This window comes from Macaca fascicularis, chromosome 13 (assembly GCF_037993035.2).
Source record: "Macaca fascicularis isolate 582-1 chromosome 13, T2T-MFA8v1.1".
NCBI classification, from domain to species: Eukaryota; Metazoa; Chordata; class Mammalia; order Primates; family Cercopithecidae; genus Macaca; species Macaca fascicularis.
The window spans coordinates 18430857-18575035 of NC_088387.1; the positions used below are offsets into that span (position 1 = coordinate 18430857).

At 45.1% G+C, this 144179-nt stretch overlaps 2 long non-coding RNA genes across 2 annotated transcripts; one reads left to right on the plus strand and one right to left on the minus strand.

The window, feature by feature from the left end:
* Positions 1–34550: 34550 nt before the first annotated feature.
* On the minus strand, positions 34551–99584 carry LOC102138395 (uncharacterized). Its single transcript, XR_283124.5, has 2 exons — positions 99421–99584; positions 34551–34857 (listed from the first exon to the last, which is right to left on the minus strand). It is a non-coding gene; the product is annotated as an uncharacterized lncRNA (long non-coding RNA).
* LOC123568339 (uncharacterized) lies at positions 95939–99916 on the plus strand. Its single transcript, XR_006691588.3, has 2 exons — positions 95939–96195; positions 98703–99916. It is a non-coding gene; the product is annotated as an uncharacterized lncRNA (long non-coding RNA).
* Positions 99917–144179: the final 44263 nt, after the last annotated feature.

Consider the following 144179-nt stretch of genomic DNA (forward strand, 5'->3'; position numbering starts at 1 on the left):
TCTTTTTTAAAATTTTTATATTATATAAAGATGGGTCTCACTATGTTGCCCCCAGGCTGGTCTTGAACTCCTGGGCTCAAGCGATCTACCACTTGGCCTCCCAAAGTGCTGGGATTATATGCGTGAGCCACTGTGCCTGGCCATGAAGGTTCTGAATAAGGAGTAACAGCGCATGTCTCCACTCATATGCAGCCATGTATCCTGACTGCTTGCAATTAGGGAGCAGTGCTAATTCAGCAGACACCAAGGCAAAGAAATTGCACCTAGGGAAGATTTACTTCTTATTCTCTGTATCCCATGTCATCCCCCACCCCCTCTAGCTGAGATGCACGCCACGCTCCCAGCAGCCCTCACGCTGAGGAATAAGCAACTCAGCTGCCTGTCCCGCATCCTGCCAAGCTGCAGCCAAGACCAGAGGGACTTTCCCCGCCCCCACCATACATGCGCGTCTATCCACAGAGGAACATCTATCAGGGCCTCCTGGAGAGAAATGACTACTCCATAAAGATTTCATTTTTGTTGGAGTCTATCCACAGCTCTATAGAGTCATAAAAATTCAATAGGAAACTTCCATAAAAAAAGAGGCATAATTAAAAAGAAATAGGGACAGCTCCAGCAGAGGTTGAAGATTAAAGACCAAGAGGCCCAGCACAGATAGGGGAATTTTATGAGCTATCAAAGAAAGAAAAACACACCACACAGAAAATGCACGCAGTAGAGACGGTCCTGCCACTTTGAGTGAGGTGAGCCGACCAGACTGGGGTGCTGGTCTCTGAAGATGGGGGCAGGCACCCAGGCCCGGTGTGACACAGTAGCGCTCAAGAAACACTGCAGCTCCAAGTACTGGGAGCCAGTGGGATGTCAAGTCTCCACTGTCGGACAGCCCTGCCCTTGTTGGATCCACAGAGGTCTGAGGCTCAGGACAAAGATAACCCTCTGAAATTTCATGACCCCAGGAGCTGAATTGTTACCCCAGTGGTCATGGGGCTGGAGAAAGAGCTTTTAACTAACCTCTGGGAGACTGGATCCTGAGCCAACATTCAATCAAAACACTCAGCTTCAAGGTACCAACTTGCTTTTCATTAGACTATTTTTCTTTTGTTTTGTTTTGTTTTGTTTTTGTTTTGAGACGGAGTCTCGCTCTGTTGCCCAGGCTGGAGTGCAGTGGCACAATCTTGGCTCACTGCAAGCTCTGCCTCCTGGGTTCATGCCATTCTCCTGCCTCAGCCCCCCGAGTAGCTGGGACTACAGGCGCCTGCTACGACGCCTGGCTAATTTTTTTGTATTTTTAGTAGAAATGGGGTTTCACTGTGTTAGCCAGGATGGTCTCGATCTCCTGACCTCATGATCCACCTGCCTCACCCTCCCAAAGTGCTGGGATTACAGGTGTAAGCCACCATGCCCGGTCTCATTAGACTATTTTGTGATTACAAATACAATAGATGTTCATTGTAGAAATTTTGGAAATACAGAAAAGCAAAATGAGGATTAAAATTGACTGTCATCTTTCAATCTATCTATATGCATCTATCACCTTGACATTTTTGTCTCTCAATCTTTGGAAAAATACAGGTCATAAAGAAGAAAATAAGAAAATAACAGGCTTGGATACTGGAAATCTGGGCAGGATAAGGGGAAAACTGCCATCCAAAGCAAACCAGAGACACAAAATGGCTGAGTTGTGGACAAAGTTTAGCAGTTACAGAGCAATCCTGCCCATCAGAATCCCAGGTAGCTCAAAGGAGAAACTGAGGCTTAAACAATGTGGGTGGGAAGGGAAGAAATGCAGAGGGATCCTCGGGGTTTTACAACCAAAAAGAAACAGTAAGGTTTGATCGCCCCTCTGCAAAGCCCATGAGTATGTGTACATTTCTGTCTCCATTTCCAAATTCGACAGTCAGTGATGATGGCGGCTTCCGGAGTCAGCACCCTTTGCCCCATCTAAGCTATAACTGTGGTGGTGAGACCCACGTTTCTGGAGATGGGGTCACTGCTTTACCTGCAGTACTGGAGGCTGGGAGCCATGAGCCCTTAGGGGTCATTCCTAAAGAGAAGAGTGAGCCCCAGATATCCATAAACATAATTTCACAATTGGGAAGAGGCAGCTCTTGTTATTGCATCATCATCACGATGATGTTGAAGATGGCAATCAGAGTAAGTGAGCAGTGCCTTAGACCAGGGCTGAACCACTTCTTTGGGTATAAGAGAGATTTAGAACACAATAAAAAGTGCTTTCCAGTGACTTTTTTTCCAGTAAAACATAGCTATGTTGAGTCCTAAGGGGGAAGATTTGACTCATCTTATGACTTAAGAGTTCCTAATTTTTGGATAGAGGATCATCTATGGGGAATCTGGCATAGCTTTTATAATGTGACCCTTGGCTCATGCCTGAGAAGTAGCCCAAGGTAGCCTTCTGGTTCCTCCTGTAAGCAGGCACAACCCACCACTGAGTAGGTCACCCAGGGGGTTCCTGGGGCACTTGCTACTGGGAGTAAGGGAAACATAACCAGGTGCAAAGCAGATGAGGGACAGGGACAGGCCAGAAGTGCCTTTCCTAGGGCTGCTGTGTGTTCTACTCCTGTGGGGTGTGAGCTCTGTGGGGCAGAGTGGACTCTTGTTTACCTATGTCCTCACTTTCACCATGGCCATGGGCTCACCAGTGCAAATAAATATTTTTTAAAACATGTTTAGCTAGATGGACTCTCAGTAATTGAAAGAACTCTGGAGAAGGTTCAAGTGAGCCTGCTCTTTCCCTGCTTTTGAAATAAAAAGACCAAAGCCTGGGCAGATGGGGAAGCCCAAGGACATGTGGAGGCCACCTGCAGAGGCCACAGACGACCCAGCCCAAGGTGCCTTATGGCTCACATCAAAGGAGCCTGTCCAGGATGAAGACCACTCTGTGCATTTTCTTATTCCATAAAAAGCTAAGAACTTGCTAGGAAGATGGGGGAAAAAAGCCTTCCTAGGTTTGTAGAAAGGAAATTTCAGGGAAAGTGGTTCTAAGATGCTCCTGAATTAATCCTGATGGAGTTTTCCAGATTCCAAGAGTGTGGACTCTGGAACTAGATATCTTTGGAGCAGGTGGAAGTCCCCTATTTGTTAATTAGGCCTTAGAAGGACACTTGCGTTCTCTGAACCTCCATCTGGGCATCTCCATCCCAGGTCGCAGCAGTAGCCACCTCGGTAGCTCATCTCAAAGATCACGAGATCCCTCAAGCAAAGCTCCTGGAAGGGTGCCTGGCAGACAATTCCTGCTCAATAAAGGTTGACCACCATTGCTATTATTTCATTGCCACCCATCCTCCAACAAACAATCTTCTCCTGGAACTGTTTGGGATTGCCAAGACAAGTAGGAGGGATCAAACTCACCTAGTCACTTGACACTCATTGTTTCAAGCCTATATCAAAATTGGCAAGCAGTGGCGTCAGCCCTCAGGGGAGGGAGACTGGCCATCAGACAAGGGATGGGGAGGGGGTTGCACTTGAAATTGTTTACGATGTGCATATATTCATTTTCAAAAAAGCAGTTATAACAAAGGAATGTCGTTGCTAGTAATGAAAAATAATTATGCAGATATTTTATAAGTTGAAAGACAATACAGGGACCCAAACCACACTCTGGTAAATACATCTGCCCTGAATCCCAACACCTCTTCCCGGGCACAGGGACAAGAATTGTGTGTCTTTGGGTCCAGCAAGCAAAGCAAAGCAAAGGTCTGGGGCTGTGAGGGGCAGAGCTGGGAAGACGGGGAAGGTAAATTCAGGCTTTCCTCTCACCTTACTAATAAAGACATTGGAATCTCTTTTAGAAATTTAAGTGTGCAATGAACAAAAAGAAAGGAAGCAAAATAATCATTACAAAAGCAATGATGGCTCTCACTTACATAGTACTTTCTACATGCCAGGAACTATTTAAGAATTATATAATGGCTAACATAATTCCAAGAACAATACTATGAGATAGGTACTATCACTGCTTATTTTAACTTTTATTTTAAGTTCAGGGGTACATGTGCAGGTTTGTTACACATGTACATATGTAAACTTACGTCATGGGGGTTTGTTGTACAGATTGTTTTATCACCCAGGTATTAAGCCTAGTACCCATTAGTTATTTTTCCTGATCTTCTTCCTCCTTCCATCCCCCATTCACCCAACAGACCCCAATGTGTGTTGTTCCCCCTTATGTATCCGTATGTTTTCATCATTTTGTTCCCACTTATAAGTGAGAACGTGTGATACTTGGTTTTCTATTCCTACATTAGTTTGCTAAGGATAATGGCTTCCAGCTCCATCCATGTGCCTGCAAAGGAAATGATCTCATTCTTTTTATGGCTGCATAGTATTCCATGGTGTATATATACCACATTTTCTTTATCCAGTCTATCATTGATGGGCATTTAAGTTGATTCCATGTCTTTGCTATTATATAACTGTATTTTTTTCTTTTTTCTTTTCTTTTTTTTTTTTTTTTTTGAGAAGGAGTCTTGCTCTGTCACCCAGGCTTGGGTGCAGTGGTGGCAATCTCAGCTCACTGCAACCTCCGCCTCCCACCTCAGCCTCCCGAGTAGCTGGTATTACAGGTGCCCACCACCACACCTGGCTAATTTTTGTATTTTTAGTAGAGACGTGGTTTTGCCATGTTGGCCAGGCTGGTCTCGAACTCCTGACCTCAAGTGATCTGCCCTCCTCAGTCTCCCCAAATGCTGGGATTACAGGCGTGAGCCACCGCACCCAGCTGTATCACTGTCTTTTTTAACAGATGTGAAAACTGAGACCCAGAGAATTTATGTAACTTGCCCAAGTCACACTTCTAATATGTGTTGGAATTAGGACTAAACCAGAAAGTTCGGCTTCAGAGTCCACACATGTTTCTGTATACCTCTAGAATATATGGTCAATGTATTCAGATTATCAAATCTTTTCATTTGGAGAGCTCAAAGAAAAGTAGAGAAAATACAACCCATATCCACAGAGCCAAATGGACAGATCTAAAGTCTAAGGGGCTCCACGATGCTGTCCTCACCATACGTAGAATTTCTTCATTTGTCACAAATGGCAATGAGCACAAAATAGAGGCCAAAATCAAGCATCTTTCAGTTCAAGCTTCAGGAGAAGGGAGAAGGCACAAGAAAGAGGATAAGATGGAGTGGTGGGATCTAAAGCCCTGCAAGGCCTGAATGTGTCCCCTCAGAATTTATATGTTGAGACAACTACCAGTGTAATAGTATTAAGAGGTGGGCCTTTAGGAGGTGATTAAATCATGAGGATGGAGGCCTCCTAGAGGGGATTAGTGCCCTTATAAAACAGCTGCAGCAGAGCTTGCTTGCCCCTTCCACCTTGTGAGACACAGCAAGGGGCACCATCTATGAAGCACAGAGTGGGCCCTCACCAGACACCAAACTGGGCTGTGCCTTGATCTTGGACTTCCAGCCTCCAAAACTGAGAAATAAATGCCCATTACCTATGAATTACCCAGTCTAAGGTGTTTTGGTATAGTGTCTCTAATAAACTAAGGCAAGCCCCCAGCTGGAAACATCCATCTCTGCTAACAGTGCCACAGGACCTGGAACGAGTTACAGACTCTTTTCACATCTTATCTGCAAGAAGCTGGGGGCTCTATGTTTGTCTCAGCCTGGCCCTGCTCTCAAGGTTAGCATTGCACAACTGGAGGAGGTTTTGGTGACTTCTGCTGCCCACCTTGTTCTCCCAATAGAAGAGCCAGACCCCAGAGAAGGGAAGAACACCAGGTTCACAGTGGAGAGAGAGCCCCCCAGTCTCCTGCTGCGGCTGCACTAGGGGTGAACCCCACCCCGCTGTCCTCTGGGAAGCCCCTCCTGACTCCTCCTTCTATAGTCAGGCTGTTTCAACTCACAGCATGCAGTCACAGCACCATTCCCAGTATCTTTTTGGACACGAGTCCTGGCTGCATTGCCAGGATGTGGGGCCCTTGGGTTTTCCCTCTGCTACAGTGCTGGCCTGGCTGGATGGAAAAACAGGTCGACCAGGGTTTGCCCCTGAGGATAAAAGGGATATAAGCCTGTGGTCATCCTGGGGGTTATAAGCCTCTCCACTCCTGTTTTTATCTGTGGAATATAACAGAGCACTTGAAACCGGTATTTATTTTTTCTGTTATGGAGGCCAAGAAGTCCAAGGTAGAGGGACCACATGTGGTGGGGCTGTCTTGCTGGTGGGGACTCTCTAGAGAGTCCTGAGGTAGCACAGAGCATCAAATGGCAAGGGGCTGAGCATGCTCACCTGCTAGCTCAGGTCTCTCTTCCTCTTTTGTGAAGCCATCAGTCCCACTGCTATGATAACCCTGTGATTCATAAGGGAAGAGCCTTCATCACTCAATTACCTGTTAAAGGCACTGCCTCTCAATACTGAGGATTAAGTTTCAACACATGTTTTGAAGGGGACACATATTCAACCTCTAGCAACTTCCCAGAAGTTGATTCATTTCTGTTTCCTATGCAGCAGCTTCTTTACCTTTCAAAGGATCTGCTCCTCCTAACTCCAGGCCACTGAGACGGGTCTGAGCAAATCTAAACTGTATCCTGGGTTCCTGGAGACAAGCTTCATGCAAACCCCAGGATGAGTGTCTCAGACTTGCCAGACCCCACTTAGCTGGCTGGTTGTCTGAGAGCACAATTAGAAAAGAAATGGCTCTGAGGAGACAGACGAGATGCGTAGATAACTCTCACACACAATCTCACATACACCCAGCCTCACACCCTCACATACATACACGCCCCTCTCAGACACTCACACACACTCCATCTCAGACACACACACATTCAGTCTCTCACACACCGCGCAATGTGCCAAGCATCTCCAGGTAGAGGTAATTAAAAGTTGATTTATGTCCACTGAGACTATAATGAATTTCTCCATGTTTCTATGATTGCTTCTTCAAATGGGGATGCTGACTTTTCTGGGGAAAAATATAGTGAAATAAATCTACATTTTGCTGCAGAAAATATATATTAAGGAATATGTAACATTGGTCTGGATATTACAGGAGTTATAAAGAAAAAATCATCTCTGTGCTTGCCCTATACCATACATTTCCTGCCTGATTACAGAAGGTGGGGAAGCATCTGCCTTTGTAAGTGTAGTGGATGGAGGTGATGTGAATCCACATGCGTCAGCATTGTAGACAAATAAAGGACAAACCTGGCAAGATATGATGAATCCGTGCTCAATCAAAATTCATTCACCTGAATTCCAATTGGTTCATTCTTGCCTGGGTAAGTAATGGAACAGACATCACAGGCATTTCAAAAGGCCATGTCCTTCCAATCATCAACATTCTCTCTGGATGCCTCTCTAAAGTGCTTTTCTCTAAGTTTACCCTTTTATATTTTGTCTCTGAAACATGGTAGGTATCAGAATTAGTCCTTCACAGTTATAGATGCTGCTGTGTTCATAACAAAGTCTGATCTTAGTTTCTAATCTCTGAACCCACAAGGGGTGTTAGTCTGTGTCACTCCAGGCAAGTGCTTTTATCTCTTGGGGCCTCAACAAATAACGAAGCTAAAGCTATAGCAGCTCTTATAAACAAAGAGATCCAATGATTAAATCTAAATTCGTCAACCAGAAACACTCATTACTACTCAAAGTGCCCAGGGCCACCAAGAATTCTTCTAATAAACTTTCTTTTTGAGGTTCCTATGTCCTAAAAGCCACATGTCAGTTATCAATAATAATACATCTTGCCATTTGGGGTTGACCAAAAATGTACTTAACTATAAAGCAATGCTTCTGATGGGCAAGAGAAAATCTATGTCTTCAGGAAAACTATAATGTAATTCCAACCAAAAGTAATGACATTGAAGATTTGTGTTACGAATAACTGTATATTTTATACTTGGAAATACATAGTGCTTATAACTTATAGAAGCTGCCATTTGACCCCATACTACCCTCATGAACCCTTTTGGGATTCAGGAGCCTTGAGCTGGGAAGTACTGGGTCTGGTGTTCTCTAAGGTTCTGGTATTCTGTGCAATTTGGTTTAAGAAATTCTGGCTGCCAAGGGGAAAGGATATCAGGGACTCTCATTTATTTCTGTGAAATAAGTGAGAATGTCTAATCCTTGTGGAGGTCAATTTTGGAATACATTTTAAGAGCCATAAAGTGGGTATAGGAGAAGTTCTAGTTTTAATGATGATGGAGTATCCTCCACTGGCCCAATCCTCCTGCAGATGAGATTTATCAGCTCTGACCAAAATATTTTTTAAAAATTGAAAGCACTGGCAGAGAGAAACTGAAGTTTGACCTTTGAAAGAAGGAACTGCACCCGTGATTCTTATGCTTGCCCTGTTTTTCTCCACGGACTGTCTCTAGTTCACCAGTCAGAAAGTTGTGATCTTATTGCTTGAGGTGTTAGAGGACACAGTTCGGGGCGCCAGAGTGACTGGAAATTGAGGGGGATAAATCCCGGAAAGAGCTAAAGTTTTTAAAGCTGAATAATTATTTCAACTAATTGCCCATTGCTCAATGATTGGGAGACAGATTTTGGAGTTTAAATCCTATCAGTTTTTCCAAAAGAGCTGTTTGGAAACATCTTGGGCATTTCACTAAAATCCTAGGAAGGGGTCATACCTAAGAGTAATTACGATGCCCCCAGGATTAAAGATCTTCCCTAAGACTAAGGAAAAATCTAAATAGGCCTACCCTAAAGAGTATAAAACCAAGCTTCTACAACTTTAAGGCGATATTCCACAATTAACAGATTGATGTTGCCAAAGGAAACCAATACAATCCAGAATCTCTAAATCTATTATCCACAAAACACAGTATGTAATAAAAACTTATAAATATGAAAAGAAACAGAAAAAGGTGACCTATACTCAAAAGAAAAAAAAAAGTTAATAGCAACAAACTCCAAGGTACTCTAGGTGTTGGAATTAGTAGACAAGAATTTTTGAGTAGCTATTATAAATATGTTCAAGGACGTAAAGGAAAATATTTTCATAATAAGGGAAAAGAGAGGAAATCAGGGAAGAAAATAGCAACGATTTGGGGGAAAATAAAAAACAAAAACAAATAGAATTTCTAGAACTCAGAAATGAAAATTTCAGTGGATAAGCCTAACATCAGATCGGAGGCAACACAAAAAAAGACCAGTGAACTGGCAGAGAGGTCAATATACACTATCCAATCTTAAAACCTATAGAAAATATTTTTTAATAAAAGAGTGTCAGTGACATCTGGTATAATATCACATAGTTTAATATATGTGTAATTGTAATTTCAGAAGAGGCATATAGAGAAAATATAATTGAAAATGTCTTATATTTGATGAAAAGCACTAACTTATAAACTCAGGGATCTCAAAACACTCCAAGGAAGATGAACACACACACAGACACACACACACACACACACACACACACACACACACAGGCACAACACAAACAGTTGAAAAATTAAGAGAAAGAAAAATCTTGAGCAGCCAGAGGCATGTTACATACATGGGGCCAATGATATAAATCATATCTGTTTTTTTATCAGAAGCAATGAGGTGAGAGATGACAAAATTTTATGATAATAAAATAATAAATACTGAAATTCTATGTCCAGCAAAATATATCATTCAAAAAAATAAGGTAATGTAGACATTTTCAGTTAAATGAAGCTGAGAGCATTCATCACTGGGAAATATGAAAGAAAGTTCTTCAGGTTGAAGAGAAATGACATCAGAATGGAAAGAAGATACCAAGACGTTGACAGCCATGGATAGATAAAATATGTGTGTAACCATAAAAGACTACTCTCTTTGTTTTTCTCTAATTTCTTTAAAAGATAATTGCCGGTTGCTTATCCCTGTTGTCTATGTCATGCTATACAAAGTGTATTATCTAACTGAGCGGGTACTAGAAATTAACAACCATAAAATATCTTAAAAATTTTCATGCAAAAATTAAGTAGCACACTTTTAGACTTATCAATATAGACTTAAAAATAAAAGCCTAAAACTATAAAACTTGTGGGAGAAAGCATAAAAGATCTTTGCTATCTTGGCAAAGATTTCTTAGGATACAAAGAACACTAATCATACATTAATCGTACATTTATTTTAGTAATAAATTTATTTTCATGAAATTCTTCTCTTTGAAAGAAAGAAAATGAAAAAGAGATATGCCAGAGACCAGGAGAAAATATTCACAATATATTTATGTGGGAAAGGACTTGTATCAAGTATACATAAAGAATTTCTATAAATCCATAATAAAAAATACATAGCCAAATATAAAAATAGTCCTAGAACAGCCTAGAAGTAGGTCTAATAAAAGGCCTAAAACAGACACTTTGCAAATGGTCAATAAGCACTTGCAAAGGTAGTCAACATAATGAGTAATTGGGGAAATGCAAATTAAAACCAGAACTAAATGCCATGTACTAGAATAAATTTCCCATGTACTAGAATAGCGCAAATTATAAAGACTAAAGGCACAAAATGTTGGTGAGGACATGAAGCAATTCTCATGCTTTGTCAGTGGGAACATACACCACTTTGGAAAACTAGTAGTTACTTATACATTAAACATCCACTTACGTATGGTCTAGCAATACTTCTACTTTCCAAAGAGAAGTAAAAACACTTGTCCACGAAATGACCTGTACTTGTTCTTACCAGCTTTATTCATGATACAGTAGTCCCCACTTTTCCACGGTTTTGTTTTCCATGGTTTTCGCTACCTGTGGTTAATCATGGTCCAAAAACATTAAATGGAAAATTCCAGAAATAAACAATTCATAAGTTTTAAATTGTGCCTTCTTCTCAGTATCATGATGAAATCTCATGCTGTCCTGTTTTATTCCACCAGGGACAGGAATCCTCCTTCTGTCCAGTGTCTCCATGCCATATACACTTCCCACCCATTTGTCACTTAGTAGCCCTCTCAGTTATCAAATCCATGGACAGTGTCAATACTACCCACAGTCAGTGTATATAAGGGTCAGTACTGTCCACAGTTTGAGGCATCTACTGGGGAGTCTTGGAACCTATCCTGTGGATGAGAGGGGGACTACTGACAAAATTGGAAATAGCCCAAATGGCCATCAGCAGGTGAATGACTAAACAAACTGTGCTATAATCATACAATGAATTACTTCTCAGCCAATCTGGGGACACATGTAAGTTGCTACAGACCTTAGTGCTGTGCCTATGGTGAGAATAGGTCATGAGCAACCCCAGCCATAGACACCTAGGCAGGGACCCCATGAGGGTGGCACCTGAAGACCAGGAGGGAGAAGCTCTGCTTCCTTGGGAGGCCAGCCCCTTTTCCCCAAATGCCACAGGGCACACACACCCACTTCTCCTGGCACCTGGGCTGCATTTTGGGAAAGGAGGGGAGTGGGGAATCCTTGAGCAGCATCAGAAACTTAGAACCTTAATGAATGTAAGTTTTAATACGGTAGAGATTACAAATCTTTAGTTAGTAAAATGAAATATTTTGTTGCCACCAATAGAAGGGGACTGATATGGTTTGGTTCTGTGTCTCCACCCAAATCTCACCTTGAATTGTAATAATTCCCATGTGTCATAAGAGGGACCCAGTGAAAGGTAATTGCACCTTGGGGGCAAGTTTTCCCCCTGCCATTCTTGTAGTAGTGAGTAAGTCTCACAAGATCTGATGGTTTTATGAAGGGGAGTTCCCCTGTACATGCCTCTTGCCTGCCGCCATGTAAGAAGTCCCTTTACTCTTCCTTTGTTTTCTGCCATGACTGTGAGGCCTTCCCAGCCATGTGGAACTGTGAGTCCAATAAACCTCTCTCCTTTATAAATTACCCATTCTCAGGTATGTCTTTATTAGCAGTGTGAAAGCATACTAATACAGGGACCTTAAGTGTAGGATGAGTTTAGGCATATATATAAAAAAATGAAAGTTAAATATTTTTGCACTTCTGACATGCAGCTGAGCTACACGTGTGTTTCTAGAGGATCTAAATATCAGCGATGGGCTCTGAGAAGAGGTAAGAGGAGGTAAGAGGAGAGACCTGAGTGGCCGGAGACCACAAGCACTCCACGTCTAGATTTTCATGTTCCTTTTATTATTATTAATTATTATTATTATTATTATACTTTAAGTTCCAGGGTACATGTGTGCAATTGCACCAGGTGTATCCTGGTAATAAAAAATGCTACAGCGGGTCTCATTGAGCTGTCTTAGCTTAAGGTAAGCAATGCTCCCTTTGTAATTCAAGTTAATCAGTGCAATTTTGCCTCCAGAGAAAGGCTGTTTTCCACACTGACTCAGTATGGGCTCTGAGAAACAACATGTCTGCATTTTCTCAAATATTAAAATTTATTGTTAAAATAAAATTTTGTTATTCTCACGAAATCCTGAAGGTCTTTAAGTGTTTTCCTTTTATGTCAGAGTCCAAAATCCTGGAAAGGCCCTGGTCTCTTCTCCAAGAAGGAATGGCAGGAGGAACCTCCCCTTCACCCTCCCCTCACACTACGCACCCCACCACCTTACCACCAAGAATAACCAGTGGATGAGAGGGGCATGCCAGTGACTTTAGATTCAAGATAAAAGCACGTGACATTCTTTCAAAGCCAGATAATTCTATAGACAAGTTGAAACTTGGGTGAGCAACCATCCCAGTTTCCCCAGGGCTATTTGGGTCTTAGCACTAAAAGTCTCACATCTCCGGAAATGTCTCAGACCCACGCAAGCAAACCAGTAATGGTCCTCCTGCCAGTAGGTCAGGACTTGTGGGTCAGAGGTCCTCCCCGCCCCCAGGGTAGCTGCCTCCTCTCCCGACCGTTGGAAAGGGTTCTGATGCACTGATCTACACCCTGGTTCTCCAGGCTGTGTGTTATCTCTGACGGCAGCCCCTGTGCCGCCAGCCTACCCACCCCCACATCGTGTTAAATTTCAACCACAATTCGCTGCCTTGGCTCTTCTTGGTATCTCTAGCCCAACGACAGCAGGCTACTTCCCAAGAAGACTGAGAGTTTAGAAAGTTTTTTGTTTTTTTGTTTTAATATCTTTGAGTTATCTGTAAATTTACTAACCTATCAGTTCTCATGATGGAGTCTCTTTTCTTTGTTGTTGCTGTTGTCTAAATTAGAGCTATATAATTCCAAAATGCTTGAACATGATATGGCACCAACATTCACTTCACTACCCCAAGCTTTTACCCTCAAGTAAAAGAGGAATTCGGGAACATGAGCTTTTTGTTTAGTTTCTGGTCTGTGGGGTAAAACATGTAACGAGAAAAGGAAGAACATGTAGATGGTCATTGCTTTTCAGGTTCATTGCAGAGACTTCTCTCTGAAGGGTGACTACAGTTCTATACAGCCATGTCAGTCCACCGCATTCATTCATTCATTTATTCATTCATTCGTTCATTCATTCAACACATATACATTGCTTGGCAAGGTGCTTCTGAGATGCAACCAAAATAGAAACCTTGCCAGGATTCATTATGGCTGTGGTCTCCCTCTACTAAACCTCACATCCATTTTTGTATCTGATGTGTCCTGCAAACTGCTGTGTAAATGGAAGTTTTATGAGCAAATAGAAGGACCTGGCAATAATGCTGCCGTCTTAAGGAACAGAAGAGCCTGTTGTCGCACAATAGAGAGTGAGGGGCAGAACTCGGTGAAATCAGCTCCAACACTGCCCCTCCCGCAATACACCCCAGGTGCACACTTCTGCTTGACAGATGCCAAGATCTTGATGTCAGGACTGGGTTTTCAAGATACTACCCCATTTGTACGGTGGCACTACCAGGATTCCTCAAGTCCTGAATTAATTTCACATAGCAGGCAATCCTGCATCACAGATCTGGAGTGCAAGCAACAGAATCTGCATCTGTGAACTCCAGCAGAGGACCTCTGTGCTAACAGTTCCGGCAGTTCTCTGAGCCATGCGGAAGACTGGGTCATGGAGTTTGGGAATGAGATTGCCTAGGGGGCTGAGAATAGGAATGGCAAAATGTGGTCGGGGTTCATGGCTGAGGTGAACAAGTAAGCTCCCAAGTCTCAGAGAGCAGCATCCCAGCCACAGACTGTGCTGGCATGTACCAAGAAAGGACAGGAAGCACCCATCCTCTTGCTCCCAGGTAGGCTGGCATGTGGATCCACCCCTTCTCAAGGTATCACACGAGCGCAGGGGCCAAAGGAAACCAGGGGCTGCAGCGGTAAGGGTCAATGCGGGGTGGACCCCAAAACAGCTCTTCTGATAAGGTTTTGTGGCTTTTTTTGTTGCTAGGCTGCTTCGAGTACCACTCAGGGATACAGGAGGCTGTCTCGCAGGTCTTGACTATAACTGAGTCTGAATAATGATCCCCAAAGACATCCACAAATCCCTGGAACCTGAGAATGTCACCTTACATGGCAAAAGGGACTTTGCAGATGTGATTAAGTTGAAGATCTTGAGATGGGGAGTGGTCCTGGATTATCTGAGTGGGCCCTTAATGTAACCACTGGAGTCCTTATATGAAGGAGGCAAGAAGTTTGAAGAAGGGATAGCCATGTGATGATGGGGCAGACACTGGAGTGATGGACTTTAAGTGGAGGAAGGATCCACAAGCCAAGGAACACTGGCCACCTCCAAAAGCTGGAACAGGCAAGGAAGCTGATCTCCCCAGAGCCCTGCCGACACCTTGACTTTAGCCCATTGAAACAGATTTCAGGCTTCCGGCCTCCAGAACTGTGAGAGAATACATTGGTGTTCTGTTTTAAGCTACCAAGGATGTTAGAACAGCAATGGGAAAGGGGTGCTGTTTGCATGAGAAAAGCAGGAAGACAGAGAGAGGAACTGTGTCAGCCTCGTGGTCTGTGGGGAGTCACATCCCGGGAACCCCAATCTCTGCCTCCTTCTGGGAAACATTCTCCTGGTCTCCCAGTCTGGAACATCTCCCTCAAATCCCAAAAAGACAATAGTGGGAATCCTCCGTGGTCCAGCGGAGGATTTGGGACGAGATGCAATCTTTCGCTAGCCCCGGGTGGGAGGGTTCACCCACCCTCAGCTCCAGCAGGTAGCCCCTTCTCAATCTCAGGCTGGATGAATAGGTTCCAGACGCAAGAGGGAGCCCCCCCCCCAACCCCTCCGGCAGCTGGAGTGTGTACTGGAGATCTAGGCACGGGCTTGCCCAGGCAAAGAGTGGAGAAGCTTTTACAGGAAAGCCGTAAAAGCAAGCAGGGTTGACCTGGGCACTCCCCCAGTTCCCACGAGTCTGACGCCCACGACTGGCTCATCGATTGCTTGAACAAGCACACATCAGAGACATCCAGATCAGAGTGGAAGCTGCTCAAGGCTCAGATGGTCCCAGAGTCACCAACGTTATCCCGGAGGTTCTTATCACAGAGTATGGGAAATGCCATACTGTGCTGTGGGTTTGCAGAAATCCTCCAAAAGATACAGAAACAAATCCAGGTGAAAATGGAATGCTTCCTAATGGCTCATTTTGTTTCAGCCTCAACCCAAAGGTATCTATCACAATATTTCTTGTACAATGGGTTGTGCAGTGGGGGAAGGGAGGTGCTTTACAGGCGTACTGTGGGGTGAGATACATTTCGTAACAGCTCCTGTTTACTGAAATGGCTTTCTACTGACAAAGAAAAAAAGTCCCGAAAAGAAGGGGGCCTGTTAATTGTTTGCTTCCTTTTGCTTTTTTGGTTACAACAGTAAAAACTGTCCTTCAAATTTAGTCCCAAAAGACATCAGAGTTTGACAATGACTAGTGGTAAACAGAGGTTCCTGGGTTATCAACTTTGCAGCTTCCTCCTCTACATGTGGGCTTGGGGACACAGAGCTGGTCCCTGCCCAGTCTCAGAGGCCAGACAGACAAGTTCTGGGTGTGTGAGACTGATGGGACAGGCTTCTCCTGACCAAGTTGGGCAACTTGGGGCTTTTAACTGCCTTGGGAATGAGGGTGGGTGCCTTAAATGAGGAACTAAGACAGGCCCTCATTTCCCAGCAGGGATGCCACTCAGTCTGCAGAGTTCCCTGTTCCCAAGGCCTGTGAAGCAGGGGACAGAAGAGGGGCCTTTCTCGGGACACTGTTGTGGGGTGGGGTGCTCACTCGCTCTCCTGTGTCCACGCACTCCTCTCCCCCTCTACTTCCCTCTCTTTGGGAACCCCCATGGGGCAAGTACAGGGAGATGGGAAGAAGTGGGTGGGAGGGATCTGGGCTAATGATGAGGGCAGCCTCTTCCTCCCTCTGGTCTCATTCCACCCTCTTCTGTCCCTAGTCCCTGCCTGGACTTGCCTCCTTAATAGGTAACCCCTACAGCTCTCCTCGGCCAGTCTCTGCACACTGCGCCCAGGGGGTCCTGATGCCACTGCCCTCAGAACATGCAGTCAGAGGCTCTGGGGAGCTAGAGGTCCAGGTGGGTGTGGAGAATACCACACATATTCCCCCAGGGCAGCCAGGACATCCCATGGGGAGGCAAAAAGGGTCCTGTCCTGGGCTTCCTCCATACTCAGGCCACTTCCTCACCTGCCCACCAAGCAGCAGCGTGCATGATTAATGGAAGCTGGCATCCATGTGAGGAACCACCAAGACCTACTAGCTAGGTCTACGATCCAGGTTCTAGACACCAGGGGTTAGGAGGGAAGGACTACCAAGACCTACTAGCTAGGTCTACGATCCAGGTTCTAGACACCAGGGGTTCGGAGGGAAGGACTACCAAGACCTACTAGCTAGGTCTACGATCCAGGTTCGAGACACCAGGGGTTAGGAGGGAAGGACTACCAAGACCTACTAGCTAGGTCTACGATCCAGGTTCTAGATATTAGGGGTTAGGAGGGAAGGACGACCAAGACCTACTAGCTAGGTCTACGATCCAGGTTCTAGACACCAGGGGTTCGGAGGGAAGGACTACCAAGACCTACTAGCTAGGTCTACGATCCAGGTTCTAGACACCAGGGGTTAGGAGGGAAGGACTACCAAGACCTACTAGCTAGGTCTACGATCCAGGTTCTAGATATTAGGGGTTCGGAGGGAAGGCCCAGGAGTGCCATTCCCCAGGTTCAAATTCCAGCTCCAAGACATCCTTTGCGTGCCCTGGCATAACTCAAGGTGCCCTCAGCTTCCCCATCCTTAAATGGCAAGGTTTCGTACTTGCCCTTAGAACTGCTTGTGAGGATTAAATGATACCTGACTGCCAAGGGCTTTGCACCAGCCCTAGTATGCGGTAGTGCCAGTTACAGAGGAGGAAACAGGCTCAGGGAGGTTGAGCACCTGGACTAAAGGAAGGAGTGGAATTTGAGTCCAGAAGGTCAGGCTATCTTTCTGAGAGCTGACACCCACCAGCCTTTGGTGGGCTCGAGGACACATGGGGCCTGCCATCCACGCTGCTGGCATGCATCGGGTGGTGTCAGGTGGGTCTTGGCACAGTGAATCCTGAGCAGAGGGCAGGGGGACGAGGGGGCGGCTGGAGCCCAGTTCGCTTTTGCGAAGCACTTCCTGAACTGCACATTCGGTTACCACAAAATGAGTCAAGGTCCCTTTTAAGTGGCTTGCTGAGCTTCCCTCTGATCTGGCACCGTCTCCCCGGGATGGCCGGCAGCAGGCTTCCCTGACGAGCTGTCAGGCCTGGCACTGAAGCCCCTTCCTTGGGCACCAGCTCTGCACGGGCACCACTTCACTCCTCCTCATGACAATTCCATGAGGCAGGGGCTGGTCTTGTTTCCACTTTAAATGGGGAAACTGAGGCTCAGAGAGGTTGGGTGAGTTGCCTTGGGTCACATAGCAAGTCAGGGCCTGAACTCTGGCCTGTCTGGTTCTTAGCTGTTTCGCTTGTTCTTTTGCCTGGCTCATGGCAGTGAGGGGACCCACGCTCACCTTCACTGCCTGGGTGAAGTAGCGGCCTGGGACCTCTCTGTGGGCCCATTTGCAAATCAAGGCTGGGGAAGTGAGGTTGTGTAGATGAAGCATTAGAAGCAACTTTTTACGTCCCAGAAGGAAACAGGGGACTGTGCTCTCCAGGATGAAAATACAAGAGTCCTCTGATGGACTAGTGTTATCCCTATGGATCGAGTCCCTCTAAGAAATGGGTTGCTCTCCCCACAAACAGTTTCAGCTTAAAGACCTTGTGTTTCCTGGACAAGAGAGGCACCCCCAAAAGGCCAAAACCCAGCTTCAGGCCCAGGCCCCTGGCCTGGATGGATAGGAGGCCTCAGCAGGGAAGGGTCCTTCCTCCTGGGGCTTGGGGGTAGGGGTCACGCTCTCCTGGAAATGGGTTGCCCCAAGACCCATATGAGTCTTGCCCCAGTGTCTCCTTTAGGGTCCCGGAGCAAGAAGGAGGGATTCCCACTGATACCTGGGGAGTAAGAGAGAAAAGGAAGCTGGTACATCCAAAAACACAAGCACAGTCTATGAACGCCGTCAGACAAGAGGGCCTGAATGGCACCTGTGGTGATTGGGTCTTTTTGTTTGCTTTTGTTTTTGTCATTGTTGTTTTGAGTCAGTTTAGGAGTTTTCTTAGTAATGACTACTAGGAAACTCAGAGGGAAACACACACACACACACACACACACACACACACACACACGTGAAAGAACAATGCTGGGTGATGACCACGGCTCAACCAAACGACATTTTCGTCATCCTCACACATCTTGTTGAAACGGAAACAGATCTGGGCCTAAAGTCCTCACATCATTTTTCCTGATTCTCTTTGTCTGTTTTTAAAAGTAACTTTCAATTAGAGAAATAATGCATAGCCCTCCTTGTAAAATATTACAAGGTGATAAATAAGGCTCAAGAACTCCTTGGCTGCTGCCTGGACCAAGGGGCCCTCCCCAGACCAGCCACTGCGCTCTATTTGCTGTGGGTCTTTGCAGTCTGGGTAGAACTTTTTAAGCATTTCATTGCTACTACTTAGCTTTTGAGAGTGGGTTCAATGCTGGTGACTGAGGCGTATGCTTAGAGAACAGTGCCCCTGAAGTCAAATCTCAAACTTTCCCTCAATGCCTCTCTCCTCAGAAGGGCCCAGGAAGGTCTGAATTGCCCTGAGAGTTTTCCTCCAGACAATAGCCCAGCCTTCTGGGCCCAGCCATGTTTGCAAAACCTTCTCACACAGCCCTCGGCTAGCCCTCCACAGTCTAAGCCTAGGCTGCTGGGATAGACATTTCTATTTTGCAGGCAGTGAACAGAAATCTCCATAGAGTTAAGAGCCTTATACAAAACTACCTACCCTGGCTGGTTTTTCCACGACAGCAGGGACTCCTTTTCTCCAAGTCCCGCCTCCTCACCAAGGTCTCAGGTGATGAGGGCCTTCCAGGCATGAATGTCCCACAGGCATGCTTCTGTCAGAGTCTTCACACTCCCTGACCAAGCTGCTCCTGCCTCAGTTCCAGGAAGCTCTGGGCCTGTGTTCTCCCAGGGAGTGGGGCTTCCCATCTAGTCCCTCAAACCAGGAGCCCAGGGGTATTTGTGAGGTTCTGGGAGATTCTAGGAGTCCATAAATACCAGACCTTTAAGCAAGCATGGTCAGCAGCTGGTGATAAAAATGACGGAAAGAGACACAGCAACCTGTACTCCAACCCTGCCCTCTCCACACCCTCCAAATTGAGTACCTGAGGTTGCAGGGAGGCAGGGCCACCAAAGTCCCCAGTGGGACCGCAGTGTGGCTCTGAGGGTAGAGTTGGATATTGTATGGTTGGCAGCAATTCAGGCCAGTACCCTCAAGTGGGACAGTTGAGAAAAGAGGTAGAAAAAAAGATAGCATGAGAATCTTTAGGACAGGAGCCAGATCAGTCTTCCTAAAGAATATTGTGCAGACGTGCTCTGCACACAAACCTTTCCTTCCTAGAGATCCAGAATATCTAGGAAGATTCATGTTCATCAGCATATTGAAAGCCCTGAGAAGTCCTGCAATCATGGAATATTATAATAATAATGATACTAATAGCCCAAGGTTTTCTAAACTTACTAGTCCAGAGAACTCTTTTCTAGCGAAATTCCTATTGCTCTCTCCCCATGGAGCAATGGAGCACACACTGTGACTGCTGGCCTGGCCCATCTGGGGTAAGGAGCAATGTTGATCACAGTGCTTCTTAAGCAGCTGTGAACTTCCACAGCCTCGCTACAATGGTCCTGGCCCCCCATCTTACTTCAGATAGATTAGACAGATCCAATGTCTAAAACCCTAGATTACTGGTAACAATTTTAGTGACTTAGATCTCAAACTATGCGGTTTCAAACTATGGCCCAGAGGCCAAATCTGGCCCTCTGCCTGTTTTTAAAAATAAAGTTGTATTAAAACACAGCTTCTGCCATTCCTCTATGTATTACCTGTGGCTGCTTCATGCTGCAATGGCAGAGTTGAGCCGTTGTGATAGAGACTATGCAGCCCAGCAAAGCCTAAAATATTTACTATCCGGCCTTTAGAAAAAATGTTTGCTGAACCCTGGCTTAAACAGAAAATCAAAACTCACCTGAAGGATTGGTTCTGTAAAGTCTCAATAGCATGGGAAATTTAGATTTAAAATCTCTGCAATTTGGACGAAGCCAGGTTCTGCTGTGGTTGTGTTGTTGATGTAACGGGCCCAGACTACGGTTCAAGTGTAGACAAGAGTGTGTGTGGGTGTGTGTGTGTGTGTTCATGAAGAGACTGAGAATAGGAACAGAATGGGGAGGAAAGAGAGATGCTTTATGGTTTAAGAATACTGAATTTGGAGCCAGAGCAGGGGAAGTTGTGCCACCCTTTAAGCCTCAGCTTTGGTCGTGTGAGAAACCTGGAGATAATGTAACTGATGGCACAGGGTTGTTGTGGATGGAAAATGAGCTCCTGTGAGCAGAGCATCTCTGCGGTCTCTAGGAGACTCAGCAAGTCCTAGGGACTCCTCTGCATTTCTTGTTCAGTGCCCAGTGTGCATTAAGTGCTTAACAAATGGGCTCCTATTTGGGAATTATTCAAGCGACACACAATCTTATTTGGGGAACAGACAACATCTGGGCAAGATAAAACTTCCTTCTTTCCTTTCAAGGTTGGACATTACATGCTAATTTGGGTCATCTCCTGAGTATGACCTTCAGCCAGCCATTGGTCACCTTAAGTGCAAATAGGGCATGAGTGGCGTTCCACGTATAAACCGCATGACAGCTCGGAAAGCAGACGGTCCTGTAAGTGTAACCCACAGACTGAAAATGACCCACAGCAAATGGCAATGCGTGCATGACTTTCGTGCTGGAATTCATGATGGAACATTCTGGATTCCTCCCAGCAAACCTGAGCTGGTCTGCTCTGTTGGCCAGTGAGGTCTGCCCAGAGAGACGCTGGTGTTTATCTGCCATATCCTTTAGTTTTTATTGCACTCAGTCGCCTTGTATATTTAATGGGGAAATTTGCTGAAATGGTTACTAAGCCACAGGGGGAAAAAAAAGGAAGGGGGTGGGGACACACTCTCCGACCCTGAAGTTGGCAAAGTTGCCTCATTAATCAGACCTGCGCTGGGATACGACGTTATTCATGTTTAGGGCATTAAAACTTGAAGCTAAAATTGTAGCAGGCAGTAATTTGAGCACAGGCAGCCCGTCTCTCTGCGGTAGATTTATGATGTTTACTCAACAATGGATGGGAACTTTCAGGGAAAGACTAGGCCCCCCCACCCCCGCCTTTTCAAAACACATTGTCAGGCCACAGTGATCAAGTTCCCGATTTTCATGTGAGTATGCAGAGCCTTTTTAAAAGTCTTCAGGGTGATAAGAGCAGACCGTGTTCGATCTTCCCCATTCTGAGCTCAGCGGAAGTAGGAAAATGTGCAAGGCAGATGGAATGAGCTGTCTGCCAGGCGTATGGTGGTTGCCACACTCTCTGACTACACTGCTCTTCCTGACGTGACCGGTGCAGTGCCGCCCCCACCGGCCTTGATGTTGAATCTGGAACATCTGACCACTGTGTCACCTCGTCAGGACCTCAGAGAATTCCCGACAAAAGTTTCCATGTTCCCGGCTGAGGGTCTTGCTTTCCTGTGCTTCAAGGTTACAATTCTTGGAACTGACTGCTGGGAATTTCAGGAAAGTGAGGGTTCCCATTTTCCAAGTTTTCCCACCTCCTTTCTGTCATGACACACAGACAGACGGAGGCCACATCGATCTCTGTCAGTCCAGGCAGACTCTGCCTTCAGGTCTCACATAGCAAAGGAAGAGGCATCAGCCCGGTCTTGGGTCTTACCACTCAGAGGGGAAGCCCTTTCTGTAAGAGGATTCCTTTAAGATGTGGCACAAAGAATATTTGTACTGCACTTGGACAGGAAGGCCCCCAGGTGCGCGAAAACACTTTGGAGTGCTCATCTTCTCTCTCTGGCACAGGTGCAGCAGGATGAGACCCTGTTCTGGTCACTCTGGCTGTTAGCTCTGCTTTTAGCTTTGCCATGGGCCTGGTGTGTTGATGATGAATTGCAGATAATACCACCAACCACATAGGGCTGTTTCGCAAACTAAGTTGACATTGTAGGCAGTTTGGTTAAACAAACCGACTTTGAGTATGGGCTCTGCCACATCCTAAGGGGGTCATTTTGGGTAAGTTACTGGCTCCCTCTGATCTTCATTTCACCATCGTGAGATGGGATGAAGCTATTATCTGCCTCACTGGGCCATTACTGAGTATGTGGAAGTGCTTTTTTTTTTTTTTTTTGATAAAATATGCTCATGGATTTTCAATAAATGTCAGGTTCTATTCTCAATATTATGGAAAGATGCACTTCTTGAATTTGGGGAAGAAACAAAGGAGATTGCATTTTATGCCAAAGTCATAAGCACTGACGCATATCAAACCACAAATATTTCTATCATCCAGGCTCTGGGGGGGATCGACTTGCCGCCCTATCATGTGACGCTTAGATAAAGGATATGAAAGTCGTGCCTCACGTGGACACTATAATTTTGTAAGCTTTTCTTTAAGAGGGTCCCTGACTTTCCAGTCTTCTGTGTTTGTTTTGTCATTTAAGTTCGTGTGCTGCAACAGATTTAAAGTAGACGCTGCTTCCCCCTGCCCCATCCGGCGGTAAACGTGAGAATTTTTCACTTTGAACTAAATACAAGAAATATTAAGTTAGACTTAAAGAAATAGCCCCCAACTTGCAACAAGTAGGGCAGTAAATAAAGGGAGCCCTTTTCTGCAGGGGCTGAGTGGGAGAGGGGAGCTCAAGGGGTTTCGGAGGTGAGAGTAACTGTAATGATTTATCATCAGGGAAGACTTATTTACCCATGGAAGGAATACTTTAAAATCGACCTTTCTCATAATAAGGCATGTTCATATGTACAGCACAACTTACATACAAGTATTTATGTAGTTTCGCAAGGAGCTTGCAAGGTTAGAAACACACACATGTACCCATACATATGAACTATGTTCAGTAACACTACCCACGCAGTCTTTGAAAACCTTCTGTGGATCATCTGGCTAGGGAACTGTGAATCTCATCTGTACCCACATGAGCCCAAAGAGGAGGGGCTGGGTAGAAACAAGAACCAACCAACAAAAAGCAGTGACAACAAGCACCATCACAACAACATGAGTTTTAAAGTGCATCTTGAAATAGCACACAGTTTTCCAATTTAAATAGTTTGGAATGAATCAAACGGGAAAAAAAAGCATTCATTAGATACAACTGAATTTCTCAAAAGTATATTAACACAGCCTACAAATAAATCCTCAAATGTACCACTCTCAACAAATCTTGCATTGACTGATACTCTCTGTCAACCAGAGAGGATGCAGGTAGGAAAATGAATGAAATTTCCGTTCTTCAGTGTTTACCAGATCTCTCAGGTTGTTTGCTTTGGGAAAGTGGCTGTTGCAGGGCTATGGGAATGTGTGAAACACTTTGCTAGTGAAGCCAGCTGAGGCCTTCAGGACCAAATGGCCAAATGAATGACAGACGACCCTTGCAGTAGCTTTGTCTGTCTGCAGAGCGGACTTCTGTGAGTGTTCATAACAGTTAAAGAAGTGACATGCCGGGAGAACGGAAAAGGGTGCTAATGATTTACAAGCGAAGATAAGATATTATTAGGAGTACGAGGTCAATCAGATAAAGATACCATACACACAACTTGGATTTGGGCCCATTCTTTAATTTATTCTGAAAGGAAGAGGAGGAGGAAAGGATGGGGCCTGAGAGTGTCAGCAATTGGCTTCCCACGAGCTGTCTGTTTTAACACTCTTTGTGATTTATTTCAATCCCATCTTTTAAAAAGGTACAGCAATTTGTTCCATCTTTCCTGCTTCCTTCTCCTCTTCCTCCTCCTCCTAAGATGGCAGGGAGAAACTTTCTTAGAGGTCCCATCAACACTGCCATACAGCTTAGAAGACTGGAGATATTTATTCTCAATGTCCTCAGCTTACTTTCCAAAAGGAGCATTATTTGAAAGACGGTCTGCCAGCATTCAGCTGAACAGACACAAATGAATAGTAGGCGAGAGAGTGGTTCAAAGGCTGGGGTTGCTCTCAGGTCTGATGAACCCTCCAGCACTCGCCATCATCGGCTACAATGTTGATGAGACTCCATCACAACTTCGGATCAAGAGAGTTTCTTTATTCCTCCAAACCTTCCAAAGCACTTTATGGACCTTGTGTTTGGACAACACCTCCATGAAGCTTGGAAGCTAAGAAGTCACATCTTCACTGAACAATTCAGGAAATTACAGGGCAGAGGTGAAATATGACCTTTGAGGGAAAAGCTGGCGGTGGAGCCCAGGTCTTCGTTTTGCTGGGATGGTTCCCTGCCATTATTCTCCTTTCTCACGAAAGGATCCTGCACAGTCGATTTACGGCATTTGTAAATAAAGGTGGCTATGTCAGCCTCCTGCTTGGAGAAAGGAAAGCAGCACCTTGAATGCTGAGAGAGTATCTCAAGCTTACTCTTTACTTCCATTACAGTATCTCAGAAGTTATAAGAGATGAAAACGGGGCGAGGTGGTCCAGGTAAGACCGGGGTCAGCAGGGAAATGGCGTGTGAGGAGTTTCTCATTAGAAAACACAAATGGGGATTTGGATTGGTTCTTCTTCTTGTCTCAGAGATCTTCTTCAGAATGACTTCCCCACCCCCACTTTGTCTTTGAAAGTTTTGCCGTGTTTGAATTGGCATACTTACACATTGTAATGATTTTTCTTTCATCAATTAAAAACAAAGCTATTTTTTGGTCAAGGGTCTCCTGAAGCAAAGTTAAGAAACAGAATAAGAAGGTTTTGAGTCATGCACAAGACTGAAAAGTAGCTAATAAAAACCCCTTTTCCCCCTATTTCCTCAAAAGTCAGTTCTCAGAAAAACAATTCTGGATGCACCCTGTTTACCAGCAATGCTAAAAGTTCAAGAAAAGAAAGACATCACAATATTCACACTCAGGGAAATCACTGTTCATCTATCGTGTCTGATCCTGCAGATTTGGGAGTGGGCCCCTGTCCTGCCTGTCAAAGGGAGAGGAAGCAGTGTCTGGCTGGCTGGTCCTGTATTTGCTTCTGTTGTCTCACTGTCCACCACCAGTTTTGTTTTTTGTTGTTTGTTTTCATTTTTTGTTTTTTCTAAGACTGCTGGCATCCCTTCTTTCTAGATCATCTTGTCTTTCTTCTGGTATTTTATTTTCATGACTAAGATCGCTAGGACCCCATCAGAGTATATTTCTGATGGCACAATGCTACTACTTCCTGGTATATTTATTTCATTCTCAATATTTGAACCTCTGAATTAAAATAATAGTGATAATAGCCAGCATTTATTGGCTTTGTGCTTTGTGCCAAGCATCATGCTGAGTGGGTTCGTACCTTATTGCAAAGGTCCCCCCGTGCTGCTGGGTTGGTGTCATTCTCCCAGTTTTTGGGTTTGGAAACCAAGGCTCAAAGAGCTCCAACAACTAGTGGAAGGCTAAGCAGACCAGACCTGGGCACTTCTCCACACTTCCTCAGCCTTCCAAGAGGGGCCCCAGCACTGATCTTCAGTCTTCAGACCTAGGTCGTTCTTGCCTCGGGGAGAGACAGATCAAGGAAAGTCAGGTGGTTGTTAGCTAACAAGAGCAATGTTCTTCCAGAGGGGCAACAGGTGAGGGACAGGGCTGGGAGCTCCTGCTCCTGGAGGTCAGGTGGGCCACCCCTCCACCCATCAGCATCTTGCAGCCAGGCAGATCCCTGTGGAGGCCCCTCAGTGACAGAGGGAAAAGCCCCCCGCAGCCCGGAATTGGCCTCATTGAGAGTGTCCCCAAGGAGAAACATATAGGGGATGCCAGCAGCCCCGAAGGCTGGAGAGGGAGCTCATCTCTTCTCCGTCATAGCCCCTGCACACAAAAGTTGGAGCCAGAAGCAGCCACAAGTGTCCCTATCCAAACAGGGCAGGAGGAAGGAAATCCATTCAGTGATTCCTCCCCGGGAACATCTCTCCAGAGGCCTGACTATGCAGCAGGAGCTAGCTGGGCTGCAGAGCCACAGCCAGGGCCCGTCCTCAACAGTCAGGGTGCTGGGTGGATCTTGTCTATGCTTGCTGCCTGTGGACCAGAGGCCCCAACCCACACAGCAACACCATTGCACCCAGTGGCTTCCCAGTGCAGCCATGGTGGATGCCCAGGGACAGGCAAGAGTGAGACCCTTCTCCCCACCAGCTCCCAGGGCACAGAGGCTTCTCCTGTGGTGGTGCCACGTGGAGCCATGCTTGAGTCTGCAGTGGGTCTGGGGACAGCCACACACAAGCTCAGGAGACACACATGGCATCACATGTCACCTACAGCCGCTCCACACACCAACACATATGCACACAGGTACCAGTATATACCCACCGCACACACCCACACACATCACACACACCTCACTCCACATGCAACATAGACACCCACACCCAGCCACACACAATGCACATGCACCACAAACATACATACTGCATACACACACAAGCTACAGAAACCGACGCTCATACTGCACACATGTCATACCCACATCCAGCCACATCACATACTACATCCATGCACACATCCACCAAGACACCACACTTGTATTCACCCATGCATTCCCACACACCATACCACACCCAACATTCTAAACACACAGGCATGTATGCACAGCTATACACACATACCATAGATGTGCACTCACACACACACACAACCACCCCATGTGCATATAGGCACCCACGCACCAGACACCCGTGTCCTCTTCTGCACCCACACCTGTGTCACACATTAAGGTACACAGAACCCATATGACCTTGTCACACACCCATACCCACACACTCCGAACACACACATGCTTGAGTGCACACTTTCGTTCTCATCCCCCCATGGCTGACTCTGCTTCCACTAAGGCAGACCTTCCAGAACTGTCGAGGAACTGCCAAACACCCTTCCTTTTAGAGATGACCGTGTGTTGAGGAGTCAGTGTTCGTAAAGCGACTTCTTGGGGAAATATAATAGCAGATATAAGGTACTCTAAAGTGAGGGTATCCAAGCCAGATAGGCATTGTCAAGCGAGGGCATGCCTGAGAGTGAAAGGCAGAGCTGAAAGGCATTATGAACTCATTTCTAATAGGCATGGACAGGACCACCCTGAGCGAACTCAGGTACATGGTCACCTCGCCTGCAGGGACCAGGGACAATGCTTACAGAGTCAGTGTGTCTGCTGCCTATCAACCCTCTCGGATATAAAAATAATGGGATAGGAATTGGTGGCAAGGGCTGGAGGTAGAAGAGTCATGGTTTTCGATGGTATTTGTGCATTCCCTTCTCAAATTCCCTTCTGGCAGGTGGAACGTTTTTCTCAATAATTTCCTTGCTGCATGTTGATGGTTCCCAAACATTCCATCCTCTGCTCCATCCCCATTAGCTGAGTCGGGGAGGCCTGCCTGGGGCCCAGGAGTCCCTGTATGATGTCTCCACCCTCTGACCAGCGCCTCTGAAGAATAAAGACCGAATGCACTCCTCTAACAGGTACTCAGCACCTAGCTGAGGTGAACATAAAGAGCAGAGCTAGCAACTGTGACAGCCCCCTGGGATCTTGCTGAAATGCAGATTCCAGTGCTAAGGTGTCCGGGTGGGGCCTCTCCCTTTTTGACCCAGCAACATCAATATTTTTAATTTAATTTTTTAATTTTTTAATTTTTTTGAGATGGAGTCTCACCCTGTCACCCAGGCTGGAGTGCAATGGCACAATCTCAGTTCACTGCAATCTCCACCTCCTGGGTTCAAGTGATTCTCCTGCCTTAGCCTCCCAAGTAGCTGGGATTACAGGTGCATGCCACCACACCCGGCTAATTTTTTGTATCTTCAGTAGAGACGGGGTTTCACCATGTTGGCCAGGCTGGTCTTGAACTCCTGACCTCTTGATCCACCCACCTCAGCCTCCCAAAGTGCTGGGATTACAGGTGTGAGCCACCGTGCCCGGCCACAACATCACTTTTGAGTAGTGGGCAGTTTTTGCAGAACAACGTCCACCCTCATCCCAGCCCGTGTGGATCCTCACACAGCCCTGGCAGGAGGCGGGGCCAATGGGAGCCACCAGTGTCCCCTGCTGAGGAGACTCCAGCAGGAAGGGGCGCCAAGCGCTCAGCACCCATCAGTCAACTTCCAGTCGCCCTGTTTTCAGCCATTGTCTGGTGTCACCCTTCCCAACTGTTGCTTACCGTTCACAGTCCTTTTTAGGGAAGAATGACATTTGATTTTACACATCTACAAAATATAAAATGGCAGCATAATAGAGGGATAGGGAGAAGTTCATCACTCTGGACTTAAATATGGGATGCAGCATCGCATGACCATTTTTGTGATATGGGAAAAATTGATTGTCCTCACTAAAACTCAGTTTTCTTAACTGAAACAAAGGGATGATCACCTTGCCTCTGGGGCCTGCCTATGCACACTGGAAAATAACATTGTAAACCACCAAAAATGTCTCCAGAGCAAGCTAGAATCTTAGGTGGTAGCTGGGATGATTATAAAGGTGCACATTTTTAAATCCATCTACGTAGACAATCATCACTGAACATACTAAGTACCCTAGACCTGAGTAGAGTGAGGCTGAGGTTCACGCGGGACTAAGGGAGAGGGAACTGAAATCTACCCCATTCCAGCAGGAGCACTCAGGACAGCTTTCAAGATCCTGCGAAGTCATGTAAAGCATGTAACAGACCATGATTCCAGCAACAAGAGCATCATGAGAAGTAGGTGAATCTCCAAAAGGTAATCCAGGTCTCGCATTGGAGACAGCAGCCCTCCCTAAACACTTGTGAGGCAAAGCCAGCTATTCCTTCTCATGGACTCTCTTTTACTGCATAAAAGCAAATATGACTCAAAAGTACTTTAGTTTTAATAAAACAGACATTTAAATCTGGAAATTTCAAGTAGAGCCATTTGTCAGAAAACCTCAGCAAAAATAAGCATGATGCAGCTTGTCTAGATCTGAAACCCTCACTGCTTTGATAACTGAGTTAAAGAACTCAACACGGGGGTTGGCTTAGGTGAAGCCAGATAGGGCTGTCTCAGCCACAGTGCATTTCTGAGCCAAGTGCTCACACACGGAGCAGGGGAGGAAAGCGGAGTGTTCCCACTAAGTTTCATCTCCACCAGATCAGTTTCCTCTTCCTGCCATTTTTGATAAAGTGAGAACATGTGGATCCAACAGCTTCTCAGGGGAAGGAGTTGCCTAAAGCCCATGCCAGGGAGGCCACATGTGGCCCTGTCAGCCTGGTCATGGGCACAGAACGTGTGGCTCAATCCCATTCTTGCTGTGGTTCGAGTATGTGCAGATCTCACTTCAGACAAACTTGCAAACATCTTAGAGATACTGGAGGAAAAAGGAGAGAGTCTGGAAGACCGGGAACAAGAAAATACCACCACCATTTTCCAGGGGAATGGATTCTAAAAACTACAGAAGAACAGACTTCCTCCAAGTTCCCAAAAAACCCAGAGGAGACACGAAACAAGGCTCACAAGCTTTTGGGAAGAAAGTGGTGGTCTCAAGGAAGCAACATAAGTTCTCTAAGAGAAAGTCATTCCATGCTAACCTCATTTCCTGTTTTGACGAGCTTCACCAGAACAGTCGATTAGGGGAATGCCCCAGAAAGTGTGTCTTGATTTCAGTAAAGCATTTGAAAACCTCTCACCCTATCCGATCTAAGATACAAAAGATGGGCCAGATGATGGTGTGACCAGGAGGACTTGTAATTGGCAGGACACTCGTCCCCAAAGAGGGCCACCTCCTGGCTCATGGAAGTCCTGCCTGCCTTTGCTCCCTTTGCAGCTGCTGCAGACAGCCAGGCTGCTCCTGAGTCCCCAGTTGGACAGACAATTCCGTGCTTTCTGCCCACAGTCAAGTATGGTTTGAAATGACTCTGCAGCTCTACCCATGAGAAGGTTGAGGACCCAAAAGCAAGGATGTCAGCCTGGCGTGATTGGTTCTGCACAGGGGACATCCTTTGGAGTGACACAGGACCTTCTTCGTGGAGAGCCATGGGGCTCTGTCCTGTGTTCTGTCCCATTCACCATTTAAAAAACACCTTGGAGGCTGGGTACGGTGGTTCACGCCTGTAATCCCAGCACTTTGGGAAGCTGAAGCGGGTGGATCATGAGGTCAAGAGATTGAGACCATCCTGGCTAGCATGGTGAAACCCTGTCTCTACTAATAATACAAAAAATAAAATAAAATAAAATAAGCTGAGCATGGTGGCGGGTGCCTGTAGTCCTAGCTACTCAGAAGGCTGAGGCAGGAGAATCACTTGAACCTGGGAGGTAGAGGTTGCAGTGAGCTACTCCTTCCAAAAAAAAAAAAAAAAAAAAAAAAAAAAACCACCTTGGAAGGAGACATGGTAAGTGAAGGCATATTTACCAAATTCGCAGATCACACAAAGTTCTGAGGAAGAAATGGCTCCCAAAAATGTAGGCACAAGGGTTAGAAACCTGGGATGGAACCAAAGGGAACAAATGTGAAGCTCTAGTGTCTTTTAAAAACACAGTCCACTGTAGGGTTAAAAATCTATGTCAATTTGTTTCAAGTTATGCCACTAAGTACTTGAGTGTGGCCAGGGATGCGAAAACAAAACCTGTACTTTTCAATGCTTTCAGCAATATTAAGCTCTGTCTTAGGGTGTTAGACAGGCTCTAAAAAGCCCTCCCCTCCTTATCTTACGGCCTTGTTGGGAGGACAAAATAAGTCAGAGATGGTAAAGTGCTTTGAAAAAGGGAAAGCTCTGAAATTCAAAATAGTATTATTATTTGTTGTAAGGTGCTTTCCCTCCAACAAAAAAAGAAAATCTGGCAGTCTGTGAGTGATAAGCAGAAAGTGATTCAGCTTTGGTTCTAATTCTCCATCTCTAACCCCAATGAGTCGAGTTTGCTGGGCCACCTGACTAAATCCGTGACCTCCGAAAGGTGGCACTTCCAGCACTCTGCTTTTCCAAAAGTCTCGTAAATTCTTGGATTACACGAACTAAACAATAATTTAGAAAGCTCCTTTCTAGAACTGGGTCTTCATAGATACAAACTGAGTAAACCAACAGAATGAACACCAAAGTACTTAGGTCTGGGCCTTAGATTTTTACAGATACAATCATGCATTGCTAATGAGAAGGATACAGTCTGAGAAATGCATCATTAGGCAATTTCATTGTAATGCGAATATCACAGAGTATACTTACACAATCCTAGATGGCATAGTGCGCACAATATCACAGAGTATACTTACACAATCCTAGATGGCATAGCGCGCACTACATGCCTAGGCTATATGGTATGGCCTATTACTCCTAGGCTACAAACTTATACAGCATTTCAGTGCACTAAATACTGTAGGCAGTTGTAACACATGGTAAGAATATGTGCATCTAAACGTGTCTTCGCATAGAAAAGATAATGCATTGTGCTACAACATTATGACAGTTGCAACATTACTAGGCGATAGGAATTTTTCAGCTCCATTATAATCTTATGGGACCGCTATTGTATATGCAGAAACATCATTGAGTGCATAACTGTATTTTCAATGCTTTTCAGTCCTACAGTGCAGTGCTTTGAAAGTTTGTCGCCCTTGCTGCTGCACAAGCCCTGGCTTGAAACATAGATGAAAAATATATAGCAAATCCAAGACAGGAGGGCTTGTTAGTGAAGTTAACAGACAGAATTACCTTAAAAGTCCCTTCAGGCTTAGCAGGATTTCACTTGGCAGTTATAGGACTCCAGGTTCCCCTGGACCACACTAGCCAGTAGAACTTCCTGTGCTCATAGACATGCTCTGTATCTGCATAGTCCAATATGGCAGCCACAAGTCACATGTGGATATTTAAATTTAAAATAAAAAGGAATTTTAAAATTCAGTCCCTTGGTTGTACAAGCCACATTTTATATGTTCCATAGATATCTGTGGCTAACAGCTACCATTGTGGATGGTACATTGAAAGACCAGTGTTTCTCAGTCTTGGCTATGCATTGAAATGACCTGCAGAGTTGTAAAAAATACTGATGTCTACACCCTCTCACTCCCCAGATTCTGATGTGATTGGTCCAAGCGGATCCTGGGTGTCTGGATTTTTCATAGCCCCTGGGTAATTCTAATGTCTGGCCAGGGTCAGAACCATTGCCTTAACCATCTAGAATTGTGTGGTCACTTCTCTTTTGCTCTTTCTCCTAATATCCTTGTGAACTAACTATCCCGCAGGCACCATATGGGTTATGTCTGGTCCTCCCTGCGCCTATGACATCCATCTTTTTGAGGTCATAAATAATCCTGGGGGTGAGACTGGGAAATGGGTAGAGAATGTGGTTTCATCCCACTCAAGAACACAGAGGAAGAGTGATCACTTGGGTGGAGATGTTCTTCCCAGTGGAGCCCCTTGCACCTGGGCAAGGGTGTATCCAGAGGGACCAGAGTTAGGTGTGTGTCAGCAACTCTGCCAACCCACAGTTGGGCCTGGCTCCCCACATCCTCAGGAGGACTGTCCTTGATGTCCATGTTACCCCTGTACACTGCCCTTGCACATGTTACCCTTGTACACTTCCTTCTCTTCTGCTAGAACCTAGCCAGGTAGAACCAGCAGAATCTCAGGGCAAGGTGGAATCTTTGTATTCATCTCATCTGCTCTTCTTAGTGTTCTTCTGGGAAAAGTAGCATCCAGAAACACCCAGCTGAGGCTAATTCCCTCCACAACACAGTGGTCCTTATCTTCCAGGATGGGGGCAAATAATGCGAACTTTAGGAAGTTTATCAGCAAGGCAAAGTTTGGTTTCTGATGAGAACCTGACTATCCAGACAGTAGAGCGTTCACGATCACCCTTTTCTGCTGGGTGATGTCCCAGAGGAAAGCCTGGGTCCTCACCCCAGTGAGGCCATTCACCAGACTCAGATCAGTTTCCTTATCCGCCAAACATGGTCAGAGCACTGGGCTGCTCAGCATCTCAGTGTGCCTGAGAAGTAATGAGAGGATGAACCCAGTCAGCCCATAGTTGTTGATGAGGCTCAGATCTCAAACACCGGGGACAGACCGGGAAATAAGAGAGACCACAATCTGCCTTTCTAGAGCAGAATTTTGGGAGTGGAGTGAGAGACAGACAGATAATTGAACATTCAGAATAAGTGCTGATAATGGTAAGTCTATGAAAAAAATAAAATAAAATCACAAGATAGAAACGGTGGGGAGGAAGGAGGGTTCTCTCAGGACATGGTGCTCAGGGAATTCTCCCTGAGAAGGGGGCATTTGGGCTGAGACCTCGATATGCATTGCAATGAACACTGCATGCACGTAGTGGCTTTTGTGATCATCATCATGGCCTATTGGTAAACTAATTCCAACAAGTACAAAACAGTAAACATGGTCATTTAAAATTATTCTTGGATGTTTGCTAAGCTTAAAAGTGAAGATTGCCAGAAAGTTCTGGAAGGCTCCTACTAATGGCCTCTCTGGTCATGCCCTCAGGAGGGGGTCAAATTGTCCTGCTTGAGGTTGGGGAAGAGAGTGGGATTACACAGAAGGAAGGCTTCGCTATTTCACCGTTGTATAGACTGTTCAGGTGCCAGTCTCAGAGTGTCAGAGTTCAAGAGAGCATTTAGGAAATCGGGGCATCTAAGTGAAATGGGACGGAGCCGTTTACCATGATGAACTGTGCAGTGTGCCCAACACTTCTTCAGCAGAGCCCACTCAGACTTGGCTAGAGGTGCTGGGTGGGGACCGGGGCTGAGTTAATCCCACCCACTGTTTTGTCTCCAGAACCCAGCACACAGCAGGCCCGCAAGAAATCCTTATGGGATGAATAAGTGAAGCAGTAACGGATGTGTGAGGGGAGGGAGGCAGCAGAGATGGTAGATGTCTCTAGTGGAAAGCCCGAGGTGAATGGAGATCTTGGGGTCACAGTTTATAGGCCACGATCAGGGTGGGTGTGAAAAGAGGTTTCCAGATGAAGCTCAACGTTTCTCTCAAATGTCAGTCTGCCCACACTGACTCTACAGCAATCTGGGAGAGATACAAGAAGCAGCAAGGCAAGCGTGGCTGAGTTATGAGAGAGTCAAGCCCAACACACATTTAAAGATGTCAGACGAACTGTGTGGTAATGCCAGGGTTCCCTCAAACACCTTTCAATCAGTGCTTAAAGATAGCTAATAAGCAAACAATTCTGTTTTCTTTAGTTTTGCTTTTAATGAAGGACAAGGGATTAAGACACATAGAGACTGGCCAGACAAATGGGAAACCGACCAGACCAGACCATGACCAAAATATCACAGGCAGACCACCCGCAAATGCAGAGGCCTCAGAGTCCACAGCGGGCGGTCAGAACCAGGCCCCAGGGAATCTTTCAGCTGCATCCCGTCTGTGATCGGCGGGCAACAGGTAGAGGTGCTGGAGGGGGCTGAGTCCTGATTTTCGGTGTCTGTCATATTCGATCAAGTGTGTCATAGAGCTTCCTGTTTCATCTCCCAGTTATTCTGAAACAAAAACATGCATGAAAAACACAGGTCACTGCCAACCACACTGACAGTTGCTCTAGAACATGGAGACTGAAAAGGGAAAGACATATCATGAATGCCACAATAAGCCAGAGAATCAAATTTATCAGCATCTATTCAAATATTGACAAGCAACAAACATTGCTGGCGGCAACAGTGGTGCAGGGCATGGGGTGTCCACATAAACAGAATTCAGAAGAGACTAAAAAGGCAGATGTTCCCAAAACCCTGCTGCTTTGTTTGGGGCCAACCTGTGTGTTTATTGAAAAGTTGACTCAGTTCTGACTTCCTGGTCAGAGTCTGACTCCTGGTGGGCCCTGAGGCTCTTCCCCTACATGCCCCCATTGACTTGGATGAAGAGTCACACAAGGACTTACAGGATGGCACAGGTGTTTGCCCAGGTGGTGCCCTGCACTCCCCTCTCCAAGGGCCCAAAGAGACCCAATGAGAGATCCCCATGGAATTCCAACCCAATGAGGTCCTGAGCCTCCCCGGGAGACATGGCCTCCCAGGTACATCGAATAATCACGATAAACCTGGGCCAAGCAGCCTCGGTGAGGTAGAGGGAAGGGTAGATAAGAAGGGGGCCCCGACCAAGCAACGTCCCTGAGGACAGCACAGGACTGACAGCAGCTCCAGAAAGACTGTGATTCTGTTAATAACTGCTCTGCTGCTTGAGACCAGTGTGGTCTGGCTCACTGTTTGCAGAAAATCATTCTCAGTCTTCCAAACATGTGAAAGGATACTTCCAAAGACAGACAGAGGGACGGCAGAATCAGAAATACAGATGGCACCATCTTCCCAAAGTCCATACTGTGGCCCCACAAAACCAACTTCATGCTTAAATCTGCTGCTCAGACACACTTTGGGGAGAGAGCGGTTTTTCCAGGAGCGAACCAGAGACAGCACTTTCATGGGAGGGAGGTCAAATCCAAGACTACCCGCTATTTCCAGCCATATTCACCATGGATGAAGAAGGGATAGCTCTACCCAGGACCGTGCAAAGCTTCCTTGGGAACCCTGCCGTCCCTTCCACATACAACCTGTCCAAGGCGCAACCCTCAGTTCACCATGAAAACCCACTGGCCCTGCCGCTCCCCATTTCCTTTGGTTCATATTAGGCACAAATTTTTCTGTAAAATGAGATGAGGGGATGTGGCTTTGGAAAAGCTTCATCCTTCCTCTTGAGACTCATTCACAAGATACAGTAGCACACAAAAGACACAGAGAAGTTAAGAAATAAGAAAGCTGTTTAAATTATTGTGCACTTCCTGAACATATATGGGCATAACTTTTATTTATTTTTTTTTTTTGGCACACCGTATTTTTTTTTGTACACTGGTCTTTGCTGGCATGGTTCTGCTGAGTGGTGTTAGGAAACGTGGCCGAAGTCGGGTTGCCCAGCCCGCAGGGCCTGGCAGAGCTCTCCTCCTCCTAGGGTATCTTGTAGCACTGCAGGCCAGGGAATAAAGCTTCTCCTGAGCTGGTAGCCCTGGCTGCCAGGACATGTGGCAATTGTGACAGTCTCTATCTATCTTTTGAAACTGTATTGTTCCTCCCTCCACCGCGGTATCTTTCCCAATGTCTTGTACAAGTGAGTTAACGGATCCATACAAACCCCTACAGTCTTATTTGTTTTTTCCTTAAAGGCCTTATTGGCTAGTGACAGTGAAAAATCGAGCTTCCTGAGTCTTGACGAACCTGGCCCCGTGATCCCTACACATTCAGGGAGGAGCACTGCCCAGATGAATCTGTTGGGAAAGCCAGCTTCCCTTTTTGAGTCCTATGAGCTAGCATTTTCTAATGTGGCTTAAAGTCCAGCATCTGGGCCCAGGATTTCATACACAATGCCTTCCTGGGTGGGCAAAGAGAAACAGGAACTAAGTAATGCATCAGTGGCCGGTAGGGGTGGAAGGGGAAACCTGGTTTCTTTAGTTTCATCACTGAAATAGAGAGGTGGTTTACCAACCCGTGCCCCTCACCAGTTACCCCCACTTCTGAGTGCGATGAAAAACCAAAATGCAATAGCCCAGGAGGGCCACAGTATGGAACACCCAACCATGTGGACCTTGGGCCAAAGTCACAGAGTAAGAGGTGGCCACCCTTAAGGATCATCAAACCAACCCTTCACTTTGCAGGTAAAGAAAGCAAAGCTCACCGAAAAAGGAAGTTGGCAACCTTCCCAAGGTCACTCTGGATAAGACACAGCTGGGACCGGGAACTGGGTCTCTCCTACCTCTCCTACCTTTGGCTTCTGGCCAAAGCTGAGAAGACTCTGAATTCCAGCTCTCCACTGCAAGGCCTGAGCTGGCTTGTCTGGGAGGTTTTGCGAGGATGAATCAGCTCTACGTTGGCCTGGCTGTCTAGTTATCACTGAAGAAACCCACGACATTTCATCTGAGAACTAAAAGTTTTGCCCCTAATTCAGAGCCGATCACACCTGGCTTCCTAGATGCCAGTGTACACTGGGAGTGGGTGGAGACCACCAGTGCCACCCCAGTGTTGAGGCAGCCCTGAAGAAGCTTCTAGTCACAGACAAGGCCACTCTTACTCTTGGCTTGGCTGACCTGCTGTTCCTGCAGGTGTCTAATATTGAGGAGCCCCCAGGTAGGCCTCCCCACTGTGGGTACACAACCTCACTTCCCCCCAGATCTGAGAGGTGGCCTCAGGGTCACACACATCACCCTGAATAGAAGCCCTAACTGGGGGCCCAAAATGCAGCTCAGGCAACCTTCACGAAGTTCCCCAGCTAGCTCCCAAATCATGCTCTTTCTGTTCCTGATGACAATCAGACAGAAGGCTGCTGGCATGGTAAACTGACAAGGGGAGAGAAGCAGTGGCACAGATGCCCACCCCCAATCCCACCCCCGAGGCAGGCTGTTTTGCCCTTGAAGTTGAACCATCCAAGCCTCTACTTTCTGCGCAGTAAGTCTCAAGGCAGGAGGAAGTGAAGACCACAAGCTTCGATTCGCTGTGACATCCAAGGAACTGCCAATACCTCACTGCTGAGAGCCCAAGCCAGAGCTTCCAGTCAGCCACATGCAAAAACACTGGAGCTCGCTCTGCCCCATTGGCAGCACCGAGGTCTTCCTCAGTGCATAGAAAAGGGACGAGTGAGGAATTCACACCCTGTCCATCTTGACTCACATCAGATTCTAACACTATAGGAAGCCAACTTTTTGAGATTTCAAAAGAATTGCCAAGGAGGATGGAGCCTGCTCAGTAACTGCCAAACTGTTCGGTTCTCAGGAGTCCACTGTTTTTATTTTTCAGAATATTAAACCTAGACCGCACATTCAGGAAATGTATATTGCTTATCATAGACTAATTTTAGGGAGATATGAGATGGGTTCTTTGTATAATCAGACTCGTGTGCTGCTAGAGCTGTCAGGGCAGGGGAGCCAGGCAGCAGTACTTGAGTCCCCCGGCCCTTGTCTCTGACAGAGGCTCCCGCGTCTAGAGCTCCAGCCACGTATCTCTGAGCAGACTTAGCACCTTTTCAAGGGGACCTCCCCTGAGAAGCAGTTTCTGCAAAGTGCTCCACGCATCGTTACCGACCTACACTTGGTCAGGAAGATTCTGTGTCTTTGAGTGGGGACTTTCAATACCCCTGTCAGCAGAGTGTGTCAGTCCCAGGACACACACCCGAACACGTACCATAGGCCAGCTACAGCTCCCCAGCTGAGCTTTCCTTCAAACATCTCCCCAGCCCTCTCAGGTTGGTGCTATTGGGATCATCTCTCTCACCTAGGAAAGATCGGAGCTCAAGGGAATTCAAAAACTAGCAGGGAAAGAGAGGGACACAGCCTTCCATGCAGCGAACTGATGGTGAGGCTCTGCTGCTTGCCAGGACACTCAGCAGCCCCTTCAAACATCTGACCCCCGAGGTCTTCCAGGCTCGCTCACTTTTGGGAGCAGAGTGTCCTGAGCAGCACAAAGTCAGACATAGCCAGGTCCATGCACATTTGTGTCTTTCCACAGGGTCAGACTTTTACTGATGCTATTTCAATCACAAAAGCCACAAGTTACATGGAGTTCCCAAGGAAGTGATTCTCCTGAGTATGTCCTGTTCAGTTGGTAGTCAGAGCTGTGAGTACTCAGGCTCAAGCCACTCGGCAAGTCAGTCAATATTGCAAACCATACACAGCAGTGTCCTTAATTTAATCAATATATAAATGCTATATTAAACATTCCACATGAAACAGTAACATTTAACATCGAGAGAAAGGGGATAAAAGAACATAAATGTGGCTTTGGAAAAAAAAAAAGAGTCAGAAGGGGATAGAAGAAAGGGTTAATGAGCCAATCCAACAAGAGCAACGTGGATGAGAGTGTCCTGGCCTGTTCCGGACAGACATCAAGAGTCTTTGATGTGGGCAGAGTCTTTGGCAACAGATGCCGGGTGCTGATCACGACAAGAACAGAGCAAGACTCTGTTAACATGACCATCTCAAGCTGGTGAAATCCTGCTCTTCTTATAGCCCCAAGACCTCTGGCAAGGACTGATAGTAGAAAAGAGCTGGTGATGTCCCTATCTGGTTGGGTGTGGTCTTTATTGATTAGGTGGTCATCTGTTCCCTGTTGGCATGATGCCTTTTGACACGTAAGATGGAGTCTTTTTCTAAGATGGTGTCACTTCTGTCAAGAGTGCTCTGTATAGGGAAGAACCTATGACAGCTCCCTTAGTTTATAGTAAAGGTGGAAATTGTCAAGGGGTAGCAACCCAAGGGTCGGCCCTTGGTAGATTGTTTTCTAGTCTAGTCATACCATACACTACAGACTCACCCTTTCACTATCTGTAAAATAAAACCCATTTTTCAAAGAACCAAACCTCAAAAACATTTTAGCCACTTTATAGTCTGATGAACATGGTAAAACGTCAAGATGACAAGTAACCTTGCTGTGCAGTTACTGAGAAATGCAAAAGGCCTTCTGAGAGGCTGGTGTGGATTCTAAGTTTGTGGTAGGGCACACAAAGGGACATTAGGAAAAAAGTGGAGACAACTTGCAGACTCCAGTAGACATAGTTTTCAGGTATTTCAACCACCCTGGCTCTAGGCTGTGGTTCTCAATGGGAGTCTCAGCACTGGCAGCATCTCCTTACCTGAGAGTTGTTAGAAATGCAAATTCTCCGGCCTCACCTCAGATATTCTAAGAAGGAAACCCTGGGGCTGGGTCCTAGGGATGTGTGTTTCACAGCCCCCAGGTGATTCAGATACACACAACCACCGGTGGCAAGTCATATCTGCTCCTAGTGACATTCTTGTATGCAGGGCCATGGGTGACTGCAGGTTGGCCATGCGGCTGGCTACTGATGTTCACACTTAATCAACTGTACCCAAGCTACTTGCTGGACGCTCTCTCCTGAGATCTCAACCAGGGGCGGAAAGAGCAAGCAGCTCAGAAGCCGTCCAGAATTTTCAACACATTTTTGGGGTGACCTGGGGAGAAATGTTGGCATGCTTCATCCCTTAATCTCCTTTTCCAGATGTTGCTCATCCACATAGCGTGAGACTGAACACTGTGGGATATTCAATTTGCACCAGTGATCTCTCCCTAAACATCAAACGTCTCTTCTGCCCATGCTCCATCCCTGCCCCTATCCCCCTTGCCTTCCATTCTTCAGCTCCTTTTGCCTGCACAGAACACTTAGCCATGAATTCTACCGCAGTCTCTTTCAAATAGAACAGAAATGTTTTCACCAGTTCAACCCTCCTCATTGCAACCCTGGGGAGGAGAGGTGGGTGCAAAATACCACATCCCCCACTCCCACTTTCAGGCTCTGCTCATGCCGACATCTGTGCCCAGGTAGACAGCACCAGCAAAAGGCTCACAACAACGCAGGCAGGAGGCACTAGACACCCAGGCCTCCCAAGAAAGTTGAAAAAAAAATAGTTTGTTTATCATTTAAAAAAAAAAAAACTAACCTCATACAGGAAGTATGAGAAGCAGAAGAAGAAGAAGAAAAAAAAAACACAGGCTACAATACTGGAAATGTCCACATTTGTTACAGATAAAATATGTGTTTCTCAGTTTCCATATTCAACTTTGCAGGGATGGTGGGAACAGGTAGGGTAGGGCACTGAGGTGGGGTGGGGACTTAGGATAGATGGGGATCAAACAAAAAAGATGACTGTGAATACATGAGGCACAGGCTTGCCAGATGTGGGGCAGGACCACGACCCCAATCAGGGCCCTCCCTGCAGGTGTGGCCGTCCCAGCCAGACTTGGAGAAGGGGACGCCTAAAACAGAAACTGTTATCCGAGATCCTCCTACTCACCGGCCTCTCTGGCCCCAGGTCCTGCCCTCGTGTGTGTTTCAGGTGAAGAAGCCACAGTAACAAGATCATGATCACCTCCCTCCAATAGCCTTTCCAGACCTGCAGCCCCAGCAGCAGTCAGCTGTGAAGACACCGTCACCCAGGCCTCCCATGGAAGCCTGAGGCTGTGCAGAACTTCAGGACAGCAAGCCCATACCGGGGTACTTGCTTTGGTGATGGACACAGACACGAGGCCACTGGAGGCAGACGGGAGTCAGATCTGATGCCTGACATGGAGCCAGGTGCCCTCGGGGAAATGTGGCTCAACTGGATTTTTTTTAAATGGGGCTGGAGGACTCACAACCTCCACATGAGAATTAGAGTGGAGAAAAACAGTGAGAATAAAGAATATGTCCTCTCCCATAGAACCAATCAGTAGGAGAGAAGGAAATAGGAATTCTCCCTTCTCATAATAAAAAATAAATGCAAACACTGTATAATGGACACACATTAAAAAGATATCAAGTGAAGGATTTTAAGTCATTGTGATTGGTGTCAAAGAAAGCAATTGGTATGAGAGAATGAACGAACGAAAGAAAGAGAAAAAAAGAGAAAAACTGTACACCAAAATCTCAAAATAGAACCAAAACCTGCAAATCATACTCAGGAGTCTATTGTGAACCCATATTTCAGCATGCTGTTGAAAAGGTTAATAATTTTCCTACCGAAACTGAATGTGGGTTGTGAAAGAACATTAAAATGAAGAAAATTTCCCCGTGGCTGCTATTATATTATCACCAAAGCCATCAAGTTTCAGTTTGAGTTATTTGTATTTATTTGTGAAAACAAAGATTAGATAAGTAGAAACATAAACCTCATCCTAATTATTGTCCTGGAGTATCTGATTTTTAAGACCAAAAAAAAAAAGACTATCACACACACAGAGGCAACACAAGGTATGAGAAGTTACAACAGCAGAGGCAAGGGAGAGGAGGCTGTTATCTCGTTCTATCGTTTGAAAAAAAAATGTATTGTCTCATGTAAAACATTAATAGTTGCTTACAGTCTGTGAAGATGATATGAGAGCCAATATGTACTTTTAGCTGTTGATATTTTTGTCAACTATATGTCCAGGAAGAGAACTTTTCTGTTAAACTGCAAACTTGAATTTTTGTTTTACACTTGCAAAAGTGTAGTAACAGGCATACAATTCAATGTTGAAGATTGGGGTGGTGGGGGAAATGGAATTTAAATGCTGCTTTAAACGATCAAAATATGAGCTTTGGGACATTTACAATCAAGTGGGGTCTAGAGAAAACAAAAGGTTTAGGTGCAGAGCTGGCTCTTATTTCAAATTTTTCTCAGATGTCCAGTGGGCAGCTTGTTTTCTGAAGTTTTAAAAGAAATCCAAAGATGAAATAGTTAATCAGAAACTATGGTAAGCAGAGACTTCATGTATTTCCATCACAACATAAGCATCAGAATGAAAAAAAAAAAATGCAAAAAAGAGCTTCAGTGGTCTCACATCACCGAACAAACTGTTTTTCTACCTATTTTGTGTTGCTGGCTTTTGTTATCAGCCCAATCGGCAAATTGTGGCCAATTTTGTCATGGTTTGAGCAGACATTTTGTTCCCAAACTGCTTTCAACATTTTAGCTACCAAATACAGTTTATGAGAAAATGAACAAGCCACAATACAAACAGAAAAAATACCTTTTCTTACCAAATTAACCCACTTAAAGGTGAAAATGCAAACTGTTTTTTAAATGCAAAAAAAAAAAAAAAGGAATTCTAGTAAATTCAAATTCTGAAACAACCTCATCAGTTTTTTCCTGGAAAAAGAATAATTAATGATTAACCTACTGATGGATTTTGAAACCAACTACACGACATTCCCTGATTCCGACCACCATGACACCATGAAACCTGTTTTTAATGACACAGTATGTAAATGCTATTTTGCAAAAACACACACCAAATATTGTTTGAACATGCAGATCACGAGGCTCAAGAAGAACAGTAGAACTACGTTAAAGTAAAGTAATCGGTTAAGCAGTTATTTACTACTGAAAATAAGTGACACCCACGTAGTTCATGTTATATATTAATATTGAAACCGAATGACAGTCTAATACCGCAAATCATTTCATAAAAAAATAATGAAACCAGTTAAAATTAAAACACAGGGTTTTATTTTATAAAGCATTAAATATTAAGATCAACATGGTAGAAAGCTGACTTGGCTTTTAAAACATTTGTTTTGCTGAATTACAACAACAAATTGAAAATGAAAAAAAAGAATGAAAGATCCCTCCGTAAAAATTGAAGAATTACTACTGAGAAGAAAAGCAGAATTTCAGACAGAGGCTTAAAGAAAACTTCTGTTTGTAATCTTCCCTCATATTTGAAGACACAGCAATATGTACAACATTTTTAGCCTTTTAAAATACCAGCATGCCCACACACTGTCTCAGATTAAAACAAGGAGAAAATGACACATTCTGAAACCATTTTCTAAAGCTTCTTTTCCTGATAACAGTGAGGCACTTACAATCAAATTAATGAGTTTCTAAAAAGCCTAAACAACTCTCCATAAAGAGACAGAATCGTTCATAACAGCATGCAGATATTTCTAGATTTTTCAGACAATACTTTAAGCATTAGTCCTTGTTACTTACATTTAGAAGATGTTTTTAAACATCTATGTTAGAAAGAAATACAACTCAGTGTTTTGCTTTGTTAAATTGAGGAACACTCTGAAAAACACCAGTAGAGTCAGCCCAGTATTTCCCTCATTTCAATTTAAAAATTAGTTAACTCTTCCCCATGCTCCTTGCACATATATGTATTCTCACAATTTATTTATACTTGAAAATTCTTAAAGTAGTGAAGAAAGGAAACACCCACAGAAAATAAGTCACTATTTCTTCTGAAAGTGGATTTCTTCATAAAACATACACCAGCAAATTAAACAGAGAAAAGAACTAAAAGCAAATAACAAAACTCAGTAAGAACACTGAAAAATATATATTGACTGATAGAAGAGTTAGCACAGGACATTTTAAATCATTGAGAAGAATAGGGACATTGGGGGTCAGTTTAAAAGATTCTCAGTGAAAGGTCGGCATTGCTTCTGGTCAAGCTGAACTGATCACATCAAGGTAGTAACATCTTCCATTCAAGATAATGTGTTATATTGTTTAACACCATATCTAAAACATGTGACTCAGAATTCATACTTCATTTTTTTTGGGATTTCAATTTTTTCAATATTATAGGACTCTTCTGGTACTTTAAAGCAAGTAGCCTGACTTATGTGAGACAGCAGCATTTAAAAACAAACACAAAAAACAGCCTTGAAAACAAGCACGACGACTAAAGATGACAGTGGATAAGGAGACTGCGGTAATCACCTAATTTGTTACTTTCAGACATTTTCTTGTATGAGAATTTTACTCTACAATACCTGCCCCTATCTTCATGCAGCAAAACTGAATGTTCACATTCAGAAAAAGGCTGACCTTAACTAGTATTTGCCACTCTTTTAAACCACATATCCTCTTCCCCCGATGTAAGACTTGGGAAATGAGGGTGATTTTAGTCATCTGGAAAGAGTGAAACAGGACATGGTCTTGAAGCACTTTCTTCAGAACCGTTGTCATTTTAACTTTGTTTTACCACAACAGAAAAGGCCGTGCCCACGGAACAAATTCAAGTTCACCCTCAATTGTATCTGTACCTCTGGAATTTCTTAAAAGCAGAGTGGCACAGCACAAAAGCTTTCCTTAAATAGTCAAAGCATTAAGGAAAAAATTCCCACTTTTCTTTTGCAAGTATATGAATCAAAATGTGAACTCTCATATATTAAAAATGAATGTTTTTAGCACAATTACTTCACAGGCAACCAGCTAATTTATTCTTCCTCTTTTTCACAATATGCATTTGTTAAAACACCAAGATTTTTTTTAAAACTCTGTTATGTTTACAGGCATTCCTAAGTGTAAGCAAAATATAGTTTTCCTCCCATATACCATTTTATTTGAAGCCAATCTGTCATGTATAAAATGATGACAATTTTGTTAAAGCAATCTGGCTTTAGAGGTTAGGGCTAGCTCAACTGTAGAGTTAGAAAATCGAGCTTTTTCTCTTTTTAAAGCAATGAATAATTTACCAAAATCTAGAAATAACTGCAACTGGGTGGGTGGGTGGGGGTGGGGGAGAAGTCAGACAAGAATGAAAGAAGCCAAGAAACTCAGAATTCTTGTCCCAGAAATGAGGGTCTCTTGCACTTCATTTTCTGTTTTCCACTAAATAAATAAATAAATAAAATTGATTTCTAGTTATAAAATTAAATGTGTAACAAGTTTAAGAAATTTATAATATGTTAGATACAAATATATATAAGTGAGCTTAGAAAGGCAAATTGCATTTCTTAGAGCATAAATCCAGCCCCCTGTTCTAATGCTATTGTGAGTTGACAAGACAGATGCAGACACTGGATCTACACCACTGAAAACAGGATGATTTTGGTTGTAAACTCGAATTAGTGTGATCATTCTCTTCTGACAGGGTCTGTTGGCACAATTAAAAGGCATAGTGGATACCCGTGGACCATGAAGAGTGGAGTGTAATTCTGATAGTCACCTAAAACCTTTCATTGATGTTGGCTTGAAAGCTGCTTAATTAGCTGTAGGCTGCCAACCAATCTCCTTATCAAAGCCAGCTGAAAACAAAACTGAGAGAAACAGCTTGTGGTTTCGCAAAAATGTATTTACATGAAGTATATTTTAAAGGGAGTTTGATCATTAGGTACGATGTCATCTGTGATGTGCGGTGGGTTTGACATTTAAAGATGTCACAGGTTGTCAGATTCGTCTCCAGTCTATACTTAGTTGAGATATAACAACTTCTGCTAGCAGATCTTGTTCTGTTGATTTCCAGCCTAGAAATCTGAAAAGATTTAACTCTTTTTTTTTTTTTTTTTTTTTGAGACAGAGTCTCACTCTGTCACCCAGGCTGGAGTGCAATAGCACGATCTCAGCTCACTGCAACCTCTGCCTCCCGGGTTCAAGCAATTCTCCTGTCTCAGCCTCCTGAGTAGCAGGGATTACAGGCATCCACCACTACGCCTGGCTAATTTTTGTATTTTTTAGTAGAGACGGAGTTTCACCACGTTGGCTAGGGTGGTCTCACACTCCTGACCTTAGGTGATCCACCCGCCTCAGCCTCCCAAAGTGCTGGGATTACAGACGTGAGCCACCACCCCTGGCTGAAAAGATTTAACTGCTATTTACTTCATAGCAATCCTTCCCATGTCCTCTCACCTCCTTACGCATGATCTATTGAAAAGGAAGTGAAGCGGTGGGTGACACGTGGAACGTAAGCCTATTTTTGCACCTAGTCCCAAGGATGGTGACAGAGGCAAAAATACCGCAGTGAACACAGGCCAGGTAGACAGAGTTGCCGACAGGCGTGTGCTTCCTGAAATCAAGAAGGATCCACATCTTTCTAGCCCGTTACTTCACTGCAATTTGTATTGAAAAGAACATTCTGACAAGACGGGATTTCCTTCACTTAACACTTAAAAATTGTCGAAACCAAGGAAAACCCAGAGTGAAAGCAAACGTTCTACCTCGTTGAAAGCTATCTCGATAGAAGTCATACCAAAGCAGCAGCAAAAGATCCCAGATAAACGTCGACCGTCAGGTATCTTCAACCAGGAACATGGTTCAGTCATTTTGTCAGTGTGCTTAGCAATCAAGATTTAATGCTTTATATTTTATCAAGAGATGCAGACATGAATCACTACCATTGAACTGTTACAAGAATGACGTCTGGTGAATGTTTAGTCATCCATTCACTCCATCTATGATGAAAATGTCACTTTCTGTCTTGCCTAATTTGTTGGAAATTATAATTAAGCTCTAAAAGAGAAATTAGGACAAACCGGAACAGACCCAAGTGAAATCAGCACTCTGTAGCCGATAACACACGTGAACCACAGAACCTCATGCACAGGACCGCGCAGATCTCTCAAACAGAAAGGGAAATGGTCAGTCAAGTTACAGGAAAAAAAGATTCACTCAACTTCAAAACTTTGTTACTTATGACCCTTCTTCTACCTTAATTCATATGGCAGAGGTCAAGGGGTGTTAGTCCTAGGATGTGAATGCAGTGTGATGCGCAGTTAGCAACATAGTTTTTAAAGGGTCATAGAAAAAAAAAAGTTTTATAAAACTGTACTACTCATCAATTATTTTCCATAGTTTGCTTTAAAAAGGCCTTCTTCTCAAGCCCAATTATTCCATTGTTAATCATCTTGTTTGAGAAAGACCTGTGGCATGAAATCTGTCAATAAGTTGCCATTCAAGCCCAGGAGAGTCAGGCCAGAGGAAGTCCCCAACCAGGGTTCTAACAGCAGCTAGAAAAGGTGGAAGGCCAGGAGCCCAGGGAACAAGCAGGGGACAGTAATAACTGTGTCCTGTCACCTGTTCTGTACCTGTCTTCTTAGCAGGAACTAGCAATTTTGATTATTTTATAAATTCAAAGGCAACCAGACTTCATTTCTTAGGAGCTCTCTTCTACTTGCCTGAGCTGTGGCCTTCATTTGAGACGTTACAAAAAGCAGTGCAAGAATACCAGGAAAGCTGGTCTGCAAGGAGGAATGGAATGAAGGGCTTCACTCTCCCCCAAAGCACCAGGGAGCTCTGCTTCTGGGTCCTCCATGCTGAGACACCCCATTCTGTCAGCTCCTTTGAAGACTAGACTGGGGTTCTGAGCCAGCACACCAAAGTCCCAGGGACAGTTATCAGCAAATCGGCATTACGGATCAGTTTCGAGGAGGACAAATAAAGAAAGAATTACAGTAAAGCACAAAAGCGTGTCTGATGGAGCCAATCCAGAATGGGCAATGCTAGACTGCACAGTAAAATGTGAACTCCTCCATTGCAGCAAATCAAAGGGACTTCCCACATTGTCAAGGTCTCCTTCCCACCTGCCTCTGGTCCCAGGTGCAGACGAAAGCCAGAGAGGCGATGTGGTATGCCCCACATGCCCCTCCCTTCATCACTGGTTTGTTGTTGACACTGCTCCCACTGCGTTTATTCGGTGACTCTGCCTGCGAAGCTTCCTTTCTGCTGCTGCCTGTTGCTAGGGAATGAACCCTAATCACTGCGAGAAAACAACAGCAACAGCAATCTTCACTTGGCACCAGCAAGCACAAACATCTCAGTTTAGTGACAACGTAGAAATCATCCCTAAAAGCATCCTCATTTACATTTTCCCTCAGAAGGATGGCAACATTTGCCCTGTCATGAAATACATATTCTCTTCATCATAATGTCAGAGATGGTGTGTTTGGAGTGGATCCTATTTCCATATTGAATTTCTGCCCTTTGTCATCAACCTGGGTGTCCAGGGTGACTTCAGGCTCTTAGAATAGCTTGGCTGTGGATCTCACCTAGTTGTCAGCCTCTACTTAATTGTATTTTTTTTTCTTGGAGTAAAAAGGCAAACCGCATCGTCAAAGATTTAAAAACACAAACCAAAGGAAACTGGGTTTCCAAGCTTTAAGCAGATGTTATTTACCCACAATTTATTTCCAAGAAGTAACTGAGAAACCATTGCCAATTTTTCATCAGTATTCAATTAGAAGCATGAAATCGTTGTTGTACCAATGATCTGTAATATGGTTCTTGCCAGAGATAAGTGAAAAGCAACCTATGTCCTCAAACTCCAGCTCACCTCAATTCTGGGGTTGCGGCTTCCCCCAACCCTTTTATGTGCTTTCATGGGGGTGGCCAGAGGCTGGCCACTGCTGGTTGCAGGGACTGGGAAGCTGGTGGAGATGAGCAAGTGGGGCTCTCTCCAGCTGCCACCACCTCAGGTAAAAGAGAAGTCCAAGGATTACTTTGTGGTTTGAGGGGCACCTCCTTTTCCCTGGCACTGGGAGGATGGACCTGGTCACTGAGAAACACACAGGCCTCATGCCTCAGGCTTCCCTTGGGCAGTGGAGTCCCACCTGTGGAGAATGGCTTTGCTGGGCTTCTGAGGAGGGGAGGGCAGGGCCAAGGTCTGTGCTTCTCACCTTTGCCCCTGCCCAGAACGGTGTTTGGTTCAGAGTTGATGCTGGGTGAGCATCTGCCGAATGGGATCATGGTGGTGGGATGGATGGTGTGAACCTACTCTCTAGCTTAGCACTGAACCACAGTTCCGAGGTTGGCAGAGATTGGTGCAGGGAGATGGGCAATGCTGGAACTGCCACTCCTTGAGGTATCTTGGCCGCTTTATCTGCGGGTTCCACATTACTGGATTCAATCCACTATGGATTGAAATATTTAAAAATAATAATAAAACAATAAAAATAAAATAAAAATATCATAACAAGTGTTTACACAGTATTTACGTTGTATTAGATATTATAAGTAATCTAGAGATGATGTAAAGTACACGAGAGGATCTGTGTAGGTCACAGGCAAATATTGTGCCATTTTGTATCAGAAACTTGAGCATCCTTGGAGTTTGATATCCATAAGCGATCTTAGAACCAATTCCCCATGGATACCAAGGGACAACTACACATTCTGTAAATTATCAAATTTGTTCAACCTTCTGAGGCAACTACTCTTAATATCCTCCTTAGAGAGAAGGAAGTTAATAGAGGGGTGGTTAACCTGCAGCAGATAACAGTAACTCAAGAGTTAGAGAAGGATTGCAGATGTCCTTGCCTTCTTACCACACCTTCTCTGCCATTAGAGTCAGTGTCCACCACCTCGCAGCTTATGGACACCCTTCCCCGGAGGCTGTAGGTCTGGTCCACATTCCTGCCTTCCTGATTGGAGTGTGACTTCTCCAGGACAGATGCCATGGCCAGCTCAGTTCACTCTGTCTCTCCGGCACCAAGCACCCTGCCTGGAGCACCATGGACCTTGGCATGCGTTTATGGGACTCTCAGTTTTTAAGATGCAGTTTGCCATCTCCTGTGCACAAAGCTTTCTAAAGCAAAGAGGAACTGTCTTCAGCATTGGGTGTTTGGATCTCTGCTAAGAGCAAGACCTTAGTAGACCTACAGCAGACTCACCACTGTCACCATATTTATCCCAGGAGGTGTGCCTTTCCGGAATCACCTTGCATATTAGTTTGTCAACGCATTCCTTCATTTATTCATACCACTGTCTAAGTGATTAGTACACACCAGGATGAAGCCTTTCACACTGATGTAGACACGAATAAAAATCTTTTCACAGGTTGCCCTGTTAGCCATGTCAGCAGGATCTTGAGATAAAACAGAAAAGCAAAACGACACAATGTTGTTTATCCAATTTAATAACATTTATCTCAGAAGGTGAGAGTGTGTATAATCTTCACAATTGAGAGTAGAACATGTCTGGCACCTAAGTTCGGCTGAACATTCTCATGGGCAGAGCAAGGAAAATGGGAAGGCACTCTTGCTGAAAGATGGATGGCCATTAAGAACTGCTTCTCTGTCACGCTGGGCCAGGTCTACGATGCAATCACCCTGTGCCAGAGGGAGCCTGCCTGTGTTGAGGGAAGCAGGGCTTTCATGCCAAGGAAAGAATCCAATGAGTCTTTCATAGAAAAAAAAGTGTATTAGATTGATGTTTCCAATAGCATTATTATTGTTAATTATGATTTTATACAAGTATTACTGGTTTTATTATTACCTACTTTGGGATTGCAAAGTATCTCCCAGTTCACAGGAGCTTTTATCCATATGGTTTCACCTAAACTTCAAAACTGTCCAGAAAGGTAGGAGAGGCAAATTCATTCATTCACTGGTTGAGTTGCTATTTAACACACGCCGACCTGTTATCAGGTCCCTGGGCCCCTCCCGCATAGCATCACTGCACTAGTAGAACCAGCCCTGAGAGAGCACAAGACTACGTGTGGCAGGAAAAGAAGGAAAGAAAAAAAGACACGCAGGGTTTTCTTTCCCTTTCCTGAGTCTAGCCTACTTTAGACTTACTCTCCCTGTTCCTCCAGCTCCCACCAGGCCAGGGTGGGGTCGTAGTGTCCCCAGGCTGCCCCCCAACCCCATGCTCACCCCCTCTCCTGAACTGCTCAGCACTTTCTTTCCTTTCCGCCCCCACCGCTCTGCCCTGGAAAGACTGGGGAGGCCATCTGTGCCATCGCTTCTGCCAGACCAGTGGTTAACGGAACTCCCAGAGGAGGCTCCTGTGTGCGTGCAACTCTAATAGCAGGATTTCAGGCCTCATTTCTGGCCAAGGCAGTGCGGAGGTGACCTTTGGCGACAGGCCTATCTCATTAGCGTGTAGCCTACAAGATTCTCCCAGTGAGCTCTCGGATGGGATGAACTGTTTCTCCTTGCCTGAGATCTTCTCCTGCTTGGCCTGAAGTCCCACTTTGAGGGAGTGGGCGGCTGTGGTCATGGGGAAGGCGGGGTAGGTGGGCTCCCTGCAGCAGCCCCTCTTGGACTCCCCAGGTGGCTGTAGCTTTCCATTCCTTTACACGCCGCCAACAGGATGCCTATCGCCCACCTGGGGAGTGGGGGGCAGAATCCTCTTGGAGTCAGTCCACAATTAGAAAAACAAAAGTTGTACTTCTGTTATTTGCTTCTTACCTTGGTTTTCTTTTCTTTCTGAAGACTAATATATTATGGGTGGTTTCATTGTTTAACTTCTTTTTTTTTTTTGACACAAAGTCTCGCTCTTTTGCCCCAAACTGGAGTGCAGTGCTACGATATCGGCTCACTGCAACTTCCACCTCCCAGGTTCAAGCGATTCTCCTGCTTCAGCCTCCCGAGTACCTGGGACTACAGGTGCATGCCATCATGCCCAGCTAATTTTTGTGTTTTTAGTAGAGACGGGGTTTCACTCTGTTGGCCAGGCTGGTCTTGAACTCCTGAGCTCGTGATCTGCCCGCCTTGGCCTCCCAAAGTGCTGGGATGACAGGCATAAGCCCAGCCCTTCATATTGTTTTTTAAGAAAAAAAATATAAAAATCCTGTCTTTGATCTTTTTTAAAAAAGCAATTTTATGTATATTGGCAAAAAATAAAAAGGTAGAAAAAAGGCAACAGGAGAAATAAGAAGGAAAAGGAGGAGGAAAAAGATGACAAGAGGAGAAACGGTTTGGAATGAGACGAAAAAGAAAGGGTAAAAGTTAACATAGAAACTGACCTCATTCAGAGAGACCCTGGAGGAAGACACAGCCTCCCTTTGGACTCAGATGCTTATTGCATAGAATATTTTAGAAGCAATTGGAGAAATTAAAGGGAAAAGGTGCTTTGGTCTCAGACTTTCACTATTCCATGGAGCACCGTCCTTTAACTCTGGGAAAAGTTGCTCTTACCTTGTTATAATAGTTTCATTTTGGGCCCAGCACAGTGGCTCACGCCTGTAATCCCGGCACTTTGGGAGGACGAGACGGGCGGATCACCTGAGGTCAGGAGTTTGAGACCAGCCTGGCCAACATGGTGAAACCCCGTTTCTACCAAAAATACAAAAAAACAAATTAGTCAGGTGTGGTGGTGCGTACCTGTGGTCCTAGCTACCCGGGAGACTGAGGCACTAGAATTGTTTGAACCCGAGAGGCAGAAGTGGCAGTGAGCTGAGATCGCATCACTGCACTCCAGCCTGGGCGACAGAGCGAGACTCTTTGTCTCAAAAAAAAAATCCCCGAAAAATATCGCTTTGCCTACCTAACACAGTGGAGGACTGTTTTAAAAGCAGGTCAGGACACGAAGCCAGGAAGAATTATTGCAGGACTGTAAGCACAACACTGGAAACCCCTGCTATGGAAATAAATCTCTGCCTCTGAAGAAAGAACAAATCCAAAGCGATGACTCAGGGAGGCAGCAGGGGGCATCCTTCCAGGCACTTTTAATAAACTCTAGTTTTAATGGAAAATATTTCAACAATGGTGATAATTCTGCAATTTATTTGCAAAGTCAAAAAATGTTTGTTTGTTTGTTTTTAAAAAAAGATGCCCTTATTATGATTTTCTCTGTAATTCTTAGCTGTGACTCCATAAACACTACCCCGCAGTAATAGGGCTTTTGCCGGGGCACTGACTGCCAAGTTTGGGAAGCCATAGTCCTAAGGTGACAAAAAGCCCAACTTCAGGAACATAAATGTAGGGAACTTCCGGGCATCCAGCAGTCGCCGATTCAGGGCAGGTCTTGCTAGTGTCAAACTCAGCTTCCAGCACTCTCCTGGTGCTCAGAAGATGCTCTGTAAAAAAACGTCACCACCATTCCTCAGGCCAGCAGCTCCGGCCTGGACAAATGCACCATCCTTCATATTCCACCACTCTTAACACACACCCTGTTTGCCTCTTTCTTCTTTCTGTTCATTAGCTTTTTATTCTAACCTTCTTTGCAATGTCAATGAAACTGGCATGCAGCTTGTTTCTGATAAACCCATTTCACACTCGGATGGACACTTCTCTGTTTGGAAGTTTATTTCTAATATTACATTCCAGGACGTCCTCCCTTGGTTTCGCCCCATTACTCTGGTTACCCTTCTTTATAGCATGTTAAATACTTCTTTTACCTCCTGGGTATCAGTAACCTTCACATGTGTTAGAGTTATGGTCTTTTTCCTCCCCAAGCTCCATTCAAGCAATTCAACATTCTTAATTCTTGAGAGCCTTTTTTTTTTTTTCCACTAAACTGTTCTTGGTGACTTTTCCTTCACTTCAGGTTCTCCTCTTTCTCTTTCTTTCATCTAGGTGTCCCCAACTGAATGTGTGTGTTCAATTCCAGAAGGAGCCTTGGATCAGGAAAATGCTTATCAGCTTAGGGGAAATATACTTTAGCCTAAAACGCCCTGCTGGTTGAATTACAAAAGTAGCCACAGCAATAGCCTGGAATAAGCCTGGCGTTGAATGTCGTATTTCAGGCTTCACATTGGGATGGTATGCAATCTACAATTATAAACTCATCAGAAGTATAGCCATTCACACCATGCTTTTCTGAATGGTATTTATTTCACACAAGCAGTGGATGGGATTTGATAACCGTTTTCTCCAGCAAGATGTATTTTAGAAAGCGAAAGGCGAACTGGCTTTTTTAGTTGTGGCACCGCCTCATTTGGAAAGAAAAAGTATGTCATGCTTTTGTTTCACTGAGATGCCGTCACACGTTCAGGGATTTGTGGTTCCATGCTCAGGTGACATCTTCATTTTACTGCCACTTCCACACACGATTATTAATGCTGAAAATGGGCACAAATGTGTTAAAATAAAACCTCACACCGGTGTAGTGTTTGCTGTCAGGAAGTAGGTAAACGGTCTACAACTGGGATGAAAGTTTGTGTGGAATTAAATATAATGAGTGTTAATTCCACTGGGGTGGAAGTTTTAAAATATATCAAATATGGCTCAAGAACTTTTTGTATGATAAGGGATACATATTAAAGTCAAAAATAAAGACAGATTGTAGAAAAGGTGTGGGAAATGATACTCCAAGGCCATAGAATGGCTACTGACATGTGTTTTGTGAGCCACCTACAAAAATCATGTGTAGATCATTCTCACATATATACTCCCCTTAGCAAAATGGTGCACTTACAAATAGTAGATGCAAATGAAATCTAAACTAAGGTTGCAAAAGCACAAGTAGACCCTCCCAAGCTCAAAGCTCTCCTAAAACCATGGCATCTACATGCTGTGAAAAGCCTCGTGCTGTCCTTTTGAGCAGCCAGTGTTGCTGCAAACTGCCGGGGACCCGCTTAGTTTCAAACGTGATTTTCCCCTGAAGTAAAGGCCTCCCATCTAATGGCACTCTGAGGTCACGGGGCATGGTGGAACCAGTCTGTGATCTGGGAGCCTGCCCCCAGAGACACACCAGTGGAACTCGTGAACCGTCTAGATTAAAGGATTAAAAGTCCTTACGGCAGGTCTTTATCATGAAGCCCATCTAATCAGTGGCACGTTTACTCAGAATAAGGAATGGCCCCTCTAAGGGAGGGGGGAAGGCAGCAAAGGGTCAGCAAAGAGCCCTGTGTGGGGGTCCTGCCGTCTGGGTTCTTGTCATTAAGAAAGCACACGTTCTTTGGGCCGCCACTCCCGATTCTGTAAAACGAGAGCTCTGGACGCCAGGGTGGCCCTTGAGATTCTGTTTCTCCCTATAATTTCTATAATTCTTTGCAAATCACAACTAGCTTCTCACTTTATTATGCATAATGATTTAAATGCCCTATTTCCATGAATGTGTATTCTTTTATTGTACTAAAATAGGCGTAGCATAAAATTTACTATTTTAACCATTTTTAAGTGTACTCTTCAGTTGCATTAAGTACACTCACTGTTGTGTAGCTATCACCACCATCCATCTCCAGAGCTTTTTCATCTCCCCAAACAGAAACTCTGTTCCCATTAAACAATAACTCTTCATTCCCCTTTGCCCCCAGCCACTAGTAACCACTACTCTAATTTCTTTCTCTATGAATCTAACCACTCCAGTTATCTCATGGAAGTGGAATCCATACAATTTTTTTTTTATATTTACAAACATCCTCAGCATGACACGGATTGAACAGATTACAGTTTTATTTTGTTTTTAATATGCTGTCCCTTTTCTGTCCTGTCCTGACACATGTAAATTGCACTAAAACAGAGTGGCCTTCTCCAGGGCCGTTGGCATGATCAGTGTTTTCACAGACTGAAAAAATGGAAGTTGAGCCCCCCAAATCTAATTGCATAGAAAGCATTTGTGCCGGGATTGCATGCAGTGAGAAGCATCAGGGACATACTATTTTGGTATACTAAAAGACACACTTTTAAAATCAATATTTTAAAAGTCATATCAGAAGTAAGATAAACTAGGCTGCTATCTCAACCCTCCGTGTGTACTCTGTACACGATCTCTCTCTCACCACTGAGAAAAGCTATGCGTAACAACAGGAAACTGATCACAGATCCCAACATCAGTCCCCGGTGACTGTAGGTAGAAAATACAATGAGTAATTCCCCTGAAAAATGAGATGACTGAAGTTGATTATTTATTTGTTGTTTAAAACTAAAAAAGAATCAACACGAATGGGAGTGGGGTGGGGAGTTTTCCATGTTAATAGAAAAGGAAGTTTTATTTTTAAAACGTATCTGTAAATACAAAGCAAGTGATAAAGACACCATGTGTCATTTGTTTTTGTACTATAAGGAACTACATGCAGCTTGCTAATTTTCTCAACTTGTATGCCACAAGGTGAACTGTAGCATCACAAAAAAATAATTTCACAGCCAAGCAAATGTGACATATGAATTTCATAGATCAGCTTATATAAAATATTAAGTTATAGGCAAGCCAGTATAAAATATTGATGGCATACAGTATGAGCAAATATGGAGATAAAAATCACTGACCCAGATTATGAATTGTTGATTAAAGAGCATTGTTTGCTAGTTTGTAAGTATATCAGCAAAATGTGTGTGTGGGCATATGACAGTTCTAATTTGAAATATAATTCTAAATCATATTTACCTTTGATCTGAAAATACCTGATAGTGTGAAAAAACGAAGGCTTGACAGCCAAAACAGTATGAAAGTCAAATGCTGCATTTTAATTCAGAAGTGGGCAAATGTCAACTTGTTTTGATTTCTGAAACCTCTCCTTTTGGAGTTATTGTCACACATTTGATATTGAAAAGAAATTGAGGTTAATTAACCAATATTATTTCTCTTTTTTAGAAGCCTCAGAAATTTTGCATACATTCATATATATGCTATAAGAATAGACAATATATAAGTGTATATAAAAACATAAAATATTACAATCAACAAGAAAATTCATTACAGACTTCCTAGGGAAAAGGGAAAAAATCATATAGAAAAGCAAATCTTGATTTGGCATAATTAATTGTAGGGTTTCTTAATTGTGTGGAGGGAAAGGTTGGAGGAGTGAATATGTATCTATATTTACAGAAGAGAATGGATCTTTCAAGCTGACAACCCAACACTGACGTTCTAAAATTACACCACCCAAGTCCTCTACTGTTTCCTTCTTTTGGACAAAAGCAAACATTGACCAGGTGCCAGCCTCAAGCCATTTGAGGCAAAGGCAGCCGTTGCGATGGGCAAAGCCACAGCCTGGCCACACCGGGCCAGGCTCCACGTCTAAACCCGCTTACATCGTAGAATTTTTGTTGTTGTTGTTTTTGAAATTAACAAGTCACCAGACCACACACCAAGCAAGGAGTAATCACTTCACAGAGAGAAAATAACTACGTTTAAAATGAAAGCATGATTAACATTGGCCTAAATGCTGGTAAAATGACCTTGAGGGATGTTCCAAATTGAAACGGATCAAATTAGTTTTCAATCCACTCTAAAATGTGAAGCGTCAAAAATAAAAATATGCCGATGAGGCTCAACGCGCTGAAGTTTTAAAATGACTAAAACGACATCTGTCATGGAAATCCCTACAATTTTACAAGAGAATAAGAAAGGCTATTTTAAATGGTGCTTAGTCACGTTGCATTTTTTTGGTAGTAATGTCCAAACTTTCCTGTCCCGATGGCAGAACCCACGGGCGTGACCTCCACAGGACTCTGGGGGGTTGGGGGTGGGTAAGTTCCAAAAATACCGCTCACAGCTCACAAATGACTGCTGGTCAACTCACATTTGACTGTGAAAGCCACAGTGGAGGAGTGAGGACGGACTAAAATGTCTACAGGAGAAGGTAGGGTGTTGTGTTCTAGAAACCCTGGCAGCTGTGGGTGAGCACAGCATTTTCTAATGAGTAAGACTGAAATCAGTGAAAATGCCTCAGCATTAAAGGGAAAAATAACTTATCTGCTGTCTAACCACGGAGCTCAGGCATTTAAAAAAAGCCTAAATAATTCACGAAAACTGTGCCCAAACAGACAAAAGGAACTCACTGCTTCTTGCAGAATATTTAAACTTGACTTAACTTTGGGGTTTTAATCCAAATATCTTAAGTTCACATTTCATTGCTAGAACATTCCATGTAGTGACAGGAGCTGACTTTGGTGAATGAAGTTCTTGACCCTGAACAGAGAATAAAATGTTAAAAATCGTAATGAGAGTGCTGATACCTCCATAGACAACCCTAAAATGTGTAATGTGTTCATGAGACACACTTCTCACCGTCTAAAGGAAAGGTGGTTAATCCTGGGCAATTCAGGTTTCTTTGCAGCTATGCCATGGAAGATCTCTGAAACACAAGACTCAGCACGGAAACCTCTTTCGCTCTGGAATCCTTCTCCAGAACTTGGGTGAAGGTTCACACACTTACATCTACCCTCATGCTTCTCCAAAAGGGCTAAGCCTAGAAAAGCCTTTCCCGGATGTCTAATTGGTGAAAGCCTATTATGCCCAAAGGGTTTACTTTTCTCCAGGTGCAGAATAACAGAGGACAGATTTGTTTATTCTCTCCCAATTTTTTTTTTTTTTTTTTGACATTAGTAACTTTGTTTAATGGCCTGGGAGCTTGAGCCAGTCAGATCCCCAGAGCAGGGTCCACACATTCAGCCCTGGACTTTCTCCCACTTATTCCATCCCAGTCTCACACTCCCATGACTGCATCTCTAGCCTTTTCTTCCCGTATTTAACACTGTGCTTCACTTAGTAATCAACATAAAAACAAAGCAGATAGAAGGACCGGCCTAGGCCAGGCAACCATCTGGGGAAATGCAGGTGTCACAGCCACAGGCCAGACTTGACTGGCACAGGTCTGGGGATCCTGGGGGCGGCCTGGGTGGGTGTGAATTAACAGCCTAGACGTGGTGGGAGGGGGCATTCTGTGTGCCTCCGGGGAGGGGCGGAGATGAGGTGTTCTCTTTGTCAGGGACCCTTGGATCTGCTAGGGACAGAGCCTGCCCAACTCCCTCCTAAGCACCTTCTGTTTCCTCTGCTCTCCCTTCCTGCAACCTGCACTCCTGCTTCCTGCCTGGCACCACCAACTGTGGGAAGCCCAAGTAGGTGGCACCATAGTAGAGGGCAAAAGGCAAAGCCTTGGCCGGGTAGGGGGGCATAAGTCCAGGCCTACTTCTGCAAGCCCTGGCACAGAGGCAGGACGCTCACAGAGGAGACAAAAAAAGCAATGCAGTGCCTTGAATAACAACTGGGGTCACCCCACACTGCCACTGACAACTGCCCCCTCAATAACTAGTACACCCCAGTCTTTCTAGCTTCTGGGCACTCCTAGAGTCCAGAGCTCCCAAACCCTTCAGTTCACACAGGCCAGGACTTGCTGAGGGCAAGGGGCTGGGGAGGAGGTGAAGGTTGCTTTTAGGAGTATCTGTTCTTGCTCCCATAATCTTGGAGTGGATCACAAAACTGAGTAAGTGTTGCTATGGTTATTACAGTCATTCCTTTTAAAAAAGAGCAAAACATGGCAGATTTTCTTAACAACTTGTTCAAATGGCAACAGTCCCGGGTTGTAGCTAATTTAGGGTGCTAAAGATAAACACAAGATAGCACATTCCTATTAAGATTGTTTGCTCCTGGTTCCTTTACACACACACACACCACTTTGAACATTCAGGGGAAATAATAAATTCTTATGCACTCAGCATGAGGAGTAAAGAAGAAAAATATTATTTTCCATAGAAATCGCCTTACTTCACCTCCTTTAAATTCTACAACTTGGTTCAGGGCAAATAAAGAGGAAACTACTGGAACGTGTGAGCAGGTCCCACGAGCTCTGAAGGCAGAGGCCTCAGCAGGAGGTGAGCAGCTGCAGAGAGGCTCAGGCAGGCGGCCCTGGGCAGCCTCATTTCTTTATTAACACCACCACCTACAGGGACGGTTTTGAATAGGATGGTGTGGTGTGGCCCGTAAAGCGTTGCAAGAAAAACAACATTCAGAACAATTGCACCACATTTTTTTTCAACTTCCTGTTTATTAGTATTTTATCTAAGAGCAGAACAAAAGTCTGTATAAATGGGAGAAAAGAAAACAAATGAATGCACTGTTAAGGCCTATTCACAGTCTATTCACAATGCACACATACAACAATTTGTCAAGTGCGTTATGTTTTTTTAATTGAACCCACCTCAGACTTTCAAATGTCTCTGATGGCAGAGGTCAAGAGGAAATACATGGAATTTGTTATTTTATAAGAATTATATATAATTAATTTTTTTTTAAAATAAGCAAGTGGGCTTGTTTTCTGCACAGCTGTATGACAGTATTCCTTGCTACACAGTACCAGTCAACATCAGTAAGAATTCGTATTTCGCTAGAAATACGCATGAATACAATGAAAATGCAAATGTCCCCCTGATGTTTGGTGCAGAGCTTGGTTGTGTAAGAAAAGGAAGAAAGTATGTGGTCAAGGTGTGGGCGGCCTTTGAGGTTCCCAGCCTAAGAGGTGGACAAAGAGCTGGTGACGCCTTCACTGGAATCCTTCCAGCTAAGTCATGAGGTCATTACGAAATTGTTAGTGATGTCTGAGAACTCTGCTTTTCTTCCTTAACCCGCCTGCCATGTTGTTCTTTGGGCTCCTTCTCTGCCTACTTTTCGAAAGGCTCAGGGCCAATGAGATGGAATGAATGAGTGGTCATAGGGCTTCTACTGTTGACCTTGATGGCCACATTTTCTCTTGAAAGCAGCCTGTACAGTCTGTTTTTGTGGATACTTGTGAATCAAAGGGCTGGGCGTTGGCATAGTTCCCTAGGACCCTTGCTTTTTTTTTTTTTTAAATCTATGATTAAAAATACCACTGAGTCTCATTTATTTTGAGTAGTTCTAATGTCATGTTTTCCCTACTTGAGAAGGATGCCTGGATATTTGGGATTATCAACTTGGGGAATTGCCTAAGATTTTTTTCTATGCCTTAGTAATCAGGAGTTTTGTTATTATTTACTCTCCATATCTCAGTCTCCTATGACATTGGTGCATATGGCCTGGTCTAATTATTCCTGATGCCTATTACCTCGTTCACATGAAAATAAGAAGAGGCCTCCTCTTGTACAGGGTAACAAGAAACATATCTGCAGATAGAGAAGGCATAAATCAAAGCTGAAATGTGAACTTAGCACTGGTCAGGACCAGTTTAGCTAATCAGAAACAGATTGCAAATGCCCTAGCAGAACAAATACTGTCTTTCTAAACAGCTGAAAGTGCTGTGAGGGACTAAAAGTGAACAGAACAATCACAACAAACAACAAAGGTCACCAAATAATAAAGCAGCCATCATTTGTGTGCTGGTAGTAATCACTGAGAACTCACCGCATGTGTCTTGGACATGGGAGATGAAGAAATGTAGGGTTGGTTTTGTTTTACCAAAGGGCATTGATCAACCCTAATCAGTAGTCAAATCTAGGAAGGGGACCCTGCCTGGAGAGAATGCCTCTGTGGAATTCATTTTTTATTTTTTGGTGATTTTTTTAATTGACAAAAACTCTATCACATTTACTGTGTAACATGATGTTTGGAAATAAGCATTAAGGAATGGCTCAATTGAGCTAATTCACATATACTTATCTTTTATGATGAAGACAATTAAAATTTACTCTCAATAACTTCAGAATACAATATATTGCTAATAACTAGAGTCACATGTTGTACAGCAGATCTCTTAAACTTATTTCACCTATCTATCTGAACTTTTGTATCCTTTGAACAATATCCCCCCATTACCCTATCTCCGCCAGTGCCTGGCAACCACCATCCGACTCTCTACTTCTGTAAGTTCAACTTTTTTCTATTCCACGTATAAGTGAGATCATGTGTTATTTGTCTTTCTGTGCCTAATTTATTTCACCTACCATAATATCCTCCAGGTTCATCCATGTTGTTGCAAATGTCAGGATTTCCTCATTTTAGAAGCTGAATAGTATTCCATTGTGTATATATGTGTGTGTGCCGCATTTCTTTATCCACTCGTCCACTCATGGACACTTAGGCTGGCCCTGTGGCATTCCTGACTGGCAAACATAGACGAACCTTTAATCTCTAACTTCTGCTAAGGGAGGAATTGCTCCTTGGGCATAAGAGTCGACAAAACATTTTATCAGCATCAGAAAATATTTTTGGGCCAGGAGTGGTGGCTCACACCTGTAATCCCAACACTTTGGGAGGCCAAGGTGGGTGGATCACCTGAGGTGAGGGGTTCAAGATCAGCTTGGCCAACATGGCAAAACCCAGTCTCTACTAAAAATACAAAAAAATTAGCTGGGCATGGTGGTGGGGGACTATAATCCCAGCTACTTGGGAGGTTGAGGCAGGAGAATGGCTTGAACCCAGGAGGCAGAGGTTGTAGTGAGCCGAGATCGCGCCATTACACTCCAGCCTGGGTGACAGAGCAAGACTCTGTCAAAAAAAAAAAAAAAAAAAAAACGGTGGGAGTGGAGGCTCATGCTTGTAATGCCAGCACTTTGGGAGGCCGAAGTGGGAGGATCACCTGAGGTCAGGAGTTCGAGATCAGCCTGGCCAACATGGTAAAACCCCGTCTCTACTAAAAATACTAAACATTAGCTGGGCATAGTGGCTTGTGCCTGTAGTTCCAGCTACTCGGGAGGCTGAGGCAGGAGAATCGCTGGAACATGGGAGGCAGAGGTTGCAGTGAGGCGAGATCGCGCCACTGCACTCCAGCCTGGGCAACAAAAGCAAAACTCCATCTCAAAAAATAAAAATAAAAAAATTTTTTTTGAAGCCACTCACTGACTTCACTCACTTCACTGATAGGATGCACAGAATAAGTCAGAAGGGCAAAGCTCCCAAGTCTGCTTCACAGAAAGGAAATGTGCATGCACGAAATAAGAAGTCTTTCTCAAACACAAACAAACAAAAAGCAACTCCCTGTGCTGATAAGGAAGGAGTCAGATGCTCGGAACCAGGAGCTGGGGTTGCTGGGAGGACGGGGGAAGAGGCATGAGGGCGGGTGTCTGAATAGGAACTGTTCTGCCACCATCTCACACGGGGGATGGAATGAGGGGCATGATGCCTAATTTGCAAGGCATGATCTTGAAAGCCACTGAGATCCCTCTCCCAGGCAGCTTACAAAAGGAAGAGCTAGTGTGACAAATAAGTGAGAGGTGGTTACTTGCAAGTCAACAAATGCCTCCTTTGCACACCAATATGCTTAAATTTAGTGGGTCACCTATTGTCACTGAGTAAAACCTAGCGGACATCTGGCTTGCTTCCCTAGTATTCCATTAGCAAGCTTCATAACTCCACCCTCAGGACAGGAGTGGAGATAATGGCCGGGTAAATTAATGAGTACGTCACAGTATTTCATCCACTGTGATTGGCTCATGGATAAGCACGTGATCTCGGCTGGTCCAATCAGGGTGAACCTCAGCACTTTCACAGGAATGCTGTGACAGAAGATTTTTCCTGCTGGTTTGGACCTGAAAGGACCAATGTCAGCCACCTCGGGATCATGAGGGCTGAGTTTACTTGAGAATGGGGTCAGTGCATTAGAAACTGGGCCAGGAGAAGAGAGAGCTGAAACATCTTGACTTCATTTTAGCTGTATCTATGCCAGCCTTTTCCTAGATTGTTCACTTACGTGAGACGGTAAAACTCTGGATTTTGCTTAAGCCACTTTGAATTGAGTTTTCCGTCACTTTTAACCAAAAAACTCCTAATTAAATCAGAAATGCCTCTGCAATTATATACCATCCACCACCCCTAAAGGAGAAGGTTTTTACAAGTGTAGACGACGACTCCTTCATATAGCCCTCAGTATTATGCAACAGTCTACCCCATTTGACTAAAGTCACAGAAATGTATATACCAAAAGATCCAAAAAAATGGAGTGAAATGCAACTCTCTTAGTGCCTCTGCTCCTTAGCACACTGAGAGATCCTACTCCCAGTGATATTACCCCAGGCTGTCAAGGCCGGTCCCTTGAATTCTCTTTTATAATTGTATAACAATTATAAAGAAAATTAAAGTGGAAGTTAAAACATCCAGAAAGAAAACCAGATTAAATGATTGAAACACAGAAGACTAAGTAATGACAAAAGACTGCATAATATCATCATTAGGCCTCCTTCCATTTTCAACATTATTTCTCATTCAGCTTTTTTATGAGAAACAAATTTCTTCAACTCAAGGAATTTATTTTGCTTCAGGCTCAGTGTTCTTTCCTGCAGAATCTGACCAACTAGGGTAGGATAATGCTTGAAGAGCTCTGGATTTTTATGTTATAACAAATAATTATGTATAGGTTTCTTGACATTAGTGATTTCTCACTGAGGTTCAGAATAGCTCAGCATACATAATAAGGGGTTTTAAGAGGTGTTCACCCTGATGCACTTAGAAATAACATCCAACTTTGATCAAAGTGTACTTTTTTAAAAAGTTCTTGATGCTATAAGCTTTGATTTGCTTCACAGAAACACCTCTATAAGGGCAACTGCTGAGGTTTGACATTTCATCTGCCCTGATCTTTCATTCATTCATTCATCATTGTGCAGCACTGAGTTAAAATAAAAAGAGCCATGTCATTGGGCTTAGAATTTAATGTGAAACCCTGATCCATGCAAGCTAAGGGCCAGGGAAGGAATGCCAGCTAGCTTCCTACGGGCAGCAGCCGAAGAGCTGAAGAAACCTGGTGGCCAAGTCAGGCCAGGGAGTTCATTGAGCCTCTGCTACCCATGGGCCTACCCCTTCCTGGCATCCTGGGTCAATGGATGGATTCTGACTACGGAGGCCCTCCAGTTCAGCCTCTTTTCATACCCCTGGGGGTTATCTGCAGTGCAGCAGCCCCTTGGTGGAAGCCTCCTTCTTGCACTGGGGACACCCTGGTCCCCCTAAAATCCCACATACCCTGTGGAACTCCATGGGTGTGGATTCTGAATTCCTTAGACACCAGCTCGTTCACTCTCATTTTACAGGTGTAGGGAGCTGCTCTCTGTCCAAGCAGATCAGGGCCTCACTGGGCTTGCTTCCCAGGCAGAATTCCAATTTCCTGGTCCATCAGAGGTCCTCATCTGCTCCTCTAGGAGAGAATCCTGACATAAAAGGGAGAAAAGATTCCCCCTCCATGTTTCCAGTGCTCATTGGTTATCACTAGCCCCAGTCAAGCCTTCTTATGGCTCCCAGCCCCATCTCACTTGCTCAGAGCTCCGGAGCCTAACGTCCCAGTCTTCCTGAAACATTGCTTAAGCCATGGAATTTTCCTGCTCAGGGACCCACAGAGCTCCCTACTGGCACCAACACAGAGTTGACATTCTTTGCCCAGGCTGAGAAAGACCTCTGTGGTTTGCTCCCACCCTAAGTACGCAACATTTCCCTCCTCTCACAAATCTCTTTGTGCTTTTATTCAACAAAAGTATGTTGAGCACTGGTTCATTAGTTTGCTTGAGCTACTATAACAAAGTATTAGAGACTGACAACAGAAATGTATTGCCTCACAGCTCTGATGGCTGGAAGTCTGAGACCAAGTTGTGGCAGGGTGGTTTCTTCTGAGGCCTCCCTCTCTCCTTGGCTCGTAGACGACCGCCTACTTGCTGTGTTGTCACATGGGTCTACATCTTAATCTCCTTTTATAAGGACACCAGTCATATTGAATTAGAGACTACCCATATGACCTCATTTTACCTTCCTCTTCGGAGATTCTTTCTCCAAATATGGTCACATTCCAAGGTACTGGAGTTGGGGTGGCACCATACGAATTTGGGACGGGACACAATTCAGCCCTTAACAAGTCCCAATAGGATACCAGGGAATGGGGATGGGAGGAGAAAAAGCGACATAGAAGGGGACAGAGATGGATAAAACATGGCCTCTGCTCTCGGCAGACAAAACTCCACTGTTCACACAGGAGGATGGCATGACTTTCTCCTTGCCCACCCCAGCCCCAGCTCCTCCCTCTGCCGGGCAGCCTCTGATGCTTTCCTTCCTCCTCCATCTAGTCAATCTTTCAAGGCACATCCTCATTCCCTTTCTGTGGCGCCCCCTACTGGCTTACCCTCCCTCAGTCCCTCCTGGACTTCCCCCAAAGCATATTACCTCCTCCTGGTGCTATCTTGACCACCCTGTGAACTTCTCCAGGGAGCAGCTACCTGGATGGTCTAATGCAAGGCTGGGCATGGTAGGCATCAAGCCAATATTTCCTTCTGACGGGATAAAACACGTTTCTACTTTTCTGCTTTCTCTCTGGTAAAAGCCACCAAAAGGCAGTGGGGGTGTCTAGCTCCTCCACCACTTGTCTGTGTCTTTCAGATAAATATTACCTATTTCATCGTGTTCTGAAATGCAAAACCTTTCTAGTGTCAGCAAGTGAAATTCCCAATCAGCATACCATGATTTTATATTCTTCTAGGTCTTATATTTGTACTCGCTTTATGCCCAGAGTTACGTGTGTGAGAAGTGACATTTTACTGTGTGGGACAGGAATGCCATCCTCACTGATGTTAACCATGTCACACTGGAATGAGGTCTCAGAGGATAAAAAATAACCAGGGGTCTTTAAAACTTAATGCATCTTGAGGCCAGGCACAGTGGCTCACGCCTGTAATCCCAGCACTTTGGGAGACCGAGGTGGGCGGATCACTTGAGGTCAGGAGTTCAAGACCAGACTAGCCGATATGGTAAAACCCCATCTCTACCAAAAATATGAAAATTAGCCAGGCATGGTTGTACACGCCTGTAGTCCCAGCTATTTGGGAGGCTGAGGCACGAGAATCGCTTGAACCCGAGAGGCGAAGATTGCAGTGAGCTGAAGATTTTGCCACTGCACTCCAGCCTGGGAGACCGCGCAAGACTCTGTCTCAAAAAAACAAAACAAAAACTTAATGCATCTTGAAATGTGCACAAATTATCCTACTTTACACTTTTCTTTTACTGTCATCAGCAATAAATGCCACCTGATATGTGCATCCAACACTGTGCCCCAGCCCTTTCCTGCTGGGCTAAACATCAGCTCTTAACTTTGAACACGCCCTAGACTCACACAGACAGACCCTCAGAGGTCTTCTCTGTGCTCCCAAAGTGCTTTGTGCAGAGTCTGGTTTAGTGGCATGGTAATTAAGAGTGTGCACTTTGGGATCTGTTTGACTTTAAATCTACCTACTGTGTGACTTTGGACAAGTTACATAACCTCTCTGGGCCTCATTTTTCCTCAAAGCCCCCCAAAAAGTCACTGAAGGGCATTGGGGGCATCTGGCTCCCAATGTGAGGATGAAATAAGATAATTCAGATAATTAACCTGGCCCAGAAGCTGGAACGTTTTTGGCCCCCGGGAAACACGAGTGTTAATATTCACATTACCTTTCCCAACCATCTGCCCTTCCAAACTGTGAACTTTCCAAGGACAAGGGCACTATTCCTTAGGTGCCTAGGACATAATAATCACACAGCTAACGTTTGTGGAAAAAAACACATGCAATGACTCAATTCTACTTTTAAAACTGGCTCTTCCTCCTTATTTTAAAATGCAACTTGCTCACACCTTAGGGCCTTAAAAAATATGAAACAAGAAGAGTAACACAGACCAATTAAAACTTTTAAGTTAACTGAATGAAACCCCCCAGCTCCTGTCTTTGGGCTTCATCCATAGGTTTTCAGGGCAAACACCCCACAAATGCCAAATAGATTTGCATATGTGCTAATTATCTGCTTTGCACTGTTTCCCATAAAATAAATACTTTCAAATGCAAAGTTGACTGTGAAAAGTATACTAATTATAGAGAATGAAAAGCAGTACCATGATGTTCATCCTGAGGCCAAATGAACAATGATCAAAACTTCTAACTGAAAATTCCTGGAGAGCACCTTCATTGGCAGCATATGCCCTCTCCTTGTGGCTCTCCCAGCCAGCACCAAAGCCAACCTCCAGGCTGTGAGTCTCAACTTAGCCCGAGTCACCATCCCCCACACTCCCTGAGAGTAGTTATGTTTTTATTATCTGGTAATTAAAGATAAAACATAGTATAAATTGATTAATGCATGTAAAAGGATTTGTATTATTTACATCACAAGAGTTCCAATATCATAGAATACATAAACGCTAGAGTCACTTGTGATTTTTGTTATTTACAGACGCTGACAGGCAGGTGGATTTCAGCATCCCTGCCAACATGGTGGGATCTGAGGCTGCCAGGGTGGGAACCAGTCCTCAGGGAGAACATTCCCCTCCGTCTACCAGCAAAGATCCAGGCCAACTGCTGGCTGAAGAAAGAGCAAAAGGAAATATGGCTATGAAGGGCTTCTGCTCTTACAACCCTATAAGGAGTATATATTTTACAGTGGAAAATCTGATCCTTAAAGCAAGTCAGTCCTATATCAGCATACAGTCCTGGTATTGTCCAGAAAAAATAAATCATCTTGCCACTTAGAGACATTAGCTACCCAAACACAGTAGAAGATACAAGATCACATAGTATTCAAATTATTACTAATAAAAAACGCCTTGTAGTACTTTAGGGGTACAGAGCAAGCAGAGAAAAGGTGGTGGTCCATGGAGTGTCCTTTGTGACATTCAGAACTGAGCCGTCCCCTGTAACTGGGCACCATCCCTGCACTGTCCCTCAGGTGTTAGGCTCTGAAACACTCCAGCTGACTCAGAAAATGACTCTCGGTGGGGGGTGGAAATCAGAAGCTCTTTATTTTTTATTTTTTGTTTATTTTTTTTTTTTTGAGACAAGATCTCAATGTGTCACCCAGGTTGGAAGGCAGCAGTGCCATCACAGTTCACTGCAACCTCTACCTCTTGGGTTCAAACCATCCTCCCAACCTCAGCTCCCAGAGTAGCTGGAATTGCCATGCCACCACACCTGGCTAATTTGTGTGTGTGTGTGTGTGCACACGTGTGTGTGTGTGCACACGTGTGTGTGTGTGTACGCGCATGTGTGTGTGGAGATGAGGTCTCACTATGTTGCCCAGGCTGGTCTCAAACTCCTAAGCTCAAGCAATCATCCCACTTCGACCTTCCAAAGTGCTGGGATTACAGGCGTGAGCTACCGTGCCGAGCTAAGCTCTTTAGAAATGATCTACTTCCATTTTTTGAGGTTTGCCATGTCACAGAAAATGAGACCCCACTGAGAGATTCATATGCGCAGGAAGAAAGGACAATGTGTGCGGCTTCACAGGGGGAGAGCAGGGAGTCTGCAGCCCGCCTGAGCTGCAGGTGCTTCAGCTGGTTTCATACTTGCTGCCCCCAGCCCCTGCCCCTGGCCAGACACCGGCCTCTGTGGGCGGCCAGAGGGCACCGTGCGTTGGTGCAGGCCTTCGTGGGCAGCAGCGCTGACGTTAGGAAACAAGGCCCCACCCACACAGGCTGGGTTTCAGTTTCACCAGGCAGCAAACACCATTATGCAAATTATTTTCCTTGCTCAACTCCCCATCCCCCACCACTGTCTTACATATTCATTCTTCACTCTGAAGTTAATGTACACAAGAGGCCAACTAAGGATTTGCATCCTATTTACTTTAAAATGCCCAGGTGCAATTTTGAAACAAGATTCTCCTTTCAGAAGGGCAATCACGAATATAAAGTAGAGAATTAGTAGCGGTGTCAAGAGTAAAGCCCCGAGGCTAATACCAAACTTCTAACATAAATGGAGCGTTGAAAGGCACATGCCAGGAATTATATAAACCGAAGGAAAAAGACAACTGAGGGGTGTGTTCCCATGCATTCGATTTGGTCCAAGGGGAGCCAGGCCCACGGAGAGTGGACAGACAGCCTCGGGCCTCTTCAATCCTCGCTACACATGTCAAGAATCCCTGGGTCTCATGGGATTGAAGAAAATGAATGTCTAGTTCACATTCAGGTCACGTTCTAGAAATTAGGGCATGCAGTCATTTTATCTGCATTATGTGTGATTTATTTGCAGTTTAACTCAAGTGATTTGAGGTACCGACTCAGACAAAAAAATTTCCGAATCCAGAAACAGTGTTAGTAAAATTTGTAGGGGGTGGAGGGTGTGGGATGGGGTGCACAAAGCTATGCTTTCCTTTACTGTCATGGTAAATAAATTAGTTAGGGTTATGAATTTAGACCTGAATAATTCCATTCGGCTATAATCATTATTTTATTTATGAGATTCAGATCATTGTAGTGAATAATTTTGCCCTTGTTTCTAAAGAGGTCAAGGGTTTCTATCAGCAGACACAGAGAAGGAACCATTTTTAGGATGGTAATTTCTATTTCCCTCAAAAACATTCTTCCTTGGTCCCCACGTATACTCAGTTTCATTTTTCAAGGCGGATTGCAAGGTTTGTGTAAAGCTCACAGCTGCAGTGAAATTACTGATAACTCTGTGAATTACCCTGAGTGCAAAGACAAGCTAGTCCATTTATAAATGGCCCTTAAGATAATAGTAAACTAAACTGCAGTTGGGAAACCTTCATAAGATAAAAACTACAGACACACCGTCCTTTCTCGGAAAGCCCTGAATAAGAAGTAAACAATGCCAACAACTCCCTTAGTGACTCGTCACTCCACTTAAAATGGCCCTTATTAAGAGTGATGTCCTCCGCCTTAACTGTAAGACCAACCAACTCAAATGTAAGTCAACAACAAGAACATATTTCTTTGCAGGGGATTCTGTGCAAACTCATAGGCGATTTCGTTGAGGAAACTTGAACAGCTAAAGTACACCCGGGCTGTCTGCTAATTACCTGCCAGGCAGTCTCCTGAGCACTCCACTATCGTTGTATGATGTGCAGAGCCATGAGATAGGATCTGTCTCCATTTATAGATCATAAAAAACCAAAGCTTTAGAGAGGTTAAGTAACTTGCCCGATGAAAGCAATTGCTTCTGACCCTTGTACATCATTATGTCTACAGAATATCGTATACACATGTTGCCTAACCTTTGAACACCATTTACTCAAGAATGGCTTTCCTTTCCCTGCCGTGCACACCCAGTCCTTTCTGGTCTGTGTGGAAACATCTGCTGGGTTCAGGGATGTGGGATTAGGGATCTCACTGTTTCCGCACCCCAAAACTATGTTCTCCAACAGCTCAGTCAATCAAAACAGCTGATATCGGCGCAGGAGTGGAGTTCTTGGTTCAGTACTCTCTCTAATGTCCTGGACTGCAGAAAAGCCCTTGCCCTTACCCTGGGTAAATACCTGAGAATTTGTGTCTCCTTCCCACTCTGCAGGCACTCTTGTCCTCTCCGTTCCGTTCCTTGCCTCCTGAGGAGCTTCAAGATTGCTGTTCTGTAGCCCTGGGTTGACGTGGGGAAGGCAGAAGGGTCCCCTGCATCCCTGGTGGGAACAGGAATGGGTCTGCCCACCAACTCCTATGAAACATTGCATACCTGTGCTTCCATTTATGAGGCCATCCGTTCTGCTAGTCTCAGAGCCCCCCAGGGAGGGAGACCCAGGGACTCTGCCTGGAACTTACTGCTATGAGCGTTTCTGAGGTGTAGACAAACAGCTCCCCCCCACACCTAGCCAACAACCCACTCTCAAGGTGGGAAACACCTTTCTAAGGACTCGCATTAACCCATCTGGATAACCCAGGGTAGTCTGGAGCAGAGGTTGAAACCATGAATGGCTCAGGTACGGTAGAAAATGCCTATGATTGTTTTGGACATCGCTGCTGTTGCAACAGAGAAAGATCGAGCCCCATCACCTAGAAGGGATTTCATTCTTTGCGACAGGAAAGATAGTTCAGAATCCAATGCCAATTATTCCCAGAAAAAAATACCATTTGAAACATTACAAATCAAATTGAGTTACATAAACCCCCTTCCTCATCCCTTCCAAGGAGGGTGGATTCTGCGGATGTCAAGGGTGACTGTGGCAGGTGTGAAGGGTGGGAAAGAGATCGAATTAGAGAAAACCAAGGAAAGAGCAATGGCCAGGCACCTAGGAAAAAGGAGAGAGGCCTAGGTGACAGGACTCCGAGTTGGGGAGAAACAGACACAGAGAGGTGAGTCCGAGGGAGGCTACAGAGGGGTGTGCTGGGGAGAGGTGAGGCTGCCTCAAGGAGAGGAAGCATGGGAGGAGACCTGGCCCAGGTTTCAGAGGCTCCGCCCAGCAGCGTGCAATAGTACCTCCTCCCCCAAGAAATCAGGATTGTGCAGGAAACACTCTCCTATTTCTCAGTGGCCACTGGAGAGCTCTGAACCCAGTCCAGTGTCAACAGCCAGGCGTTGTCACACAGTTCCTCTGACTCTGCAGCACGTTCTAATTGCAGTCACTGTGAGTAGACCAGGCAATTTTGCCCTCTGCCCCAAATTCCTAATGGTAATAGGAAGCTAAACAGGAGCATTTTTTTAAATTGCTCAAACATGTCTTTAGGCATTTAAATGTATTTATAGAAATGTGTGTAAGTACGTTTACGTACATTTCTATACAAATATTCTTGTAAGTAAATGTTATTTATATATACTGCAGATCTAATGATGCAGTTGGCTTCAATTTTTAGATATTAGAGATTAGGGAGGCTCTTGGTCAGGACAGTCAGGAGGAAGGGAGAGATGCTTAAAGAAATTGACAGAGCCGCATGATAGAAGTCTGATAGAAAGGGCTTGAGTGAGATCTGGAAAGACAGTTCATCAGGGAAAAGGTGCCCACTGCCTGTTGGGAGCCAGTGCCTCCCACATAGTGGTGCTCAATCCACTGTGGAACTCAACAGAGCCCTGGCAGAGCACGCTCTGGGACTCACAAATCCAAATGGGTTAAAAGAGAAATAGAAGAATTTGGTTGTGAGAGAAAACAGAACTTCTGGACTTCTATTTTATCTATATTTTCTGTCCAAGAAAAAAAAAAAACATTAATACTGAGAAGGAGACTGTGTTAGTCGGGGTTCTCCAGAGAAACAGAATCAACTGGGTGTGTGTGTGTGTGAGAGGAGGGAGGGGGGAAGTTGAGTTGTTTAAAGATTAGGTTCCCACAATGGTAAGGGCTGGCAAGTCCAAAATCCACAGGGCAGGCTGGCAGGCTGAGACCCCAGGAGTCCCTGTTGCGGTTCGGGTCAGCTGACAGAATCCGATCTTCTCTGGGGAGGTTTGTCATTTTCTATTAAGGCCTTCAACTGATTGGATGAGGCCCACCCACATTATGGAAGGTAATGACTCTGCTTTGCCAAAATCTACTGATTTAAGTGTTAATCTGCTAAAAAATGCCTTCACAGAAACATCCAGGAAAACGTTTGACCAAATATCTTGGTACCATGGCCTAGCAAAGTTGGCACATAAAACTAACAACCACAAAGAGACTGACATTGTGTGGGGCAACTAAAACCCAGGAGAGGGTGGAGAGTATGAAACGGCATCCAGGTGATGAGAACTGAGTTCTGTTTCTGCCCAGTGACCTGCAGCCCAGCAGCCAGGAGCTGAGCTGTAAGAATCACCGCCATGAGCTTCTCAGGAGTCCATAAGACATCAGCAATTCTGGTGGCCTTAAAGGGCTAGAAGGTGACTCCATAAACCCTGAACCTTGTACTTACCTTTGACAAGATTCTAAGATAGATTGCCAAAAACATGCTTTAGAAAAACCTTAGGAAAGGGGCCAGGCGCAGTGGTGGCTCACGCCTGTAATCCCAGCACTTCGGGAGGCTGAGGTGGGTGGATCACCTGAGGTCAAGAGTTCAAAACCAGCCTGGCCAACATGGTGAAATCCCGTCTCTACTAAAAATACAAAACTAGCCGGATGTGGTGACAGGTGCCTGTAATCCCAGCTACTCGGGAGGCTGAGGCAGGAGAATCACTTGAACCTGGGAGGCAGAGGTTGCAGTGAGCTGAGATCACACCATTGCACTCCAGCCTGGGTGACAGAGGAAGACTCCATCTCAAAAAAAAAAAGGGTAGATAGTAGTAGGTTATGTACTTTTGGGTACAAAAAACGAAGCCAAACAAACAAACAAACAAACAAAACCCCACCTAACTTCATAAATGTAAAATATGAGACTTATATATGTGTGTGTGTGTGTGTGTGTGTTGTTTTGTTTTTATTTTTGTTTTTGTTTTGTTTTTAAGACAGGGTCTCCCTCTGTCACCCAGGTTGGAGTACAATGGCGCCATCTTGGCTCATTGCAACCTCTGCCTCCCAGGCTCAGCGATCCTCTCACCTCAGACTCCTGCCTAACTGGGACAACAGGTGTGCACCACCACACCTGGCTAAGACTTTCGTGTTTTGTAGCAGAAATTAATGGGGAAAAATGTTATGGAATTCCATCATTAACAGAAGTGTAATGTAGCCACCAGCCAAGCAAAGGGCTCCAAGGTGCACTAATAGGGTCTTATAGGGTGGGAGGAGGTGGCCCCTTACTGCTCTATGCTGATCAAGCCTCACCTGAAGCACCTTACTTCGTTCTCAGGTCTACAGTTTTAGCAGGACAGAGGCAGCTTAGCATATTCAGGGGAGAGTGAGAGACAGTGAGGGAACTTGTTAGGTGTGAGGTGGTCAAAGGAACCCTGGGCCTTGGAATATCTTGGTGGAATGCAAAAAGAGGTAGACAGATTGAACCATTTTGTACCAAGGGATGCAGATGGAGGTTGGAATGTGGATGGAGGTTGGCAAGTTTCCAATACAGAACTGTTCGATGAAGACCAACTGTTCAAGCCATCAGAAGAAGGCCAGGGCTGCTGCACCACTGGGGACATCACAGAAGAATCAAGAGGTTTCCAGGGGCTGCAGGAGACGGTTGCTGGGTCCTCTGTAACTTTGGGCATGAGTCTAGGAAAGGAATAATAGCTTTGCAGAATGCTACAGCAAGTGCAGAAGAGTGAAAAACAAAGCTGATATTTTCTGCACACGTCGTGTGTGCCTCATTCTGTGTTGTGTCCCACAGTTAACACTAGCAGCAGCCTCCGAGACAGGCATTATGGTTACCTCCATCCTACAGATGAAGGCATTGAGGCTTAGGGATGCAAACTGAATTGCCCAAAGTTACACGACCAGTAAGTGGTGGGCTAGTTCAAACCCTGATCTCTGGGACTCCAGTGACAAAAGAACCAGTGGTCTGAGGGGAAAAGCCAAGTGGGTTGTATTTAAGACCATAAACCAAACAAAAAAAAAAGTCTGAAAGAGAGACCTAAGTTGTTTGTTTAGATAGTTTTTATCTCTACTTGGTCTCATCTTAGTAAATTTCACATGAATAGAACATGTGGGTGAAATTTCAGTAAAAAATTATGAAATAAGGCCAGGTGTGTTGGCTCACGCCTATAATCCCAGCACTTTGGGAGGCCGAGGCAAGTGGATCACCTGAGGTCAGGAGTTCGAGACCAACCTGGACAACATGGTGAAGCCCCATCTCTACTAAAAATACAAAAATTAGCCAGGGATGACGATGCGTGCCTGTAATCCCAGATACTCCAGAGGCTGAGACAGGACAATCGCTTGAACCCAGGAGGCAGAGTTACAGTGAGTCTAGATCACACCACTGAACTACAGCCTGGGCAACAGAGTGAGACTCCATCTCAAAAAAAAAAAAAAAAAAAAAAAAAAAAAAAATATATATATATATATATATAAAACAAAAAACATAAATCCAAGGCAGAACTCAGGCCAAAATACCACCAAAGACAGCCAACCCTTTGGAGGATGATCGTATACAATTTAGTCAGAAAGGTACATGGGCAAAAAATCATAGAAGTTGGGCCAGATGGATATCTTCTGGTGATACTGACAGGGCCACAGGTTGAACCAGAAGCCCAAGCGTGGGAGAATGAAGTGTGTCTACAGAATGACTAGGTCTCAATGAGGAGGGCCAAAACTGGCCTAGCCAACTCCAGGGGCTCTGACTGAGGTGCCAGAGGAACAGACAGGTAAGGCCCCCCTTATGATGGGAACGTCGCATCCTGCCCAGAAAACTGGGAGCTCCCTTGTTCCCAAAAGCAGGAGAATCACATTTCCACATACTTGCAGTTGTTGACTACGGGTCAGAATCGTTGAAAACAAAAAGTGTAATGTTTGAAATGAGAAGTAGATTTGATGTACCTGCCAGCAAAATACTAAATTTTTGTAGCCACCAGATGTAAAGCACAGAATCAGCAATGAAGAATGCAAAGGGGAGCATACTGTGTCTCTATAATCGAGCATGATGACAATAATCGGTCAGACATTTCACATTTCACCTAACCACTTGCTGCACAATTTCTCCATGGGTGAAATCAATGGAAGTGGGTCTTTTTATTTTACTTTTTTTTTAAGTAACATAGTCTTACTCTGTTGCCCAGGCTGGAGGGCAGTGGCATGATCATAGCTCACTGTAACCTCAGACTTCTGGGTCCAAGCGACCCTCCCACCTCAGGCCCCCAAGTTGCTAGGACTATGGGTGTGCACCACCATATCTAGTCAAGTTTTTTGGTGTGTGTATTTTTTTTTAATAGATAGGGTCTTGCTATGAGGCCCAGGCTGGTCTCAAACTCCTGGGTTCAAGTGATCCTCCCACCTCGGCCTCCCAAAGTGCTGGGATTACAGGCATGAGCCACTGAGTGCAGCCCAGAAATGGGTCTTTTAAATGTATTACAAAAAACAAATTGTTGTGGGCTGAACTGTGTCCCCCCTCAAATTCATATGTTGAAATCTTAACCTCTAGCACCCCACAATGTGACTGTATTTGGACACACAGCCTTTAAAGAGGTAAAGTAAAACGAGGTAATTAGTTTAGGCCCTAATCCAATTTGACTGGTCCTACTAGGAAAAGGGAATCAGGACACAGACATGAGCACGTACAGAGAAAAGGCTGTGCGACGAGAAGGCTGCCATCCGCAAGCCAAGGAGAGAGCTCTGAGAAAAAAAAAAAGATCTTGCTGACACCTTCCTCTTGCACTTCCAGCCTCCAGGACTGTAAGAAAAGACATTTCTGTTGTTTAAGCCACCAAGTAGTATTTCGTTATAGTAGTCCAAACAGACGAACGCACAAATCAAAACTACTTTTGTCTTTCCACTTTGTTGCAAACGATTGCAAGGTGTCCAGGTTTTCTGTCTTCCCCCAGCCTGCAAGTGCTCAGAGAACACTCAACCCCCGTGATCTCAGCCAACACATGAAGTCTGATTTCACAAAACTTAGTGATGTCCTCCCAGTGGAATCCTAAATGATAAGGAAAATGGTATAGAGCCAAGACTCGAACGTTAACAACCCAGGAGCACAGAAACAGTAGAGTTAGCTGAGAGGCGTTATGGAGAGAAGCAACGGAATGCACACTGAGCGTTGTGACAAGCCCACGACAGTGGGGAACAGTGCCCACCGTCGCAAAAAGAAAGACCCTCGGCAGATACTTTAGAGTCATGTTCATGCCGTAATATGTGGGGAAGAAAGACTATTCCAAATGGATCTGGCTCTTTAAAACAAGGGAATTTTCCTTGCTTGGGAACCAGCAAAATCCAGCTGCTCATTGAACTGCCCATCTGGAATCTCACAAATTTGCACCTTGAAGTTGTTAATAAAGGACTAAGTTGATAATTCGAATAAACCCTGTGGTTTGGAAGTCACCGTTTTTCTGCTTAGCGTTCGACTTTCAAGCTCTTCTTTTGGAATAGCTCTTCAGGGCATTCTATGGATGTGTAATAAACTGACAAATTCCTTGTGAGAAGTTTTAGAAACTGTCAGGTGAAATGAGCCAGGTGGGAGAGCCCGGGTGACTCAAAGCTGAAGCAACGAGGGCTTTTTCCACTGTGGCTTCTAAATGGGCTCCCAGGGTACACCCCCGGCCAAAATTTTCAGCCATGTTTTGAGCAACGTCAACCTTGGTAGAAGAGTGCGTCATCCTGAGGGTGCTACCACGAGGGACCACATCATTTGCATATTTATGTCACAGCAGGCCTGATCCACACAAACTCCTGTCTCTTACCGAGTTGTGTACCTTTACCTCCATGTGCTCATTGGCCAGCCGGAAGACACACAGTGAACCTCTTGTGCTCTCAGCCTCGGTTTGCCCACCTCCATGCCTTTGTACATGCTGACCCCCACTCCACACACCTGGACCACCACTGCACATCCAAATCCACCTGCCTCTCAGGGCCTTGTCCAAATGCTGCCTCCTTCATGAGCACCTATGGTGAGTCCAAGGCAAGTCCCTGTCCCTCCCTGAACTCCAGGTCACATCACCCCAAGCCATCTCCATCGATTTGTCTTCCTTTTTTATACCCCCATTGCTTAGATCTTACTTTTGTGGGACTGTAAGTGGTTTCCACTGGGATGCCCTTCTAGTTCACCTCTGTGTCCTCATCAATTCAGTGCTGAATTATATACCTGTGATCTTTTTTCACTTCATTTCAATATCATTACTTTCTAATTGCAATGCACAAACATTCCTAGTGGTATATTCCAAAGCACACTGTCATTTGGTGTTCTTTATAATGTATAGTGACTATCATGTTTGCCCTTCCAAGCCCTAAAATCTTTCCAGTCATCTGTTCTGCTTATATGCCTTGATGCAAGAGGGGTTAAAGTTTCATGCATAAAATTTCTGCACTAGAGGGCACACTAGAGCATGTCCGTGCATAAATATGAACACATATAAATATGTGCATGGGAGGAGGCAAGGAGACGGGGATAGTAGAGAGAACAGAAGCTGGCTGAATCTCCTCTGGAGATGATCTGGAGGAGCTGCATTTAATCCAAACATAAAGCGTTCGTCTAGGAAGTGATCTTCTTCAAAGGCTCTTAGTCTTGTGCATGAACATGAAGCAGCAGAACCTGTGACTTCCAAACCGCAGGGCTGTTTAAATTATCTCCTGTTCCTTTATTAACTGTGTCAGCGTGCAAATTTGTGAGATTTCAGGACATACAATTCAGGGAGCAGTGGATTTTGTGGGGTTCCAAATAGCAAGAAGTTTCCTTGTTTTAAAACAACCAGATCAACTGGAATATTCTTTATTAATTATATATTGCCTAATACTATCTGGGATTGCAGCTATTGACCAGCGATGGCAAGCTGGTCCATCATGGGCAATGAAGGGGCCTGGCTGGACCACCTGTTTCTCCATGGCTGCCAGAGACATTGGCCCTGGTCACTTACACGATCTCCATGTGTACAGCCCAGCAGAGGAGCTGGCCGCACTGCAGTGGCTGCAAGAGCATGCAGGTGTCTCCATTTGTTTTTGGTGGCTACTTAGCCAACGGGGGAAGGAAGGGGAGTCCCCCAGAGGTGCTTCACTAATTCTGTTATAATATTTCTACTCTGTAACACTCTTAATGCTTGGGCGAGAGCAACTGCTGCCACCCCATGCCCACCCTCACATGTGTCACGTTTTTCTGGCCCATCTGCACAGGCAGGGGCCCAGGTGTTGCCATCTGTTCTGAGTTCTCAAAATGTCAGTGTGATATGGGCAGCCTAGAGTTTCACAATTCAGCCAGTTCTTCACCCTGCCACGTCTGTCTTGATTGCGGCTCTCATGTGTCCATTCTGCTGCTGCCTCCCACAAGCCGGGTCCTTTCCTTCCAGGCCACACCAAGATCCATGCTGAAAGTGACTCCTAGGAGGGCTACAAATCTCCAGTGTTTCTTCACTTCAGTTCTTCCCACCAAGTCATTATTCTAAAGCTGCACATTCATCATTCCATCCTTTGCTCAAAAACCTTTAAGCAGCACACACACACGTGCACACAGACACACAGACACACACACACACACACACACACACACACACAGAGAGCCCTGCAGGTGAAAGACCCAACCCAATACTGTGATCTGGCAGTTGGGACTCTATACACACGTCCCCAGCCTCCTGCTCCACCGCAGCTTGCCTGAGCCAGTGAATCCAGATGTGCCACAGGCACCTGCACTCCACCTCTGACCATGCCACTCCTCCATTTGTAATTATTTTCCCATTTTAAAAATTTCAATCCAGTGTCATTTATCTTCTGCCTATAGTAATGTATTGCTTCTAATCTTCTACAATATTCATAGGTTTTGTCCTCAAAACGTTTGTGTTTTTTGGAACTCTGGTCCCATGAAATTCTCTAAGAAAAAATAGAAAGTTCCACCATCATCTACATTTAACATATACCGCAAAGGTTATGCTATTTCACATATTTTCAAAACACATATTTGGATATTTAAAATGCATGACCAAAGGCTCTGAGAAGTCTTGCAGATTTTTAGAAAAAGATGTTTCTCTTGGGTCAACCTGGTTTTTCCCATGCTATATTTATTTGACTGTACACCCTTTGGGGACATAGTATTTATAACGGTCTCCACCACTCACTGGCACCCCCTGACCTCCAGTGCTCCTTTTACAGGCATCACCACAGTACGAACAACTGACCTACTGGTCACCTGTACATAAAAACAGTAGAGAGGAAGTGATAGCAAACTTTCTGCTCCTTACAGGGTAACTACAGCTGGATGTGCTGGGTGTTTCATCTCTGAAGCCATCATGTTGGTTGAGCTCTGCAAGCTCGGACCTCAGTGGGCCCACCTTGGCTGGAGCCTGATCAGTGCAATCCAGAACTTGTTTGGGAGCCATGGGTTTAGGAGAGTTTGGGAGGGAACATCGGTGGGATGGGTATCATGGCCCCCTAGTGCTTTCTTTACAACTGGACAGCAAGTTTCCCCTAAGTAGGGTGCTTCTTTGCATTGTTGGCCTGAGCCTAAGGTCCTCATAGGAGACTGGGACTCTCCACCACTGCTTTATGTAACAGCAGGTCCTGATTTATGAAATGTGGCTTAAAAGCAACTTAAAGAAATGAAAGGTCAAGGACAGAAGGTCAAGGTCAAGGAAGAAAGGTCAAGGATCCTCATAGTGATAGAAATGCACCTCTGATTGTTCTCTCTGAGTCCCTGAATGCTGAGACCAGGCTGATGCCCAGTACAGGGAGGACCCCAAGGTTGCAGGATATGGGTGGTGAGAGAAGAACCCTAGAGAAACTCGGTTTCTCATTCCCAAGGGATCCCAGGGATGGGTGAATAAATTGGAAAGGCTGCCCAACAGCCCCACTCCACAGAGCCTGCCTTAAATTAACACAGAGAGTTCTCCTGCAACTAGTGCTTCAGGGCCCCTGGTTTCCTAGTTCTGGGAACCAAGTGGGATAACTGTCATCAGTCTGGTGGAGCAGGCAGGCCTCCTGCTGGCAGCCTGCCTTCTCTGTGGACCCTTCCCGGCCAGAGAACACAGCCCAAGCACAGCAAGCCATGGGGCTGGAGGCTCCATGGGGTCAGAATCTCATCACATATTCTATCCTTGACCTTTCATTTCTTTAAGTTGCTTTTAAGCCACATTTCATAAATCAGGACCTGCTGTTACATAAAGCAGTGGTGGAGAGTCCCAGTCATCAAAGGCAACTACATGTCATTTGGTGTTGGCCCTGCCTTGTGGCAGGGGTCCCCTAGAGACCTATGCTAGGTGACTAGAAGCATCTTCTGGACTCAGCAGGAAAGGGGCTAAGACCCACTGATACCCAGACCTGCATGTCCAGGGACAGTGTCAAATTTGACCTGAAATATTAAGAGTTTAATGCCTTCTTGTTTTACCGTTTTAAAGGGATAATTTCTGACATTCTTGTTTTTAATAAAAAGGAAAAACACAGAGTTTTTAATGATGGAATTATAAACTGGTGCAAAATGAACATGTGCAGCCCTTGTTCAAAAACCATTAAGAATTTTCAGATGGTAAAAGCAGGGCATTAAACCAAGCCGGGCCCTTCTGCACAGGGGAGGCCCTAAGCGACTGCACAGCATGCACACCTGTGAGGCCGGCCCAGCAGACATCGACATCGGCCATGGGTCCAGCAGGGAGAGTGACAGGGACTTCATGGTCTCACTGTAAGGCCTGCAAGGTGGCAAGACAGAAGTACAGCATCCTAGAAAGACTTCTTTGAGAAGAGGTTCTCAGTCCAGCCCTTGGTGCCCTCCCAAATTCCCACACCCATGGGGTTTGGGCCGACTTGGCAGCCTCTACTCGTTTGGTTTGTCTCAAGCTCCACTCTTGGTGGGTTCAGTCTCCTTCTTGTAGGTCGCGTCCATTCCTACTCTTGCGATTATTTTCATCAATCTGGTTTAGTTTGGGCCCCAATCAGGCCTATTTTTTATTTGGGTTGCTTGTCTACATTTCACACTCAAGGTCAAACTTTCTCAATACGCAGATACTAAAATGCCTGGCCTGGCCTGTGCTCAGGCCTGGTTGTCTGTGTTTCCCTGAGCTGACCACACCCTGGATCCATTTATGCCGAGGCTCTCTGAAACTCACCTCCTGAAGGCTCTCAGCTGCTCTGGCTCCAATGGCCCTCCACTGCGTTCACTGTCCGCTAGTTCCCATTATCAGGCCTGGACTCCTTCCTGTTTCTGGCCCATATTCTCTAAAAGCTGTGAGCTCCATTCCTCTACCTCTTTGCCCTGAAGTCACATGGGAGTCAGAAAGACACAGATGTCGTGTCAAAGCTCTACCTGATGCCACATTCCAACTGGAAACTGCCCATTGGACACCTCCCCAACACATAAAACGTATCAGCTTAAATATCATAATTTCAGCAGGAAAAAAGTGGATGACTTCATAAATAGTCTGGGAAAATTTGCTACACGTTTAGGATAAAACGAAACCCCCTTACTTCAAATTATAAACAAAAATAAGTTCTACTTGTTTTGAGATGTTAAGCTTTAAAAATAAAATTATTAAGTATCAGAAGAAAAAAATGTGAGGATATTTTTGGAATCTAGGAGTAGGAACAGACTTTCTAAGCAAGACAAAACCTGGGTGTTAAAAGGAAAATAATAACTACTTAAAAGTGAAATAGTTCCATAATATAAATGACACAGTAAAGAAAGAAGACAGGCTGAGAGACAGTACTTGCAGCATATATATCAAAGGCTTAAAATCCATGATATTAGAAAAGTTCCCCCAGAACAACAATGTATAAAAGGAAGAAAGGGAGAAGGAAGAAAGGAAGGAAAGGAGGGAGGGAGGGGAAAAGGAAGAGACAGAGGGAATAAAGGAGGGAGGGAGGGAGGGGAAAAGAGGGCAAAAATTATGAGGAGGCAATTGATAAAAGAGCAATTAACAGGCCGTAGGTCTTCTTAAACCAATCTTCCCCAGAGCAAATATATATAAAATCAGTATTTCTGGAGGCTGAGCTTAATCCTTTACTTTTTTTCCATGCTTAGCTATAATTTTATTGGATTTTTACCATAAAACTAACTCTTCAGCAAAGAGGGCACATTTTAAATACACCTTCTAAACGCAGAGTCCTTCTGAGTTATGAATGACTGCAAAGTGGTATGACTACAAAAATTATTCTAAATAACATTATTCTAAATTATTCTGCATGATTATTATTTATTCTAAGAACTATATTATTCCAAATTTTAAAGGAGATTAATTATGGGAGAGATGATTTATGCAATTATCAAATATACACAGAGGACAGGGCTGGGGGGAAATAGGCCTGATTGGGAACAGTGGGCAGCTCTAGTGGTGGGAATGTCGGCGGTGAGTTTTATTTTCTTCCTTGCCTTTTCTTCTAAACCCCTGCACCTGGCATCAAGACAGGCACTGCCACCTGGGCACCAGCAAAGCCCTTCTCTGTCCTGGGGCAGCCAACCCTCAGGGGCACCTCTGCTCCCAGGGTGTCTTTCACCTGGGGCTTTTATGTTTTCTTCAGACATTACCTTAAAGAAACATACTATTCACATCCCACAGACATTGTTTTACGTGGTTTTTGTGTTGCTTAAAATAATGTCCTCAATTTTACAATAAGAGGATTATTTAAAATTTTAAAAGTTGACGTTTGTAGCAAACTACTGTGACCTCTGGTGCCTGCATCCCCTGCCCGGCCACGAGGGTGTCCCGGCTGGAGTCCAAATGCCCCCCAGCTGCCTGCTGACATTTCTGAGGTGGGCAGGGATCCATGGGCCTCTCTTTGGCCCACTCCCGTGCACGTGGGATGTCCACAGCTGGGGCACCTGTGTGTGGGCACCCGCCCTGCAGGTCGCCTCCAGATCTGAGTCCTCACTCCTCCGCCTCTTGACTTTGAAGTCAAGGTTTCACTCTCTTGACGAATACTCACTGCTGAAGGCTACCCTTGCTACTAAAATAACTTTCCATGAAATACTCTGAAAGAAGCTTCTTGACTGTAAATGCCATTATATTATCAGAAATGCCATGTTTGTGTGCGGTTATGTCTTGTGTAACTGACTCCACCGGATTTTCGAGGTGAAGATTGCTCGTTTTTGTCATTTCCAAAACCCGACATTCTTTCACTATAATGTGGCAACTTCTCAGTTCTTTAAACTATTTTTTTCTTTAAGTTCTTACGAATTGATGGTTCCTGTTTTTCTGAACTGTGTGTTGAACCCGTGCTTCTGCTAGGTTCAGAGTCACCTTTGTTCAATAACTAGCAAATGAGGCAAAAAGGTCTCACATAAAATGTGACTTTGTGGTCACTTGGGAGCCTCCATCTCCTCTCTTTGTAAATTTTAATTTGGAGAGACGAGTGTGAACCTCCAAGGAGGGAAAGGGAGCGGGAAAATGGCAACGTGGGTGAAAGTTCCATGTTCGGGCAAGGTGCTCGGTGTGAGGTGAGACTGCTGTCCTGCTCACATGGGAACCGTGGCTCGGCCGCCAACCTCACACGGAGTACAGGGACCCGCATAGAGACACACTCTGTAGCCCACCAGAGCATGGATCACATCCCATATAAAGATGAAATGAGTCTGTCTTTCTGTTTTTTCTTTTTAGCACATGTAAAGACCAAAAATTGTCTTTGAACCTCAATTTTCTTTTGAACCTTGATTTAACTTTTAGGAAAAGTTAAAACAAAATGAGAATATTGTATTCACCCAAATAAAAAATGATTTCCTGTGTCCAGATTGATTGCTCATCCATTAGCAGCAAATGTCTCTCGAGTAGCTGAACCACACCAAGCTGGACCTGGGACTTGAGGAACCCCCTTCGCCCTCTGTCAGAATGCACGCTGGATTAGCATCTGCTAGGGCTGCCGTAAGAAAGTACCAAAAAATAAGTGGCTTAAACAATAAAATATGTCTCACAGTTCTGAAAGCTGGAAGTCTGAGATCACAGTGCCCGCCAACCCAGGCTGCCTCCAAAGGGAAGGCTGTGTTCCAGCGTCTCTCTCAGCTTCTGGTGGTGTAGCTGTGTAAGCCCGGTCTTCACATGGTGTACTCCCTGTGTGTAAGTCTGTCTTGAAATTTCCCCTTCTTATAAGGACACCAGTGGTATGGGATGAGGGGCCCACCCAACTCCAGCATGACCTCATTTGAACTAATTACATCGGCAATGGCACTGTTTCCAAATAAGGTCACTTTCTGAGCTGCCAGGGGCGAGGACGTCCACATGTGAATGTTGGAAGACACAAGTCAACCCGTCACACACATGGAGGCCCTAAAGGATGATTCACACACGTCTGGACTCCTACTCACTTTCTTAGTCGTGTCTTCTACCAGTCCTCTTCCACCAAACTCGTTGCCCTGAAAGCAAGTTGCCTTCCCACTGAGAACGGACCATTTGCTTTCTTTCCCTTCAGTGTCAGCGTCTATGCTAAGGAGAAGGTTGTTTTAAAAGCAGCTCAAAATCCACCAGACTCCTCAGGAAGTGCCTCTCAGGGAGGTCTCCAGACGGGGCTGCTGTGCCTCAGCAAAGACCTCCAGCTGCCCTGGGTCTCCTGACTCCCGGGCTTTCTGATTCTAACCTCATGGGTGCTCTGAGGGTAAACCCCAGGAAGTCCTGTAGGCCCCGGGGCTGCTTCTGTGAGGACAGCTGTCCCCTGCACGCGCGTGGGGTGCCGTGTGCTCCTGAGGATCTGGCTGGGGCAGGCAGGGCCCAGTGCCACCTGGGCTGGAACTGTGGCTCCCCGACTTGTGAGCTGGCTCTGCTTCCCGTCTAAGAAATGGGGATGAGCATGTAGGGTCACTAAGGGGGTTAAAGTGTGTGAACCCCTTAGAGGCGCACCTAGCCCAGAGGAGAAACATAAGTCAGCCTCAGCTCCTTGCGGTGCCTTCTGCCACAGACAGCATTTGTCTTCGCTAGGCTGGTTTTTAAAACAATTCTTGACTTGGAAAGGGTCTTTGGGAAAAATTAATATTTTTAAAATAAATAAATAAAATCTGAGATTAATTCTTCTGAAGACCCAATCTCCATTTCCTCATCCATCTGTTTTGTAAATACAATCTGGTGTCCAGGTGACTCTGAGGGACTGGGACCCTCCTGAATTACACAGCGTCCAAGTCACTGCTCTCATTTCTAGCTATCAGATTGTCCCCCGGGGAATGCAGTCTCCGCCCCCAGGAGCTCAATTCGAAACCACGACTGACCCTGAGGATGGCGACTCCCCACTCAGACCCCCTGAGGATGGCGACTTCCCGCTCGGGCCCCCTGGGACTTTGCTGGGGCTAGAAGACCACACACAGCGCATTCCCTAAAGGCCAGGGCCTGCCCATCCATCCATCCATCCACACTTCCCCTGCGGATGCCTGGATAAGCTCAGGGCCCCACTCACCCTACAGGGGAGGAGGAGAGACCCAGCCAGCCCTCCTGGAGCCCTGACATTTACAGCTGCAAAGGTAGGCAGCTGAGCTCAAACACACAAGCCAGGCCTCTCAACACAAAAAGAGGTTTAACATTAAAAAAACACATTGTGAGGCTGAGGCAGGCAGATTGCTCGTTGTGTCCAGGAGATTGACACGAGCCTGGGCAACACAGCAAAACCCTGTCCCTACAAAAAATAGAAAAATTAGCCATGCATGATGGTGCATGCTTGTAGTCCCAGCAACTCAGAAGGCTGAGATGGGAGGATCACCTGAGCCTGCGGAGGTCGAGGCTGCAGTGAACCGTGATCGTGCCACTGCACTCCAGCCTGGGTGAGAGTGAGACCCTGTCTCAAACAAAATGAAACAACAACAACAACAACAACAAAAAAACCCATTTTGATAGATTTTGTGGAAAATAAGGAAGAGAAGAAAAAGGCCCATTCTTTTTTGTTTATACCATATTTGCATAAAGAAACTCTGAAAAGACATATAAGAAACTAAGAAAAGGGTTGTGGAGGGAACTGGATGGGAGATGGGGATGGGTGTGTGTTTTTCACTGGATACCTTTTTATTCAGTTTCATTTTTGAATCCTATTCAGAAAAATTAGAGCTGGAAATCCTATTCCCTCATTTACCACATTTACAGGGTGAAAGAGAAATTCTGTATCCTCATCTCAAGAGATGCTGAAAAGCATCCGTGGAAGGTTGGCACCACCTGTCATGAGCGCCTTTTTCCAGATGAGTACCTACAGCACCTGCCTGGGCAAAAGAGTTCCCCAGGACTCATCGCAGAGCTTCCGGCTGGATTCCCGGAGGCCATGGAGAATTGCCAGGGTAGGGGTTACAAAGAAAGATGCCCTCCCTTGGAAATAATTTGTTTGAAGTCTCCTAATCTGCAAGTGGTCTTAGAAAGTAGGATCCAGCAGACCTGGATGTGTGCAAGCTATTGGAGATTCGTGGTTTCTTGGATGACGCTGGAAATTCCACCTCTACCTCAAGCTGTGCACCCTCAAATCTCAAAAGCCTCAGTTTACTCATCTGCAACATGAGTTAAGAGTGCCTAACCCCCATAGGATGGGAACGATCATGTTAAAAGACATACATTCTCCAATCCCTTCTGCTTCCAGGAGGCCCTTCAGAATAACATTGATTCACTACACACAGTGTAAGCAACATGACTGATCTCTCATAAGTCCTGCAATTAGAACCTCAAACATAAGAATCAAAGAATGCCACTTTTGCAGCAGTAGAAGACTAAGAAATTGTAATAATCCTTTGAATCCGTTTGCTCAGATTACTCCCAGATTACTCTGGGACTGTTTTCTGACATATGAGGAACAGTTTCTATTTCAATAGGGTGTCCATTGCCTGCCACCACCTTTTCATTTTCACAGAGAAGGGTTGAAATTAGAATTGAGAGATTCTGATAATTCTGGCAAGCTAAGGGCAGGTGGGGGTGAGGATGGGCTGACAGCGGCTGCATTACTCTAAGGGGCAGGGAAGGACTTGGGGGCAGCACTTGTTCCCCTCTCCAGTGGCGTTCCTGTTTTGTCCAAGTGCCCCTCTGATGAACCCAGTGGGTGAACACAGAGCAGGTGACACACACTTTGGACAGGTGAGACAGTTGGCGGGTGAGTCACCTCCTTACCAGGAACCTGTGGTGTGCAGTCACCTCTCCTGCGGCTGGGTGGCAGTCTGTACTCATTCTGTGTCTTACCTCTTCCCTCCTGCGCATGACTCTGAGCAGGCACTTGTGGGGACTTCAAAGAGACTGTTATATGCAGATGAGATGAGCCATGTGCCTGTCAGGCCCGGCTCAGCAGGGCCAGCTTGAAAGGCATGTCTGAATTGAATCAAATGCATCCACCCCACAAACTGAGGATGTGACTATGTATAAACAATGGAAATTACAATCATCGACAGCCGAGCGTTTACGTGCTCTGGATGTTGGAGGTAACTTACAGCCAGTATCTAATTCACAGCTGCCCTGAAGTTAGCTAACCTCACCAAAAGTTCTCCGTGCTTGAGGATGCAGTAAAGAGAGAACAACAGAGAAGGATGGGTATCCATCAGGAGAAGCCTGGCTGAGCGTCTAAATCATCCCCACCCGCTCCATTCGTCTGTGGGATCGCTATCACATATTTGATCATATGATACATTTCATAACTCCCTTTACCCCCATCAGTGAAACTTGTGCAGCAAGGGGAGATATTCGTGTTCAATGCGGTGTCCGAGAGCACTGGGATAGTGGCAGCAGTGAAGACAATCGCTAGTGGATGTCACAGGTCTCTGCTCTTGGTCTTCACTGATCCAAGTGGTCTTCTGGTGAAGATGCAAAGGGGATACCACTCCAAGTTATAGACGACATGGAGCTTCATGTTTTATATTAGAGAATAATGGGCTAAATCTAAAAGGCAACACCAAGGATAATGTAAACTTCTACTTTGGTTAAAGTTTTTTTAAAAACTCACCACCTCATATGCAGAATGATCCCAGCACTTTGAGAGGCAGAGGTAGGAGGATCACTGGAGGACAGGAGTTTGAGACTAGCCTGGACAACATAGTGAGACCCCCATCTCTACCAAAAAAATATTTTAAAATTAGCCAGGCATGGTGCCACATGTCTGTAGTCTCAGCTTTTCAGGAGTCTGAGGTCAAGGGTCACTTGAGCTCAGAAGTTCAAGGCTGCAGTGAGCTATGATTGCTTCACTGTACTCCAGCCTGAGCGACAGAGTGAGATCTTGTCTCTAAAAGATATATATATATACACATACACACACGCACATACACATACACACACACACACACACACACACACACACACACATTTAGAGACATGTGACTTTGCAGCACGTTTCCACACAGGGACGCAGGGAGGTCAGCTGGCTGCGAGTGCCGTGCCTGGGTCCAACAGATGGATATGGTTGCCAAAAACCAGACAAGGGAGGTCACTGTGCCCACGTGAAGAGGGACATTGGAAAGTTGCCAAGTAGATGCTGTGGAAGGCAGCACAAGGTCAAGGGTAGCTGAACACCTCAGCACATAAAGAATCTTTCCAGGAACGATGAGAAGAAGGAAGAGCTTGAACACAAGTGGTGAGGTCCATGCAGTCGGAAGGGCTTTGGTATGGAAGGAGCTGGGGCTCACGCAGTAATTCAGCAGTTTCTGGGACAGAATACATGCTCAATGAATATGAATGGGCATGTTGAGTTATCACCATCCTTCCCATCACGGCTATGCTTATATGACTTCAGGGGCAGAGCTAGGTCCAAACCATGGATGTGCCAGAGAATAGGCTTTGGATAATTTATAGAACATCTTCTCAGCTAGTGCTTTGCAGTGATGCGCTGGGCTGCCTCTGTGGGAGGCAAAGGGCTTGTGGATTAGACAGCCCTCTGAGGGCTCATAGAGAAGGGCTTCTAAGGTGGGAAGTGTCCTTCACACTGACAATCGTGACTCCAAGTAAAGGTGTCTTAGTAATGATGACTCCATGCTGGATGATTGGGCATCCGCCACTGTGGGTCACCTCGCCCATGTATCACGGAGGATCAAAGAGGACCCTCGGTCATGGCCACACAGCTAAGCAAGAGGAAGGCAGGACTGGACTAGGGATTCTGATTCCACATCAGCAGAGTTTTTAACATCCCCATGGTGTCCCTGATTCCCTCTTCATGACCGTGCACTAGCTGCCATATTCATACAGGAAAGCCACCAGCACCAGCATCTCCCCCACTAACAGCCCTCCTCACAACCGCACTGCTTCTCACCTGCCCTGAGTGGTCTCAATTAACATTCATTGAATAACAAATAAATAACTAAACAGATGGACAATTGAACCTCTTCCCTTACATGTCCAGCACTCTACACCTAATCCTGCCCCTGGGTGTCAGCAAATGAAACCTGGAGGCAGGATTGTGGTACTCCTCCAATGCCGGGGTTGGAGGAGAGAGATCATTGCTGGAATGGAGAGCTGGGACCCAGAGAACAGCTCCTATGGTCAGGAGTAAATGGCAAAAAGCCACTAATTCCAATCCAAATAGCTAATGCTGTTGAATACCTACCACGTGCAGCACTTTCCTAAGAAGTTTTCATGCAAGAACTCTTTGCATCCTCCGAACAACTCTCTGTGGTAATTGTTCTCTATTCCTAGTTTACGGGTGAGGAAACTGAGGTCAGTAGGTGTTAATACATGCAGTTGCCATGCATGCAGTAAGTAGCTGGCTGAGCTGAGGCTCAGCCCTGGCGGTGGCTTCATTGTGCCTTCTGAGCCCCTCCCAGGTCACATGGCCCAGCAAACTACGGCCAACTGGGGAGTAGCCAAGAGTAAAATCATGTGGGGAATTTGAGGGGTGACTTCAGGGGAGGGATGGCCCCGCGTTTCAGTCTGTGATCCCACACACAGAAGGACATCATTTGTGCTCAAGGTAACTTGAGCAGGCAGAGCATGGGAGAGAAAAGAGGCTCAGGCCTGGGGCCCTGGGTCTGCTCGTCTCCTCACAGCTTGTATGTTTCTTGTCAATTGTGCCTGAACGTAGTATAGTGCCTCTCCCTTAAAAAGCCAAAAGAGTAAAGTTTGGGAGACTTGTAGGACACTAACAAGAACCAAGCCTGAGGCTTATGTATGCCAGTCTAACTATTAATAGTTCCTGGAATGGCTTTACACAAACAAGAATAAGGCTGTCTATCCCCACGCAGGAAAGTTCATGCACAAATACCACAAGGCTGGACAGTCTGGCTGCACGTGCCCTGCACCTGGGGCCCCCAGCCCAAGGGAACTGTCAGGACAAACAGCAGAGGTGCTCTGGGTGCCAGGGCATCCTCCTCGACAGGTCCCTTACCCTGGCATGGGCATGTGAGGCCTGAGAGCCCACTGGAGGTGGAGACATTGAGGTTTCCACTAGTGGCCACTCGTGGCCGAGGCCAGGGACCCCAACCTGACTAGCCACTGCTCCTGGCCCAGGGGTTATGCACCTCGGAGGGGTCACCAACCCCTCTGAAGACCTGCCTAGTGCCACTGCAGGACTCAGTTCAGGCCCTCCCCCTCATCAGAGTGACGGCTCATCTTTCAAGGCTCCCAGATCAGGAGTCTGTGCTCCTCATGTGTGCTGTCCAACCTGGTAGCTACACGCCACCTGCAGTTGTGGGCATTTAAATGAAAATTAATTGAAATTCGATAAAACTTTCAATCCAGTTCCTAGTCACAGTAGCCACATTTCACATGTGGTTGCTTAGTAACCACATGTGGCTCGTGGCCACTGCATTGACCAGCACAGGTACAGAACTGTTCCATCCTTGCAGGAGGTTCTATCAGACCGGGCTGCACTAGAGAGTTTGGGAAGCCACCTTGTGACTTCCCCGGGTCCTCAGAGAGGTTTCTGTGTCTGCCTCTTCTGCTGTCACTGCTGTCTCTTGGCCTTCAGACTGAGACAGGAGGCCCAGGCTGGGTGAGGCCCAGCAGCAGCTAGCAGCAAGCAGGACAAGGCCCACAGAGGGTGCCCCATCAGACATTGCTGGGTGCATTTGCTGAGACCGGGAGCTCACACCGTGGCCAGGAGAGCAGCGACACATTTCCAACAGCAGAGCCTGTGGTTAGAGGACAGATCAAGAGAGGTGTGGGGACCACCCCAGCTGGAGCAGGCCTTGAGCAGCTCCCAGAGCCCCCCACACACTGAGGATCCAGGTGTCGAAGTTGCAGTGGTAGCAGCCACCGCAGACAATGGAACTCCCGCCCAGGTTTCCTGGCATCACCTAAGCCCAAGATCGCTTGATGACATCTGGAGCATTGTGACAAGCAAGGATCCCCAATAATGACAGAATTTTAATCTCCCAATAACCAGGTAGAAAGGGTGAGGTAGGGCAGGGCGAGCTTGGAGCAGATTTCACATAATTTAGAGATTTCTAGAGTAAAGTTATGTCACATATTTGATCCCTTAGCATTATAGACTGGAATTCATACCCACTAAACAAATACATTGAGGCAGTATAGCACATTATTACAGGGGGAATAAGGAGGCTGAAATTAAAACAGGGACAGGACAGATAATCCTGTTCTGAAAATCCTGCTTGTCATTTCCAAAGCTCGAGTGAGCATTGAGGATGTCGGGCTCACCAACAGTACATGAAACCAAGCCTGCCTGCCTTCCTCAGAGGCAAGAGTTAGGTCCACATTTCCCACCGTGCATCTCTGGGTAATCCAAAATTCTGAAGCTGCCCCTAGAGAGACCAGCCTATGTTGGCCAGGGCAAGTCCTTCTGTGATTGCTCTCTGCCCTCCTGGGGCCTGCATGCCCGTTGGGCACACTGGGCACAGTGCATGGGGCCCATGATGCTGTTAGGGGCCTGAAAAGTGTTTTAATTTTGATTTCTTTTAAAATCAGAGGGAAACCACAAATAAATGAAAATGAATGTATAATAATGGATCAGCCTGGATGACATTTATCTTTCTGCCAGGGCAGTCACATTCTGCTTTTTCATAAGAAAGTAGTCTGCAAAGGCCAAAGTAACTGGAGTCCCTGGGTGTCACCATAAGGCCATGACCCCTGCCCCCATACCAGAGACCTGAAAGGCAGCTCCACACAGAGGTGACCCTGACACTCTGACAAATACTCCTACAGATTGAATGTCAGCAGGAATAATTTTCCCACCTCCATCTGCATCCGGCTCCAAAAATAGTCAAATATCCAGGCAAAATAACTGGTCACTCAAAGATCTGTGACCATCTGCCTGCTCTGCCATCCTTAGCACTGGTTTCCTTCCTCCATGTTGTGTTATGGCTTCATGAAGGCTGCTGGAGTTCCAGCCATCACGTCTGCGTTCCAGACAGGGGGAAGGAGGGAATTCAGGTGCAAAAGGCTAAGCCTACTAGAGGGCAAGCTCCTTTAGAGAACTTTCCTAGAATCCCCAGCTAATCCTTTCAGCCTACATCTTTCATTGGCCACCATATCTGTAAAGGAGACTAGGAAATACCGTTTTTTAACCAGGCACACTGTTGTCCCTAACAACACGGGGTTGTGGTTGACAACAGAGGAAGCAGAAGAGAATGCATACTAAAGTCTCTGCAACAGAGTTCTGAAGAAAACCAGATTGATATTGTATAGTACTCTGTCCTGTGAGTGGGCCTGGGGACAGATCACTCAGCTTCTCTGTAACCAGGGTCTATGTGTTGAAGTAACCACATTGCCCGCACCAGAGGCATCAGGAAGGGTACCAAGGAGATGGTAGCTTCAAGGACTTTGGACAACTTAGAGGAGGGTATTCAAAGGGACAGAAGTCACTTGTTTGATTTTCGTGTTAAAATCAAGTAGGATTTCTTTTCATTCATGCATTTAACCAGTATTTATCATGCATCCGATAAAGTAATAAGGACAATCCAAACACTGCTATGTTGACTGAGGGCTGACTTGGGGCCAGGCACTGTTCCGGATTCTTTGCACATGTGGCCCCACTTAGTCCTCAGAACCATATATGGCAGAGTCTACCATCCCCATTGGTTCAGAGTCTGAACCATCCCCATTGTTCAGATGTGGAATTGGGACAAAGAGGGGTTAAGGATCACACTGTTAATACATAGAGGGTCCCAGCTTTGAACCATCAGCCTGGCTCTTAGACCCCAAGGAGGTGATAGTGAATTGGCAGACAATTCACTCCTATTTTTGTCTTTCTAGTGAAACTTATATAAGCCCAATTATGTAAGGCCATCATAAATTCCCCCCAGGAGACTGGCACCAGGAATCTCTGCTGTGTCTGGGTTCATGACTCACCCCTTCCCTCAAAGCCAGCTCTTTCTGAGTCAGGACCGTGTCCTTTGAGTCCCAAGGTGCAGCAAGGAAACTGTCCAGACTTGGCTTCAAAAGTCAGGCTACTTTCCAGCAAAGAGCCAAATGGCTGGGTTGCTTAGAATTTTTAGAACAGGTTCATCTCCAAGGACATGGAGCCTATTCACATAATTCAACCTGATCAAAGGCCAGAGAAGCTGAAACTGTCACATACCCGTTATCTACTGGCATAATCAAGGCCAAAGGGATTCATAAGGAGGTGGTGGGTTTTGGAGGGAGGGTGCTTGCTGCCATTTCACCTTCGACCTGAGTCCCCCCTTGTGTGCCCCTTGCTCTGCATCATCTCAGGGCCTTGCCTCACTCCTCCATCTTTCTCCTCCAGCTGCTTTACAGATAGGGTGGCCAGTAAAAGACTAGGGTGAAAGTGTTAGCTGGGAATTCAAGGAAAGGCCTGCAGAGGAGTCTGACATCTAGGAGGCTTTGCCTTTTGCCCGCCACTTCCTTCCTCCCTTCTGTCTGGAATGCAGAAGTGATGGCAGGAGCTCCAGCAGCCTTCTTGAAGCATAAGATAACTTGGAAGAAGGAAGCGAGTGCTAAGGATGGCAGAGTAGGCAAATGGATGAACAGGCTGCCTGTTGACCCTTGTCCCAGACAACCTGTTTCCTGTTTGAGGACGGGACAGAAAGAGCAACAGAATCCTTTTTCTGTGCAAGAGAAATTAAGCCTGACTCTTTTCGAAGCCCTTGCTATTTTACACATTTTCACTTGTACCTAGTTGAATTGATAGAAACTTACACATCCGTCTCACACTCTGTAAGTTATGTGTCCAGCGAGAACAGCCAAAATAATACATTTTCTGCCATCATTAAAATTCCTGTGATTTTTAGTCTGATAAATTTTTTAAAGGGCAAGATGAAGAGAAGAGCTACAAGACCCTGTAGCAGAAGCCCTCACTCGCAGGGTAATCACTCCTAAAAGCAAAAGATAAGCAGGAAAACCACAATGGATAAGATCTGCTGTCACCCTTAGCTTTTCTGATTACACAAAGTGCAATAACCTCTATTTTTTTAATCAGAAGGAATCCTCTCACACCACCAAGCATCCTGCCCACTCATCCTTCCTGATGGCCCAACTTCCTTCTGATCTATTATTGTCTTTTCCTTGCCTGAGCTCTGTGATCTAACCAGAACCCTCCAGAACCTATAGAGAGTCCAATCCTTGCCCGACAGCCCTGAGCCAGGCCCATACCTGCCTAGCCTACAGCACTGGGGGCAGAGGGAGATCCTCTGGATTATGGCACAAGGGGAAGTTGCAGGAAAAACTCCCCACAAATTAGCACCAACTACAATTGACCAACAAAGTGCAGATACTTCTCGGCATTCAAAGCCTAAACAATCCGGATGGAGACGTGTAAAGCATTCAATGCTTCATGTTGACAGGCCGGTACCAGGTATTTCACTGACAGGTGAAATAGCAGAGTGACGGGACAGAGTGATCAAGGCAGAGTGATCAAAAGGACACAGTAGTACTTCTTTAGGACCCTGGCAGAATGGAAGAGAGCATCTGGCTTCTAAGGCACTGCACAAACTTGAAAGATCTTCTTCAGAATTGACAAGGAAAGGCCATGTTATGTTCATGCTGGGTTAAGTTTTAAGTGTATCTTATTTAATTTTTTTCAATATGAGTCATCTCCAGATACTGCGATGATTTCCAAATAACCCGAATCTAGATGACTAAAAATTCACTCTAGCTGGCTTTAGACAGGAAGCGTGAGGACAGAATCCAGCTGCTTCCACTCCAGGGTAGGTCTGAAGCCAACCGTCCTCAGTTTCCTGGCCTGTGGCTTCAGTCTGGTTGGATTACACACAAAGCCCTGCAGAGCTGCTGCTTTTCCTGATTCTCCTGCCTGAGTGAGTGCAAGGGGCTCCCCTGTTGCCGCTGACACGTTCTTTGAAGCAGATGCCATGCCTGATGCCTGCTGGAGAGTCCCACCGCCTTGAGTGAGTCAACAAACCAATCATCCTTCCCATCTTCCAGGATGGATATTGGGGTGGGGAGAGGGTAAAGGGAATACCGTAAAGTTGCTACCATATAGTTAGGGCTGAATACAATGGGAGTTCTTATTGTGAGATGTCAATGACGATGACCATGATGATGATGATGATGATGATGATGATATCTAGAACTCCAGGTTTTCCTGGAGCGAACCAATTCCCCATTTACCTAATAAATCAATGTCCTGTAAATGCAGAACATGCCATGTAATTGATGACGCAAGAGGGATCTCACTTCCGGGGGATGCGAATCAATTCTTTATGGATTCCCACAGGGCAGAGGGACCCAGATGGAGACACTAAGCTTTCTGTTATATTTCTGAACGAATGAGTATGTACGTAACAGTTATCGTGTCTCCTTGTAACTTGTGTGCTAATCATAAAATCTTCACAAGAACTCATGACACTCGTGCTATGACTATTCACATTTTACAATGAGGAAGGCAGGACACCAAGGAATTAAGTAACTTGCCAATATAGGGACGAGTTCACCACACAACAACAAGGGGTGGGGACAGCAGTCAGGTACTGTGGAAAATGCTGGACATGAGGTAGACCAGGTGCACCAGGTCCAGGTGCTGATGAGAGGTGGAGAGTGGGAGACAGGTCCAGTGAGCCACAGGCCAGTCCCTAGGCTGAGGGCACCGTGACAACAGGACATTGACCAACTTCCAGCAGTCATCACTGGCTGCATTTCATTTTCGCAGTTCGATTAATACATGCTATATATTCAGGATGCCCACGGCCTTATTTCTTGATGACAGAAGTGATAATGTCAGTCCCCCTACAGGCTTGTTTCTCATGGGTAGGAGGTGACTCAACTCCTACTGTCCAGACAACTGCCCAAATTCTGCATGAAAAAACATGATCAATGTATAGAATAAAAATCAGCCACCTCAAAACCCTTTAAAGAATTGAAGGACGTGGGACCCAGTGATAAGCACATGTCTGGGACCCGGCACCTTCTCTGAAACAAGGATGAGTGAATGTTGGTGTCCACACCGCACGGAAGCGCTGTCTAAGGCAGTTTGCCTTTTACTGGCTCCCGTCTCCATGAAGGTGGCACGTCTCCAAGTGCTTACAAGGAGACAGGGTCTCACCCTGAGAGGACTCACCCAGAGAGACAAGCGGGGCTGCTCTCCCGGCTTAGAAATGCCTGGCACCTGACTTGTGGAGGCTCCTAGTTGGCACGGGATTGTTAGCCTGGGAAACAACCACTGCTCACGTTGGAACTGCAGGATCTTTCTTGAAAAAGGCGTGGAGCTAACTCAAGGACCACAAGCCCAAGTGCCTTCAGAGGGCAAATTAATAAGAGAGTCTAGCAGAGTTAGTGTTGATGGAGCTCCTTCTCCATCCAGGCCCTGTTCTGGGGGCTGGGCGGATGCTAAACCATGGGGACCACACAGCAGCCCCACGAGGCTGGCAGGCCCTTAGCCTGGCTTCTGAGCCTCCCTGTAATCGCACTCTCCAAGCTTTGTGGCATCAGGGTGTGGCAGCGCCTGAGATCCGGAGAGCGTGGACCCCACCCACAGTTATCTCAACACCAAAAAAAAAAAAACAATCCTGAGCAGGCCAAACAGAATCTGGTGGGGGATGCCTTCACCAAGGCTGCATCTGGTCCTAGAGCTGCTGGTTTGCAGCCCAACTATTTCATTTTATTTTTTTAATTTTCTCAATATGTATCTTCTTTTATCTATAAAAGAGTAAGGTTCTGGGAAGGTTTTCTTCCTTGGGATCTTGTTCTCTCATTTTAAGCTGACTTAATCTTCCCACGCTACACGTCACATGCAGAGCGCCAACTTTGAAGTTCACTCGGTGACCGACTCTCCCGCCCAATCCCTCGGTGAGGTGACGTGCGAGCGGAACATCTCAAGGCTCCAGATGCAGCCTCGGCCCTCAGCTGCCCTAGCCTTAATAAACACTAGATTTTTCATTTCAGAAACTATGTTCAACCTGTTCCCTCAAGACAACCTAAAAATCGTCAACGTTAGCCAAAGATTGGAAGCCAAATGTGTTAACTCCTGCCTTAGAGACAGATCCCTTAGCAGAGGGGGTCTCTCAGCAGTAGCCCAGAGGAGCTGGGACCCAAGCTGGGAGCTGGTCACTTACACAATGGGGGCATCCTAAGTCAATTTTAACCAAAGATCCACCAGCCAAGCCTTCCTACGGGGGGCCGGCCAGCCACCGTACTGTGCTAAGGGGCAGATTGAACATTCTCTTAGCTGCTCCAATTTTAGAAATTGGGTGCTGACTCATTATTAACCCAGGAAGCCCACACACTCAAATGACTGTACTGAAAAAGCTCCCTGTCATACCCTGCCTACTGATGTGTTGCTTTTTAAGCAAATTTGAAAAAATGTTTATCATAAGGTATTTATGACATTTTAACCGTTTCATTTACAGTAACTAGAACAACATTTAAAAAAAAATGTTTCCTGTATTTTACTTGACAGTAAAGCTAAGCTTCATCGGAATTCTAACAGCCTGAGAAATACCTATCAAGATCAAGTCAGGCCTCAAAGACTGAGTGCCCCCCTCCTCAGTCCTCCCCAGTCCCCCACCCCCAGCGCTACCCCCAACATTTTTATGTTCTTCCTGATTTTACTACAGTTTGTGACTTTCAACGTTAAGGAAAAGGAAAGGACGCAAAATAAGCTCCTGCAATCATTCATATGCTTTTAGAGAAGGCAGCCAAAGTTCTGCCTCTCTGGTATTTCTTGCACCGAAATTGGGCAGCTCCGACCACGAGGCCAGAAATGGCTCAGGAGCTGCCTCTCCTCCACCTCTGAGAAGCGGAAGCTCAGCCAACCTCAGCAACCCTGGGTTAGCACAAGTATACCCACTTCCATCTCTGAGCTTCACTCTGGCTTCTCAGAGGTGTCCCGAGCAGCTTATTTTCCAGCCAAGCACTGCAGTTTCTTCCAAGACAACAGAATGTGCAACCGGCATCTACATTCTCGCAATGAAGGACCGAGAAACACCTCCTGACAGTCACACTACAGGACAGTAACCACAGGGCTGGGGGCAGAGGCAGCCACTTTTCTAAAACGACAGATCTTCAAAGTCTGAAAGAAACGCAGTGTCCCCGCCAGGACGCAGCAGCGTTTCCCACAGCCCAGACTCCAAGGCAAACTGCAGAAGCGACCCTAAAAATGACAGAAGCATACTCACCAGGGAGAGGCTGGTGGCTCCACCTTCCCAGGAACTGTGCTGTGAACATTTGAAGACAGGCACGGGCTCAGGCACCGCTTGCCTAGAATGTCAATTTGAAACTTAAAAAGTGGCGACCATCCAGTCATTTATTTCCCTCCATTCCCAATGATGTACACACGACTAAGAAGGAAAAAAAAAAAGGCGCACACCTCAGCCTTCATTCTCATTGGAACGAGATGACTCATGCTGACTCATAGCCACCACTTCCTCTCCCGACATTCTCTTCATACTTGTGAGCTGGACTGGTCCGGTTCCCAGGGTCCCTGCAGCCCTTCCTGGAAGGGCAGCCTTCCTGATCCTCTCAGAGAGACCCAAACACTGACCCCACATGGGACCCAGGGGTCGCCCACACAGGGGAAATGCTTTATTTAGGAGTCTTGAGAACAACTGGAAAATAAAATGCATGAACTTTGTGTGCATTTGAATTTCAAATACATACTAAGATTTTGTAATGTGCTACAGGCTCATGTATGAAATTCTTGCTCTTTTCAAGGCAGTTCAGAGTAGAGAGAAGGATGAGATATTTTCTTATTCTTTTAGGTGTTCAGGTTTACTTTGTTCTGGTAATAACCATTGCGGTGCCTGTTTTCTTCTGCATATGTTCCTCTGACACAACAATTCACAAGAGCTAAAATCATCATCTCTTCAAAGCTGTCTGTTGGGGGGTTGGTGCCCTGTTTTTCAGTTTACATGACTTACATCTTTTCTATCCATCTTTCAGACTTTAAGAATATGCTAGATCCAAATAGTAAAGCAACAAGGAATTAAATGAAGGTAGAGCAATCCAACTCTTAATAGTTGTTGGAGAATGTTTATCTGCAAGAATCAAGAATTGTCGCTGCCTCCTGGTTTTCTTTTGAATAATGCAGAGGGCCGGGCAGCCTCCCACAGCTTCAAGCATTTTTAAATTATGAGAAGCACTGGGTGTGAGCAGAATCCATGTGATCCTTAGCAGCTGCTCAAGAAGCCGGCAAAGCTGCTGTGATTGCATTTGCCCAACTCAAGGTTTCTGGGGGTGACATAGTCAAGGTCATGGATGAACAATGGCACCCTGGAAGCCTTTTTTGGCTTTGTACCTGATGCTATGTAGGCTATATTCTGATACTCCTAAAGGTTTAGAGTAAATACGGAAATAATATTTTGTCGGAGGCATGAGACCCAGTTTCCATTTACAGCTAGATATGTCTTAGGGAAAAAATGCTTATTCCTTTGCCACATCTCAGATCTTTTATCGGGAAATTCAGGGCATTTTTTCCATCAGGCAGTACCAAGTGCGGTGAGTTCCCTATGAAAGTTGTAGCATATTGGCCATTTGGCCAAATAGTCTCATTCCTTGCAGTTTTGTTTTTTATGGTTCTTTCCCCCAGGAGAGTTCAAAGCCTGCTGGTTTTCCAGAATTTAGGAATGCCTTTATTGTGCAATTCATTGCAGTGCATTTCCTTTAGGGGGAGAGTGGACAACAGGGAGGAGGCACAGCCCCAGAGACAGTCTTCAGCCCAGCCCCTGTCATCTACAAGGCGCTTGTCCGAGGCCCCAGGGGTGTGGCAGCCCCACTAGAAGAATGCATTGACCAGGATCTCTGCAGAGATGTGGGTTGTTATGTTTGTTCTCTATGTGGAAAGCCAGCCTTTACCTTCTTTATGAAGACTTTTATTAAGTTAACTCGTTAATTCCTGGGAGAACTGAAAATAAAAATTAATTTCAAAAAATAACACCAGGGATGAAAGAAAGAAACATGAAATAGTTAGAAAACATGGGCTCCAAGCAGGGCCATACCTTCCTGCCACATTAGAAGTGGTTTCTTCCACAGTGGCACTGTTACAGGAGCCTTCTGGAACATTCTGAGGCCTTAGACACAGCCAGGCCTGCTCCCGAAGCAGCAATTTAGACTGCCACCATGGAGGATGAGTGAAACTGTGTCCCCCCAGTGCAGTGTCTCATTCGAAGATAATCCCAGAAATGCTACATCTTCATTCCTGATTGACTTCAGCCCTTCTCATTTGGAAATGGGCCGGAAAGTGGGGAAAAGATGCTAGTGTGAGAAGGGGGAAGCCATTCCCAATATACTAATAAATAAATCATTCATTAAGGCATATGAGCACCACCCCCCACATAATTGCTAATATGGAACTTTCTGGAGTAGATTCTCTTTAAGCTGGCTCTGAATATCCCACCAGAAAGGAAACAATGATGACATTTTAAACACCGCTACATTGAAAACACTGAACATCTGCATGCTCTTTCCCCAAAGAAAATAGCCCTGGAAAAATGTAGGTTTCACGAAATTAGGAAAACAAAACAAATTTCATTTATAAAGACAATGTACAATCCAGCATGTCATAGAATTATTATAAATAATGATGATTCACAGTAAAACTATCTAATATGTGCCAGTAACTCTCCAAAACACACACAGATATTAAGTTTTCTGATCCTTCTGGTAGCTCTACACCAAAAATAGTGATATCTTGCCCATTTTTTAGAAAGGAAACAGAGGAGTTCAGGAGCCTGCCCAAGGTTGCAGAGCCTGGATGTGCGCCCAGGCCTCCTGGCTTCAGAGTCCACATTCGTAACCACCAAGCCAGCCAAATTCCCACAAGTGACTTTTTAAACATCTTCGCACACACATTCCCTGAGCTCATGATGTATTCTCCCAAATTCTGCAGACATACATGAGGCAAAGGCACTTTCTCTTCATTTGAGAAGTGAATCAAAATCCTAATTTTCAAGTGATCGATCTCTTCAAATAATATCAATTCTATTTAATGAAAAGAGCCAATTAAAATTACACATTGGACACATTCCAGAAAGTACCATGAAGCTGCCCACACTGCCAATATCTCCAGCTGTGCTGCTCCTCCTACCTGGAGGACACGAGACCGTCAGAGGCCCTCACATCCCTTCCTTCACTTATACCTTCATAGCAAGTCTCTTCATCATCCTCCATCCAGGAGAAGTTTCATGCCTTCATTTCAAATCTAGACCCTCCCCGATACACCTCATTTGTTCTCTGGGATTTTGCTCCTAACCAAATTTAGGCTCTTTCCCTCCAACATCTTTAATCGCTTCCTGTCTGTGGACCTAAACACAAGCTCAAGTCTCTTTCATACCAGTAACACCATCCCTGCCTTTGACCCTGTGGAGCAGACCCAGTGGGTACCCCCACATTCATTCCATCCCTCCCCCATTGGTAGCAATCTTGACATTTGGTTAAGATGGACCCTACCCTCATAGCCAAGGGAGTGTTCTCATTGGTTAAGCAAAACAAGGGCCACCCCTTGCCACTGTGAATGGCTCCTAGATGGGCTCCCAGGCCTATGTCAGTTGGGGCACATTTTTTTCTAGCCACAGTGGTAAGCTCAGGGGTGCCCAACTGGAGCAAAAAGCCCAAGGCTACAGCGATTGCCTCAGAGAAGAAATAACAGGGAAGAATACACAGAACTAAAGAGTCTCCTTCTTGCTTAAAGTTTCAAAAGTCCAGGACAAGGTATTTGCTGTAGTTTAAATGTGTTCCTCAAAAGCTCATGTGTTGGAAACTTGGTTCCCAATGCAGAAATACTGAGAGGTGGGGCCTTTGGGAGATGACTGGGTCATGAAGGCTCTGCTCTCATAAATGGACCCATTCATACATTAATGGATTAATGGGTTATCACAAAAGTGGGTCTCATATGAAAGCCACTTTGGCCGTCTTTGGTGGGTCCTCTCACCGTGTGTTGCCCTGAGCCATCTCAGGACTCTGCAGAGAGTCTGCACCAATAAGAAGCCCCTTACCAGTTGCAACCCCTCAACCTTGGACTTCCGAGACTCCAGAATTGTTAAAAAATAAATTTCTCTTCTTTATAAACTAGTCAGCCTCAGGTGTTCAGTTATAGCAACAAAAAATGAACTAAGACAGTATTATAAAGAGAAAAATAAAAAGCCTTGGAAGAATGGGTGAAGTCAGGCAACAATGTATCGTTGTACAGATTATATATTGCACAACCTAACGGAGTAAATTCATACAAGTTGTGATGTGTACAACCATATGTGGCAAAGCTAGGTGTAGTAACAGGCGATACCATCCCAAGTTCACATAAGGATTGCACAGGCTGGGTGCTGAAGAGAGTTAGAAGAAAAAGGATAGAAGGAGGGGTGTGAACCCTGTTCCCCAAGAGGGGTGCTGGGAAGGAGAAGCATGATCACTCTCTCCAGAGCAGTTGAGGGACTCTGAGAACAAAGAGACATCTGAAATTGGGATGATAGGATATAAGAGTTTGATTGGCAGCCGGGCTCAGTGGCTCACACCTGTAATCTCAGCACTTTGGGAGGCCGAGGTGGGTGGATCATGAGGTCAGGTGTTCGAGACCAGCCTGGCCAACATGGTGAACCCCGTCTCTACTAAAAATACAAATATTAGCAGGGCATGGTGGTGAGTATCTGTAATCCCAGCTACTGGGGAGGCTGATGCAGGAGAATTGCTTGAACCTGGGAGGTGGAGGTCGCAGTGACCCAAGATTGTGTCACTGCACTCTGGCCTGGGTGACAGAGCAAGACACCGTATCAAAAAAATAAACAAATAAAAGAGTTTGATTGGCAGTGCTTCTTTCTTCCTTACTGGACCTTAAACTTAATGGTGCATCTTATAATTGAGGGCATCTCAAATTGGATGTAATATAGTCTGTAAAGTTAGGAAATTGCATGAGTTCACCACAAAAATGAATGTAGAAAAAGAAAGCAGGAACTGAGCCCTGGGGCCCTGCAGCTTTAAGAGGTTGGGGAGTGAGGAGGAGCCAGCAAAGATGGGAGTGGGGAAGTAACGGCTGGTGAGGTGGGAGGGAAGCCTAGAGAGTGTAGGACCTTCAAGGGCAAGTGAAGAAGGTGCTTTAAGGAGGAGAGACTGATCACCTGCATAATCACTGCTGAAAGGCCATGTAAGGTGGAGACAGAAGAGCATCTGTGGATTTGGGAAAAAAAAAGGAATTGTTGGGTGAAGCTCTGAATGGAGTGAGGAGAGAAAGGGGAAAGAAAATGAAGACAGAACAGACACTGCTTTCTAGAAATAAGGCTGTAGCTGCAGGGGGAAATGAGGTCAAGAGAGATTTCCTTATTTGTTAAGATGGGAAAAATAACAGCCCATCTGTGTACTTATTGATAGAAATAATTTAGTAGAAAGAGAAAAATTGATGTTGCAAGAGAGAGTGAGAAGGAATTTGGTGGAGTAGAAAGAAGGCTAGAACCTACTGCTCAAGGAGAGGGTTTGGGCTTGGTGAAGGAGAGTCTGTCCACATGACAGGACATTGACCAGGCCGGGAGGTATGCTCTCGTAGTTTTCATACTTTGTAATAAAAGAAACATCAATTTTAAAAATTCAAAACAAATAGAACATGAAAATAGTCTGTCTACTAAAAACCTGAAAACATTACAGACAAAACTAAAGTCCCCTTTGGTGATGTTGTGTGATTTTATTTATTTTGATTTCTGAGAACTAGTCCATTGTATGGATATACCACAAGTTGTTTATCCATTCACATGTTGAGGGAAATTTGTTTTGTTTTCCACGTTGGCTATGACAAACACAACTGCTATAAACATTTGTGTACACATTTTTGTACGGATGTAAGTTTTTCTTTTGTCTAAAGTAAATAGTTAATGTACTACTGCTGGGTGATATCGTAACTGTATGTTTACCCTTATAAGAAACTGTCAAACTTTCTCCAAAGTGACCATACAATCCATTTTGTATTTCCGCCAGCAATGTATGCATGAGAGACCAGTTGACCCTCATCCTTTCCCCTGCTGGTATTGTCAGTATTTTTAGTTTAGCTGCTCTAACGTGTGAGTCGTGGTATCTCCACATAGCTTTAATTTGCATGTCCCTAATGACTAATGCTGCTGAACATCTTTTCATGTGCTCATTTGCCATCTGTGTATCTTTGGCAAAGTGTCTATCCCATTCTTTTCTCCACTTTTTAACCGGATTCTTTGTTTTCTTACTGTTGAGTTTAGAGCCACCTTTATACATTCTAGGTACAACTTTTTAGATCAAATACGTAATTTGCAAATATTTTCTCCCAGTCTATATCTGGTCTTTTCATCCTCTTTAACAATATCTTTTGCAGAATAAAATATTTTGATGAAATCCAATTGGAGTTATCTTTCTTTTATGGGTAGTGCTTTAGGTCTTTTAAGGAATATTTGCCTAACCCTAGTAATGAAGATTTTTTATTCTAAAAGTTTTGGACTTTTACATTTTATATTTAGGCATATTATCAATTCTAAGTTAATTTTTCACAATATGTGAGGTTTAGATTGAGGAGTTTTCTGACTGAGGATATCCAATAAAACACCATTTGTTGAAAAGTCTGTCTTTCCTCCCTTGAATTGCTTTCGAGACTTTGTAAAAAAATCACTTGGCTAGCTGGGCATGGTGGCTCACACCTGTAATCCTAGCACTTTCGGAGGCCAAGGCAGGCAGATCACCTGAGGTCAGGAGTTGGAGACCAGCCTGGGCAACATGGTGAAACTCCATCTCTACTAAAATAGAAAAAATTAGCCAGGCATGGTGGTGCACACCTGTAGTCCCAGCTACTCGGGAGGCAGAGGCAGGAGAATTGCTTGAACTCGGAAGAGGGAGGTTGCAGTGAGCCAAGATCGTGCCACTGCACTCCAGCCTGGGCAACAGAGTGAGACTCTGTCTAAAAAAACCAAAAATAACCACTTGACCATGTTATGTGTATTTATATTTGGACTTTCAATTCTGTTCCATTAATCTACCAGTCTATTCCTTTCCCAATACCACAATCTTGATTACTACAGCTATATGTCAAATCTTAAAATCAGGTAGTATAATTCCTCCAACTTTATTCTTCTTTTTTCAAAATTATTTTGGCTATTCTTGTTTTTTTTTCTACATGAATTCTAGTATCAGCTCATTTGTATCTACAAAATGTCCCCCCTTGGATTTTGAAAGGAATTGCAGTAAACCTATCGATGAATTTGGGTAGAATCTACTTCTTCACTATGTTAAGTCTTCCAATCTATGAACATGGTATATCTCTCTATTTATATAGTCAAGTTTGGTGTCTCGATCTATATGAGCTAAAAAGTATTTTCATTACAGGGTGTTGGTTTAGTGATTCTCAATAAGGCATTTTATTGTCTTTATAAGGTCCTAAATTAAACAACCCCTACAAGTATTCATATATATATAGCTATCAAGATTTGATGCACCCACCCTATTATTTGGGCACGGAGAGTGGGTTGAAGTATTGACAGATAAACACCCCTTACCCCTATCTTTTCGTTTTTAAGAAACTCATGAGGCATCATTCTGCTCAAGCAAGCCACTTGCTTTCTGTGAGGCCTCCAGTTTTCCACTGATCTTCCTGGCCCTGATGGTTCTTTTTTCTCCTCCCCTCTGCCTCTGTCCTGGGACTATTTGCGAAGATTCCTAGCTCAAATCGCCTCCCTTCTCACTTCTTTAGAGACTTCATCTCCCAGCTCACAAGACTCATTCTCCTGGGCTGAGGCTGGGGATCCTCCCTCCACGCCCCCTTAAGCATTCCAAGAATGTCCATGCTTCTGGTTATGAAAGCTAGAATCCCTGAACTCTCTTGGCTGTCACCGCTTCCATCTACCATCCATCCATCCAGAGGTGTGCTGGCAAATGTTTAACAATCACTTCTTCAAATGTAGATGAATAAAGCAAACCCTAATTTGTAGTGTTTGCTGATTTCTCTAGTGTAAATTCTCCCTCAATTGCCACTTGCAAGCTACCAGCATGCTCTCACTGAAAGTGAGTTGGGCAGAGATGAGCAAATCAGTTCCAAAACCCAGAACAAGTCACTGCCAGCACACCACTGCATCCATCCATCACCAAACCTGTGTGAGCACAGATTGCATTTTGGGCTTAATTCTCATGTGCACAATAATAATATTCTTGTTAATGGGAGTCACATTGATTTCACTCATGCTGATGATGAAAGGATTTGAGGGGTAACCAAGTTCTGGGGGCAGCTAAAACCTGGAAATGGTGCTGCTGACTTGTGGAAAATGGTGCAGCATCCGTGGGTTCAATCCATTGAAAAGCAGAGTCCTGACTTCTTTGGTCATGTCTGTCTTCAGTTACATCGGAGGTGATGGGAGTGAGTAGACAAGGCACCATGGATCGTTCCAGTCCTTATGAACAAAGTAGCCCAGTGTATCTCACCTGCATGACTACATCAGATTGTCAGAAAATCTGCCCAGCACGATTTCCAAGGCAGCACTGGATTCTCATCACACTGTAGGGTATTATTTAAGGTCACAGACTCTGGGGGCCAGAATATCTTGATTTGAATCTGGCTTCCACTGCTGGTTGTATGACCTTGGATAAATCACCTAACTTCTCTGAACCTCAGTGCAGTGGACAGAAATCTAAAGATGCTTCCCCAAGATTCCTGTCTCTGCTTTTTCAGTCAAACACTAATAATAGGTAATACTGTGAGGGGATTTTGTAAGTACAATAAAGTCGACGTTAATTGACCACAAAATAAGGAGAATAGATGAGTGGGCCTGACCCAGTCAGGTGAGCCCTTTAAAAGCAAGTCATTGGCCAGGTGTGGTGGCTCACACCTGAAATCCCAACTCTTTGGGAGGCTGAGGTGGGAGAATCACTTGAATCTAGGATCTCAAGACCAGCTAGGGCAACATGGTGAGACCTTACCTATAAAAAAAAAATTAAAAATTTAGCCAGACATGGTGGTGCATGCCTATAGTCCGAGCTACTCAGAGAGGCTGCAGTGAGCTGTGATCATCCCATTGCACTCCAGTATGGGTGACAGAATGAGACCTTGTCTCAAAAAAAAAAAAAAAAAAAAAAATTGCAGAGCGTTTTCTCTGGCTGAAAGCAGAAGAGGAAGTCAGAGACTCAAAGCAGGAAAGGGTCCTGTGTCAGGATTTCAGGAGGTCTTTAAGCACTAAGAGCAACCCCCAGCTAACAGCCAACAGTAAAACAGAGACCTCAGAGTTATAGCCAGAAGGAACTAGATTCCACCAACAACCCTGATGAGTTGCAAGTCAATTTTCCCCTAAAGCCTCCAGACATGAACACAACCCCTTTGACATCTTGATTTTAGTTTGTGCAACCCTGAACAGAGAACCCAGTGGAGTCTGCCCAGACTTCTGACCCACAGAACTGTGAACTCATAGATGTGGCTTGTTTTAAAGCCACTCCGTTTGCAGGAATTTGTTACACAGCATTAGAAAACTGACACATTCAGCCGATTTACAAAAGGGGGATAAGAGTTTCATACTCATAGGGTTATATGAGAATTAAAAATTAACATCCACAAAAGTCTAGGATGATAATAAGAACAATCTCTAAGTACTGGCTATTTTTCATAGGTGCCATGGAGCTGGTAAAATCCAAATATGTGTGGTTGATGATTTGAAAGTTTTTCCACCAATACAGTATTTGAGTCACAGGCCGCAGTCAAAAGTCTAGAATTTTAAATAAATGAATCATACACTAAATATGCATCATCTTTTGAAACTCAGTGCCTATGAGTAAATCTCAATGATCATAACACATTACTCAACAAAGCAGACCATAATAAAGAAGATATCAGAACACACGGAGCAGAAGACAGTAAGTTTGGAACTCAACCATTCAACAAATCTTTAATGAATACACACCAGATGCCAAGCTCCAACTCAGGTCCTGGGACACAGCAAGAAGAAGACACAAAAGATCCCTGTCCTCATGAAGCTTACATTCTAGGAGGGTGAGACGGAAAATAAGTACATGAGAAAAGTACAAGCTAGTGACACGAACAGTGTAAAAAATTAGCATAGGGTAGGAGGGAAGTACTTGAGATGGGCAGGTCATCTAGGAAGGTCACTCTGGAGAGGTGCCATTTAAGCTGAGATCTGAATGATATCCAGGAGCCAGCCAGCAGCATTCCAGGACAAGAGCACAGCTATCGCCAAGATCCCAAGACAAAAAGGAACAGGACAGAGTCCCCAGGATGGCTGCTGCTTACTAAGCAACAGCAAGAGAAGATAGGATGGGGTTGGAGAAGGTGGCAAGGAAGCAGCTTGAATTTTATGCCAGGTGTGATGAGGAGACACTGGAGGCTTTTAAACAGGAGAGTGACATGATCTGACTTGAATTTTCTGAGGACAACTTTTTCTTTTTCTTTTTCTTTTTTTTTTTTTTTTTTGACAGGGTCTCGCTCTGTTGCAGGCTGGAGTTCTGCGGCGTGATCATGGCTCACTGCAGCCTCAACCTCCTGGGCTCAAGCGATCCTCACACCTCAGTCTCCCAAGTAGCTGGGACTACAGACACACACCACCATGCCTGGCTAATTTTTGTAGTTTTTATAGAGACATGGTTTCACTGTGTTGCCCAGTCTCGTCTTGAACTGGGCTCAAGCAATCCAGCTGCCTCAGCCTCCCAAAGTGCTGTAATTACAGGTGTGTGCCACCATGCCCAGCCTCTGAGGATAACTCTTACTGTTAAGTGTGGAGACCTTGTGTAGGACCAGGTGGAAACAAGGGAGTCTAGTGGGTCCCACTGGGGTCTGATGAGTGTAGCAGAGACAGAGACGAGGACCTGTTTGAGTAATGTCTTGGAGATAGAGTTGTTAGATGGATTGGGTTTGAGGGCAGTGATGGAGAGAGATAAATCAAGCATAACCCTTCAATTTTTGGTTTGAGTAACTGAGGAGTGCCACTTACAGAGATGGGTGGTGTGAAATCCCAGATTTGGTTTTGGCCATCTTAATTTGGACGTGCCTATCAGATATCCATGTGGAGATGTTGAGTAGGCTTAGAATTCTTGGGAAAAGTCAATATTAGAGGCAGATTCAAGAGTTAATGTCCTATAGATGGAATTAAAGACCTGGCCTGGATGAGAGAGCGAGAGAGAACATGTGGAGAGAGATGAGAAGGGAACCCAGCACCTCAGCCAGTGAGGTTGGAAGAAAACCAAGAAAATCACTGCTCAGAAGCCAAGGAGTGAGGATTTCAAGAAGGCAGGAGTGATCCACCTGCCAGCAGTGCTGAGAGGTCAAGTCAGACAGGAGCAGAGTAGGATGCACTGGCCTGGCCACAGGGAGGCCAAGTGACCAGGGAGATGGCCCCGGCAGCCTCCATGAGTGAGGCATGGGAACTTGGCTGCAGGGAATGGGTGCAGCACCCATAGACAACGCTGTCAAAAAGGGAAGCAGGAAAATGGGATCTGGAGCATCCTTTGAGGCCCCACCAAGTACAGTGATGGCAATTGAATGATAGAGGCCTGGGCTCCACCAGCCAGCTTCTGAGTACTGCAGTTATCCTACAAATGGAGAAGGCAGGACAGCATGGAATTAGGTGGGTGCTGCTAAAGAGTGCATGGTCCCTGAGTGTGCAATGACGTCATTCAGTCCGGGCGAACACGTTTTTCTTGATATCAACTATCTCTAGTTTGGTGAAGACAGACTATGTGTTTGAAATACTAGCAAGAAAACCATAAAGCAAAACTATTATTAAAAGCCAAGGCACTTTAAATTCTTCAGTTTTGGCTAACAGGAAGAACTTATAAGTGGTTTCTTTTTGTTGTAAGCAAAGGTGGATGATAGCCTTCATTATTTGCTTGATTTGATGTAACTGGGAAGTTTCTTAGACTTGATAACTGGCAAAACAAAATCCTTGACACCTAAATAACCCTGTGGTCTAACGCATACTGCCAAGAGATCAGATGGAGCCTGATCTGATATACCATCTTGTTTCTTAGCTGAGTGATTCTTTAATAGCTTCTTAATTTTCACTTAATTATTCCATGCCCCTAATGACTCCCTCAAAAACACTACAAGGGCACACACACCCTAAGCAATCTGAGTTTGCCCTCTGAAAAGTTTGTAATTAAAAACTTTATCTGTATTGAAAAAAAATCAGCACACTTCCTGACCGCTACTTGTGAGTTGTTGAATTTATTCAGACATTGACTTGATAGAGTGCATTCATCTATAGGGGCTATTAATGGGAACCGGCGAGTCAAATCTCATGTCTAACAGGGGCCAGCCTGACTGAGGGCCTGAGAGGAGGTTCTCAGGTCAGCACTGGGCTCAACACAGTCCCTCCCACCGCAGGCATCGCCCACCTCTTCACAGCCTGTCATCATCACAGTGTCTGCCTATTCTTCCTGCCTCTGACCTGCACACTCCGCTCCCCTCTGTGAACTGCTTCTTTCACTTTTGTGATGACACAAAGTCACAGATCTGATCAGGCCACTCCAGCTTTCACATCTGCACAGCTTCTCGGTGCCCTTGCGGGGCTTCAAGATTTGTCCCTGAGTCAAACAGACCCAGAGTGGAAAGTAGCTCCCAACCCACCGGCCTTGAGAAAGAACCCGTCCTGAGCCTTTGTCTCCTCATGTGTAAACTGAGAATAGCCCTGGTCATAAGAGGGTCCTTGTGCCCCCACTGTGGTGAGGATGAAGTGAGATGATGCAGATGGTGAGGTTCCCAGAGGGCCAGGCCCTCAGCGCCCAGCAAATGGCAGCTTTTTGTAGTGGATATGCTATCGTTCTGTCTAACAAACTGCACCCTTTCCTGGGGGACCCATTCCTTCCCTTCATGTGGTCCTGTAGTTCTGTTATCTTACTCTGCTTCCCACCTGTCATTAGGTCGGGCTGCACATTTCTGGAAAAAAACAGCAATGCATTAATTCAGGGCTTTTTTTTCCTCTCTCTCTCATGTAAAAGTAGCCTGGCATAAGAAGCACAGGCCGAGGGTGCAGCCCCAAAGCATTACCAGGAAATTGGGCCCCTGTCTTCCTGATCCACCATCCCGGAGCCTGGCTTTCATCTTCAAAGTGACTTCACAGCCCAGGATGCCTGCTGGCACTCCAACTAGCAAGTCCATGTTCCCCATATTGACAGTAGGAGGAAGTGAGGGAGGACAGGAAAATGTGTAACGCCATCCCTTCCCACCATGATGGAGCCTACTGAAAATTCCACATAATGGTTCCACATATGGAACTAGATCACTTGGGCTCTCCTAGTTGCAGACTAGTCTAGAAAATGTGGTCTTTTCACTGACACAATGCCATCTGAAATAGAATTGTTTTTAAATTAAGCAAGAAGGGGAGAAGGGTATCTGTTGTCAACTAGTAGTGTCTGCCAAGTCAGGGGGCCCCAGGCTGGACACGAGTGCCCTTCCATGGGATCTGGTCTCCAACACTGGCAGAGAGATGGTCTGCATTCTCTATGGGTCATGGGCTGGAGGGACACAGTCATACACAGAGGAACAAGAGCCAGGGGAGGGAGAGAGGAGCGAGACTGCCCTTGGGCTTTGGCCAGGGAAAAACTGATCACCTTTAGACCCAAGTGAGTTGGAGTAGAGTCTCCAATGCTGTCATGTTGATTAGAGCACCACAGTTATGACTGTTTATTGTAGTGAGCAGGTCATTCTATATAAGCTTATTATTGGCATTAATAATACCCAAGTGACATCAGGGACTCCTCCAGCTGCATTCTCTCCCCAACCCCAAAGCTCCCTGCAGCTCCTTCCTCCATGCTACCTCCTTGCAGGGTCTCAAACCAAAAGCCCCTCTTCTTCTCTCCCTGCCTATACCTGTGCTCCTGCCACCCCCAGCCTGGTCATTTCTCCTCCAGCCCCCTTCTCCAAGCAAATTCCTGCTTGGCCTTGAAAACCTGATTCAAATGTCACCTCCTAAGCGGAGCTTTCCCCAACTCCTTTGCATTCACCTGAGTCCCTGAATGTCTGAATGATCTCTTTCATATTTTGCTGCAAAGCTTTACTCCTCCACTAAATTGAAAACACCAAGAGGGAAATTTTCCACCCTTGCCACACACACACTCCCACAGGTGACCATAAACCCTTGTCACTGAATGACCGAATGAATGGCAAGCGGATGAGGTTTGGCCAATGCAAGCTCTACCCAAGTAGAAGCCTTCTGAGTGAGGGCTGCTGGGTGTGAACCTCACTCTGCCTCCACTACCTCCTCTGTAAAGGAAAGATAACAATACTGACATCCCTCTCCAAGGATTCACAATACGTAGGACCTCAACTAATGTCAGCCATTCATATCGGTAGTTTTACTGCACGCCATCAATTCTGCGGTGCATATTTCTTTTTCACATTGTAATGGCACTTGCAGTATATGGCATGACATGGTTTAACTGGCAGAGGTTTGAGGTTTTTTTTTTTTGTTTTTTTTTTTTTTGGTTTATTTTTCCCCTTGATGATGCAACCAACGATGTTTAGAAGTCAATGCAGTTGTTATTCTTAGGAAAGGAATAGAGTTCCGAAATTCAGGGCTTTGCAAAGTCAGAAATGTCAACTGCTTATAAATCCCAAATAGTGAGAGATGAGACTGTGCTGGCCTTTGAGTGGTCAAGGGTCTGAAGGGGCTCAGAACGAGATGAAGGGAAAGGACCGGCCTTTGCCGTATGGTGTTCCAGGAAGAGTCCAGGTAGCCGCCATTCCATCAAATGAGAGTGAGGGAAGGGGCACAAAAGAAAAGCAATAAAGCAGGTCTGAGGCATAGGTCTTGGCAAGAATTCAGTGTGACTGCAGCCAGGGAGCTGATGAGAAGCAAGCAGGTCAGAAGCTGACTGTGTTTTTGTGGATCCCGATTTGTCAAAGAAACCATGAGTTAAAAATATATTTTATGAATAAATTGGAATATTATTCAGCCATAAAAGAATGAAATATTAATACATGCTTCAACATGGATGGGCCTTGAAAACATTATGCAAAGTGGACACACACTACATGATTCCACCTATATGAAATATTCAGAATAGGCAAGTCCATTCAGATAGAAAGTAGTTTAGTGGTTGTCAGGGGCTGGGGGCAGGCGGGAATAAGAATAATTGCTTAATGAGTACAAGGTTTCCTTTTGGGGTGAGGAAAATGTTCTGGAACCAGATAGAAGTGGTGGTTGTCCAATGTTGTGGTTGTCCTAAATGCTACTGAATTTGTTCATTTTTAAATGGTAGTTTTATGCTACCTGAATTTCACTGCCCTCCCTTTTTTTTTTTTTTTCTTTTTCTCTTTCGGAGACAGTGTTTGGTTCTGTTACCCAGGCTGGAATGCAGTGGTGAGTTCACAACTCACTGCAGCCTCGACCTTCTGGGCTAAAACAATCCTCCCACCTCAGCCTCCTGAGTAGCTGGGATCACAGGCATGTACCACCATGTCCAGCTAATTGTTTTGTTTTTTGTAGAGCTGAGATCTCACTGTATGGTTCAGGCTGGTCTCAAACTCCTGGGCTCAAGGGATCCTCTGGCCTCAGCCTCCCAAAGTGCTAGGATTACAGGCATGAGCCACTGTGCCCCACCACATCTCAATTTTTTTAAAAAGGCATTTGACTATTCAACTGTGGAATCTCCAACCTTCAGCAGCAGCAAGTGGGCAGGAGGAGCTGTGCAGACCCCACTAAGGGCATGTCCCTAATCCCATATCATACACAGCTATCCAGAGTGAGAGGCCAGAGGGTCTCTCTGAGCACAAGTTAGGGGCCCCAGAGGACAGCGAGTAGAGAGGCTCCCCAGGGATAAACCAGAAAATCTGGGGGAAAGGCCTGCTGCTGCATGCTCAGAAGGTTTGTAGCTGGGCGGGAGCCCCCGTGTGCCTCCCGTCTGCTCCTCTTGGAATGGTGGTGCTGTTGCTATTATCCTGCCCCTGTTCTCCTGCAGGGTACCGAGCTGTGTGGGGCAGCCAATTTATTGCTTTATTATCTGTTTATAGGCCTCTGGGTCCAGAAAGGCCTCATTGCACACTACTGAGAGACTGCCATGCACCCCCTGGAGACCTCAGAACATTCAACATATTCCAGTTATGGCCACAGCAGTTGCCTAACCCCACATGTGTTCTCCCCTCTTCCCTGAAAATCAAGACCCTGATTTTCAGCTGGGCACAAAATAATTCTTTCTAGAACAACTCCACGTGTGTTATCGCCCTTGCAGGTGGGGGTAGCCTCCACCGGGGGGAGGCAGGGTGAAGAGGCGGAAGGAGCCTGAGTTAGCAGGGATGAGCAGTGGCCAGATAACCCCAGACTCACTATCCTCTGGATTTCTTTTATGTGAAAGAATAAAATGTCTTGTATTTGAGCCTTTGTTATTGTAGGTTTCTGCTACATACAACCAACCCTAAGTGTAATTGATACAGTGGGCCCCATCCTTGTCAACTCTGGGTACCACATTGTAAAATTCTGCGGTGTGACTGTAACCCCAGCATAATTTGCAATTTGGTGAACCTCCTTATTCTCTTCTTTCAAAAATTGACTAGGGAACTAGCAGTTTCCCACAAAACTACCCCACATTTTCATAGCAGGAAACTGCAACAGGGAACTTGCTAAGTTCCTTGTTAGCAAGACAGTTATCCCTGAGCCTGCAGGCCGCCTCTCTGGCCACTAAAGTTTCCAGACAGACCTGCAAAGCAGTAAAGGAAAGCAGCATTGGTCACTGCATTCTTCTGTACAATATTTACTTGAAAAATAATTGCAAAATACCTTGATTTTATCCAGGATGTTTTTCAGCATGTCCCAAAGAGGGAATTCATTTCTGATGTAGTTTGTGGATTTTTTGTTTTTATTTTCATATTGTTTTTGTTTTGCTTTCATTTCCTGGGCAATTTCGCCCACTAATTACCCAATGGACAATTGCTCCCATCAGTTTCTGTTTAACGTTTATATTATTAATTGTGAAAAAATACGAATTAACCAAGATAGCAGCTGCTCGTTAGAGTAACATAAATTTCTTCTATCACATATTCTTAAAGCTGGGGAAAAGTGTTAAAATATGCAAAATATGTATATTATAATATAAAGTTTATTTTTGTATGATTATAAAAGTTATAAATGCTGCCTGGGGATAACCTAGAAAATGTAGAAGAGTAAAGTGTATTTCTTTTTTCTTTTGAAATGGAGTCTCACTCTGTCGCCCAGGCTGGAGTGCAATGGCATGATCTCGGCTCACTGCAATCTCTGCCTCCCGGGTTCAAGTGATTCTTCTGTCTCGGCCTCCCCAGTAGCTGAGACTACAGGTGCATACCACCACGCCCAGCTAATTTTTGTATTTTTAGTAGAGACAGGGTTTCACCATATTGGCCAGGCTGGTCTCGAACTCCTGACCTCTTGATCCGCCCACCTGGGACTCCCAAAGTGACGGGATTACAGGCATGAGCCACTGAGCCCAGCCAAGTAGAGTGTATTAATCCCACCTTCCAAAGCCACACACTATTAATATTTTCCTGTATTTCCTTCTGCTCTCTCTCTGTTTACATAGTTGTAGTTACACTGTATACATTACTTAGGACTCTATTTCACTTAACATGACAACGTAAGCATTTTTCCACATTATTAAAACTCCCTGGTACCAAGAGCCGAGGTCTATTTTTATGGCGCAGCTTAGATGGTTCTCAGTGGACTCTGCTACCCAGCCTTAATCACACAAAGACAAGTTATCAGGTTCCGTCCGAAGTCCTGGGCTGCTGCTCGCCTACTGAGCAGGAACCAGAACTAAGGCTGGCGTGGAGGGGAAGGACAGGCCAAATATTGTTTGGCTGCCTGCTCCCTCTCAGGACCAAGCTTGCAACCTGTTAAGGGGTCCCGCTGATCCAGAAGTTCTTTCTTGCAGAAGCACACACTGGCTTTGAAGCAAGGAAGCAGGCTTACTGCTGCAGCCCCAGGGGAAAAATCCAGACACAGAATAAAAAAGTAAACTACACCAGTGATTGTATGGTGAGATAGCGGGACTGCTCCTTTTAATGCCCAGAAAAGAGTCGTCCCTATTCACAGACATGACAAAGGCTGCCCAGGAGAGTGACCTCTGCTTTCTACATGGTGAGCGCACTGGAGGTATCAAAAAGCCTGTGGACTAGGACCAGGGGAACAGCAGACATAGCCCACTGGGCAGCCCTGGGTGTTGACCCCCAGAGTGGACTCGGGGCCAGCCTCCTGGTGAGTGATTTGGCTTCCCTGAAGCAAAACATCTTTTCTGCAGAAATGCAGTGACAGGGCAGGGGCTTTGCTTATTTGTCCACTCCTGTGTCTCCAGCATCTACAACATGCCAGGCACATATTGTAGTATTTGGTATAGTTTATTGAATAATGACTCTTTTTGCAAGCTCCCTTGAATGTTGACAATTAGAACCCAGTTTGAGTTCACAAGCATTTCTTTGTGAAGGAGCAAATGCCTCCAGGGACACACACATGTTAGCAGTCACTCTTCCCAGGTATGGCTCAGCCTTCACAGCTTGCTGCTTCTTCACTGCCCTGCACCCCGTGGTAAGGTGGGCATGGCTTCAGCAAAAGAATGGCAGAGTGACATGGATGTAGACACTACCCAGAGGGGAACATGTGCAAGTGATCACAGATAGACTTCTCAATTTCAAAATGTGACTCAGCATATCCATCTTCTTCCAATCATTTCTCCTTCCCTGTTTCTTTCTTTTTTTCTTTTTCCTTTTTTTTTCTTTTTTTTTTGAGACAGAGTCTCACTCTGTTGCTCAGGCTGGAGTGCAGCAGTGCAGTCTCAGCTCACTGCAACCTCTGCCTCCTGGGTTCAAGAAATTCTCCTGTCTCAGCCTCCCAAGTAGCTGGGATTATGGGTGCATGCCACCACACCCAGCTAATTTTTGTATTTTTAGTAGAGACGGGGTTTCACCATGTTGGCCAGGCTAGTCTCGAACTCCTGACCTCAGATGATCCACCACCTCGGCCTCCCAAAGTGCGGGGATTATAGGCATGAGCCACCGCACCCGGCCTCTCCTTCCCTGTTTCTTCATCTTTTATCTCCTCCTGGTTCCCAGGACCCAGAACTCAGGTTGGTACTGTTAATATGGTTTAAAGTTCAGCTGTGTTAAGAGTTAAGTATGGTAAGCAGTCCTGTGCACAATTTATATCATTTTATTTCTGGAAAACTGCAATGACAGCTTTGACTTTAAAAGAATATTTTGGACCGCATGTATGCTCATAAGTTTGGTGCTGCTTGCCTGTAGAATTTTATGGGCATCTGGACCTGTCGGGAGGAATTCCGGAGTCTCCTCTACCCTGAGAGATAGGGAGGTCAAGCAGTCCATCTATAATGTGAAGGTGTTTTCTCTACAATAAGAGAAAGAGACTATGCTGTGATATATACAGATAGGCATATCTCCCAAAGTTAGGAAACTGTAACCAAACCTTAGAATAGAAACGGAATCATCATCATCACCATTGTCATCATCACCATCATCTCCATAGCTATCATCTACGTGGTTAATAAGTGTTGGGCTATTACTATGCCCCTGGCACTATGCTAAGTAATATGTATCTTCTCATGTAAGCCTCAGACAGGCAGCCACATTATAAATTAGGAAACTGAGACCCAGAGATGTCCAGCAGCTCACACAAGGGGACACAGAAGTGACAAGGTAGGGACCCACACCCAGACAGTCTTTCTCTGGGACGCGGACTGCTAACCACTCATCATTGTAGGGAGTGCAGAAGCGAAGCAGATGGGACTCCAGGACTCTGACTTTAATGGAAAGTGACTGCGTCCTAAGCCCCTGCCAGCAAAGCAGGTGGGACTGGGTCTCTCGGAGTTTCCTGGATTCTCATCTCTCTTATTCACTGCAGTGGCCCCAGGCAGTGCCATGCGCACTCCAGATATGCAGAAGGTAGATGTTGGACATATGAATGACCCAGTTCTCAAGTTCATTTCCCACTGGGAACTTCATAACATTGCCTTCAAATATTTAAACCAGGCTTCCTGACCTGTACTTGGGAGGTTGCACTGTGATTTCTGTGTTCCCTCTCATAGCCCTGAGACTCTAATGTTGGCTTCTTTACTTGAGAGTGAGCAGCGTGAGGGTGGGTGTTCAATCTCCCCCACCCAGTCACATCAACTCATAAAAGACAAGGACAACCATTAATAGAGGCATCACTGGCTTGCAGGGTACAAAATCAGCTTGAGGAGCAGTCTTGGTAGTATAAAAGAAGGGTACTCGAGCGTTCTAATCAGGAGCCAATATTTCAGTGAAGAGGGTGCAAAGACATATGATGGAAAACTTGAGAATAGACACTAAGCTGAATATTAACCACCAGTGAAATGTTAAGTAGAGGATATGTTAGTGATCTAAGATAGACTTGAAACAATAAATATTTACTGTCACAGTTTCTGTAGGTCAAGTCTGGACATGGATTAGCTGAATGTTTATGGCTAATTGGATGTTTATGGCTATAACTGAAAGGTGGAAAGGGGCTGGAGGCAGTGGTGCACTTGGGGATAATGGTGCATGTGATTACATTTCCCCAGACTCCTGAGCAGCTGGAGATGGCTGTGGAAATGAGAGTTGAGCTTGTTGAGTGGTACTTCCTGGGATGAACAGGATAGTCAATGGGCTGGTGCCCTCTTTCTCTTCTCCCCCTGTTCTTTTCTTGTTGTTCTGCTGCTTGATGCAGAACAATGCAGACATGATGGCAAGAGTTCCAGCAGCTTAGGGCCATAAGTGAAAGGCTACAAGAACCACAGTGACCTCAGCCTTTGAGCCAAGGCCAGCAACTATCTGCCTCCAGATTTCTCATTAGGAAAAAAAAAAAAAAAAAAAAAAAAAAAAAAAAAAAAACTCTTCTGTGTTTAAGCCACTTAGGTCGAGCCTGTTAACAGCAACAGCTGAACCCAATTCCTAACTGACAGGCCCTCTGTGGTAAGCAGCCTCTCAGATGGCTCCCAATTTCCCTGCTTCCTGGTACTCACACTCTTGTGGAATCCTTTGACTTGAATCTGAGCTGGATTTACTGACTTGATTCTAACAAAGAATATGGCAGAAGTGATGAAATATCACTTCCAAAATTAAGTTATGAAAAAGACTATAGCGTCTGTCTTGAGAGCTCTCACATTCTTTTACGTTCTTCACCCTGGGGAAAGCTAGTTTCTGTGTCATGAGATAACCCTTCGAAGAGTTCCAGTGTAGTGAAGACCAACGTCTGCCAATAACCACATAGATACAGACACCACCCCCAACCAGTTGAGCCTTCAGATGAGACTGCAGCCCTGACTAACACCTTTATTGAAACCTCAAGAAGTCTTGAACCATAAACATCAAGCTAAGCCATGTTCAGATTCTGGACCTACAGAAATTGTGATAATAAATGTTTATTGTTTTAAGTCTATTTTAGATAACTAATATATCTTCCAACAATTTATTTGGCTTAACATTCAGCTTCGTGTCTATCTCTAAGTCTTTCATTGCATGACTTAGCTTACACTATAGTTATTGATATACTGGCTCCTGAATAAAATGTTTGGCATAGAGCCTGACACATAGCAGATGCTCAATAGATGAGTGAATAAATGAATGGGTGGATGAGTTAATGCATGACAGAGCCTTTGTCCTACCCAGCTGTTCTTCAGCAACTGTATCCTCAATAAGTGTCAAACAAAGCGCATAGAAAAGATGAAGGAAAAATAACAACTATATGATTACTTCATCAGTAATTTTACTTGGGTTGGCACTTCTAGACCCAGTTTTATGATTTGCTGAAGGAAAATTTCTCATTGGAGGCCTTACTATGTTAGAAAAGTTTTTAATAGCACTCAACATTTATCTTTGGATGTAAAAGTAAACAAAAGTTCTATTTATTATTGTGCTCAACTAAGCAACACATTAATAGGATGGGTTAAGGCCAGAAACCACCAGTCAATAAACTACCAATCAAATAAACAGACTGACATTAAAAGAGAAAACTCACCAAATTCCCTGATAATTTATGGACTAGGACTGACTTCAGAATCAGCAGAAAGGGTGGTGGGAACCCTGACTGCTGCTGTGTGAGAGGCAATGAGGGATCATTCGTTACTGTCACAAGCAGACAGGACTCTTATTTTAGTCTGTCCAGTTTTTCATTTCATTATTCAAGGCATTTAAATGGTCACCTGAGGCAAACTGTAAAACCCATATTGTGCTTTAATCGAAAACAGGTCAATTTAAGAGCTTTATGCCGACTTGTGATTGTTTGCCAAATTCTAGTTTTATGTTGGAGGTGATGATTTTGCAAAATAAAGAGAGATAAAAAGTTTGTTGGCTGGAGGGGCTGCCCATGGGGAGCAGAAAGAGCAGGCAAGAAGGAGGGTGCATGGGAGAGCAGGGAGATGGGTGAGAGATCTGTGCTCCATCCTGATGGGATGGTCTCCCCAAGACAGCAGGAAGGACACACCAATATGCATGGTCAGGATCTGCTGCATTGCCATAGAGTGGGGACATGATTCTCTCCAAAGAGATTCACATGACAAAGACAATATTTCTTAATCTAGTCTCTAAATCCAGTTTTCAATTCAGAGAAAATATCTGTCTGGCTTTTTATATGATTTGCTTCAATGCATTACGTAGATGAATGGTTGTGGCCGGGGTCTTGCAGAGAGCTCAGAGGAAATTCTACCCCTCAAGAAGCCCAGGAGCTTCATCTGGTATTTATTCTGGCAGCTGTTTGATTCCCTCCACCCACTCAGTGCATGCCCTCACCTCCTCTAAGACTGCATCCCCCCAGCTCTCTCAGGACAGGTCCTTGTAGGGCGGTAGAACAGGGTTCCCATTCTACAAAGCAATGTCGCTTGTATTTCTTAGAAATAATTGTATCCTAAGTAGCAACATCTTGGAAACATAAATGGATTCTACTACTGGTCAGAAAGGAGAAATGTAGATAACAAAATTACTCAAGGAAGTAGTTAACATTGCGAAATAATCTCTTAAATTGTCCTTATTGTGGAAGGCCAAATGATCAGGAAAACCAGGCTCACTCTGGTGAGGCGAGTGCCAACATCAGCCACAGGGGCTACTGGGTTCCAGGCAATGAGCAGAGTCTTCTCGTGGTACATTTTCCACTCTGTTGTTTGGATCTGTCAGTGGAGAGGACCCACCAGCCAAAAGGACTGTCCCTTTCCTTAGGTCTCTTGGTCCATTTACACAACAACTTCATTCCTGAGCCAACAAAAGGAAAAGTTCCCACGCTCCCCACACACAAAGATTCTCTCATTGCAGAAGCCCAATGCCTCCTTCAAAAGACGCTAATCAGTTCTCACGGCTCCCCCAAGCCAAGGTGCTGTGCCTGGGAAACAGCCAGTCCCCACAGTCAGAGAGAGGCCATGGAAAACCCGTGTGAGAACCAGCTAGAAAAAAAAAAATGTAGCTAGAAAAAGGAGGGAGAGAACAATCAGGTCACATCCTCAGTCTTCAAAGAAGAACATCAGACACTGAGCAGGCTCCATGGTTGGCCAAAAATGCAAACTTCATTTCATTTGTCAGAAGTTATGTAGAGTCAGAGAATGAAATCTGGCTCATCCTGGTACCTGATAGGGGAGCATCTTCAGGCTCTAGAAACTTCAGTGTCTGAACATTTTCCGGCCAGATCCGTCCCCAGACCTGGAATACTTGAGATCAAATGTACTCAATAAAGGGGCCTCTAAATGTGACATTTCTGGGTGTATAAGTTGAAATCCAGAGCGATGCCAAAAATACATGAAAATATGTCTCCTCGAAAGTACTTGGAAATGTAGCAGTCACTGACTTAGGACAAAGTTTCAATCCCATGATGGGTTTGAAATAAATCCCAATCCTGTTTGAAAACAAGAGGATAGTGAGGCTGGTCGCTGAAAGGAGCCACAAGTTACAGGTAGCCCAGCCCATCACTGGCGTCTGCAGGGAAGCCGCCCTCTAGGCAGGGACTGCGTCACTTTCCTCGAAGGGTAAAGGAACTCATTTCCACACACAGGCCCCTTTCTGTCCTTCAAGATATCCGTTTATTCTCATTTCTTCCTCCTCACACTTCTGTGACTTAGCACATCATGTAGTCCAGAAGCAGAAATCCTTTCGTGAAAACATACCTCCCCTTCCACCAGCAGTTTCTCTAGGGCTGGTTCAGTTTGCGTTCACAGTGTGGGCACGTTGGAAGGGGACTACAAATCCAGAAATGACATGCTTACTACTGTCACTGTCCACAGGCCTGTGTCCCCCTCTACTCTGTTTCAGCTGGTTTCCCTGCACTCCTGGAACCAGGGCTGGCACGGGCTGACCATCTCTGCTTTCCCAGGATTCACTTTGCAAGGCTCTTTTTGACTCTATGAGTAACTCCTATATCTTCCCATATAGTCTCTGCCCTCCTTGTGCGATCTCAAGTTTTCTGAATTTTCTCTTAACTTGCTACTAAAAATGCCTAACAAATAAAACAAATACAACAAAATGCCACCCCCTTTTTGGAGTCTGAACTACTAAATGCAATTTATGTAATTTTTACAACCTCACTGAGCTGCAATGAATGAAGAAGTGAAATTTTTTCCATGATCACTGTTAACCCCGGGAACCGACCTTGTGATGACGGTTTAAGAGCTCAAAGTCTCTCTCACTTGGGGAATATAAATTAGTGTTCCTATAGCTAAAAAGCACCTTCAGAATATGAGGATAAGAGCTAGCCCGTTAGTCCTATGTCAGCAGCTAAACTAGAAAGAGAAAGTATGTCAAAGTATGTGACACAGTTTATGGTGAGGGCATCGATTCTGTATGGTCCTGAGCTAATCACTCCCCTTTTCTGGCCCTCTCTCACAGGCAAATGCATCCAGCAGGACCTCAGTTAGTTATTACTCACCTAAAACATGTGGGCTACCGTGGGGGCGGGGAGGAGGGGAGGTGGATCGCAGACGACCCGCTGCAATTTCAAAGGCATGTGGGATCTGACAGGCAATGCTGCCATGTGCAATAGATCATGGACAGAGGAGCACTCCTTTCTGCCCAGACCTCTGTCCTCGGCAGGACTACGGTGCACAAACCCAGAGGCAGAGTCTGCAGGAGAGGCAGAATTCTGTCCATGACATCTTAACATCTCTCAACATTTGGGGCTTGTTTGACAAGAAGAATCTGGGAAGGACACAGAAGTCCTTCCACTGAAATTCTCTGTGATGACAAAAGAGGCCCTAGCCATTTATATGCGAAGGAGAGGGTCTGATGGGAAGCCCATGGAGGGTCATTAAAGCCTAGATGAGAGGAGGTGAAGAGGAGAATCAGAAATGGAAACCCAGGGAGTGCAGATTTGAAGGGACCCAGAGCGGGGTGACGTGTACCTTTGATCTAAGGACCATGGTCTGATAGACCAATCACTTGGTAAGTAGGGGCATTCATGTTACAATCAAATAAACGTGGCTGTGCTGACTTAGATCCTGAGCCTTAGCCCCATATCCCTCTAGTAGGTCCTTGCAATGGGCATCTCAACTTGTTTGCTGTTTAGATGGGCCAGCGTTTCAACACAGGAGGTGAGAATTCATCTGAGAAATGAGGGAGTCTGCCAAACCCATGCAGAGCTATATTAACCCTGGTGAGCCGTTGGTGTGTATTTCACCTTTAAAAGGTTTGTAATATTTTGCAAGTGCTGGCAAGCCCGGTGGATTAGCCTGGTGACTCCAGTGTAAAGTGTATAATTGGGTATTCAACTTTAGAATCTGGATATTGGTCAAAAGGTATGAAATGATTTGTGTAAGCTTTTACATAGGTTGAACATGCATTCTACGTTTCATTTATCTGATTTCAAAGAACATTCTAAGTTCTTGGAGAGGTCTTGTTTGTTACAAGCTTTGGGAGAACTTAAGACTATCAAATACATGAGATGCATACATGCACTTTAAAATATTTATGGGATGTAATTAATAAGTTGTAAAATTAAATTAGTAGGTAGAATAATGAAATTTATCATTTGAACTCTAAAACCTAAAGAAGCGAGGTTTTTGAATGTTTAAGAAACTCTAACATTTATTTTTCAACCCTAATACATTTGACCTGTTTTCTTTGCACTTACCACTCTCCGGGACTCTACCCTGACTCACACTGACAACACCCAATAGATGAAAGATTTTGTAAATAAGAGGAGAGAAGAGGCTTAGACAAGATTAAAGAGTAGGGAGTCAACAATGCATTCCCGGCAAGAGTAATCCAACAGTAAAGTAGATGAGTCCAGAAAGCAGAATGGGGACCGGAGAGCTGGATTCTGCGGTGAATGTGAGTAGCTTCCACTGGCTAAAGTTTTGCTCCATTGGACTGAACCGGAATGATTTCAGCTGGGGAGGAAAGGGAGCTAAAGGAGGAACAATGAGGTGGAATTAGACCGCAAGACCCTGACCAGGGGGCTAGAAATTTATTTCTGACTCATGACATTTAGAGCTGGCGTCCTACAACAAGTGTCTCCCTGGTGAGAAGCCGGCCATCTCTGCAGGCTGCCAAGGAAAGGAGAGTGGTAGGAAAATGCATCCGGCTTTAATATGGAAAATGAACGGGCACCATCGAGGATGCGGGAGGCAAGAGTAAGGGGCTGGCAAGGAGCAGAAAGGATGTAATCAGAGGCAGGAAAAGAAAAGTAAAGATGACTCCGAGGTTGCCACCCAGGCACCCGAGACATCAGATGGGTGAAGCAGGCACGGGGAGGCAGGAGGAGATACCCTGTGGGGAGAAAAGAGATCAGTGTCTGGCGTGTGTACTTTCAGGGCCTATGAGACCCTGGAGGGAAGCTGTCCTATAGGTAAGAGAACAAGAAGGAGTGTACAGAGCAGGTAAGCTGGGGTTACAGATCCAGGTCTGGGATTTGGAACAGAGAACTGTGTGCAAAGTGCTCAAAGCAGTGAGGAGCAGGCTGGGGAGGAATCTTTCCAAAGGAAGTGAAGAGGGAAGGCATGGACTCCATGAAAATCACCTCCCGCCCACCACTTACTAAACACACAGGAGAGGTCCCCATTCTCTGTGTCTCCAGCCCACAGAGCAACTCTGCAAGGTGGACGATTTTACAGATGAGGCAACTGAGCCCTAAGAAGTTACAATTTTCGCCCAAGTTCAAATGCTGTCAGGTGGCAGAGAAGGGTGAAACCCAGGTCTGTGGGACTCTCCACTGGTTCCTCCTTCTAGGGTCCCATGTCTCCAGGCCAAAAGCCAAGTACTTTCCAGTCCTTAAATGTGACATTTGCACTCACAACAAATGAGATTGGAGATGGGTTTTGGTTAGTGGATTCCTTTTAGTTTCATAAGAACTTGGTACATCTGTGTTATAGGAAAAAAACAAACTATTTGCAGGTTCCAGTAAAGTTATGAAATCCAGGGAAGTATAAACAGTGCAAAGCTGGCTTAAGCCCCGGGTCAGTTCTACAAAGGCTCCTCTGGAACCCAAAGATGCCAGAGAAACCAGAACCAGACCCAGGATAACACAGATGATGAGTGCACAGGCTGTAGCCCCATGACAGACATGGCCTCATGGCCCCACAGCCTCCAGACTCCTCTCTTTTGACAACAGGCCACAAAGCTGCCTCTGCGCAGTTAACTTCTGCTTACTGGCTTGCTTTTTTTAAAAAAAAAAAATGAAGTCAATACCACAGTGATTAAAAAATGAATAAAAGCACTCTTCACAAAGCCCGGGGAGTCCCTGAGATCTTTCTTTCTCCTCTCACATCTGCCAGAATGCAAATAAATTTCCCTGGGGTCTCAAATTCACTCTCCAAAAACTAAAGGTACCACCAGTCACTCAAACTTCCATGTAGGAGTTCAGACATCTTAGAGGAAACTTGCTTTTTAAACCCATGCATAAGGAAATGACATCTGTCAACCAAAATGTAGTGCTTCCTCTTCATGCTGTGGCGTTGTGGCCAAAAACTGCATGGCCCAGCCCCCCTGCAGCCCGACATGGCCTTAGATCCAGCTCTCACCAGTGGGAGGAGAGGGGAAGCATTATGGATCTCACTCAGGCCGCTCTCCCTGTCTGCTGGCTGAATGCCAAGGCCGCCGGGACCTCCAAGGTCTCAGGGAATGGTGGAGAGCGTGAGATGGAAGGAACCAGGGTCTCTGAATCACAAGGGAAAGGAGAGAGCCTGCCAACCAGGACTGTTCCACGAGCACTAAGGCACTGGTATGCTGGGGTTCATCGGTATAGCTGCTGGCATTACCCTATCTAATGTACCTGTGTGTACAGAAATGTATTTATCCCTGTATGTGGTGTGTGGATTGTTTTAAGAAACCCTGAGATCCAAATGTAGGCTTTTATTAAGTTAAATACATTTGCAGCACAGGAGGGTTCCTCATTGTACAAACTATTCACTTCAGGATTCCTTTACAAAAATAGCTCCTCATCCCATGCAATAAAAATATTATTCTCCTTACAAAAAGTTGCTTTCCATATAGCTTGAGAACACACTGCCCACATCATAAATGTTGGATGTGGATCCACACAGGAGACAGGAGGGCTCTGGCTCACCCTGGAGTCCCGGAAGACCCCTTCCCCTTTCCCGCTGCCTCCAAATGGATGAGGTTGGGACAGATTTCCTCCCCTGATCTGAAACGTCGCTGGGATTTCTGTCAGGCTTTTTCTTAGTGCGCTTTACAGACCCTCATTTCCACAAGCAAAGCCTTAAAAACAGCAAAGCAGGGATGTGAGTTGTAACAGATTCACTTTTTGTTGGTGAACAGTGACGTTGAGGTTTCCAGGTTGAGACTTAGGACCCAGTGAAGAGTGTTTGAGCATAAGCATCTGTCAGGATGGGGCAGGGGTCTGGGATAGAGGCTGTGTGCATAGCTAGAGATGGGGCAGGTTGGGGGGCTTCTGGAGGGGAGAAGGAAGGGAAGAGAAAGGGTCTCAGAATGACACTTGAGTTGATTTCACACTGAGCCGACAAAAAGCAGATTTAAGAAAACACAAGAGAATCAAGCTGGAAATAGGATACATCCAAGAAGGAAAATAGATCCTAAAAACAACCCGACCTTTCAGTGCATTCGTCATTTATGTAAAAAGTCAAAGTGTCACGACATGATTTTAAATATATTTTATCTAGACTTTTGGAGGGGAACGGTTGTTTGGTCAAACAAAAAGTGGTTGCAAGTGTAGGCAGCCACTGGAATTGAAGGCAGTGTTGTAGCTCAGTCCCAAATCTTCTGTGAAAATGTCCTGTTAGGGCCTGAGCATAGCTGGGCAGGACGGCAGCCTGGATTTCAGTCCCACATGTAGCCAGATCCTGCCAGCTTCCCATGTTCCTCTAGCTACCAAAATCCATTTTGTCTGTAATTCTCCGTCTCTCCAGAGAAGGTGTTGATAAATGAAGTGGTAAGGAATGCAACTAACCAAGGAAACCCAAACTATAGACACGACGCCAAACAAACATTAGAAATCCAAACAAGTGTCTAAATACTCAGCCCCTTACCATGTTGAATTACAAAATCTGCCAAACAAGGATCTAAAGGACCTTAGAAACATACTGTAAAGAGAATAGAAGAGAGGATCATCCACATTTGTGGGCTAGAGCAGCATTTCTCAGCTTCTCAAACACCTGTGGGTATTCAGCTACCCCAGGATCTCAGCACAATGCAGATTCTAATTCAGTAGGTCTGGGGTGGGGCCTAGGATTCTGCCTTCCTCACAAGATTCCTGGGGATGACGTTGCAGCTGGCTCTTCTAGTTCCAAGATTACATTGCCATGGTTAAATTGCTCCTGTAGCAAGGGTTGAGAGCAATTTAATCTAGGGACTAAAGGAGCTGTACCTATTAGAGACACAGCTTCTGACCTGAGGCTTGGGGTCTGCAGAAAAATTGTGGCATTAATAGAACACTGCTCACATCCATGCAGTTTTCAAGATGTACACACACACACACACACGCACACACACACACGCACAAATATGTGCGAGCTTACACAGCTGAAGGTATCTATTTAAAACCCATGCTACAGATTTTTATCCATACCCTACATCACATGGGTAATAGATTCAATCTGGAAGCTTGAACATTCATCCTGGAAGTTTCCTTTTGAGTCTCAGTCACAAGGGTAACTTTTAAAAGCAAATTTCTAAAATATGGTCTGATATACAGGCATTTACGTCTGACTCCTGACTCCTGACTCGTGACTCTTTTTCTTTTCTTTTTTTTTTTTTTTTCAGACAAGATCTCACTCCGATCATGGCTTACTGCAACCTCATCCTCCAGGGCTCAGGTGATTCTCTCACCTCAGCCTCCTGGGTAGCTGGGACTACAGGCGCCCACCACAACACCTGGCTCATTTTTTGTATTTTTAGTAGAGACAGGGTTTCATCATGTTGCCCAGGCTGATCTTGAACTCCTGGGCTCAAGAGATCCACCAGCCTCAGCCTCCCAAAGTGCTGGAATTACAGGCGTGAGCCACTGCGCCCAGCCACGCCTGACTTTTAATAGTACTGACCTCAGTAGATGGGTGCTGGGTATTTTAATTGATATTAACATGCTCAGGTGCTCATAGCCTGAGGCCCCAAAATGAATGTGATTATCTCGTTCTTCATAAGCCAGACAGATGTCGACTGCCAGTAACATGAAGTATACCAGGCCTTAGGGAGGGGAAGGTGACTTGAGGATACTAGGTCAAGGTCAGCTCCCCAAACACCTTCTCTAATCGCTCAATAGTTAACTGATGTCTTGAATTATCTTGGAACTTAAAGGGAGGGGCTATCCTCTTTCTCCTCCAGTCATGTCATGTTTATCTTTAAACTGAACAGTCTTCCACTGAAAATATGATTTACAAGTAAGGAAAGTTAACAGGCAGTTTCTCTGCGTATCAGCTTTATTTGGAATTTGCATTATGTTTTCATTTTTCTATCAAACAGTTGACCTAGGCTCTGAATTTTAAAAAGCAGAACATGTGGCCCGACAGGAGCCCTTGCCCAGGATCATTAGTCATTTATGTAAATAAATGACTTTCCAGGGAAGGAGCAGATGCAAACTCATGCTGAGCTTGGGGGACGCTGGGCTGTGGCTTAGGGTGCAGCCTCATGACCTGTATCTTGGGCGTATGTAAAGGGGTGCCCTTTAGGGCCGACACGGCTAGCCTGTGCCTTACCACTGGACAGCAGCCCAACTTTGGGCATAGCCCCAGGCCTCACTCAGCCTCAGTTTCCCTGGCATGATCATATCTGCTTCACAGGGTTGTCATCCAAATGGGACAAGATGTTATTAGTAAAGGTCCAGCATGTTGCAATCCCTCCCCATGTGACAGTGAATGGTGGTAAAGCTTCTGCTGCCCAGAAACTTCCTTCCCTCAAAGGGTCTTTGACCTATTTGCAAGTTGACACTCCTTCTCCGACGTCTGTTTTACAAAACGAGGGAAATCTGCTGCCCGTACATATTGTCTAAATTCCTGCTTTCTGATTCTCATAACCTTCTTTTTCACACATGTGGAGGAAATCGGTATCTGTACCCAATATTGTTGTTATTATTATTATCACTATTATTATTGAGACAGAGTCTCCCTGTGTCCCAGGCTGGGGTGTAGTGGCCCAATCTGTCCCAGGCTGCGGTGCAGTGGCCCAATCTCTGCTCACTGCAATCTCCGCCTCCCAGGTTCAAGTGATTCCCCTGTCTTAGCCTCCCGACTAGCTGGGATTACAGGCATGCACCACCATGCTCGACTAATTTTTGTATTTTTAGTAGAGACAGGGTTTCTCCATGTTGGCCAGGCTGGTCTTGAACTCTTGACTTCAGGTGATCCACCTACCTTGGCCTCTCAAATTGCTGGGATTACAGGCATGAGCCACCACTCCCTGCCCCCAATATTATTTCAATGGCTTATTTTACCCATTTTTTAAATGGTGTTTTTGGTGTCCTAATTAAGAAGTCTTTGCCTTGGCCAAAATCATGAAATTGCCCTCCTATATTTTCTTCTAAAAATTAAATTGTTTTATCTTTCTCATTTAAGTTTGCTTCGTACCTGGAATTAATTTTTAGCAATGTAATTTTAAGTATTAATTTGCCATTCAAATATAATTTAAATATTAATTTGGTAGTATTTGTCATAATTTTTGTCTTTTTTTGTTTTTAAATAAGAAACCAGGAATTTAGAAAGTGCCAATTTTCTGGGTAGAAAAAATTATATGCACTAAAATTATAATATTGTGCCATATTAGAATAGTCAAAATGTCAGAAAGGAATTTTCCTATTTCTTGAGACTCAATAAAAATCAATTTGCCATAAGTATTAATCACATACATAGAAAGATAATGCTTGCATGAGATGAATGAATCATAGTGACTGCGTAAGACATTGAGGCTGCTTTAAAGGATTTATTCCCCCATTCAACAACATTGTATTGTTATTTCTATTATAAATATATATTCACAATAAATATACATTTATTGAAAATACCTATGTCTCATATAAGGCAGTCATACTTGTTATATTCATTATATTTATTTGTACATGTTTATATATTCATTAAAATATATTATATTCAAAACATTGATATCGATGTGCCTATGAAGATACGTAATTTGCTTGGGGGAAACTAGGGAGATCCCAAAAATCACTCAGCATTACACAGTGACATTTGAGGACAAATTTGTTGATGCCATTGGTATGCAATGTCAAGCTTTATTCCTTGCCTCTGTGCTTTGTCATTATTTGAAAGCACCGTCTTCTAGGTCACAGTGTGACTCCATGTGCACCAGAAAAGTCGTCTGGTCTTAGTCTAGTATGAAAGACGTGGCATATGTGGTGCAGCTGTCACCAGCATCCTGAGTCAGAACCAGAACATCAGAGACTGAGTTAGACACACGCAGCAAAGCACAATTTCTCCCACTGGGAATTGAGTTCAGATACTGGATTTCAGATGACCAAGCTACTAAGCAGGAAAGCAGTTTATTTATCCTTCTTTTGAATATGAAAATGAATAAAATCATGAAGTGACATGGGAACTTTAGGTCAGAAGCAATACTATTTGCTGTCCTGTTTATAGGGCCGCAGATCACTTTTTATTCCAAGCAATAAATGCTATCATCATCAGTGATCCTGGTGTGTTTACAGTGAAGCAAAAATCATGCTGCCTGAAGGAAAGCATTAGGCGGGGGGTAATCAGGGTTTCCATGTTATAAAGAATGGGGCAGGGCTAGGAGGAGAAGGAACCTGAGCACTGTTTCCTGCTGAATGTGAACTCCAGCCTGCAGTTATTGAGACAGATAGAGCTGTCCAGTTATTCTGAAAACTTTTAAAGTCTATCTTTATTATCATCCAAATAGAGGTCTAAATTTCACATCCACGTGGTCTGTGAGCATCTGAGAGAACCCATATTTTCCTCAAACTCACTTCAACCAAAGTTCCTGGGGAAGACTCATGACCCATAATACTGGCCCACACATTGGTCTTGAGCATGGTGATTGGAACTGGAAAACCTTCTTCAAGGCCATGATTACTAGCCAACTGTATCAAGCGCACAGGAATGTCACCATGGGGCATGCAGACTGTGTCATCCAGGAAAGAATCGTGCTCACATAGGGGCTACAAGATGCTATTTGGCTCCACTGTTGATGCAAACCTTGGAAACACCTATGAAACACCCAGGTTTTGCATAACTGTAATGCATTCTAAGCCTCTCTGCCTGATAATCATTTACCTGTATGGCTCGCTTCTTTTAACTCCAAGTTAGGAATCATAAAACTGAGACCTTGGCTCAAGGGAGGAGGCCCACATTCTCGTGCACAGCTATCCTCCACTGACTGCTTCAAATTGCCCATCATATGTTGAAAAAGAAGAGTTTTTTTATGCCCTCTTTTACGTAGTGTTTCAGGTTCTCAGCATCCGAAGTCCATTATTTATTGATTTGTAGCAGTTGTGGTCTAATCCACAGCCAGCTAAGCCAGTAGGGTCAACCCCTAAAAGGACAGAGAAGCTCTGGGAGCAACCTCCCCTTGTTGTTAACTGGTATCTTGATTAAACTAAATAGAAAATGGAATGAAAGCTGTTAAATCCACCTGCTCTTTATGCTCGTGTCAGTGGAAAGACCTCATTCTGCCTTGCAAAACTTTAATATCCTCCAGGACCCTGCTGGCCATCAAAGACAAATATTAGCATCCCTTTCTCTTCTGTGATGGCACCCTTCAAAGCAAAAAAAAAAAAAAAAGTCCTAATTAAAATTCTAGAAATATTACCACTCAAAAAACTGCATTAGCATTAGTGAATTTCTCATGCAAGCTCCTTTCTGGCTAGCTTGGCCCAAAAAAAAAAAAAAAAAAAGCTGTTAATTTTCAATGCAATTTCATGAATTGTTCAAAATTGTTCAAAATGTTCCTTGTTCAAAATATATAGCAAAGAAAATGGAAACTGCCATAATGACTTATACTGCGGCCAAAACTCTTCCAACTCTGGTAGAAAATCACATTTCATTTCTTTGGCAGGTGAGAAAAGCAGCAATACATCGGAAATGAGAGAATGGAAGAGTCGGATGCCATGTTTCCTTCTAACTAGGATTCCAGTTTTCACCCACATCGCTTCAGTAATGCAAAGTGGCATAAAAGCAGGTCACTGCACAGTGTCTGAGCAGTGAATGCAAATACGGTACTTGGTTCCTGACCACAGCGTGTGAAAGCACATAAAAGAGAGAGGGTCACATTTCATGTTCATTTTGCTTCTCCATGACCAGGCTACATGGAGGCTGAGGAGCCGCTGGCTGCCTTGTTCATCTCTTTGGCCCTTGTCTAAATCACAACCTATTTCAACATGGAAAACAAAGGAAGAAACATCAGCAGACCATTTTCCAAATGTCGATTGTCTGCTTTAATTGTGGTTGTGCTGATTTTATTGCTCTTGGCAAAATCTTGTTCTCCCTGCAGTGCAGCCGAAATACTAGGTTGTACCAATTGCCATTGAAAACACAACCCATTACGTATCAGACAAAGGAAATAAAAATCGCTGACACTCTGTTTTGCAAGGACAAATTAATTTGCCCCAGAATATGGTATGTTTGCCACCGATCTCATTAAAAGTACTATGAGATTATCAGGAAAAATTAATACAAGCTGTTGGTTATCAGCGACATCATTTCAGCTCACAAAGGCAGGTCCTAGTTGTCAGTTTGCTGCTGGGGGCAAGGACAGGCATTTACAAAGAAAGTCACATTCAATTAGAAACCATAGCTGGGGCTGGCATTTGCGGTTCCTCTGCACCGGATCAGCTTGAAGAGCAATCGCACTGCTTCTTTTTGGTTTGAACTTGAAAGCAAGGGCATTTATGGTAGCAAGGGGAATCAAGTCCTTTCTCAAATGTGCTTATGAGAGAAGTCTGCTTGGAAATGTGGAAACTGAGGCTCCATGGCACTGAGCATGCTCAGAAGACACAGGATTGGATAACTACTAAAAAGTGTCTTGGAACTACTCATCTACAAAACATGGGGCTGGTTGAATCTGCTGCTGACACCTCCCTCCTGTCTGTGTGCTTAGGTCCCTTCAGAACCTCTCCCCAGGTGTAAGTCCCATGGTCTCTGCGCATGGCTCTCAGGCGTTGCAGGCTCCTCTTTAATGTCTGGGACACTCATTGACAACAACCACACTGATGGCCTTTGTGTGCCTTCTGAAGCATTCATTTATCAAACCTCTATTGAGCAATAGCTCTGAGCCCAACACCATTAGAGTGTACAGTAATGAGCAAGAACATCAAAGAAAGAGAAATTCTGTTCAAAAGCACTTTATTGCTAAACAAATTTCATTTGGTCTCCAACCTTCACAGATTGCTAATCTAGGCTGTGGGTTATTTCTGAGTTATATTCATCTAACAATGTTCAGGAATCACCTGTTTTCCAGTGACTCTGCATAAGCAGCTGTTGTGTGTGCTCCTCTGCTCCTCCTTAGACCAGTACAGACAGTTTGTAAAAGTACAAATTTGGTCCCTGCTATAGGTGCCAGCATGCTAAAGGACCAAGGTTCTTATAGGGTATTTATTAATCAAATTATATATATAATAAATATATTTATTTATTATATATAATAAATTATATATAATACATATAATAAATAAATATATATAATTTTATATATAATATATTTATTATATATATAAATAAACATATATATCTCTCTTTTTTTTTTTTGAGATAGAGTCTCACTCTGTCTCCCAAGCTGGAGTGCAGTGGCATGATCTCAGCTCACTACAACCTCTGCCTCCCATGTTCAAGCAATTCTCCTGCCTCAGCCTCCCAAGTAGGTGGGACTACAGGCATGTACAACCACGCCCGGCTAATTTTTACATTTTTTTAGTAGAGACACTGTTTCACCATGTTGGTCTCCAACTCCTGACTTCAAGAGACCTGCCCACCTCGGCTTCTCAGAGTGCTGGGATTACAGGCATGAGCCACCACGCCCAGCCTAAAGGTATATGTTTTTTAAAGGCATATGCAGAAGTCCAGAGCAGTCTGTGTCCCTGCATCAGGTTGAGCCTTGGTTAGCACTGGCTTGCCTCTCCTGCTGGACCTCCAGATCCCGGGCAGGGAGGGTAGGGGAACATGATTTGTCAGATTGTGTCCCCATAGCACTTTGCACACAACTTCACCATGGTAAACATCCAAAAAAAGGAAGTGTTGTTGAAATGAGTTGACTGTGAATTTGCTTCTTTATCCTCTCTGGACTCTGAATCCCAAGATCCATGATCAGGGCTTGGGACTCTCCATCCTGCAGCATTCCCTGCTTTACACTGAGAGGCAATGGGAGGGACTGGGCCTGGGCAGAGAGATCCAGGAGCCAGTCGCCTAACTGGCCTGAGATGTGCATCTGAAAAGACCTTTTGCAGGCAAATGTGGCTCCAGTCTCCTGCTACCTCCAGCCAGTCCTCCCTTCCCAGTCTGGGAGCCTGGCCTGTTCCTGCTGTACCATTTGGTGTCAGCTGTGGCCTTCACCCTCGTGCAACTTGTGCATCTAAGGAGGCTCAACTGGAGGAATCCAGGACCCTTCCCAGGAAAACATGTTTGTGGGTGGCAGATAGCCAGGCTGATAGAGGTGTTCCCCCTCAGCTGAGGGGGCCTCATGGCCACAGCAGCAATGGGGGGTAGGAAGGGGTTCACGTCCACTTCCTGAGCTGAGCTGCCTCTGTAGCCCCTGTGCCTCCTCTAAGGCAGCATCCTACTTTCAGTTCATTCTTCATCCCACAGAATGCAGGGACAGGGCACTAAGTGTTCAGCTCTGCTGGCCTCAGCCACTCGCTCTGAGCTCCCAGGGGTTTGAGTCTGTCAGAGACACTGGAACCGAGAGGTCCAACATGTGACGCTTCCAAGCAGTCCATGTGGAAGTTTCTTATGACAGTCCAAGAAGAAGCAAGAACAACTCTCTTGGGCTGGAAAAGGATTGGAGGTGGTCCAGGAGCATGATCTTCAGATCCTGCCTTCAATCTTGGCCTCAGGAAACAGAGCCTCCCATCAAAGGACAGAGCCACCAAAACCAATTCCACTTACACTATTCCAGTGGCTTCTGTGAGCCAGAAATTTCTAGAAGCTCTTGAAGGGCCTTTTGTGGCTGTGCACAGGGCTGAGTTGTCACAGCCTTACTTGCAGAGGTGGTGAACCCTGTGAAGAGCCTCCATCTCAAAGACACATACTTTGGAGAGCAGCAGACCTTGCAGGGGATGGGGGATTCACACGCCCAGGGAACTGGGATGACATAGAATTATGGAAGAGTACCTGTCCCTGAGTGTCCTTGAGAGTCAAGCAATTAAAACAGATGTAATCCCTTTGGATGGAGACGCAACACAGCATCATTGCTGTGGAAGTCCATGGTGCAGGGGTGGCTGGCAGTCACAGCAGACTCTGCAAAATGAGACTCCATCCTTGTTGGCTTCTAAGGGTCAAGGTAGACAATTCTTACAATAATTACATGGAATAAGAGACATAGATACTTCCTCAGTTGAAAGAAACAACACTGGTAGCTAGTACAGTGGATAACACCTTTTCTTGTTCATCCTAGAGAGAGTGTCCCCAGGGTCGGGGGACAAGGCTGGGCTAGAGCTGCTCTCAGTTGAATACAAGTGAGTGGTGGTTGAATTACTGTAAGCTGGAACTCAAAAGCTCTCTGTGATTCATATAGCAGCTCTTTTCATATGGGTTCCAAATTTCCTCTTCTGTTCATTCAACATCCTCTGACAAGCTCTCTGAACTTCATTCTGGCTTAAAATCTAAGAAAGCCATGATGGCGAATACCCATGTCATGACTGTTTACCTTCAGTCTTCAAACTCACCCTTCCCTGCTGAGGTGCCGCCCCGTGGAGAGGGATTAACCTTGAATGAGACGGTGGGACAGAGACCGATGCATTGTTGTGGTCACAGTTCCATAGGTGTGCTGTGTTTTTTCTCAGCATACCCATTTTAGGCTCGTGCGGTATCAAACTTTTCTGCCAGTAAGTAGAAAAGGCAATTTTTGTAAAAACTGAGAAACAAGTTGCAGGCGAGAGCAGATATTTCAGAAATGACTCAGAATCATGTTTTGCTAGAAGAATGCTAATGAAATACAGAGCGCGTATTCATGAAACTGATAACACTCCCTCGGAAAGAAAAAGACTCTTATTAGACATCTGAACTTGAGCAAAACATTCATGTTGTCGATTATAATATAATGGATGGCTCCTACTCTGGCAGCAAAATGTAGCTTTAATGTAACTACAGAAGCAAAGATTATTCTTGGGGGAATAATGATAGAGTGTATCTTTCTGATCTTCTGAAGCAGTTCATTCACCTCTGAAACTGTAAACCTCAGGAAAGAAGCTTCTCAGAAATATGTGACCCACTAAGCTAAAAGCCAACTCCCTAGTGAATCACCTTCCACACCCATGACCTCAAGTCCAGAACCCGTGTAAAGCTACTTTTTACCATGTCTGCTATGACTGCTGGGGGATGGTATACTATCATCCTAGATCCTATTACCCACAAAAAATATTAAACCAGCTACTACTAAGCTTGAGCATGACTAGCAATGAACTACCTAATTTCTGACTGTTACGAATTAATCAAGTCACAGCACATTTGCGATTCATATCAGCTACCTAGGGAGTTTCTGTAGACAGCTAACCCATTTGGGAAGCAGTCAGCTAATACTATCTGGATGTCAGATGCATCTCATGTTTTGGCAGCTCTTTATTCTCTTTCAAGGGGATCGTGTTGACAGGCACTTGCCCTTCAACTTGCTCTGTTTGACAGCGGCTCTGTTTTCAGTCTTGCCTTTATCGCACTTGAGGATTTTCCACAGTCATGAATGGGGATGTTCTCGTGTAAGAAGGTCAGACGGGCAAAAATCTGGGAAGAAGGCAGATGCATTCACAAGGCCATGCCCGGAAACTCTAAATCAGAGGATGGACTCAACTCCTCCCAGAATTCAGAGGCCTGAAGCTGAGGTAGCTTACTCTCAGAGCGTACCTCTAGCTTCTCTAGGAGCAGTTTTTGAAAGGATCAGAGGCAGACTGCAACGCAGGCTTTAAACAACAGGAAAAGTAATTTAAAACCAAGAGTAATGAGAAGAGTGTGAATATTGAGTGGTTTCTTTCACTTCATGAATTGGGTGTGATTTTTATTAAAATCATTTCTTAAAATCATGATCATTATGATTACGTCTATTAAAATAAGTATTCATATATATTTAGAGATACATGCTAAAATATTTACAGATAAAATGATACAATGTTTAGGATTTGCTTTAAAAAAAATTAGAGTGGGGCGAGGTTGGGTTGTAGCTGAAACACAATTGGCCATAAGTTGATCATTGTTGAAGGCAAGTGACAGATGGGAGCTCATTACAATTTTCTCTATTTTGGTGTATGTTTAAGATGTTCTCTGATAAAAAGTTAAAAATGAAATATTATGAGATATATGAGTGTCTTTCTCAGAGACAATTATCTAATTTGAAACTCAGTTTCCTTTAACTCAAGATTTGTTTGCATATATCTAAATCACATGGTTTGTATCTTGCAAAAAAGAAACCACAGCGTTAAACCCAGGCTTCTCTTCTCGGTTCTGCTTTCTTCCCAGGGATTCCAAGTGACGAGGCACATGGTACATTCAGCATGCCTCCCATTCAGCAGAGGCACCCCAGAAACATTGCTATGTTGCCCTCACCATCAAAACCGCTCTTCACAGAGCACTGGCCATTTAATGGGCCTGAGGTCAGTCATATTGCCACGTGAAGCAGCCAGCCCTCTGCTTTTGAAAACACCCTTTAAGGAAATGATTGCAAAGCTTGACTATAAAATATTTTCAGATATTTGAATGAGAAAACAAAAAGCCATGGTGCCCACTGAGAGACACAGAAAGAACTCGTATAGCTCTGCCCCCTCCCCACACAGACCAGCCCTCCTTCCTTGAGGACAGGACTGACTGGGTCTGAACACAAGCAGGTGCCCCATGCATGAGCTGAACTTCACTGAACTGCAGCCAGTCACACAGACTGGAGGGTCTTTCTGTGGGACTCTCCATTCCCACTGAATCCTTCCCATAGGCAAAAGGTAGTTCCCTAAAACAAACGGACACAGCTGGAAGGGATCTGTTTACTGAATCAAGAAAACACTGAAATCTATTAACTGAATGAAGACAACTGAAAAACAAAACATCTCTGAAGGATCAAACTCTGCAGAAAGAAGTTGGCATTTGCCCAGGACAAGAACAGGCATCCTTTACAATGCTTATCTCAGTTAGAACAGCCTTGTAGGTAGACAGGGCAGAAGGATCTCTGCTGGGTCAGCCTAACGGGAGCAGGAAGGGTCGCCTGGTGCAAAAACAGGGGAGGAAAGTTTCTGACCAGCTGATGTGAAAGCAAAGTTGGCCAGAGGTCATGTGAAGGGAGTCTGCTAGGATGCCTGTCTCAGTCTGTGTAGTTTTGCTATGAAGGAATATCTGGGTATTTCTTTTTAAAAGAAGTAGGCCAGGCGCGGTGGCTCAAGCCTGTAATCCCAGCACTTTGGGAGGCCGAGACGGGCAGATCACGAGGTCAGGAGATCGAGACCATCCTGGCTAACACGGTGAAACCCCGTCTCTACTAAAAAATACAAAAAACTAGCCAGGCGAGGTGGCGGGCGCCTGTAGTCCCAGCTACTCGGGAGGCTGAGGCAGGAGAATGGCATGAACCCGGGAGGCGGAGCTTGCAGTGAGCTGAGATCCGGCCACTGCACTCTAGCCTGGGCGACAGAGCGAGACTCCATCTCAAAAAAAAAAAAAAAAAAAAAGAGGTGTATCTGGCTCATGGCTCTACAGACTGTACAAGTATGGTGTCAGCATGTGCTTCCAAAGTGGGCTTCAGGCTGCTTCTCTTACGGGGGGAGGTGAAGGGGAACCCTGTGCAGAGATCACATTGTGAGAGGAGAAGCAAGAAAGAGGACATGAAGGTGCCAAGCTCTTTTTTTTTTTTTTTTTTTTTTTTGAGATGGAGTCTCACTCTGACACCCAGGCTGGACTGCAATGGTGCGATCTTGGCTCACTGCAACAACCTCCACATTCCAGGTTCCAGCAATTCTCCTGTCTCAGCCTCCTGAGTAGCTGCGATTACAGGTGCATGCCACCATGCCCAGCTAATTTTTTTTTTTTTTTTTTTTTTGTATTCTTAGTAGAGACGGGTTTTGCCATGTTGGCCAGGCTAGTCTTGAACTCCTGACCTCAAGTGATCCACTCTTTTTAACAACCAGCTCTCACAAACTAACAGAGTGAGAACTCACTCTCCCTCACCCTACCCAGAGAGGACATTCATCTATCATGAAGGATTCACCCTCTTGACCCGTACACCTTCCATTAGGCCCCACCTCCTAACACTGGGGATCAAATTTCAACATGAGATTTGGTGGAGACAAACATCCCAGCTCTAGCCATGCCCACCTGCTGAGTGCTTATTCACGGTGCACAACCGCTCTCCTGAAAAAGTTGTGAAATGCATTTTGTGAAAAGAATTCTATTTTGAATGCCTGAATGGAACTTAACTTAGAGGCAATCTGTTGTGAGTTACCTTCCAGAACTGCCAGGTTAGCTGTGTGACCTCAGGCAAGTTACCTAAGTTCTCCATGCAACACCTTCCCCATAGACAAAGCAGGGAGCATGGAATAGCAGTGCCTACTTCATCAGCCTGTTGTGGGAATTAAACGACTTGACACATTTGAAAGGCTGATGATATGATGCTTGGGAGACATGGGATACAACCCTTGCAGCCTTTGGCAGGCTGACGGTGCAGGCACTTTCCCTCAAGTGTCTGGGCCCTTCCCTGCCCCAGTGCCACCTGTCTCCCCAGAGCAATTTCCAATCACATCAACAAGGGGTGCCCAGGGCAGTCACTCCCCTGCTCAGCAGTTTTCCAAGTCTGTAGCTATTGTGCCTTCTCAGCACCCAGCGCGATGTGCACCTCCTAGAAGTCACTCAACGAGCATTTGAAGTGAACAAACGTCTGGCCGGATGCTAACCTGGAGGGTCAGATTTTACACGCATGACTAATAAAGGCCATCCTGCCAAGTCTTTTTTAGTGACCTTACACAGCGCCACGCACAGAGTGGGTCCTCAATGAATAAATATTCCTGGATGAATAAAATGGGACTTCATTCTACGTAATAAAAGGTACGCTTTAAGATCTTTCCACTCAATTTCCAGACAGTTTTGTGAGCTGGGATTCTCCCTCCTGACTCTGGAGTGCCCCCAGCAAGCCCAGGTTCTGCGCTTGCCTCACCCAGGCCATGCTGGTCTCTGGGTGTCTTGTGCCAAGCTGGGACGCAGCCTCTCTCCCTCAGCAAGTGGATAGCCCACGCTAGGGCTTGGGTGCTGAGGTGTGAAGGCTGGTGGAGTCTTGGCTGTTCTTCAGCTGGGTTTTGTGACTTACACATTGTGGGGTGTCTGGTGAAGAGCTGTGGTGAGAGGAAAGACGACATGAAAGTAGGCATCATTGAGAAGCAGCAGCAGGGTGCGTGAATTCTAAAACCATTGGTGGTGAGGTGGTTAAAAACATTTTCCCTACTGCAGCTATCATGACCACCAGACTTTTGTGGGGTAGGACGGAGAAAACCGTAAGCACGGCTCAGGGCCTCTCGTGCATGTGGTGTGGGTGCAGAGGGAGGCTCCCTAGTGGGACTCGCCCCTGCCGACTGGACTGCGTGCCTGCGTCCACTGCGTCCCTGCACCCATCACAGAGCAGTGCCCAAGCCCAAAAACAAAGATTTTGTTTTGTTTTGTTTTTGATGGAGTCTCACTCTGTCGCCAGGCTGGAGTGCAAGGGCATGATCTCGGCTTACTGCAACCTCCGCCTCCCCGGTTCAAGCAATTCTCCTCCCTCAGCCTCTCGAGTAGCTGGGACTACAGGTGCACTCTACCACGCCCAGCTAATTTCTGTATTTTTAGTATAGACGGGCTTTCACTGTGTTGGCCAGGATGGTCTCGATCTCTTGACCTTGTGATCCGCCCACCTCGGCCTCCCAAAGTGCTGAGATTACAGGTGTGAGCCACCGCACCCGGTCAAAGATGTTCTCTTTTAAGTTTAGTTTTTTAAAAACTCACACTGCACCTTCCCTCAGGAAGACATGGAGTCTATGTGACCCAGCCCGTGGGTCCCTGGACATCCGGACTAGAGGACCCCTCCCAAGAGCAGACCGCAGGCAAGATACCATTCATTGACCTCCCTGCCTGTGCTGGTGGATTCCGCACATGGCCACGCCTCTTCTATACAAGGCCAGGTGGGTGTGAGTAGGAAAAACATGCGGTCCTGACCTGGGCGGCTGGCATATGGGGGTTTCAGCCCCCGAGGAACTTCTAGCACAAAGCCTAGTGCTAGGTCTCAACCTCAGTAGCAAAGAGGGAGTCCCGAGAAGGTGCCATGAGGGTGGGTCCTGAAACACAGCTGAGAGGGGTCACCAGTTTTTTTGGGGTGGAGTGACAGGAAGACTGGTAAATTTGAACTTCTCTGCTTGGAACATAAGAAATACTCTCCATGCCACAGGTGTTTGCACAAAATCAGGCATCTCTTGTCCCTGGAAACTTATATCCCCAAGATAGAGGTGGCTGGTTCCCAGAACTAGGGTGAGTGAAGCCCCCACAGCAAGGAGCTCTGTTCTGATTTTGGCTTCCTGGGCGGCCCTGAAGATCCTGCAGCCCGGTGGTTATGGAGTGGCTTGGTGCTCCTCATCAGAGATCCAAGCTAGCCTCCAGGGAGATAAATGAGAAGCACAAGCATTTTCCCCATACGACCTAACTTAAAGGATCTGAAATGCAGTGAAAACACAGAAGCCACAACAGGAATCTCAGAAGCATAAAAGACGAAGCGTCCAGTCTCCCCTGACCCGCTATGGCCAGCCTAAGTCTTGTGGTTCATCAGTCCCACACTGTCACCCAGGAGGCTGCCGGTGTATGCCCCTCTCCCTGAGCCTGAGCTGGCCAGAGGGAAGCCGGGCTCAAAAGACCTGAAGGAAAAACTGGAAACAGACAAAGGTCTTGAAGGACCCACTGGAAAGAGCCCATGCTTCCTGTAGAACTAGAGAATTTTTCTCCCTCTTTAATCTTGGTGGACTCCAGAGAAAGTGGATAGAAATAGGCATGATATAAAATATCACATCAAATCCACTCACCTCTTGCATTCCTCTGTGAAGGTGGTTGCCAAGAAGGGGAAGGTAGAAGTCAGGCCTGTAGCCACACTGCTGGCCAGGAGTCCCAGCTCAGTCCCTTGTTAGCTATGCAACTTGAGCAGGGAGTTCTCCAGTTCGTGGCCTCCACTTTCTTATCTATAAAATGGGAATGAAAATAACACGACCGTGGGCCACACAAGGATGTTGTAAGAAGAAATGAGTGAATACATATGTAGAATTAGAACAGCAATAGACATGCAATAAGCAATCAAAACGTTAGCTATTCTTAATAGCTCAAAGGACTTGAAGGCACTCTTTTATGTATGTATTTATTGATTTTTCCGGAAGATGAAATAGATCATTTTGTCTCTAATCACATGCAGTGCCAAAAGCCACCAGGTTTCTTGAGGTTTGTGTCACTG